Here is a 144,179-nt window from a genome sequence, read left to right as displayed (position 1 = left end):
AAGCTGATTATGGGCATTGAGATATTAGAAGAGGAGTTGGGGGGGAGAGCAAATTGACAATCCTCTGATGCTGTGTCTTCGCTGCCTCCAGATGGAATTCCCGGACCTCAGAGGTTTGAGCAGATCTGCCCAGTTTGCTTGTTGAGTAGATACACCAAGGCTGATCATTCTGCAATATACAATTCTCAAAACAAATTTTAGTATCAGGATAGTTTTTTTTTTTTTTAAAGAGGGCTGACATTTTATTAAGATTGTTGGTTCTACTCTCTTTTCTATTTTTCCCCTCTTTTATTGGATATAATATTTACATTTCAAATTTTATCCCCTTACCATATTTCCCCCACCACCCAGGAACCCCTTATCCCATCCTGAGTGAGGTAACCCAATCACAAAAGAACACACATGGTATTTATTCACTGATAAGCGGAGATTAGCCCAAAAATTTGAAACAACAAAGATTCAACTACCAGATGACATGAAGCTCATGAAGAAGAAAGAACAAGTGAGGATGCCTAGGTCTTTCTTAGAAGGAGTAACTAAATACCCAAGGGAGCAAATATGGAGACAAAGTGTGGGTCAGAATCTGAAGGGGGGGTTGTAGGGAGACCATTCCGTCTGGGTATTCATTCCATGGGCAGTCACCAAAAATAGACGCTGATAGGGATGTCAGGATGGGAAAGCTTACAGCAGCCTGATAAGGCTGTCTCCTTAGAGGTCTCTCAGAGTCGGACATACCCAGAGACAGATACCCACAGCTATCCATTAATCCGATCAAAGGTTCCCAATGGAGGAGCTAGAGAGTAAATTGAAGGAACCTGAAGGGCTGGTGGCCCGGTGAGGAGAGCAATAATACCAACCAGCCAGAGCTCCCCAGGGTCTAAACCACCAGCCTAGGAGCACATATAGAGAGACACATGACTCCAGCAGTATATGTAGGGGAGGATGGCCTTGTTGGACATAGGTGGGAGACAAGGTCAATGGTACCCTGAAGGCTGAGCACTGAGGGGGGGGATCTGAGGGTGGGGAGGGTGGCTGGGGGTAGGTGGATAAACACCTTCATATTTTCCTAATGAAGCTATGTAGGCTTCTACTTTATTAGCTTGAATATCTAATATTCTCTACACTTAAAAGAATTATCTTATCTTTGCAATTACTTGCAACCACATTGCTGTATAGATAGCCTATAAACAGAATAGAGGAATGTCCTGTGTGCTTTCTAGTCCCTGATCAGCAACATTATGTGTGCATTACTCACTTCATTCTTAATGCTGATCACAAAGTTGCCACTAATCCATCCCCTCAGTCCACAGAAAGTTTATTTTAATCAAAATAAACATGTAACCATCTTGTTCAAAAATGTATGAATTATTAAATAAAATACTCACAAAAAAGGTTTCCCCCTTATAAAATAGTTATCAGGGAGGTCCCTAATTGTGGGTGTGTGTTTCTTCCTCACTTCTAGAGTGTCAGGCCACCAACATGTGCTCAGGGGAAGTAAAATTCAGTCTAAGATAGGGGTTCTAGCCCAGTGTTTCTCTGGGTGAGAAACTATGTGAGAGCAAGTGGATCTTAAACTACTATGCAACCAGATGCCACTAAGAACCAGAAGGAGATGAGATGATGATCTCAGGGATTCGGATGGGGAGGATCCAGCTTAGCATCAAGTAAGTTCCAGGGCTTCTACAAGAGACATAGGTGAGGTGTTGTATGATTAAGCTCCCGCTGCCCTCCACCATAGCATTCATTGATGAAGTAAACTGTCCTTCCTTCTCTAAACTATTTTATTCATGGCAGATGAAGATGCATCCAACTTATTAAATGTGAATCAGGAATTAAATAACATTTGCAGGAAGGGATGCCCAGGAAGGGAAGCTCATTGTCTATTGGTGCTTATCTAGGAACCTCATTAGTATGAAGACATCTAAGCTCTATGCCACATGACTGGTTGTCAGGGTCCTCTTAGTCGGGTATAATGGTTATGTACTTCCAGGACAGGAACCTGGTATGGAGCTAGTTTGAATTCCTGCCCTTCCCAATTATAAGATTTATTTGGGTTCTGAATTTGCTACCACCTTATCAATTCTTCAGTCTGGTGGCATGGCCTACTGCCTTACACCTAGTAACCCTGTAGAGGAATTTTAATCCAGCAACAGGGCTGCTGTGGCATGGAATCACATCCAAAGATCTAGCCATGTTTGAAAGTGAGGCATATTTGAGGGCCAGACAAAGGGATGAATCAGAGCAAGATATGATAGAAAGAGTCAGAGGTAGGATATGGACAACTCCCATACGAACATGAAAGAAAAGCTATTTTAGAGCTTCACAAGGAGATGGAATTAGTCAGTTTGGAGATAGTAGGCTGAATGCAGTGTAGTGGAGTTGAGTTCATTTGTAAGTTCATGTTCAGTACTGCTCATCAGAAGCAGTTAAAGCCAGAGGTAAGAAGGTAGATTAGCATACATTGCTAGAGTTAGTTTGATGCCAAGTAGAACAATTCAGAGAAGCTGAGAGAAGCCAGAATAAGTCAGTCAGCTTGGAGAAAGCTGGGTCAGAAAGCTGAGTTGAACCAGCTTGCCAGATGAGAAAGAGTTAGAAAGGGTGAGTTTATTCAGCTTTAAGCCTCAGAGACTACAACTACATTGGGAGAAAAAGAGTTACATTTACAAACCCAAAACAATAGAGGCTACAGCAAATTTTTTTTGTTACTTATCATAACTAGAAGGCAAGACATTGTTGCTGAAAACATTAACATGCTTTGGTTGCAGATATATGGATCTCATTACTGACCTGAACAAACGCTCTCAAAAGAGAAAACAAAAAAAAAAAACAACAACAAAACAACCCTTCCACCACCACCACCACCACCTCCACCTCCACCATCACCACCACCATGACAATAACAAAAACAATTAAAAACAAAAATATAACTGTGCCTCCTGGGTGTCTGTTGTTACTCTGAATTAAATTAATTGGAAACAAATGCATCTCAGTTATACAGGCATAGAAAATGAGGCTTTATAGAAAAACACATTACTTATATTAGACCCATAAGTAAAATCATGTTTGGAATGAGAATAAAAGATGTTCTAAATCTGTCATCTTTTGATTTATCATTCTCAAATCTGATCATATACAAATTATTGCTTTAATTGCTTCAATCCACTCTTGAATTTAAAATATGCTTTAAAAGATTTATTAATCTCCTCAGAGTAACTATATCCCTTTATTGCCTTTACTTCTTAGGCAAATTTATCTTGCTGTTATGAAATTAACAAATAGCCTACAGCAAGCAAGGGGTTTTATGTTGATACAGTTGTAATGTAAATTTAAAATGATGAATCATCATATTACTGTTCTAGTTACATTTTTTCTTCTAATGCATAAAGCTGAATGCAAGTGGAGCAGGAATGTCTTTAATTTTGGCCTGGCCGAGCATGGTGTGGAGTTTGTAAATACTTTTGCTTTATATCAAGTCTAGTTATCAATAGGGATTCTGAATTGTTATTAAATTTTCTTATGAAAGAAAAAAATGTCCAAAGAAGAATCATATTAAGAGAAAATATCCCAGAAAATATCTAGCAAATGCTTTTTTATGAGTAAATTAGGTGAGGATATAGTTACACATAAACTAATGCTCTTGAGGAATCTAAAAATTTTACACTATTAAATCTTTCAAACATTTATATTGAGGAGCCAATAATATGGAACTTAGAATAGAGATATTTCAGGAGATGTCTTAACCTTCAACTAAGAAGATCCTATACAAAGTTAATGTCAAAAAGTAATTCTACTTTTATCTGGGGCACCATTCTTGGTTCTTTAAAATTAGAACTGTAATTATTGTACTAATATTTTGCTAGCCTGTAGTAAATTAAATTTTCATCCCACCACTAAAGCTGTAACTTAATCTATCTTATTTTCTCTTATTAACTTTCTCTAAAGAACAATAAAATAATTCCATAAAATCAAAAATATTATATTACCAAGTAAAAACTCCATTCTTATGTAATACTGTTTTTAACAATGCCCAGGATTTTATTTTATTTTTACTTGTTAAAATGCCTGGGCATTTTAACAAGTCAAGATGCAGAGCTACATGGCAGTCGCTGGCTTAGAAAGAAGTGGCTCTCATACAGCTCTCCAAAAACAATGAATCCACTGTTGGTCAGCTACTGACATAAAGACTGAACAGTATTTAACTCTCTTAGTATAAGATACTGATACTATGTTTACAAAGATAATATAGGGGTTAAAAATCAATCACCATCAGTCTTCCATATAATAACTGCTAAATTTTTTAGGGAATATAAGAATGTCTCATTGTAGCCTAATTCCTCAATTTTTGTACACGACAGATTAAAAATAAGTAAATAAGTAAGTAAATAAATAAATAAATAGCAATTCACCATTCACAAAAATTGTTTGCCTTTTTTTTGGTTATGCATTATAAATATATAAGTTCCTACTGTTGAAAATACCACATACTTTAGCTATACAGTGTAAAGACATCAAACCCTAGTCAACCAGAAAATAAATCTACCTGTTGGCTAGCTTTTTTTTTTGTAGGTAAATAGTTACATTTATTGGATGATAATAAGTGTCCATACATGTTCATGGTTTATACATTTACAGATTGTGTTTGATAATCAGTTGACTGAATGCTCAGATGCATGTTTCACACACATGGAATGTACATATCCTGAAATATCCTTTATTTTTTTAAGCTTTCAACCTTATTTTTTATTGGATATTTTATTTACATTTCAGATGCCATCCCCTTTCCCCATTTCCCCTCCATAGAAAACCCCTATCCCATACTCCCTTCTCCTTTTTGCTTTTATACATTTTTTAAAATGTTAACCAATGGCTTTATAAATTTGGTAATGCTCAATATCAATCAGAAGTATAACCTAATACCCAACCTAGATATATCAACTATCTTCGACTGGCAGAGACATGTGAACATCTGACGCCATGTCTGATGTCTGGACCCGCTCTCTCTTTCTCTCTCATCACCTACCTCCTCCTCTCCTTTTCCTCCTCCTCTCCTTACTCTTCATACCTTGGCTCCTCCTACATATTACCCTTCCTGTTAAAATAAAACTTTTCTCTCAAAATACAGTTAGAGCATAACTATACCAATTTATGTCAATAAGGTGCAAGATAGACCTAATACCCAGTCCATCATTTTGTTGACTAACCAGAACCTCTGTCATCTCTCCTAAATAAAAGACTTAGTTCTGAACCTGGCTTTTTTTTTCTTCTTGGCTTTAGAATGAATGTCAGCTGAAAACCATTCACTCAGATCTTTTCTCTCTAAGTAAATAGCAAGGATTGGCTATGAAACTATGTTTTCAACCCCATCAGAAATCTAGAATGACTGAGTTAATTGAAATTATGGGAAGCACAAAGCATAGCTTCTAAAACGTAGCCAATTTATAGAGACCGCTGAACACCTGGACAGTCCCTATACTACAGAACGTTGGAGCATCTTATCTTCAGCCTTCTGGCCCAAGATCATCTGACAGACCTATTAATGCAGAATTATTAAGGGCTGATTACTCTGTCTTTGCAGATATAATCAGTCAACTATTCTGCAAGTGTGTCCTTTTCTGGACAGTGATTTGTGTGTAGATGAAAAGAGGCAATTCTTGCCTAGTGGCTGACTCACCACAATTAGAATAACTCCAAAGATGCTCAATTTCTTCTTAGAATCCAAGACAGGATGCTGTCAGGAGCAGACAGGTCTATAATCTAAATGAACATTAATACAGAAATGTTTGTAATGTCAATTCTGTGGATTTCTGATGTTTTGAAAACCAAATATTTATGTAAGGCAATCTGGACTGTTGTCTGTTAACTCCTCTCAGCTATTTCTAAAGAAAATATAGAAAACACCTTAACAATAAACTCAAAGCCATGAATTTGCTATAAGCCCTTAACTCACAGGCTAACCATCTCAAATAAGTTAAAAAAGTTAAAGAAGGACTGGGTCTAAGCCTTGTATTCCTAAATGTGTTATGCAGGCACAATGCCTATGATAGTAACAATATTCATCTCACTTTTATATTAATAAGAAGCTCGTACCAATGAAAACCTTAAATTTGAAATCAAAGTAAATTTTGTACCATTTCAGAAATTATAACTTCATCTTAATAACAATTATGCATATTTCTACCAGTAAGTTATGGTTCTGCAATAAATCCTAGCTAATCTTCCCTGTTCCACCAAAACCACTACTTCTCCCTAGAAAGACAGCCCAATATTACCCACCTCAGTCCCTAAGCCCAGGGAATAGGGGTGCCGACTCTTCATTAACTTCTTCAAGCTGATTATGGGCGTTGAGATATTAGAAGAGGGGTTGGGGGAAGACTAAATTGATAAGCCTCTGACACTGTGTCTTCACTGCATCCAGCTGGAATTCCAGGACACCAGAGGTTCAAGCATGTCTGCTCATCTTGCCTGATATGTAGATACACCAAGGCTATGTATTCTGCAATATAAAAGTTCTCAAAAAATTTTTTTAGTATTGTAAGGCCCACCAGAAAAAAGAGAAACTCCCTCCCTCTTCTCGGGAATTCACTACCACCCCAGAAATCAAGACACCAAACTTGATGTAATTAACAAGAGGTATATTTGATTCAATGTGTTGAGATTGCACTTCTGGCCTGTCCTATGCAGAGGCAAGCAATGAAGTAGGACCTCCTTAGAGAAGAGGAAGGGCTTTTTAAAGGGAAAAATCACAACCCATGGAGACGAGGGGGGAAATTATGATTAAGTAACTATAGAAAGCACCTGTCCAGTGTTCAGCTTTCGTGACAGGTTCAAGAAATGGTCATGAGGTAATATCTCATAGAATCAAACCCTATTCAATTTATCTTGTGGTCAGTTCTGTTCTTGGTATCCAGGGTGCATGGGCATGCTGACCTGAACTCTCAGCTCTGAACTCCTATTCAATTTATCTTGTCTTGTAGATAGCTAGTTTCTTAGGACCCAGAGCACAAAACAAGCTGATCTGCACTTTTGACTCCATCCGTGGGAGGTTTAACAATTTTTAACTCTTTCAGTATCAAGATACTAGTTTGTTTGAATTCTAGAATCTAGTCTTCTGGCAGCCTGCCTGTGTCATGTCTAATCCATATAATTCTGGGAGTTTCTATGAGGGTGTGCTCCCACTATCCTCCCATTTTTGCCTTCTTGCTCTCAAATTTCCCAACTTTGGGAATCCAAACTTTCAGGAACCTAGGCCCTCCACTTCCACTAATGCCTAACCTCTTACCCCACTCCCCCACTCCAATTATTGTGAGGGTGTGCTTCGACCATCCTCTCATTCCTGCCTCCCTGCTCTTGCAATTCCCCAAAACTAGGGAATCCAAACTTTCAGGTACCAAGGCTGTCTACTTCCATTGATGCCTGGCAAGGCCACCCTCAACTACCAATACAGGTGGAGCCATGAGTCCGCCCCCCACCCTTTGCTGTTCTCGGGCTGGAGATTTTAGAATGGCTACTCCAGCTTGTTTCTTAGGACCATTTGCTTGAAAAATTGTTTTTCATCCTTTTCCTCTAAGGTAGAGTCTGTCTTTGCACTGAGGTGGGTTTCCTGTATGCAGCAAAATGCTGGGTCCCGTTTATGTATCCAGTCCATTAGCCTGTATCTTTTAATTGGGGAACTGAGTCCATTGATGTTAAGAGACATTAAGGAACAGTGATTATTGTCTCCTGTTATTTTTGTTATTAGAGGTGAAGTTATCTTCGTGTGGCTATCTTCTTTTGGATTTGTTGGAAGAAGGTTACTTTCTTGCTCTTTCTAGGGTATAATTTCCCTCCTTGTATTGGATGGAGCTTTCCTGCTATTATCCTTTGGAATACTGGGTTTCTGGAAAGATATTGTGTAAATTTGGTTTTGTCATGGAATATCTTGATTTCTCCATCTATGGTAATTGAGAGTTTTGCTGGGTATAGTAGCCTGGGCTGGCATTTGTGTTCTCTTAGGGTCTGTATGACATCTGTCCAGCATCTTTTAGATTTTATAGTATCTGGTGAGAAGTCTGGTGTAATTCTGATAGGTCTACCTTTATATATTACTTGGCCTTTCTCCCTTACTTCATTTAATACTCTTTCTTTGTTTTGTGCACTTGGTGTTTTGATTATTATGTGACGGGAGGTATTTCTTTTCTGGTCTAGTCTATTTGGCGTTCTATAGGCTTCTTGTATGTTTATTGGCATCTCTTTCTTTAGATTAGGGAAGTTTTCTTCTATAATTTTGTTGAAGATATTTATTAACCCTGTTAATGTTGGGAATGTTAATGTTAATGTTAATGTTGGGAATCTTCACTCTCATCTATACCTATTATCCTTAGGTTTGTTCTCCTCATTGTTTCCTGGATTTCCTGGATATTTTGTGTTAAGGAGTTTTTGCATTTTGCATTTTCTTTGACAGTTGTGTTGATATTTTCTATGGTTCTTCTGCACACGAGGTTCTCTCTTCTATCTCTTGTATTCTGTTGGTGATGCTTGTGTCTATGACTCCTGATTTCTTTCCTAGGTTTTCTGTCTCAGGAGTAGTCTCCCTTTGTGATTTCTTGATTGTTTCTACTTCCATTTTTATGTCCTGGATGGTTTTGTTCAATTCCTTCACCTGTTTGGTTGTGTTCTCTTGTAATTCTTTAAGGGATTTTTGTATTTCCTCTTTAAGGGCTTCTACCTGTTTACCTGTGTTCTCCTCAAATTCATTGAGAGTGTTATTTATTTCCTTCTTAAAGTCCTCTATCATCATCATTAGAAGTGATTTTAAATCTGAATCTTGCTTTCCTGGTGTTATGGGGAATTCAGGACTTTCTAGTGTGGGAGAGCTAGGTTCTAATGATGCCAAGTACCCTGGGTTGCCAATGCTTATGTTCTTGTGCTTGCCTTTTGCCATCTGTATCTCCTTAGTGCTACCTGCCCTGTCCCTGACTGGAGCTTGTCTTTCCTATTATCTTGGTTGTATCAGAAGTTTGTGGGGTGGGTGTAACTACTGGGGTATGCGCTGGGGCCCAAAATCTGCTCAGTACTCAAGGGCAGACAGGATGCTGCCCAGGTTGGAGCTCTGGGAGCCCCATTTTCTCTGGGTTCTTAGAGATTGGGGGCAGAGCTGCCACCCAACATCTGCTCAGTGCTCTGACCCAGACCAGAAGGAACCAGTGCTCTGGGCTGGGAGTGACTTCCTGGGTCCTTGTGGGTCCCAGTTACTCCCTGTTTGGATTGAATGTTGCAGTCTGCTTACCTAAGATACTGCCAGGGTTAGAGTTTCTGGGAGCCCTGCTTCCTCTGGTTTCTGTGTGATTGGGGGCAGAGCTGCCATCTTGGATCTGCTGGCTAGCTTTCATAATGCTGGAAGTTGTTATGCAATTTGCTTGGGGGATAAATGACATCAGTGATCTTTCCAAGTTGAAGTTTTGCATCCTCCAATGTGTATGTGCTGGGTAAGGTATACCCACAATAGTACTCTAAGTATTTCACTAGATGTACCAGTTACTAGATGTACCAGTTACGTGTCAACATTACTCAGGTACAATCAACATTTACCACCTTAGTCCCCAAGCCCAGGGAATAGGGGCGCTGACTCTTCATTAGCTTCTTCAAGCTGATTATGGGCATATTAGAAGAGGAGTCGGGGGAGAGCAAATTGACAATCCTCTGATGCTGTGTCTTTGCTGCCTCCAGATGGAATTCCAGGACCACAGAGGTTTGAGCAGGTCTGCCCAGCTTGCTTGTTGAGTAGCTACACCAAGGCTGATCATTCTGCAATATACAATTCTCAAAACAAATTTTAGTATCAAGATAGTTTTTTTTAAAGAGGGCTGACATTTTATTAAGGATGTTGGTTCTAACCACTTTTCTTTTTTTTCCCCTTTTATTGGATATTATATTTACATTTCAAATTTTATCCCCTTACCACATTCCCCCCACCTCCCTGGAACCCCTTATCCCATCCCCCCTCCTCCTGCTTCTATGAGGGTGTTTACCCACCTACCCCCCAACCCCCCTCCCCACCCTCAGATTACCCCTCCACACACACACTCAGTGCTTAGCCTTCAAGGTGCCATTGACCTCCTCTCCCACCTATGCCCAACAAGGCCATCCTCCCCTATATGTACAGCTGGAGTCATGTGGCTCTCCATATGTGCTCCTAGGCTGGTGGTTTAGACCATGGGGAGCTCTGGCTGGTTGGTATTGTTGCTCTCTTCATGAGGCCACCAACCCTTTATGCTCCTTCAGTTTACTCTCTAACTTCTCCATTGGGAACCTTTGATCAGATTAATGGATAGCTGTGAGAATCTGCCTCTGGGTATGTCAGACTCTGGGGGACCCCTAATGAGACAGCCTTATCAGGCTTTCCCTTCCTGACATCCATATCAGCGTCTATTTTTGGTGACTGCACATGGAATGAATACCCAGGTGGAATGGTCTCCATATAACCTCTCCTTCAGATTCTGTCCCACACTTTGTCTCCATATTTGCTCCCTTGAGTATTTAGTTACTCCTTCTAAAAAAGACCTAGGCATCCTCACTTGTTCTTTCTTCTTCATGAGCATCATGTTGTCTGGTAGCTGAATCTTTGTTGTTTCAAAATTTGGGCTAGTCTCTGCTTATCAGTGAGTAAATACCATGTATGTTCTTTTGTGATTGGGTTACCTCACTCAGGATGATATTTTCTAGTTCCATCCGTTTACCTAAGAATTTCTCAAATTCATTATTTTTAATAGCTGAGTAATATTCCATTGTGTAAATGTACCACATTTTTTGTATCCATTCCTCTGTTGAAGGGCATCTGGGATCTTTCCAGAATTCTTTGTTTAGCTCTGTTCCCCATTTTTTAATGGAGTTATTTTGTTGTTTGGTGTCTAATTGCATTTTCTTTGGCAGTTGTGTCAATGTTTTCCATGGTATCTTCTGCACATGAGATTCTCTCTTCCATCTCCTGTATTCTGTTGGTAATACTTGTGTCTATGACTCCTGATCGTTTTTTTAAGTTTTCTATCTCCAGGGCATTCTCCCTTTGTGATTTCTTTATTGTTTCTACTTCCATTTTTAGATCCTGCATGGTTTTGTTTAATTCCTTCTCCCGTTTGGTTGCATTTTCTTGCAATTCCTTAAGGGATTTTTGTGTTTCCTCTTTAAGGGTTTCTATCTGTTCTTTGAGAGTGTTATTTATGTCTTTCTTAAAGTCCTCTATCATCATCATGAGAAGTGATTTTAATTCTGAATCCTGCTTTTCTGGTGTGATGGGGTGTTCAGGGCTTGCTCTGATGGGGGATCTGGGTTCTGATGATGCCATGTAACTTTGGTTTCTGTTGCTTATGTTCTTGCGCTTGCCTTTTGCCATCTGGTTAACTCTAGTGCTGCCTGTACTTGCTGTCTCTGACTGAAGCCTTCCTTTCCAGTTTTCTAGCTTATGTCTGATCTCCTAGGGGTCCAGATGTCTCTGTGATCTTTTCCAGCTGCACTGATTACAGTGGTACCTCTAGGATGCCTCAGGATATGGTGCTTCCAAGGTAGCAGTCCAGCTAGGTGTCTGCTGTTCTGGGTGCAGTGTCTCCTCTAGAATATCTCAGGATATGTTGTCTGATGCTCTGAATTCAGTTGTTCCTCTGTGGCTCTGGGTTGAGTGGACCTTCCAGTATGTCTCAGGTGGAATCCAGGGTCCACACAACAGCAGACCTGGCAGAGGTCTGGTCCAGGCCTCAGATCCGAGAACTAGTTTCTAAGACACTGTCAAAGTTAGAGCGCCTGGAATCCCCGCTTCCTCTGGGTTCTTGGAGGTTGGGGGCAGAGCTGCCACCCAAGATCTGCTCAGTGCTCTGTCCCAGACCAGAAGGAGATAATTTTCACATAAAGGTATTTTATATAATTTTCTCTTAACTAATCCTAAAATTCTTGTATTCTTTTTTAGTGTGTCACCTTACCTTGTAGTGGACTTTGATACAATTGATTTTCTAAAATATTCAAACATACACCAGAGCTTTCATCATGATAATTTGTTGTTTCTTATCTTTATTAGGCAAAGTAGTGTAATAAGCCTATCTGCCATTATTCATTTTCTGTCTTTTTTCTCTGTATACAGCATCATATGTCCTCATTAACCTTTAAGGATTTCAAATTATCTTGAGTTATTCATATTTTTATTAAATGAATTCTATTTGTTTTTTTGTAATTTATAATTTTTTCAAACACTTCTAGTATGCCATGATTATGATATATTCTTTTTGTTAGCTTACTTTTAAAATCAGAGACATAATTTTCTTCTTTTCACAGAATTTTTCCTTTTCATACTTAAATAGTGTATTTCTTATTGTTGCTATGGTACCCTTTAATGTTAAACACTTTTGCAGTACCTGTTTTGATTCTTATTAATAACAATATGTACATGGTAAATTTCCATTGTCATTACTTTTCAAAGGACAAAGATAAGCTTCTGTACCTTATTAAGTCCAATAATCATGAATGATACTCCATTGATTCTGCATTTTGCTTTATTTCTGTCTTATTTTGAAGGACTTCTTTTTTAAAGGGGATGTTTTTTTCTTGGACAAGATACTTAGCTATTGTTTTCTCTGCACAGATTTGGTTAGTCTGCAGTGTTTTAAGTAAGAAATGTTCCCGATATTTCTTGGTATAAATATTTGGTTTCCACTTTGTGGGTCTTGTTTGACTATACTGGAAAAAGAATGTCAGTGGTGGTGGGCTTTGAGAGTTCACAACATTGACCTACATCTGGGTCACTTTCTGTATAGTGCTTGCAGTTGGTGTCAGTCTTCTTATTCTGCCACTATGTCTTACAATCCAAAACTCCTCACTGTGATGTTCATTAATCCCTCTCTAAACATAAATCAAAATAATTACCATCCTATAACTTGCTTCCAGTCAAAGGATTTTGTGTCAGTGGAAAAAAATATACCTAACTTACAAACATTATTAACTTATTTTTAGATTGGCTTGATAGAGATAACTCCTTAATAGCATTCCTTTTTGGCCAGCCAATGCTGTTATCAGAGAAAATGTAAGATCACCGTTTGTCCACAGGCTTTTCAGTTTCTGTTTTCCTACTTTCAATTCATGGTTTTGGGGACATTCACTACGACAATACATTCCTAATCCTTTATTTTTTTTATATCAACTTATAGGTCCTTCGCGACATGTAGCCAGAAACTGATTCAGTATGTTATGATTGGAGATCATATTTATTTATAATATAATAATTATATTATAAAACATTAAAGTTATAATACACTAAAGGACTTTAAATTTGATTATAAATTGCAGTATATAATATTTATTATTTTTTCATTTACTCTGCTCCTTCGTGAGATTTCTGGACAAGAAGCCATGCATTAAATTTGGGATTACAACATGGGGGGAGTAAAGCTGCTGGAATTATGTCTCCATTCCGAGTCATCATTGTTAGGAAGCAGAGCTGTTGGGTATGGCGCACGCCAAAGAGCCAAGCTGCATGTATGTCACTGATAACCCAAAGAGAATACTGAAGTATTGCTGAATATAATAAAAACAGTTTTTATTTCATAACATTTACATTTTTATATAACATTTTTATCTTGTTACACTGCATATAAATTCATTATTTCTAACTGCCTTGGGTTTGCTTTATACTTTTAAATTCTGTTTTCTGAAGAACAGTTTCCCAGAGATATCTGGTCTACTGTATTGAGAACATTTATTTCCTTTTTAAAATTATTTATTTATTTATTTTAAACTCCAAATTTTATTCCCTTCTCAGTCCACCCTCCGACTGTTCCACACCCAATAGCTTCTCTGTGCCCCCTGTCTCCACAAGGATGTCCCTACTCCATACCCTACCAGACCTCTAAACTCCCTGGGGCCTCCAATCTCTTGAGGATTAGTTGCATCTTCTCCGACTTAACTAAGACCTGGCAGTCCTCTGCTGTGTATGTGTTGGGGGACTCATATCAGCTGGTATATGCTGCCTGGTTGGTGGTCCAGTGCGTGAGAGATCTCACAGGTCTAGGTTAATTGTGACTGCTGGTTCTCATACAGGGTCACCCTCTTCCTCAACTTCTTCCTACATTTCCCTAATTCAACCACAGGGGCCAGCAGCTTCTGTCCATTTCTTGGGTCAAATATCCGCATCTGACTCTTTCAGTTGCTTGTTGGGTCTTTTGGAGGACAGTCATGGTAGGTCCCTTTTTGTGAGTGGTTCATTTACTTCATTTTAATCATTACTTTCTTTTATTTTTAATTTTTATTCTTTTTTAATATAATCTTTTAAAGTATATAATTTATAAGTACTAACTTTACTGTGAACATTATTTTTTATAGAACATATTTTATGCTATATATGTTTGTGGTTATAATACACTAAAGGAGTTTAAACTTGACTGTAAATTGCAGTATACAGGTTCAATTACATTATTAGTTCAATTTTAAAGAATTCGTATAATTATTTACAATTATTATTCTTAGCCAGATTTTATAAATTTATTTGCATTTTTGAGTTAACCTCTTACAGTATTTGAATTGGTACCTAATTAATAAGTAATGTGAGTAAAGTGATTATATTATTTAAATATTTAATTTGTAAATGTAGTTATAAAATTCTTTGGTTTTTCTAATAGAAAAACAATGACTAAGAATAGTATAATTTTAAGTTTATACTAATTTATTAAGTCAAATTTTAAGTGATCCTTCTTAATGTTAATTTCATAAAATTGGAGCATTTTAAGATTTCAAATAGTAATTCTATAATGAGTTTTTAAATAATTAACAAATGCTCCTTTATTGCAATAGTAATAGGCTAACCTTTATAACAATAATTGAACAAACATATTTATTAATAGCTATTTTCTTTTAGATAAATATTTAATTAGATATTTACTTTTTTATGTTTTACTGCTTAATGTAGCTATATATACATAAATGACTGTATATAACTTATACATTCAAAATATCTGTAGATAGTTCAAATATTTTTGAATCACTTTGAACTTCTATTTTTAATTTAGAAACAACAACTGTACCTATTCATACACTGCAAATCCATGCACTGAAACCTCCCTTTAAATTCTTAGTTTGGAGGTATCTAAGCTGTTCCCACAAGAATATGTGCTGTTGCTGAAGCAATGTCACACTTAAATACAGGTCTTGCAATAATTCAGTGAAAAATGACCTGGATTACAAATACATTATAGTAATATTTACTCACACTAAGTAATTTAAAAGTACATAGTTAGAAAATGCCAAGGCCTTGCTTATTGTGGTCTACAAAGTTACTTGAAGCTTTCACAAAATAGTTTATATAACAGAAAGTTAGTTATAACATATGTGGCTTCGTCTCAAAACATGGATGGAATAGCACTCTATCACAAAGATTTTATTTATTTAAATTTCAAATGTTATCTCTTTTCCTGGTTTCTCATCCACAAACCCTCTATCCCATTCCCCCTCCCCCTGCTTCTATGAGCGTGCTCCTCCATCCTGGCATTCCTCTACACTGGGGACCAAGGGCCTTTCCTCCCACTGATGCTCAACAAGGCCATTCTCTGCTACATATGCAGCTGGAGTCATGGGTCCCTCCATGTGTACTCTTCAGTTGGTGGTTTAGTCCCTAGGAGTGCTGCGAGATCTGATTGATTGACATTGTTTTTCTTCCAATGGGGATGCAAACCCAATGGCTTATGTTAAAAGATCAACAGCTGACAAATGGGACTTCGTAAAATTGAAAAGCTTCTGTAAATCAAAAGAAACTGTCAATAGGACCAAACGGCAACCAACATGATGCGGAAAAGATCATTACCAATCCTACATTCAATATCCAATATATACAAAAACACTAGTATCCAATATATACAAAGAACTCAAGAAGTTAGTCTCCAAAGATCCAAATAACTCTATTAAAATAGGGTACAGAGTTAAACAGAATTCTTAACAGAAGGATCTCTAATGGCTAAGAAGCACTTAAAGCAATGCTCAGTGCTCAGTGTCCTTAGCCATTAGGGAAGTGCAAACAAAAATGACTCTCAGGTTAATCTTACACTTGTCAGAATGGCTAAGATCAAAAAAATTAGTGAGATCAGATACTGAAGAAGATGTGGAGCAAAGGGTATAGTCCTCCACTGCCGATGGAAGTGCAAAGTTTTATACAAACTTGGGAGATCAATTTGATGTTTTCACAGAAAACTGAAAATCTTTCTTCTAGAAAACTGAGCATTACAACTTCTGGGCCTACACCCAAAGGACACTTCACTCTACTACAAAAAATATTCTCAGCTATGTCCATAGATAGCAACTTTATTTACAATAGCCAGAAACTGAAAGCAACCTAGATATCCCTCAACCAAAGAATGGGTAAAGAAAATGTAATACATTTACACAATGGAATATTACTCAAATATTCGAAAGGATAACACGATAAAATTTGCAGGCAAATAGATAGAACTAGAAAAAAATTATCATAGGTGAGTTAATCTAAACCCAGGAACATAAACATAGAGTGTGTTTACTTATATGTACATAATAACTGTAAAATAAAGTATAATTATGCTTCAAACCACAGGCCCAGAGATGATAAGTAACAAGAAGGATCCAATGAGTGAATGCTGCATGAATCTCCTTGGAAGGGGAAAATAGAATAAATATTACTGGTGAAATCGGGAGGGTCAGTGGGGACAGAAACAGGACGGATCAACTTGGGGTAGGATAGAGGGAGCAAGTACTGAGATAGACAGTAAAACTGGTGACTATTTGGGGACAATATAGAAACAGGGCAATGGAAACTCCCAGGAATATATTAGGGTAATATTAATTAATACTTATGGCAATGTGTGATACAGAGCCTGAACCATATATCTCCAATAACCAGGAACAACTTCTCCTGGAAAACATGGGAAACCAGTCAAGCCCAAAACATTCAGTATACAATTTATCTTACAAGCACATTGGCAGAAAAAAATGTGAGACTGCCCAATCAATGACTAGTCCAACTTGAGAACCATGCCAGAAGATGAAGTCTACACCAGACTCTCTCTGGAGGGCCAGGAACCAGATGCTGTATAGCACAACTACCTTGGATAAAACCAAATAAAAGAGTGGGGTAAAAAAGTCAATATTATTCCTAATGATATTCTGTTATACTATTAGACCTGAGCCTAGCACAATCATCATCAGAAGGACTTTATCCAGCAACTCATCAGAGCAGATGCAGAGATCCAGAGCCAAACACTAGGTGGAGCTTGAGGAATCCCATTGAAGATGTGGAGAAATGGTTGGAGGAGCAAGAAAGATTAAGTTCACCACAAGAAATCCCACAGAATAGGCAAACCTGGACTCATAAGGGGCTCAATGAGACTGACTGATCAGGGAGCCTACATAGGGCTGACTTACCTCCTTGACATACATATTACAGTTGTGTAAATTGGTGTTTTTGTGAGACTCCTAACAGAAGAAGTACAGGAGCAGGGTTTTGTCTCCAACACTTTTCATGCATTCGGGACCTTACTCCTCCTAATGGGTATGAAGGGAAGTGCCTAATCTTATTACAACCTGATGTGCCATGTTTGGTTGATGTGCCTGGGAGGGCTGTCTTTTCTGCAGGGAAATGGAGGAAGAATGAATGGGACTAAGTTGGTGTCTGGAATGGACCAGGAGGAGTGGAGTGGGTGACAACTGTGGTTGTGATGTAATATATGAAGGAATAAATTAATAAAGTCCATTGAAAAGATGAGGAAATCATGTGAAGATATCACAGGTTTTCAGAAAGAAACAATCATTGAGGGACACAATTGAAAGACCTAACTATAGCTATAATAATAAGCACTATGTGTAAAATATGTTATCTTTCTCTTTCCATTTTAAAAAAAAATTTTTTCTAGTAGCTATTCCCAGTTCTGCATCCTTCACTGCTATATATTTTTATCCAATTTTATGACCCTCTGTAATTCTCTCTTGTCCCTTCTCATACCTGGCCCTGCCCCCATTTTTAGCTCTCCCATCTCTCTCCCTTCCAGGTTCTTCCCTCCTCTATCTCCTGTGATTATCTTGTTCCCCCTTCTATGTAGGACTGAAGTATCCACACTTTGGTCTTCCTTCTTCTTGGGCTTCATATGGTCTGTGAGTTGTATTGTAGGTATTCCAAGCTTTTTTTCCTAATATCCACTTATCAGTGAGAACATACTATGTGTGTTTTTTTATGTCTGGGTTACCTCACTCAGGACAATATTTTCTAGTTCTATGCACTGGCTTTCAAACTTCATGAAGTAATTGTTTTCAGTAGCTGAGTAGTACTCCATTGTGTAAATGTACCACATTTTCCGTATCCATTCTATTGAGGGATATTTGAGGTTGTTTCCAGCTTCTGGCTATTATAAATAAGGCTGCTATAAACATAGTGGATCATTTGTTCATGTTATATGTTCGAGGATCATTTGGTTATATGCCCAGTATGCCCAGGAATAACATAGCTGGGTCTTCAGGTAGAACTATTTCCAGCTTTCTGAGGAATCACCAGATATTTTAGAGAAGATTATTTACTAAAGGGTAACACACACACACACACACACACATTATATATATACATATATATATGTATATATATTATAATAATTATATATATTATATATATTATATATATATAATTATATATAATTAGCCAGTTGTTATACCTTCTCACCTAGAAAATTTTCTGTTAACTTAATAGATTCTTTTACATTAAAGTTATAAGTACTTATACACATTTACTTCAGAAATGTTTAGTGGTGATTGTTTATTACTACCTACATGTAGTGTATTTTTATTTTATTATAATACATTGGTTGAATGTACAAAAATAAATTAGTACAACCCAATTCCATATTTACTTAAAGAACATGTGAGAACTTTGACAATTCTTTAACATTCTACTTGTATATTATAACATATCAAAATATACGCACATAAAAATAGAGGATGGTTGGAGCAATAATGGATAAATCTTAACAGGAAATATAAGCCAGATAAAATTATTTGAAACCCTCACAGACTGGTTCAAAGCACAATCAAGTAGCCTGAAATCTGTGGAAACTGAACATCACTCACACGACGTGGAATGAAAATATTATATCCAGTGGGATAAATATGAATGGGAGGGATGCAGGGCAGCAAACAAGCCTGTAAGTGGATCACGGGTAAAAATGTATCATGGAACCATAGATGGAATGCCGGTGAAGATATTTAAACTGAATGACAGAAAACTTCCGCAGGTCTCCCTAGACTTTTTCTCTCCCAAACAACCCCTAAAACTGTGAAGAAGTTAGAGGGTGGGAGGAGTGCTTGCTGAAAGGACACAGGTAGAAATCTTCTTGCAGTTACAGATTTGTGTAAGAGGTTTATGCACATTGTTCAAAATTAATAAATGTAGTTAGAAAATATAAATTGGTTATGTCATAATACCTTCTTCTTCCAAAAATTTTTGTTAATGAGTATAAATATACAGATAAAAGCAGATGGGGAAATATTGTTTAAGCAGCTAAAGCACCTGTTACACAAACAAAAGAAAATAACTGAAGAAAAAAAGAATCTGACTTAGAGATAAAAAAAAACAGTATAAAATGCAAATATTAGAAGCATGCACACATACACACACACACACACACACACACACACACACACCCCACACACACACACAGAGTGCAAGCACACACATAAGGTCATGATAAATATATCAGAAAATAAAAACAAATACAAAACAAAACAAACAAACAAGCAAAAAACCCCACTTTATCAAAGACAACAATGGACTGAAGAAGTGAAGTCAAATTTCTTAAGACTTATAGGGTCTTTTTAAAAATTTTTTTTATTGGATATTTTACTTGTTTGCATTTCAACTGTTATCCCCTTTCCTGGTTTCCCATCCACACCACCTATGTCACTCCCCTCCCCGCTACCTGCTTCTATGAAGGTGCTCCCTCCACTCACCCACCCACTCCCACCTTACCATGTAGCATTCCCCTACACTGGGGCAACCAGCCTCCAGAGGACCAATGGCCTCCGTTCCCACTGATGCCAGATAAGGCATCCTCTGCTGCATATGCAGCTGAAATCATGGCTCCCCCCATGTATACTCTTTGATTGGTGATTTAGTCCCTGAGAGCTCTGAAGGGTCTAGTTGGATGATATTGTTGTTCTTCCTATTGGGGTTACAAACCCCTTCTACTCCTCCAGTCCTTGCTCTAACTCTTCCATAATGTCCCTATGCTCAGTATGATGGTTAGCTCTGAGTATCCACCTCTGTATTGAAAAGCTCTGGCAGAGCCTTTCAGGAGACAGCTATATCAGGCTTCTGTCAGCAAGCGCTTCTTGGCATCAGTAACAGTGTCTGGATTTGGTGTCTGCATATGGGATGGATCCCCAGGTGGGCAGGTGGGGCAGTCTTTGTTTATTTGGCAAATCTAAACCCCTATTTTGTGGAGAAAGAGAAACCTGCAAAATAGACTCAAACCTCTAGTTTCACAATGATCACAGCTACTACAGATGTGATGATATAGATGTTCTAATTATGAATTTAGTATTTAAATTTAAACAAGAATTAAACTATTTAAATATATATGGATGGAAAATTATCCTAATATTGGGTATTATTTTTCTGAAATCCATTGTCTCCTACATAAGGATTGTCAGGGTACCACTGCATAATGTAGGACACTGAATTTTTATTCTTATCATGTATAGATTTGTCATGGGGACAACCATCAGACCCAAAGTATAAGACTGTAAAAGTTTTAATCTCCATAGATTTTTGTCAGTTTTCTCATCACCTCCAAGGTCATAATTATTCAGAAAATTGAGAACTATATTATCTAAGGAATTCATAGAGATCACATAGTCTAGTCACTTTAATACTGAAAGGTTTAACTTCTTACAAAATTAGAAACTCTGACAAAGACTAAAACCAACAGAAAGATGTATTCTAGATAAGTTAATAAAATTGCCCTACAGCTATGATCTGTAAGATAATCTGATGGGAATTAAAGATGTCACTTTATACCCTCCTGCAGAACTTGCATCTTCTAAATTTTTAAAGTTAAAACAAAATCTTGTTTAAAACTTTACATTTGAATGTCAGTGTGAGACATTTTAAATATTTAATACGGGTTGTAAAAACTCAGGTTTCCTCATAAAACCAAAACTTGAATATACAAGAAATTTAAGCTAATTTACTATTAATTTTACAATTCTCTCTGACACTGGAAAAAAACCATTGCACAATGTTTAACATTAAAACATCAATAATCTTCATAAACAATGCCATTCCATCATTAACATCTCAGGAAAAATAGTATAAGAAAAAAAGATTTACTGAGACAATTTTAGAATTTAGAATCTTGGATGCTTAGTATTTTTTTAAATATGTACTTTTGTCATTATGCCTTTTATTTAAAGGCATAATTTCAAATTCAAAAATATTTCTTTGCTGTAGAATAAAAAGAAACAAGGGAAACTGAATAAAGTTATGTGAATATAAATGATATGACAATTGTTTTTCCTTGATGCAAAAATGTCTGAAGCATCACAAAAAGCTGGTGGATAAAAAATAATGGGCAAATGTAAGGGGCATTGATGTCTCTTAAGATTTTTTTATCTGGATACACACTTAACTCTCTGCTTTCAGAAAGACCCCACATGTGTTTAATTTTCTGATAATACTATCAAATATCTTCTGATGGCATGATTAACATGAGAGTGGGCACAGAAACATTAGAAATTGAGCAATTCAAAGATGGAGTAGTTTGAAGGATGGAGAACAATGAAGATTGTAGATCATTCTATAAAATGATGTAGTTATAAAAACACATAAATATTCTATCTGCTAATCCCATTAAAGTATATATATTTTTAAAAAGTTTGAATACAGATACCTTAGAATGCTGGATGATGGAAGTATCATTATAGTAACAGATCACTAAGCAAATCTAGCCGGTCAAGTTTACTATGATTTCCTAGAAGTTGTTGATCAGAAAGGTATCAGAGATCCCAAACCAATACAGATTCATCACTAATCCTCTTGTAGGCCTACTGGAGATAGTTGATAGAACCCTGCTTTTGAACATGCCACATATCTTTAATATAACTAATAAATATAAATCATTGAAGCTCAAACTGATATGGATATTTCTTCCATGGTTGCTAGTATCAGGTACTGTTAGAAGATAGGTAAAGGAATCAGTGATTTTCTTTATCTATATGCACTATAAATTACAATATCAACCAGTTAGAAAAGAATGTGCTCATTGGTGCAATAGGGGTGTGACTGTTATGAAAATAAACAACCACTCTGCCTGGATATATTTGAGACCTGGTCTGTAAAAGAATATCCATGATTTATACTATATTCTGGACCTACAATTCATTAATGAAGAAATCTTAGGAAACTAATAGAGAATTATTATACTCAGCTGTATATATGTATATATTATATATATGTATATATATGTATGTATATATACATATGTATATATATACATATGTATATGTATATATACATATATTCAAACCTTCTGAATATCTATGTTTATACCTAAATTCAAAAGCTACTCTCAACCAGTCAAGTCTATCCTTACAATGAGCTAGATGAAAAAAAACAAAACAAACAAAAACCGAATAATACAAGGACAAAACTCTAAACAAGATATTATATCCACTTAAATCTCAGGGAACATCAAGAACAAAGTGCTTCAGAAATCTTGTTAGAGTCAGAATATAGGGAGAAGTCTGCAAAATGTCATCTTCTTGCAACCGTGGTGATCACAGACTCACAACATCCCTGCCTCATGTCACTGGATAGATTCAAGTTGAGACCTCCTGTTGCATATGAACAGAGAAGTCTCACAGATTTTTATAACTTACAGTTAAAGCATTTACAACTGGCACAATATAAAGCAGGAGGTGACATAGAATCTACTTTTCTATTCAGCCTGAATAAATCAGCTTTTCTTGTAAAGTTTCAACCCAAAGATCAAACAGACAGCCGTAGACAACCTTTGTGAGACAAACAAAATGAAAAGTATTGAAGGTAGAAAAGATATTTATAAGGAAGAAGAAAGGCTGGCAAAAATGGGGAAATTATACATGGCTTGGGAATTAATCAAAGTGCATTATATGCATGAAGAGAATTTCAAAGAAGTATATTAATTATACCTATTTTAAATTTTTGTCTTATTCTAGAATTGTCAAAATACAATGATAATGAAGCAAAAATGGGTACGCTTATTTTTTCTTCATGAAGTCCTCCTTTTTCAAATTAATGAAATGATATTTAAATTACATGTTACCAACAATTACAATAATTAGAATCAATTTTAATGATTGCTACTCTTTAGAACTATATAATTCATTAAAAATGAAGAATCAGATTATTCTGTTTATCATCATCTTGCATATTTCATATCATTAATCTCTCTTCTAAACATTCGGATATGGTCCTTTCTGGATTTAAACTTCAGTGCTTAAAAAATAGTAAATAATAAAATATGTATTAAATTTGAGAATATTTTTAAAAACACTAATAATTATTCCTATTATAAACATTTAACAGTGAAACTTTAAGTGTATAATATTTAATCTAAATTATTCTGCCATGAATATGCAGATGGCCAAGTTTTTTAATGGAAGCATTTTTCAATAGCTAGTGTTTTTTAAAATAATACAATATTATTAAAAAGAAAGCATATACTTTTGCTCAAAGAAACTTAATACAACTAAGAATTGTGTTGCCTGCCTTACAAGAAGTAAATAAGCAGACAGTGGCTGTTTAAGAAATATAATGTACAAATTGAAGTTCATCACCAGTGTATGTTTCAGTCTTCCCGGGGTAGATAACAAAACATACCATTGATCATCTTCAATTTTGTGTAGTTGACTAAAGGATGTAAAATCATTTAATGTTACATGATATTTTTAATAATTGTGTTATATAAAATACCCTAAACACTTTTGAGTGAGAAAATAAATTGTTTTCTAAGAAACAATATTTCTCAAAATCTTTTTATATGGATTGATGAATATACTGAACTATTCATCTTGGCATTTTAAAAGATCAAGAAACAAGGTCTGATTTATTTTTTTTAAGTGAATATACAATTTTATTTAACATTCAAATTTCATTAAGACATGTGCAATATGGCAATTTTATTGGGGGTGGGGAGTTAACCCTGCTAAAATGATTGCTTGCTGATGTTTAGCCAGAGTGTCCAGTTCACAAGTAATACCAATTAAATATTTTATTGAATAAATACAATACTCACAAAATGCATTCAATTTTTTTCTAAAAAATCCCTTTTAAAGGCCTTTCTAGTCACAATAAAGGCAGATATTCTAGTTTAAAATCATTGTCTAATTTTATACAGCACTTGTATCTTTTAGTCCACAAGTATATTAGTAAATGATAGAGAACATTTAATACAATCATTTCTACATTACTAGTAAATGAATTTCTAAGAATAAAAGATTTTACAGACCCCATGCCCAACAGTCTAACTCTAAAGAGAATAAAGCCAATGCCTTTCCTCACAAGAGCTCAGGACTACAGTCACTTGGCTATCAGAATCTGTATTTGTGATCCATTATGAGCACTGAGACAAGATTCAAATACTATCAAAGAAGCACAACCATGTTGTGAGCAAGCACTATATTCAAAACTATCTCATCCCAGGAGTTAAATTAGGTCAGCCACATTCATAGGCATTTCTTCCACTAAATTATTGTAGAACGTCTCAATGTCACAAAGAATTCACTTGTCTTCTTCAGTAACAATGATTATAGCTCCACCTTTCCTCCCAAATCAACCTCCTCTGCCAATTCTGTGAAGATAATTTTCAGGATTGGTAGTTGGATCATTGTTTATAACCAAGGACACTTGTTGCACATTAATATCATGAGCCAAAAAGTCAGTAGTGATCGAAACACAGGTTGACCCTGAATAGAATCCCCTCATGATGATATCTCTTTCTTGTCACCATGAGGAGCAGAAACTCTGAAATCCCTGGCATACATTTTCTCTGGGAGCAGTCTACCTTGTACCTTGTTTGAGAAAAATAACCACTTGTGTGATAGTCTCATAAAAGTCAAAAATAAGTATCCAGATTCCACTCCTCTCATTAAACAGTAATATAGAAATGGTTAATTCCATCAAGGGTCCATTCTTTCTTCTTCACCAGAATTCAAATAGGATCTCTCGTGAACCTCTTGGTCACATCTAGCACATCAGTTGGCATGGTGGCAGAAAGCAACACAACCTGAATGACAAGCTGTTATTTATATCCACAAATAATTCTTCAGGTAACATTTTCTGTGAACACAGTTCTAAGAAGTAAATACTATTCATGTTATGTAATTATCATGAATATTTATAAGATACATGTATAAGAAAAATAATTTTATATCTTCCTCTCAGGTAGTATTGCATGCAATAAGTACTATTATGATTTTGTTTTATAAACATTAGTAATTTTTACAAATTACAAATGCTGCTAAATTAAACTTACTAAAAATTATCAGTTAAGCTTTTAAGTGTCCTCATTTATATGAGTCAAGTAGTCAAACAGACTGTATGTATAAATATAAACACTTTTCTACACAAGATCTTTTTTCTTTTTAAAAATTTTTTATTGGTTATTTTATTAATTTACCTTTCAAATGTTATCCACCCTCCTGGTTTCACCTCTGCAAACCCCCTATACCACCCTCCCTCCCCTGTGCCTCTATGAAGGTTCTCCCACACCCGCCCACTCCTACCTCACCACCCTAGCATTCCCCTATTCTGGGGCTTCAAGCCTTCACAGGACCAAGGGCCTCCCCTCTCACTGATGCCAGATAAGACCGTTCTCTGCTAAATATGCAGCTGGAGCCATGGGTCCCTCCATGTGTACTCTTTAGTTGGTGGCTTAGTCTCTAGGAGCTCTAGGGGTTCTGGTTGGTTGATGTTGTTCTTCTTATGGGGTTGCAAACCTGCAAACCCCTCCAGCTCCTCCAGTACTTTCTCTAACTCCTCCATTGGGGTCCCCTTGCTCAGTCCAATGGTTGGATGCAAGCATCTGTGTCTGTATTAGTAAAGCTCTCTCAGAGCCTCTCAGGAGACAGCTATATTAGGCTCCTGTTAGCATGCACTTCTTGACATCAGCAATAATGGATGGGTTTGGTTCCTGTATATGAGATAGATCCCCAGGTGGAGGAATCTCTGGATGCCGTTTCCTTCAGTCTCTGCTCCACACTTTGTCCCTGTATTTTTTTAAGAGAGGAGCAATTTCTTTTTGAGAAGGGTGGATGGCCCCATTCCTCAACTGAGAGCCAAGCCTAACCTCTTCATATCTTATTCTCTACAGGTTCTCTCTCACCTTTGTTGGATATTTCAGCTAATGTCATCCCTGTTGGGTCCTGGGAGCCTCTTGCTTTCTTGGCATCTGGGACTTTGTGTTGGCGATCCCAGTCCCCCATTCCCCATTGCTACACAGCTCTGTTAAATTTCCTGACTCTTTGTACATCTCCCCTGGCTCCTTCCACACCTGATCCTGCCCCCCCCCCAACGGCCTTCTTTCTTTTATCTTTCTTTTTCTTGTCTCTCTCTGTCTCTGTTCCTGTCTTTCTCTCTCCCTCTTTTTGTCTCTCTCTGTCCTTCTTTCCTCACTCACTTCTTTTTTTTTTTTCTCTTTGTAAGTCTATCATGTAGCTCAGGCTGTGTTTGAACTCAGTATCTATTAGAAGATATGAGGATGACCTTGAACTTCATAGCTTTCTCCCCAGATCTTCCAAGTTCTAGGATTACAAGAGTGCACAACTCTTTAAATTTCTGGTCATTTATTATAAAATTTTATTATTTTCCTCAGTGACTAAAATGTATAAAGCAATGTAACATGATTCAACCAACAGGAACACATTGACATTGTGTTGTCCTCTGAGATAGGGAGATCCACTTATTCCAGATCAAGGTCTGACTCTTGGTATTGGCAAATACTAGACTGCTCATAAAGACACATTACAGGATAAGCTGGTGTTAACTTATTTCCAAGTTTACAATCTGTAAAATATGTCAAAACTTCACTATTTTCATCCTTCCAAACTTCAGTTGACCACCCATATCTAAAAGAACGTTAAAATTAACCAACATACAGAGGCTCAGAGCTATGGAAGTTCACACCTCCACTGAGGAATTAGTGCTTTCCTGGGGTGGGAAGGAGCTGGGAAAGGACTATGCTGAAAAGAGATTTTAATCCAGCTGAGAGATGCTGTGAGCAGATGGTCATATTCCAATGTGGGAAAAACATAAGTCTTTGACAGCTGTTTGTGAGCTATGCCTCTGTTTTGATAACCACATTGCACCAATTTGCTCATTATTTTAATGCTGAAAATGAATCTGTGTTAGAAATACTATTGTCATTTTAATAATTAATAAATTTCAGTTATGAACTGTATGGGGAGAAAAATATGTTTTAGTTGTACACAGAAAATATTTCAAATATTTGTAATAGTGCTATATATTTTTAAAGTCTCATTATAGAAAACCAAAAGTGATTTTTAAATTGCTAATATAGATAATTTTAAAGAGAACAATTTAACCAGTTTATATTATTTCCACATTATTGTTACTTTTAGATGCTTGTAAAATAACTACAAATTATTCTTCCCAGTTAGTCTATTACTATTTAGGTGTTGTTAGTTGTGATAATTCATATTTAATTGAGTTAATGATTTTTAAAATAACTCGCAAACTTTACTGGTTTTCAAAGTTTTGAAAACCAGGTATAGAACATCATATCTAATTATTCCTTTCAAAAGTGTAACAGTAAAAAGAAGAAAGAGGTGGTGCTTCTGACTCTGCCTGCTCTTGGGACTCATTTTCTCTTATTAGGTTTGTTCCCAGTCTCATTGCATCTTGTTAAGCAGTGTCCAGTCACTATCCCTGGGAGGTCTGCTTTGTTTTTCTGCAGAGAAATGGAGGAACAGTAGATCTGGCTGCCTAAAAGGGGAAGTGGGTGGAACTCGGAGGACTGGAGGGAGAAGAGACTGTGTTTGGGATGTATCGTATAAGAGAATAATAAATAAAAAGAAAAAACAAAAATGGAAACTATAAAGGAATTTTATTCATAAAACTAAATCAACCATAAATATGAAATCATATTTCCAAAGAATTGTGTTGATGATCTGTAATATGTGAATTGACAAAGCATATACTTGATATACTGGACATATATGTCACTGTGTCCTTCAGCATGCTTGAATTTCATGCAGGCATTTCTTATCTAAGTTGCTGGCCTCTCTTCTGCCCCAAATCCTAGTTATGTAAAATTAAACATTTCAGGTTTTAATAAGACTAGGAACCTCCCCTCACAGTAAGGCTGGACAAGGCAACCCTTTAGGATGAAAAGGGTTACAAAAGCAGCAAAATCATCAGAGACAGCCCTTGTTCCCAATGTTAGGAGTCCCACGAGAAGACCGAGCATCACAACTGTAACATATGCGGTAGGCCTAGATTCGTCCCATGCAGGCTCTATGATTGTTGGGTTAGTCTCTGGTTTTGTCCCTGCGAGCCCAAGTTAGTTAATTATGGGGGATTGGGCCTGGGAGGAAAAGAAAGAGGAGATACTGCAATCAGGACATAATATGCAAGAGAATAAAATTTAAAAATTAAAAAGATACAGAGGTTTCATTGTTCACTCTGTATTTGTGTATGTATGTATGTATGTATGTATGTATGTATGTATGTATATTTTGTTACTTTACTCCTTGATGGGTAAAAATAATTTAAAGAAGGAAAGATTTATGTTGGATCACAGTTTGAGGATTCAGTCCATCACAGTGAGGAAGGCTTAGCAGGAGAACTCTGAAGCAGCTGGTACCACTGTGCCCTCAGTCAGGAAACCTCAAGTGTGAGAAGTTCCACTTAGCTCACTTGTTTTATTCAGGGGTGGATCCCAGTCACTGAAATAAAGGTGAGTCTTTCTACCTCACCTGACCTAATCTAGACAACCCATTTCACATATGCCCAGAGGCTTGTATCCATAGTAGTTCTAAGTGTCATCAAGTATGAACCAATGAGAATTTTTTAGAATTACAATTATTTATCTTGTGACTTTTTTTCTTGTGTGTGAGTAGAAATGTTGATGCTAGTGAAATTACACTTATTGGAGAAGAATCTACAACCACTAATTTACTAAACCAATTTAATCCTTAACAATGATCTATAAACATTTGTCCTTATAACCACATATAAATATAGCCTTCAGTTCTCATCAAAGAAAATTCTCTGCAGATGGCAATCACTACAGAAGATAATAATGAGTCAGTTATGGAGAGTTGTAGAGCCCAGTTCCAACAGACACATCTACAAAAACACTCCTGCACCTAAATCTTAGGGATCATTGATTAAGAGGGAGAAGTAAGATTCTAGGAGCCAAATGACCAGGGAATTTCTGTGAGATTGTGTCTCCTAGTAACATAGGAGACTTGTGAGGTCTCCCTGGAAATCGGATCATAGCTAGAAAACGATATGCATTATGTGAATTCTAACTGAATCTTTTTAGTTCTAAATTTTTCTTGCTCTTTTGGATGAATAAGTTGCAGTTTTCTTTTATATATCATGATTTCCATAAATCATACTATGTTTAACCATAGTGTTTTGAAGCAAAAATTTTTACATTAATTCTATACTGCTATAAATTCCTTTCCATTTTCATGTCTCCTGTGAACATTTTCAAATTAAGTATACAGTGGACATTCCCTTACCTATTCCCTTTTACTTTTAAGTTTGTTCTGCTTCGGTTGCTCTACTATATTTAGTAGCAGAATATAAATAATAACATTGTATATTGAGGATCCAGTTATTTTTTTTTAATTTTATTTTTATTTTCTCTTCTATTCAGTTGAGTGTCTTTTTGGCTATAGGTTATCAACCATTTCTCTACCACCTTTATATCCTGTTGCTAGGACAAATTGTAGTTCAGAGATTTTGTGGCTTGTTTGGTGACCTAAACCCTCCACTTGAAGTCTGGCCTGGTTATAGATCACCAGATCAGTCTCTGGATCATCTGTTACTAGAAATATTACGTAGTGTTACCCTGGTAAATTCCTGGGAGCTTTCATTTCACTAATTTTCTATTATTTGCCCCAAAAGACCCCCAATTCAGGTTTTCTTTCCTAGTACTGTCTCCCTCTGTCTTTATTTCCCATGAGCCCTCTTTGTCCATCCTGAACACTCTCTGTCCACAAACAATATCTCTTCTAGTTTCCCTTTCAAGAGAGATCTCCTCTTGAGCCCACCTATTTTACTTAGCCTCTCTGGGTCTGTGGAATGTAAGATGGCTGTCCTTTAGTTTGCAGTTAATATCCACTTATAAATGAATACATACCATGAATGTCTTTCTGGGTTACATCTGCCCAAAAGATGCTGTATTCTGCCACAAAGACACTTGCTCCACTATGTTCACAGAAGCTTGAATCCTAATATCCTGAAACTGGAAATAACCTAGATGTTCGTTAACCAAAGAATGGATAAAGAGTATGTGATACATTTTCAGTATGAAAAATTACTCAGCCATTAAAAATAATGACATGAAAATTGAAGCAAAAAAATGGATGGAAGTAGAACAATCACTTTTTAAAAATGGACATTAGTAACTAAAAACCTGTTTTTCTTTTTAATTTTTAAAACATATTTAAGGATATTTTCTGCCTATGTTGGAAGATAGTTTTCCACTAAATCTTGAAAATCCAAATCCCACTTAAATAGTAAGTCAAAAAACATTTAGAATAAATGCATGTAAATAAAATATCCAAAAAAAAAAAAAAGAAAGAAAGGAAAAAAGAAAAAAATAAATGTATTTTGGCAAATATAAAAAAAAGAAAATAATTTTAAATACATATATAAAAAAACTTTGTCATATTTTGTCTGATGTTCCCTGAGCCTTGTACTCAGGAGCTGAGTTACATTTACATCCATTGGAGCTGAGATTTCCATAGTTCTTAGCTCTTTTCTTTGCACACTGCTGTGATTTTCTTTAATGGTCTTCATTTCTGTTAGAAAGCAGCTTCTTTGATGAGGAGTGATAGCTATCTTCATATGTGGGTTTAGGGATATAGAACGTAGTTAGGAATTCTACTGTTCTAGCAAATGGTGGTGTTAGGTTACTGTTTATGACCCAGGACTTCACTAGCTCCAAGTAGTTGGGGAGGTTTCATGAATGAGATTTCTATTTTGTACCTTTATGAGTATCTTGTCATGCTGGTCATGCCCGTGGTATATAGATGTCAATACTGGGAAGAATTAATAACTGCTGCCCTCTGAAAGCAGCTTGCTTATTATTTTCTGGCAGGATAGATGGTAGATCTACATGAAGAACTCTGATTTTGAGTATCTTTCATAGACCTGGCTGTATAAAAGAAGACCTGGAAAATGGCAACATCAATGGATATACTAACATGAAAGGAGGACAATCACACAGGGTCTCTCCTATAGATAAAGAATTTAGGGCAACTAATGACTGATGAGAGAGGGAGGAATACCCTTTCCCAGGGATGAGGCCTTGATTAATTTTCTAATATAAAGTAGTCAAACATGAAACCATATACAGACATACCATGAAAATATTTAAATATCTAAGCTTATCTAAGATATATAAATATATATACATGTTTATATCATCTTTTTTCAAGTAACTATACTTATACTTTTTCTTAATATTTATATTTTAATAAAATAATTAATATTATATATTAATGTATGCATTTAAATGTACATATTAAACATTTATATATTATTTTATTATTTAATATAAATTTGTATATATATATGTATATGTGTGTGTGTGTGTGTGTGTACATATGATAATAATGAGGATATCAATTTAAAATTGGGAAGGAATATAGAGTGTGGTAAGGAGGAAATGGTAAAGTGATATAAATTTATTTTATTTAAAAACATTTTTAAAAGTCACAAACAAAAAACAGAAACAAAAAAAAAAGCAAAACATAAATGGAGGAAGGAAAGATTACAAGAGCCATTAGGTCCAGAGACTTTTGTCTAAGAGTGTGTCTTCTAGAAATGACAGGGATGCTTCATCAATGGTACTTCATAAAATATGGTGCCCTAAACAAACAATGGCAAGAGTAATGGATATCTTCATGGAAAAAGGATTTCCACCCCTAGATAACAATCTACAACCAACCAATGACTACAAAGAGCTATAACTAATGCTTCCATAGTGACCGTTAAATTGGTTATGCAACACAAAGTGGCCAAAATTGATATTGTGTACATACAAGCAACACTAACTTGTCTCCATATACTGTATTATGTATTTATGTATTTATGCATACCATGTGTGTGAAACAATGATATTTAAATTGAAAAAGTGGAGTAAGAAGGCATGGGAGAACCGAAATAGAAGGACCCTTTAGGGTTGGAAGGCAGAAGAGAAGTTGGAAATAGCATAATTACATTTTAATGATAATATTAAGAAAAAGTGTGAGCATAGGTACTTGAACACAAAAGAAAATCCTGATCTGCTAGAATGTCTTGTCATATGTGCATGGTGTCTGAGGAAAAATTGATGGTCACTTTATGGACTCTGGATGACCTAATGCTTGATTGATCTGACAGAACAGTTCAATTTTTAATCTTCTGGGAAGCCCTATAAAACCATATTAAACTTAATTAATTTGTTACAATTGTCTACGTCATAGAAATCAATCATATCATAAATAGCAATTTAATAGAATTCTTGTCCATAATAGAAATTTTGAGATATGAAACACTCAATGTGAGACAAGATTAAATAATGATTGTTGTTATAAATGTTATATCTAACAGAGTAGAAGAAATATGTTTAGTTCTATATATAGCACAGAATTGGGATGATATCACTCATGAGTGTGTAGCAGCATGAGTCACTCAGGCTAATACATTTTCACTTCATAACACAGTGTAATGTTTTTATTACACTGCAATGTAATTCTATAGGCACTTATTTGGAATATATTTTTCCAACCAATTATAATTTTTAAAAATTGCATGTAGGAACACATTTCATGAATAATGCATATAGGTGTGTGTTGCACTTTTAAAATTTTCATTTTTTTTCTAAATTTTGACACAAGGTTTTATAACTATGTTCTAAATGCTTTACATTATGCAAAAAGATTAACAAAAACATTGTAAACACATATGCTTCAAAAAGAAAAGCAACAGTGGTATCTGTACTTAGGTTACACTTATCTTCTTCAAATTATCATGATACTCTAATTTAAGAAAAAGGAACAGTAAGTAACAAATTACACTAAACATGTGGCACTTTGAATGAGAATAGCTCAATAAGAGCATGCATTATTTTTAACTGCTATTTAAAATTTTATCTATCTATCTATCTATCTATCTATCTATCAATCATCTATCTATCTATCTATCTATCTATCTATCTATCTATCTATGTAAATCCAAAATGCTGCCCTCCTTTCTGGTGCCCCTCAGAATTACTCCTGGTCAATAGTAGGTGAAATTGTTGGGAAAAATATGTGGTCTTGGTCAACAAATTTTACTACTAGTAATGTGCCCATTCTCTTGCCCTCTCCCTCCCCTTTTCTACTACGATTGAGGCACCATACCTGTCTGCTTCCCTTCATGATAATCATATACCAGCCTTCAAAAACTGTACATGATCTTCTAATCAAATGCTTGCTTTAAGAATTGGCTTCATCACCAGTACCTCCTTCAATGGAAAGCTTCTCCACCTTCAACATGAAGCCTCTGCACTACAGTCTCACTGCCTCTCTACAAGAATGAGGTGAAGCTACCAAACAGCCGATTCCCATGCCAAGAATGTGGAGTCTTACACCAGTGGGGTTGGATAGTGAATATAGTCAACTGGTTACTGCTTACACTCCAGAATTAAATTATATTGAACAAGGAAAATCAACAATATAGCAATAAATAAATAAATAAATAAATAAATAAATAAATAAAATGTAAAAATGATAGTAATAAACTAGAGTATAACCAAACTGTGAAAAAACATAATTGTCTTCATTATGGTGTCTCCTCATAGCAACTGAGCAGTAACTAAGACAAAATGAATGCATTAAAAATACATTCCTGAAATCCTGACCAACAGTTTTTAAATTCCAGAAAAAAAAATATGTTTAGTAATATATCTCTCAAGTTTACCAAGAGTGATCAAATTTGAAATCACAGTCATTTTTGTATCCACATTATTTTTATTAATTGTGGTCAGTTTTTTATTCCCATTTTATATCCTTATTTGATGCTTTAAGCACTACTTTCTGCACTCTGTGGCACAGTCCTATTAAAGACCTCATTACTTTTGTCAAAATATTTAACCATATTCTGACAAGATACCATAGCTGAACATGTCAATGTAATAGAATATACAGATATTAAGCTTGTTAATACTACTTCACTAGTAACAAACTTCTGATACATGATGTTGAATGGACACAGTATTCATGGCATGATACATGAACCACAATCCTCTTAAATATCAGTCCTCCAAATATTTAAGTTCAGTTTTAATAAATGTCTCATGCCTGTCTCATCCCAACAATTTTTTTTTATCAGAGTGTTTTAATTATTTTGGAATTTCACATAATACAACCCAACACTCACTTCCTAGTCCTCCCGGGTCCACCTTCAATTATTTTGAAGGAAGAAGAAAAAAAAGAAGAATAGAAGAAGAAAAAGAAGAAGAAGAAGGAGGAGGAGGAGGAGGAGGAGGAGGAGGAGGAGGAGGAGGAGGAAGAGGAGGAGGAGGAGAAGAGAAGAAGAAACACACACACACAACAACAACAACAACAACAACAACAACAACAAAACAAAACAAACCCAGGAATTTCAATCCATGTTGCCCATATATGCAGTGGAACACTATGAAACTCCCAGTAGCCTGACACTTTAAAAAACTGAATCACCCCAAATTTAAATTATGTCTTGTCCTTTAAAGTTTTCTCTAAAACTTTATTTCTACCCTAAGAATCCCTTTTTCTCATTGTTGATAGCTATCAATTCTAGTCAATACATAACAACATACTTCAAATCTCACTACTCTATATGATCACCCAAATTTATACATTATTATATCTTCATAAGAAATGGTTCACCTCAAACTGATATTTTAGTTAAGTCAGTTTATGTGTTGTACTTGTCTTGGGAAATATCTAAATTGTTAAGTCTTTGAACATCTGTATATATCTATATCTATATCTATATCTATATCTATATCTATATCTATATCTATATCTATCTATCTATCTATCTATATAATCACTTATATATACACACACTAAAAAGTTAGACATATTCATCCTTCATTAGATAATAAGTTGACAAAACTTTATTATTCACATTTTAAGAATACAGATGCAAATGCTGGCAACCATCCATCAGACTGAGCATGACGAATTGTGGGAAGAACTGAAGTAACTGGTGGAGGCTCAATGCCCTAGCATAGGGAAATGCTAAGGCAGTGAGGCAGGAGTGGGTGAGGGAACACCCTCATAGAAGCAGTGGGAAGGGAGGTGGGGGATGGGTTTTTTAGAGGAGACACCAGGAAGAAGGATAACATTTAAAATGTAAATAAATAAAATAACTAATTTTTAAAAAGAGAGAAAAGAAAGAAATTTGAAAATATATTCTGGTAAATTTCCTCTGTTCATTTGAATAGCAATGTATAGTATCTTCTCAACATTGTGTGTTTGCTAATGTATTCAATATGCTTTTCTGTGCCACCTAAGATAATTTCAGGAATATGCTACCTGGGATAATTAATTGTAGGTTCTCTATCAGCTGAGTTTAAGTTTTCTTTAACATCTATGAATCAGCCATACTGCTGTCATTCCAAAGATCTGAGACATTAAAATCTAATTCCCATAATGCATGTTGATCAGTTCCCAGTTGTCTATCATACTGAGTAAGATGTTAACCATTTTATGAGAAGCAACTGAAAAACTTGTCCCTTGCTTTCCAGTATTAGCTCTATTGTCCTGTGTTTTTAAGATCTCTGAGTTATTTTAAAAATATCATATTACTAGTAATTTTAACATTAAGAATATTTTAACAATTACTTAAACTAATGTTACCTGGAGATTAGTTAATGTTTAGTTTATGTAAAGAAAATCTCTAATTGTATTTCTAGCTGATAGACTTGTCCTGAATATGTGATGTGTGTGTGTGTGCGTGTATGTGTGTTTGTGTGTTTATGTGAGATAAATTTCCATACACATTATTAATTTAATTTAAATAACAATTAAAATTCTCTTCTTATAAAAGAGTCTTGCCATCAGAGATATTTTATTGATTAAATTATTTATTTACTTTATATCCTGATGTCCTAATTGCAGCTTTCTGCATCTCCTTTCCTCCCACTTCCTCTTTCACTCCCTCCATCCCTCTGTTTCTTCAAAGAGGCCTCCCATGGATATTAACCAACCTAGGAATGTCAACTTGCCGTCAGACTAGGTTCATTTTCTCCTATTGAGGCTAGACAAGGCAGCTCAGTTAGGGGAAAGGAGTCCAAAGGAAAGTAATAAAGTCAGAGACAGCCCCATAACCTGTGTTGTTAGGAGTCTCACATGAAGACCCAGTTACACAACTGTTAATATTTTCAAAGGGCCTAAGTCTGTCCCATACATGCTTTCTGGTTGGTGGTTCAGTCTCTGTGAGCCCATTTGGCCACGGGTGAGTTTATTTTGTAGAGTTTATTATAGTATCCTTCACTTTATCCCCTTGCTCCTTCATTCTTCCTCTTTCTCTTAATACATTATTTCACATGCTCTGCCTCATGGTTAGCTATGGAATTCTCCATCTGATTCCATCACTTGCTGTGTGAAGCCTCTCTTATAACAGTTATGCCCAGTTCCTTTCTGTAAGTACAGTAGAGTATCATTGATATTCAGGGCATGTGTTTCAAACAGGGAAAGTCATTGGTTGGCCATTCGCTCAGTTTCTGTTCCTTTTATTTTTTTTCCTGCCCATCTAGACAGAGGTAACCGAAACCCAGGAAAACAACAATGATATATACACACTTATATGTGAATATTATCAATAAAGTATAGGATAACTGCACTACAATCCACAGAACTAAAAAAACTAAATAGCAAGTAGGACCTGAGTGCAGATTCTTGAATTCCACAGAGAAAGGAAAATAGACTATACATCTTAGGTAGATGGAAGTAGGGAAATGGGAGCATGTGGAGATAGGAACGGGGAGGGGAGAAAGCGGGAGAGGACAGAGGAAGAGAGTACTGGGAGAAAGGATTAGAATCAAGGGAAGTAGCCATTCTGTGATGAGTCAGAAACCTAGGACGATGCAATCTCTCAGAAAGATATAAAGATGACATTAGCTAAGACTCCTAGTAATGAGGGATATGGAACCTGAAATCGCTATCTTCTATAACCAGGAAAAGCTTCTAATGGAGAGACTGGGACATCAAGCCAACCATAAAACTCTCTACCCACAATTTGTACTGCCTACAAGATGTGCACAGATATTTATGTTTGGTCCGTACAGACTCACAATATACTTTTAAAAGAATTAAAGGAAAATTTATTAACTTCTGTTAAGGAATATCATTTTATTTCATGTATGTCTGTCTTTATGTAAAAATTACATATAAATATGTATGCTCATATGTACCTGTGTGCACCCCACACACACAGAAGAAAATCAACCAAAGTGAACATTTACAGAGTAAATGCACAATTCAATTTTGTAACATTTCCCCAATGTATTGTGTGTTTAACTTGAATTGTGACACAGTAGAAAATTTCTGAATTTGAAAAAAAATAATTACTTGAGATTATGTGCCATTAATATTTTACAGGAAGAAAATGTGATTCTTATTGTGATCTGTCATTCATGATATATTAACAGCTAACATTCACTAAAGTATGAAGATACAAAATGAGTATTATACTACATTCAAAGAGATACGTTTATAAACCAGCTGTCAAACAGTATTTGGAGCCTACATGTTATAACTGCAGAGATTCTTGATAATTTACAATACATGGAGAACATATTTATAGCTAAGCATGGAAATATAAGTTTGTGCACCATCACTAAAGGGACTGAAAAATGCTGGCGGAAAATTTCTGGCCGACTACTTCCAGATCTACTTAGGGAACACACATAGACCTTCTTACTAATCAAAAATATTGATAATACCAATAAGGTTATATGACAAAAATTATTATAATATCAATCTAGATCTGTTCCCTAGCCAACATGAGCCTCCTTTGTTTATATAAACTACTAAAATTATGCTAAAAATATTTATACCATCACAGAAAAAATAATTTACTAGCAGTATTAATGAGTCAGTTTATCCCTGTTTGTAATTAATTTGCTAACTGGAGAATATTTTTACGCTTCAATGATGCCCAAATACTCCAAAAATTATTTTTATAAGAAAAATTATAGAAGAGATTGGTATCTTAGTCACTAATTCAGTACCAGCTAAAAAGAGAAGATCTACACCGAACATCTTCAAAGTCAGACTTGCTTTTGTCTCACAAGTTACATCTGTCTTCTCTTACAATAAAACATCAGCACTTTGAGGAACTTTGGAATTCTCACCTATCACCCAACACCATTCAATCTTGTTTTCTATTATAAAGCTTTTGGGTTTTCAATTTTACCTTTGCTTTCCTGATTCTTCAGTGGTAATTTGTTTTCTTTTTCTTTTTTGCTTTTTTTTCCCTCCTTTTTCCTCTCCTCCTACTCCCTCCCTCTCATTTCCCCTATCCCTATCCATTACCTTTTACTTCAGAGAATGGGAAGCCTCCCATGGATATTAAACTACCTTGTCATATCAAGTTGTAGTTTGACTAACTGTATTTTCTATTATTGACTCTAGACATAACAGCCCAGTTAGGGAAAAAAAAAAATGGTTCAAAGGCAAGCATCAGAATCAGACACAGCCCCTTCTCTAGTTGCTAGGGGTCCACATAATGACCAATCTTCTTATTTGTTACATACATATAGGAGACATAGGTCCTCGTCATACATGTTCTTTGATTGGCTGCTCAATTTCTATGAATCCCTATGGGCAAAGGTTATGTAATTCTGTAAGTTTTATGTGGTATCCTTGACCCTTCTGGCTCCTTCAATCTTTTCTCTGCTTCTTTTGGAAGATTCCCAGAGCTCCACCTAATGTTTGGCGTAGGGTCTCTGATTCCATCAGCTGCTAGAGAAGCCTATCAGAGGATAGTTTTGCTAGGTGCCTAGCTGGTTGTATAAAAGAATATTATGAATAATATCAGGGATAGGCTTTCTTTTATAGCAAAAGTCTCAAGTTGAGCCAGTCATTAGCTGACCATGTACTCAATTTCTAATTCATTTTTACCAGTGCACATCTTGTACTCATGAAATTTTGTGGGCCAAGCATTTTGTGGGTGGGTTGATGTCCCCATCTCTCCATGGTTGCATCCTTCCTGGTTACAGGAGGCATTTTTAGGTTCTATATCTCCTATTGCTATGAGTCTTAGCCCATGTCAACTTCATATGTTCCTGTTCTCTCTCTCTCTCTCTCTCTCTCTCTCTCTCTCTCTCTCTCTCTCTCTCTCTCTCTGTGTGTGTGTATGTGTGTGTGTGTGTTCTACCCACACTATATGCCTCCTGTCCCCTTCCAATCCCTTCTTCTCTTCTTCCACCCTGTTCCCTCCCTCTACCCCACCATGTTCATTTTATTTCCAATTCACAGTGGTATTTAAGCATTCTTTCTTAGGTCCTCATTTTTACTAGGCTTCTTTGGTCTCTGGATTGTAGCATGGTTACACTGTACATTCTGGCTAATATCCACTTATAGGTGAGTACATTTAATGTGTGGGGATTTGGAGCAGGGGTTTCTAGATTACCTCATTCAGGATGAAATTTTCTAGTTTCATCCATTTTGCCTGCAAATTTCATGATATTCTTGTTTTTAATAGACGAGTAGTATTTCATTGTATAAATGTATGACAATTTTATCTATTCTTCAGTTGAGGGACATTTAGGTTGTTTCCAGTCCTCATGTTAAGAATATGCTGTTATGAACATAATTGAGGAAGTGTTCTCGTGGTTTGGTGGAGCATCTTTTGGGTATATGTACAGAGTAGTATACTTGAGTTTACAGGTAGAATTATTCCCAATTTTATGACAAGCCATCAAATTGATTGGCAAAGCTGTATAAGTTTTCCCTCCTTCCTGCAACAGAGGAGTTTTCCCCTTGCTCTACATCTTCACCAACAGGAGATATTTCTTGAGTTTTTGATCTTACCTATTCTAATTGGTATAATACACAAGACAGCCTATAATAGGCTCTCATGGCTCTGATAATAGCACAAATCAATTATTTTCATAAACACACACACACACATTGCTGCTTTTTATTTCTGTTGAAAAACCTAATTAGTACAGACTTAATTTTAGAGAATCAGAATATTAAGAATTAGCTTTTTAAAATTTGCTTCTTGTTATAGAAATCTGTTTTCTAATCCTATTAGACTTTAATATTTAATAACTCTACTTCTATTAAAAAAGAGATTAAAGAGAACCACAGATTAAAACTTCAATGGAGATACTCAAGTTCTTCAACTCAATAGCAGACTTACAATATTTAGTAAACCATGGTATAAACAGATGTCCTCTGATTTGGCATCATTATTCTGTTTGGAGGGCATTTGTCAAAGGCCAGTTTCTCCAGGTCATGGGAAACTGAGGAGAGGGCATAGAGTCAGTGATTGATCACTTACTTACCCGGCTTTTCTGTGAAGGAATAAAGCTTGATTTATTGCGACTGGCACTTCCTGTGCCTGATAAGAGACTCTCTGTACTTTTTGAATTCTTTATATTCTTTGGGGGCTGAAAGAAGAAAACAAAGAAAAATGATGAAAAATGATACAGTCACAGACACATGCACACACTTAGTAGATGAAGCAAGACAAGCTCCACCAACTTTAAATATACTCATATATACATACATGAATGAATACATATATACATACATACATACAGATATATTTATACACATTCATATATTAAGAGGATAAAGCAAAGCTCCAACCACTTTATATGTATTCATATATAGACATATTTGGTGGATGGAACAAACTACAACATGCAAGTCACAATCTTTTTTTTAATTTATGAATATATCCCTTCTAATTTCAAACAAGAGACAGCTTCATAGGTAGGAAAAGAGTAATTATTAACTATAAGAAGATGCAAGGCTAACTGTAAGGAATGCAATTTTGCCATTGAAAAAGAACTTACTAAATCAATCTAAGAACAAAGCAAAAAAAGTTAATACAGTTAAGTGAAGTCTTAGTGAAAGTCTAATTCATAAGATTTGTTATCCAATGTAACAAGTCTAAGAAACTGAGAAATCTATAAATATGTTTGAGCTACATAAGTTAACTCAAAGAGTTTAATGCAGTCCAAACAATCACATAACAGAGACATTTGGAAGATTAATTTAATGACTTCATCATCAACAAAATTCCAGGAACAGATAAATTTACTGTTAAAGTCTCCCATACTTTCAAAGTAGAAGTAAAGACAACATTCTTCTGGCCTGTGCTCTCCAGTGCACTTGCATGTACACATTCTCACTTACATATGTAAACATATAGACATAATTAAAATTAAAATTATAAAGGAAAAGGAGAGATATAGGAAACATCATAAATGCCAGTCTTTTGTGATTTGTCTTAAGTAATTCAGTAGTAATTATTAGGACACAAAAATGAACGTTTTTGTTTTGGCATAGAAAGGGGGGCCCATGAGAGAGAAGACTGCCAGAATGAGACATAGAGGAAATGGTGATTGAATATAGAAGTCTTGGAGTCAGAATAATTTTTTTAAAAATACAAAACATTATTAGACCTTCAAAACTGTGTGTAGACATATGCAATATTATGAACTTTCAAAAGACGTGTTCAGTAAAGTCAATATATAATTGATAATAAAATGTATTTGAAGAACTATGAAAAGAGTCATACCCAGCACATAAGAATAAACAACTCTTTAGAATATCACTGCTCTATTCCTGCCTATATATTGACTTTGTCTATACAGTATCATTATAAGTTCATTTAATTTTGTTTTGTCTATGTATAGTTTAGATCAGAATGATGATTATAATTACTAGATATATAATATTCACAGTTCATGAAAATATTTTAGCAAAATTCCTAGTTTTACTATTGTTTAGCTTATATTCAATGTATACTGAGGTCAAGTGACAGGACTATATTCCAGACACATTAGGATTTTATTAGGTGGAAATCCTGTCCTACTTAGGGCATAATATTGCTGGGAAGAGAACTCTTAGCCAAGGCAATTCTTATGTAAGAAAGAAGTTAATTTGTGTTGGCCTAGAGTTCTGAGGTTTTGTCTCTTACCAGCATGCCCGGAAGCATAGCAGCACACAGGTAGACACGGTGCTGAAGAGGAACTCAGTGTTCCACATTTAAATCAGGCAGCAGGAAGAGAGATTCAGCCATAGTGCCTGGCTTGAGACTCTGAAACCTCAAAGCCCAATTTGTGCAAAAACGCTCCCTCTGACCATGCTGCACCATTCCAACTAGGCCACACCTCCAATTATGCCACTCCCTATGAGTCTATAGTGGTCATTTTCATTAAAATCAGTACAACACTCGAAGCAAAAGTCTTATTTATCTTTTAAATGCTATAAGTTTCCTTGAAAACTAATAGTTTATAGAGCTGAGTCTGAAAAATAATTATACTACTGATATCTGTTATTGTTAAAAGTGTATTTACAGTTGACAAGCACATGTTTACAATAATATTGATAGAAAAAGTATACTTGGTAAGATAATAAATTTACATCAATCTTTCCCCACGACACAAAAAGGCTACTTTTCTTAAGTTAATATATTTGACAGGTCAATAAACTTCTTTAACTTCAACACTTAAAAATGAGTTATTGAGATCAGTTGTAGATGCAATGATAGTAATTATGGGTACTTTCAAAACACAGATTATTTACCAGATGAAGTGTAGAAGGCAAAAAGGCCTTGAGTGATACAGGTAATCACTGCAGAGGCCAGGAAAGTAAATTGCACAGCTTAAGTCTTCCATAATATGAGGTGCATAGCTGTTCCCAATAGCACATTGCAAAAACATAGTTTACAATATTATGTTTGTATACCTAAGACCTTCTCCTTGAAAAGCCTGAAAGTTGCTGTAGGCAATAAAACTCATACACTTGAAAGACATTATTTGTACTTTACCACACCTAAGTGACTCTTATGTTAGGGCCAGGCATTATGGTTACCTCAGTCCTTCTCCCTAGACCTTTATCTTGAGCATTGTTGTAGGTCAAAAGGACCCATCTTACGGATGAAGTCATATGTATGTTTGTATAAAGACTTGATGCAAATATATCTTATTCTAAGTTAAGTGTTATGAGAATTACTTTTCCAAAATTGTGCTATGTTTAAATATGGCTAATATAAAATTATCTTTGGTTAAATTCTATATTCCTTAACTAGCAGTGTGATACCAAAGTGGGACTGATAATACATTCATTCTCAGTGCACCTTCATCATTTTCCTATGCCTTCTGTGAATCCTGCAGGGACCCTATCACATGGAGAGGTTAAAGAAAAAACCATGGTAATAAAAAATTGAATAATATGAATTTCTAATATTTATAAGCAAATAATATGTTTTTATTTTTTCTAAATCTAACTTTAGAAAACAATTTAGTTTTGTCCTTATATATTTTAAATTAAAACAATAATGTATTACTACATTGACACAAACCAGATAATTGTTTTAAAATTACTGTTTAAGTACTCAAACAGACTACAGGGTAATGAGGTAAGTAATTGAAGTTAACATTCACAACGTTAAGACAGGAAGATTATTTCTTTTACTATGCTGTTAATTTTAATAAAACAAAAAGCTCAAAGAAATATTTGGAATGAAATCATGGAGTGGTTTTGATTTAATTGGAAAAGAAATAATAAGGATAAATAAATACTACCTTTAAGACATATTGAACTGGATAGGTTTTAACACATTTTATGAGACATAAAACAGTGTAAAAGGCTTCAAAATGAAAATCATCATTGAGAGACCATGGTTGCACATATTAAATTATGGCATGTATGACATATTCAAACCCAGTATCAAGAGACTCTAGCTTTATGTATTTGAATGATGGAAAGAAAATGAGTTGAAAATATCCATATTTAAAGTTTTATAGTAAAACAGCGAGGCCAAAATTTCTAAATATAAGGACAATACAGAAATTCAGAGAAGAATTCAGACTGAGCATTTAACTTTGACAGGTATTGACATTTATACCTGAGAAAATAACATTGAGAAAAAACAGGTGAGGAAGTAAGAAGACATCCCAAAAGTACAGGGCACTCTGCAATCAAATGGAAATGAGTCTCTCAAAGAGAAAGTAACCAGGAGCGATGTATGCAGCTGCTCTGCACATCCCATTTGGACTGAATTAATTATGACACAAATAGTCTTAGTGATTATGGTAATTATAACTCAATGTTAGTATTAGATGCTTCTAACAAGATATAACTAGATGTACAAAAAGGTAGATTGCCTACAAATCTCCTCTTTCCATATTTTCCCGATTTAATCTCCCAGTCTCCATGTGCTTGCCATGTGCCTTGCCTCAGAATGTTTATTCAATCAGACAAGCCTGAGGAGTTCCTACAAATGGAGCTCAACTACACAGTTTAAGGTGGACCAATACATGTGTGTTAGCAAAGAATCCTTCATCACACGTTTTTCATGTGCTTGCTTTAGCAGAACATCTTCTCTCCTGTGTCTGCTTAAGCAAAATGTTCCTTCACAAGTCTGACTTAGTCTTTCCCATCTGTGTCCATTTATACTAAATGTTTCTTCATGTGTTTGCCCCACCAAAACACCATGCAACAGAATTTCCAACTAACCATCAAGTTCCTACTTCACTATCTACTTTTCCTTTCTGACCTCTTTCCAACCATGCTTTCCCTCTATTTGTCTCAGTATCCCACCATCCAGTAACACCAGAGGTACCCTATGAACACACCAGCAAGCAGGCATAGAAAAGAGGCAACACATAGCCATCACACTCTGAAAAATATCCAAACAGGAAACAGAGACCAAGGCACTAAACATCTTCCTAACGATGACAAATCCAGAAATCAGCAGATATAACCCTCCAAACCCAGATGCCTAGATTCCAGCACAACCAAACTAAACTAAACCACTCACACACACACACAATTGCACACACACAATTGCACACACACACACACACACAGAGAGAGAGACAGAGAGAGAGAGAGAGACAGACAGAGAGAGAGAGAGAGAGAGAGAGAGAGAGAGAGAGAGAGAATCAATAACATTCAGTTTCCAGTAAAGCTCAGCTATCCTACAGCATACATGCTGAATATCCCAACATAGCTTATAAACAAGAAAAAGACAGATGTTCAACTAACTATGAAAAATGATGTAATTCCTTAGAGAGGAAATGAATAAATTTCTTTTTAACAGGCAGGAAGACTCAAGACAGTAGAAGGAAATAAAGAAGACCTGAAAATGTAAATAGAATCAATAAAAATGTAAACATAAACTGTGGAGTTAGCTATTGGCCACCTCCATGTCCAGCCTGAAGAGTTCAGAGACAACAGGTCATGTCAGAACTCACTGTCCAGAGGTGACACGCTCATACTATTGCCTCCTGTCACATATCCTCCTCCTCATCTACATGCATGACATCCTCTGATATTTGTTTCTCTTATTGCCTCCGTGCTTTTTCATTCCACCTCTACTGAGTCAGCTTCTAAATCCTCTACTCTTCCTCCCTGAAGAAAAATGGAATAACACTTAACTAACAGAATTTAAGAGATGGAAGTCAAAATCACAGGCATTGAAGATGAGATAGAGTAAATGGATATATCAGTCAAAGTAAAGATTCTTTGATACAGAGTAAAGGGTTGGGAAAAGATAATTCAAGCAAATGGACTTAGGAGCAAGCTTATGTAGCCACTTAAATATTTATCAAAATTGTATTTAAACCAAAGTCATAAAAATAAGAGGGAAAGAGAACTACATGCTTATCCAATTAAAATTCTAATAAGATACCATTTGAAATCTTAATATCTATGACCTAAACACAAGGGCCATCAAGTTTGTTAAAGACAGAGTAGTAGAGCTTAAATCACATACCAATCCCCACACACTGATAGTAAGAGATTTGAGTACTTCATTCTCATCAATGGACAGGTCATCTGAAAAATTCTAAATGGAAAAATACTGGGCCTAATAGAATTTATAAATCAAATGATTCTATCATATAATTACTGAAATTTTCACCAAATCACAAAAGAATACTCTTGACAAAAATCTAATACCACTTTATGACAAAAGTCCTGGGGAGACTAATGATACAAACAATATACCTAAACATAATAAAGGTATGTTGCAGAAATACTATAGCCAGAATCAAATTAAATGGAGAGAAACCCAAAGGAATTTAACTAAATTCAGAAGCAAGAAACTGATGATTGCTCTTTCCTATCTATTCAGTACTGTACTTGAAATTTTAGTGAGACTAATAAGGAAACTTGGTAAGATCAAGGGGATACAAAACAAAAAGAAGAATTCAAACTATCTGTATTTGTAGAAAGTATGATAGTATACATAATTGACCAGAAAATTATCATGGGAAACTGTGGCTGGTTTCTAATTTCAGAAGTTTAGTTCATTATCATGGTGACATGCAAGCAGAAAGGGTACTGTAGAAGTTGCTGAACATTCTAAATCGTGATTCATATGTAGCAGAAGTAACTGTGTTCCATATTGTGCATATGTTGGACATGTGAGGCCACAAAACCCATGCTTACAGTAACACACTTCTTCCAACAAGGCCACCCTGACTCCAAGTCTATACCTGCTAATAGTGCATCAAGCATCCAAACACGTGAGTCTATGGGGCCTGTTTCTATTTAAACCACCACAAACAGACACAAAGATAAAAATGTTAATAAATGGAACTCATAAAACTTAAAAGCTTCTCTAAGGAGAAGGACATTGCTATTCAGACAGGACAACAGCCTAAAGAACTGAAAAATATTTTTTACGAAGTCTACTCTGACAGAGGACTGTTATCTAGAATAAACAAAGAACTCAAAAGCCCTATTTATAAAAAAAATAAAAAATAAAAAACCTTATAATCCTATAAAAATGGGATATATGTCTACACTGAGAATTTTCAATAGAGGAAAGTCAAATGTCTGAGAAATACTTAAATAAATGTGCAATCTCATTAGCTATCAGGAAAATAAAAACTACTTTAAGATTCTATCTTACAACTTTCAGAATAGCTAAAATCGAAAACACATGTGATCTCTCATACTGGCAAGGATGTAAAACAAGAAGTACAAATTTTCCATTATGGTGGGAGTGCAAATTTGTATATCCATTATGAACTCACTGTGGCAATTTCTCAGAACATTGGGAAATTATTTACCTCAAGACTCTGTTATACCACTTGGTTGTATACCCCCCAAGTATTCCATTCTTCCAGGAGAACATGTGCTCAAACATATTCATTGTTGTTCTGTTCATATGGTATGCATTTGCTTATTTTTGGATATTAGCCATTAAGTAAATGATAACCAAGATATAATCTGTAGATTCAAAGAGGTGATTCATTGATTAAAGGTCTAGGGTAGGCACCTGGATCTCCTTGGAAGGAAGAAGTATGATAGGTTGGGAGAGAATCGAAACAGGGAGATTGGAAAGGAAGGGGGAGGGGACATCAGTTTCAGGAAAAAAAAATGAGTGAAACACAAGGTGGAATTGGGGATCACTGGAAACTTTCCAAATATTTGAAGGTGATCCTAATGAGATCACAAAATAATGTAGAAATTAAAGTCTCAAATGGCTAGGTCTTGTCTCCAAAAGTGCTTCCATTAGTAGGATTCAGTTGCATTCAATTGACTTATTGGCCAAGGAGGCCATATGACAATCACCAAAAAACCCAGGCTCTTGCTATGATTATGGGTTGCTCTCTGCACATTGGAGCCCCACTGTTGAGTATAAGACCCATAACTCATTAAAAATGGAGAAGTCCAGATACTTCTACATAGAACTTCCACCACTAAATTCTAGTATCTTTGGTGCTAAAGGCACATTGCAGGCTATGAAAAGAAACACATATACCAAACAAGGCACAAAATTTTTGACCTCAAATGTGTCTTGTTTGTAAGATACACTAGGAAAATGGTGACACAGTTTGATAGAGTTGCGAACCAATTTCATATTTGAGTTAAGGCTCATTCCACAAGATTTAACCCATACCCCACTCTGCTTGGTTGCCCAATAACCAAAGACTAAATAGCCCAGAGAACCAGGGTGAAACTGAACAGTACTGGTCAAATAGCAACAACAACAAAATTATCAATAAAATGATACTCATGGAAGCAAATACAGAGACAAAGTGTGGGACAGAAACTGAAGGAGGAGCTGTTCGGAAACTCTTCCATCTGGGTATCCATCTCATGTGCAGTCACCAAAGGTAGACATGGATGTGGATGTCAGGAGGTGCATGCAGACAGGAGCCTGATATAGCTGTCTCCTTAGAGGTCTGCCAGAGCCTGAAATATACAGAGGTGGATGCTTACAGCTAACCGTTGAGCTGATCACAGGGTTCCCAATGGAGGAGTGAGAGAAAAGACTGAAGGAGCTGAAAGGGTTTGTGGCCCCATGGAGAGAGCAACAGTACCAACCAACCAGAGCTCCCAAGGTCTAAACCACCAGCCTGGGAGCACATAGGGAGGGACCCATGGCTCCATCTGTATATGTAGGGGAGGGTGGCATTGTCAGGCATAGGTGGGAGAGTGAAGTCCAGTGAAGGCTAGATGCCCCAGTGTGGGGGAATTTGTGGGTAGGGAGGTAGGAGTGGGAGGGTGGGTGGGGGCACATTCTCATAGAAGCAGAAGGAAGGGGGATGGGATACCAGGTTCCTGGGGGGGGATGGAGAAAGGGGATTACATCTAAAATATAAATAAAATATCCAATAAAAATAAATATTTAAGTAAAAAATGACTCCTAATGATAATATGTAATGTCTATTGATCAGCGCCTTATCCAGTCATCAGGAGAGAAGTTTCTTCTGTCAGCATAAAGGAGCTGATGAAGAGACCTACCGCCAGACATTATGTAGTGAAAGCGACCAAGTGAGGCTTCTTCATTAAATCACTCCCTTCAACTTTTAAGGAATACTAGGGAAGAGGAGGCAGAGTGTCTAAAATCCAAAGGGGATAGTAAACACCTGGAGAGCAAGGCCGGCAGAAACAACTGCATAGGTCATATGAAGTCACAGAGACTGAATAATCTCTGGAGCATATGCACTCACAGATACCGAAGCAGCTCACGACCTACAGGAGCCAACACTAGATCCTTGGTATCTATACCATAGCTTTCAGCTTAGTTATTTTGTTGGAGCCCTGAGGGTGAGTGTGTGTGGGTCTTAGATTCTTCCGCATGCACTTACAACTATTTTTTCTTTTAGGTTGACTCATCCTAGTTTGATATGATAGTTTTTGCTTGGTCTCATTATATTTTATTTCATCATTTTTAGTTGTTATCTGTTAGAGCCTTGTTCTTATCTAATATAGAGAAATGGAATAGGTCCTGATGGGAAGGGAACTGGAAGGAATAAGGGGAGGTGACACTGAAATCCGGTTATTTTGTGTAAGTCAAGAATCTCATTTCTTGCAGCCAACCTTGTAGCTCAGTCTGATGAGACTAAGCATGGAGACCCCAATGGAGGAGAGATAGGGGAAGGACTGAAAGAGCTATAGAGGTTTGAAACCCCATGGAAAGAACTAACATATCAACCAACTAAACCCCTGAGAGCTCCCAAAGACTAAACCACCAACCAAAGAGTACATATTGAGGGACCAATGGCTCCAGCTGCATATGTAGTAGTAGATGGCATTATCTGGCATGAATGGGAAGAGAGCCTTTTAGTCCTGTGAAGGTTCAATATCTCAGCATAGAGGATATTGAGGGCAGTGAGGCAGGAGTGGGTACCTGGGGTGGGAATGGAGCACCCTCCTAGAAACAGGGGGAGGGGAATGTGATAGGGAGTTTGCTGAGGGGAAACTGGGAAGGGGGATACCATTTGAAAAGCAACTAAGGAGATTTAAACACACAGAAATAAAAAGAAAATGATGCCACTTTTCCAAAAATATATTTGACTACTGAAGATTCATGAAAATACTGAAACATAATGAGAAAGCAAAAGCTTGTCAGAATTCACAATTCTGAGAATTTGAAATTTATATAATTTCAATGATACAAATATTTTATATAACTAGATTATTGTGGTTATAAATGTTGACACATGTTTATAGATTGCAGCATATACCATGATAAGATATCACACATTTTTCAAAATATAGATGTAGCTTTGTGGTTTAAAGATTTGTGATTATTCAATTATCAATTATTTATTTTTTTTACTTTATTTACAAGTCTATGTGTAAAACTCTTTTTGTGCTAGTAGAAAATGAACCTTTTCAATGTTGCCATTCACATAAACATTGTGCAAAATTAGATGTGTATTTAATGAGTGGCTGCAGTCAGATTTATATCACATATCCTGAGATAGTATGCTGAAAAGACACACTGTGCGAAAGGGGATGTCAAAAAAGTGACAGATGATCATCACCTAGCAAACAAGTGGACACTTTGTTGTTGATTTTTGTCTCTCCTGTCAAAAAATTCCTCTGAGGTTTCAGGCCTTCAAAAAGTTGAAACAATATTGTAAGGATGACTAACAGCTACAGAAAAAATGTGCAAAACTAAGAGTCCTACTTTCACTATTTCTACAGTTCATCTCCAAATTAATACATCATTGTTAATTGTGTCATGATAGAATCTCTGTATTCATATTTATTGTGTATGTTGGCTATTTTGTTAACACAAAAGCATTTGTTTAAAAGTCAAACATGGCCGTTTTTATAAGTCTGAGCTGATACTTGACAGCACCTTAATTTATGATAAAGTATCACATATTTTCTTCTTTTGTATTAATTAATTCAAACGTGTTAGAGTAAGAAGTGATATTTCATCTTATTTCATAAAATGAACATTACTAAATAGCATGCTTATCTCAGTAAGCTTCTACTGCTATTTTCTTTAGTGAAGTAAAGTTTATCCTATTTGAAAATATATTTTTATTTTCTCATTTGAAGTCATGTCAGTTTACATACACTATATTCCTATAATTTTTTAGTTTCAGGTTTTGGGTAATTTACACTAGGAAAATAAATAATCTTCCACTACTTAGTATTTATTGTGTAAATATTAAAATCATTGCTTTTTAGGATGATCAGATAATTGAAAACAGATTTACATTACTATTATTGTAATGATGATATGATGGTTCTGTTGAAAACACACCTGGCTTCAGTATCAAACTTTCTACACTAAATTCATATTTTAAACATTGTGAAACTATAAGTTCTAAGCATAAAATAGTTCAATAAGACTGAACACTATACAACTGATTAAGGTTCATGATTAAGAGACTATGTAATCCTCAGCCATAAATAGTAACGAGACCTGTAAGTGGTAGAAGAATACCAGAAAATAAGGTTAGTCTGAGGCAGCAGAGCATTTCATATATAAATTCTGTAAATGTAACCTTTATTCCCCTGATGTAAGTGTCATCTCAAAGTCTTGATGCCAATTAAGCCCATTCTTTTTAGCTCTTTCTGAATTCTGGTTTGGTGGTTCAAGTCAGCTGTTCTGACTCAAACTCCTCTCCAAGTTTTCTGTGGTTTTATAAGACTATGTAGTAATTAGATGTCAGTGCCTCTGCAAGAATTGACATAGTTATTTAGACATTGTTTGGTAAATTGATCTTGATATATTCTTCACCAAAAGAGAAACTGAAAATATACAATCATACACATGCCAAACCCTCTCTTGTTCAATATTTACCTCTTGGTCTCTCTATATACATAGAAAGCATATTTTTGTAGAGGTATACCTCTCTATCATGGTAGGTAATTTTGTTTACTGGTTATATCAAACAGCAATTTTACAATGAAGTAAATTGTCATTTAAAATTTAACTTGATACCTCAAGTTATAAATTGTTGCATAAATTTTTGTCATGATTCTTAAGGGTGTTTTTTTCTAAAGAACAAACTGACTTTGAGGCAGTTACGCCTATTTCTTTATTTTAAATACATGGAAGATAGATGTAAGGGAGTTTTTCTTTTGCACACAATTATGTCAGCTTGTACTTCAAAGATTACACTGCATTTCATTTCTATAACTTGTATAATTGCCTGCAATCTTAAATTGCTTAAGGCCAATTAAATGTACAATTATCATAATTTCATTTTTCAATTAACCTTTGGACAACCCTTCGATTTGAAATTCTACTTTAACAAGTATGAAGGTAGGAGGTCAGTGTAAGCTATTTCAAACTAATTTTTCAGACAAAAATTATATAGAGATTAATTTCAAAAGAGTATACACATACTGTATTAAGGTTCTGCCATGTTATATTTCATTATTATATTTTGAATTCTTAACGCACACTGAAATCATCACTAGTCTTGCATATTCACAGAAGAAAACTATGTAAATAAAAATGTATTTTACTCATGTAATTTAGGCTCGATGTAAGTACCACTGAAACCTAAAGTTGCTACTGCATCTCTTGACAGAATTTAGTTCTTTTAGTTTCAGATTGCTAATCAGTTTGCATGTGTACTTGCCTTCGCTTACTATGTGGTCATTTTGTAACTTACATACGTCAAATCAAGCATTTCTTCTTTTAGAAATCAGAGCCAGGCCATTTATTTGAGTTCATGTTGTGTTCCTAAAGGACACATTTGCCTTATTTCCTCAATATTTCAAATCCTTTTATTTTCTTGTTGTCTATCCTTAGTTATGTATCCTTAATCAAACATATAAATACATATGGATGTACATATATATGCTTTAAACCTGTTGATAAATGCTTAAAGTTCCAAAGTATGTTAAATTCACAAGGTCATATTAGTGTTTAAATAATAATCAATTTAGTGTCTTATACCTGAATAATACTGATTTACTCTTCTAATCTCATTCAATGCAAATTTTGATGCTTCTAAAAATAAATGACACTGTTAATTTTTTGTTTAAAAATTATAACAAAAACAAAATATAGATACGTAAACATTTAATTTATAAAACTAGTTGTTAGAGAAATCTCTGATAAAGCTTGATAATGCTATGTAATCTTTTTTCATATGTGCTTTGAAAATAATATAAGTCTGCATCCTGATTTAGTATCTCTTTACATCTAACACTCTGAAAATAGGTTTTCTGAGTATACTGACTGGTTTTGTGTGTCAACATGACACAAGTTGGAGTTATCACAAAGAAAGGAGCCTCACTTGAGGAAATGCCTCCATGAGATCTAGCTGTCAGGAATTTTTTCAATTAGTGGTCAAGGGTGGGAGGGCCCATTGTGGGTGGTACCATCTCTGGGCTAGTAGTCCTGGGTCCTATAAGAAAGCAAGCTGAGCCAGCCAGGGGAAACAAACCAGTAAGTAACATCCCTCCATGGCCTCTGCATCAACTACTGCTTCCTGGCCTGCTTGGGTTCCAGTCCTGACTTCCTTTGGTGATAAACAGCAACATGGAAGTATAAGGTCAATAAACCCTTTCCTCCTCAACTTGCTTCTTGGTCATGATGTTTTATGCAGGAATAGAAACCCTAAGTCATGGAGCAAAGTGAACCTTGAATATCATTACTTATCTTTGTCTTGGACATAGGTAAGATGAAAAATTGTACAAGTATTATGGAGAGAACAAGATAAAAATATAAAGAAAAATAAGATAGCATTTCATTACTTCCTCTCCCAACAGTAATGTAATAAAAGATCAATACTTCTGTTTGCCAGCTATGACAAAAATGGCAACATAATGAGTGGGAGATAATAAGATGCAAAGAAGTAATTAGATTTCTTAATGGAATTCATTTATCCCAAGAACAAAAGGAATCAAAGACGAGAAAAAAAAAAAAAAAAACAGAAATGGAATAACAAGAAAAGAAGAATCCAAATTCTCAAGTGGGATATATTTGAGAAATGATACAGCTTTAGATGATGAGTTCTCATAAACATGGATAAAAATGAACAAGTTTACAAATATGAATCTGTATATCTATGCCTTCAATAACCCTTATACATGTTTTCCAAGCTGGGAATATGTTTGTGAAAACTTCTATTTGTTTTATTTAACTTTGGGGTTAAAATTTAAATTTACAAGCTTATAAATATGTTTTGCTTTGGTCTTGGTCAGTATTGAGATGGGTTGTTCTGAAAGCTAGCTGAAGTGCCTATCTTCTGGTTGATATCCTCGAGTATAATAGGAAAATAACAATGATTAGAGTTCTACAGAGTACAGTGTAATGACATACTGAATATTCCATAATATTCTCTATATATCATAAGCTATTTAGTGGACAGAATATTTATCATGTTCTTTTCTCATCCTTGTAGAAAAGTAGATTTAAATTATATAAGCACAGAACAAGAACCCAGGGTCAGTCTTAGAATTTAATCTGTATCTCATCTTTTCTATTTTAAGCATCATTGTGGCTTCTATGCAATAACAAATCTGTACCTAAAAATTACTCTGCTAAATGGGCTAGCTCCTCATTTCCTCTCAACCATCTCAACTCAAGGCTCAGATATCATTGCAGATGGGAAAGAACATTTGTAAGAGCCCAAATCAGTGGATGGCTACTATGGAACAACATTTTTTGGACATATAAGATCTCTTGCATTACAGATGATGTAATAATATATGGTATATCTCCACAGATTCATGCCATGTGAAAATGAAGCATTGGGTTTAGAGTGGGGATGGGCACCAGGCCACACATCTAACTAAGGAGATATTACCAGTTGGTATCTACTAGGAGAGGGCTAATAAGTAATCCTCAAGTGTATGACCCTTGGAGGACTGGCAACCTTCCAGTGAAAACCAACATCCAATAGTATATGGATTTCATGAACTATACATGGTGGCTCTATTGCATTCCTGTAATCCCAACAGTGGGGAGGGAGGGACAGGCAGATTTCCACGTTTGAAGCCAACCTGAGCAAGTTCCACGACGACTACAACTACACAAAGAAAACTTGCCCCACTTTCACCTCACCCCAAAAATTGTACGCACAAAGTAGGATAGGAAGATGAGGGAAGAAATGAATGGGATAGATCTTAGAGAGGTTGACAAAGGAATAATGCAAACGTGATCAAAACACATTGCATATATGTCTAAAAAATTAACATGCTGAGACAAATGAAATAAATATATTCATAAGAACATCAGCCAAAGTAGTTTGCCAGATCTCTTTCATTTAATACTGTTCAAATGACTCAGTAGTCAAAACAATGTTTTATATGGCACCTTCAGAATATTGAGTAACTGGCCTTAGCTATTTTTTTTAATTTTACTTAGTCTTTTTTTTTCTCACTCCAGATTTTATTCCCCTCCTGGTCCACCTTCTGACAGTTTCCCATCCCATACCTCCTCCCCACAACCTGTCTCCATGAAGATGTTCTCAGTCACCTACTCTCCACCCCACCAGACTTCTAAACTCCCTGGGGCCTCCAGTCTCTTTTGGGTTAAGTTCTTCTCTGACTAAAAGGAGACTCACCAGTCCTCTGCTGTATACGTGTTGGGGGCATCATATTAGCTGGTGTATGCTGTCTGGTTGGTAGTCCAGTGTTTGAGATATCTCAGATCAAGGGGTGCCCAGGTTAATTTAGACTTCTGGTCCTCCTACATGGTCGCCCTCCTCCTCAGCTTTTTCTAGGTTTCCCCTAACTCAACTACAGGGGTCAGCAGCTTCTGTCTATTGATTGGATGCAAATATCTGCATTTGATTCTTTCAGCTGCTTGTTGGGTCTTCCAGAGGGCAGTCATGATAGGTCCCTTTTTGTAAGCACTTCATTGCCTCAGTAATAATGTCAGGCCTTGGGGCCTCCCCTTTAGCTGGATCCCACTTTGTGACGGCCATGGACCTTTTTTCCCCCAAGTTCTTCTCCATTTCCATCCCTGCAGTTCCTTCTGACAGGAAAACATATGGGTCAGAGATTTAACTGTGGGATAGCAACCCTGTCCCTCACCTGATGCCCTGTCTTTCTGCTGGAGGTGGGCTCTACAAGGTCCCTCTCCTCAATTTATGATATTTTATTTAAGGTCCCTCTCTTTGAGTGCTGAGAGTTTCTCACCTTTCAGGTCTCTGGTACATCTTGGAAGGTCCCCCCAACCTTCTACCTCACGAGGTTGCCTGTTTCCATTCTTTCTGCAGGCCCTCAGGACTTCCCCCACCCAATAACCCATCATGTTTCCCTCTCCCCCAACCCTGTCCCCTTTCCCTCCAAGGTCTCTCCCTCTCTCCCTCCCTCCTCCCCCCTTATGCTGTTTATTTTCTTTGGATCTATATAAATTGTAGCATGGATATCCTATACTTTATGTCTCATATCCATTTATAAGAAAGTATATGCCATGCATGTCCAGGATAGTGAATGGGAATTGGCAGAAGTTAGATCTTGTCTAGGACATTCAAGAGAAGTCTGAGACATGAGGGACATGAGGGAAGCCCCAGGACATAAATAAGGGTGTTTCTAGCAGTGTGGGATACAAAGTGGCCTGAGATGCCCACTTCAGGTAGCAGGACAGGACTCCCTTTGGAGGAATAAGAAGACCAACACACCCACAAAATTTTGATACAAAATTTTTCCTGCTTAGAACATGTAGGATACCCAGGTGGAATGGTGTGATGTGGATGTCAGGAAGTACATGCTGACAAATGTCTGATGTAGCTGTCTCCTTAAAGGTCTGCCAGAGTCTGGCATATTCAGAGGCAGATGCTCACAGCTAACCATTGATCTGATCAAGGGGTTCCCAATGGAGGAGTTAGAGAGAAGACTGAAGGAGCTGAAAAATTTGTAGCCCTATCAGGAGAGCAACAATACCAACCAACAGCGCTCCCCAAGGTCTAAACCACCAGCCTGGGAGCACATAGGGAAGGACCCATGACTCCTTGTCAGGCATAGGTGGGAGAGGAGATCATTGGTCCCATGAAGGCTGGACACCAAGTGGGGGGGAACTTAAGGGTGGGGAGGTAGGAGTGGGGGAGTAGGTGGGGACACATCCTCATGGAAGCAGGAGGAGGGGGAATGGGATAGGAGGTTCCTGGGTTGTGGGGTAATGAGGTAAGGAGATAAAATCTGAAATGCAAATATAATATCCAATAAAAAATGAAAAAAAAAAAAAAAAAACCATGTGTAGGGACAAAGTTGGAACAGAGAATAAGAGATTGGCCAAACAATGACTGGCCTGACTTGAGATCCATCCCAAGTGCAAGAACCAATCCCTGACACTATTAATGATATATATTCTGTTATGTTTGCAGATAGGAGCCTAGCACAACTGTCCTCTGTGAGGTTCCACCAATAAACTGACTGAAACTTGGAGGTGAAGACGTAGGGATGGAGGGAGAAGCTGTGTGACAGGGTGGCTTGGCATAGGTGAAGGCTGCAATCTGGATGTGAAGTGAGTAAGTAAATAATCTAACAAAAATTTAGAAAAGTATAGGCTTGTAAGAGATAACAATAAAACAATGCATAATAAAATATAATGGGATAAATTATAAACAATCTCACAAAAGTTGGGCAAGGTAAACCAACAGTACAAAACAGCCCCAAGAGAAAGCACAATAAACAGAGCCACACTCCGTCACACTCTCAGACATCTCATAAACATACTAAGCTGAAAGCCATATGCAGAGGAGCTAGTGCAGATTCCTGATAGCCCATGCTTTCTGCTTGTCTCTGTGAGTTATTAGCCTTGTTTTCATGAAATCCTTCATATTATCCAGATCCTATACTTTTTCTGCTTCTTCTTCAGCAGATTTCTCTGAGCTCCTAGAGAAGATATTTGGTAGCCATTTTATTCAGAATTGTGATTTTCTAATCTCTCTCTCTCTTTCTCTCTCCCTCTCTCTCTCTCTCTCTCTCTCTCTCTCTATCTATCTATCTATCTATTTATCTATCTATCTCGATCTCTATCTCTGTCTCTATCCTGCTGAATTCTGTGGACTGTATCTTGAATATTCTATACTTTTTTTTGGCAAATATCCACTTATTAGTGAGTACATACCGTGCATGTCCTTTTTTTCTAGAAATAATTCCTTATAAAACAGAAGGTATCCTGTTTTAAAACCCTCATCAATATTACAAGAAAATAATAACAGAAAGATGAATGATTAACTTAGGCCTCATGATAATTATTGAATAGATGTAATTTTATATATTTCTTTTAAAACGTGATTGACCAGTCAGTGATATATGTTCTTAGCCTTTTTATTTCAATTCTTAAAAATGGTATAATGCACACAGTCCATTGTGTCATTGCGGATTGATGCTGTTAATTATGTTTTGAAGAATATATGCATTAAGGAAAATAAGAATTTTATATTTTCCCAAAATGTTTATAAATTTTGCTGTACTAAGATTTTGTTATTACTTTTAACATAACCTACTGGTGTTATTTTTGTCATAACTTGGTTTCTTTCTTTAAATTCTTTTCAATTTTAAGTTGAACTAACCTTTTATTTTAAATATTGCCTAGAGGCAAAGAATACAAGTACAGATATGCTTTTCTCTGATTTTCCTTTCTTGTTGATAAATTAAATTTACTGTTTTCTGTTTCATTCCTTGTTCTGAACATTGTTTGATTATTCTTTTATTATGTGATCTTCTTAAGATAGAATACATATGTATTTTTGTCTATAAGTCTATGTACTTATTTTGCATTTAAATAATCATTTAATTTTAAGCATTTTGATTATAATAAAACTTACTTGTCCCACTGTGTGTGCGTTTGTGTGCTCATGCACACTCACGTGTGTTTCTGATTTTCACTTATATTCTGGAATCAATAGATTTGTAAAATTCTAAGATATTACATTCTCCCATTACAGTCCTCTTGGAACTCCATTTACATTTAAAGTATTTAAGTACATCTGAGACCTCAGCCTGCTTAATATTATCCAAAATATACATTTATATAAAACTTACTAAGCCCATTTAATGTTGCTCATATGTCCACTTTGATCATTTGGGACTGAATTATCTATGAAGGGACTTCTTTTTGGAAAAAAATAACTGATTCTGTTTTGACAGCTATCAAGTGCCTGTAGCTCTTTATCTAGAAGCAGAACTTTATAGAATTTCTCCCATCCTCTTTGTATGTCACCTGGTACTATCATTACTCAGGTCTTGTTTGGGCAATCATCATGATGAGATTTCATAAGAGCATTTAACGTCATGTCAGAAAGACAATAATTCCAAATATCCTGTACTATGGCTCTTACAGTTTTTCTACCTCTGTCCTGATATGTTACCTGAGCCTTGAGTATAGTGTTGCTGACATATCTGTTGTAGTTGAAGAATTCACAGACATGGTTCTTCATATTTTAACAGGTGGTGATTTCTATTATAGTCATAATTTGCTAAAAGAAAGAAACTAATTTGGTTAGGGATGAGAACCTAAATACAGTTAGAAGTAATACTGGGTTAGAAAAGTGACATTATCTATCAACTAGGCTCTGTGACCATTTCTGCCATGTGGAGCCTGTGTGCTGTTCATTCCATTACACAGACCTAGTTCTTGTACTGCCGTCTGTTGTCCCCTTAACATGGTGAATTTCCCAGAACCATACATTATCTAAGCTAAGACATCAGTTTTACTCTTGAAAGATTATACATAAAATGGATGGTTTTCTTGAATTTATAAATTCCAAAAAAAATGCATCCTAAGTAATAGGACTTTATAAGTTTTCAATTCAACTAGTAGAACAATGTGCTATTGTCCAGGTCGAAAAAATATACTGCTGTGTAACAGTTTCTTATGATATTGAAACATTTTGTTCTGCAGGAAAACTCCACATATATATGTATATGATGTATATGTATATAAATTATATATATATATATATGTGTGTGTGAATTACACATTTTATATGTTTATAAACTATATATTATCATTAAATTATTTTATTTACATTCTAACCAGACCCCACCTCTCAGAGTTCTTCACCCCATCTGCCCTCCTCTTTGCCTCTGAGAAGGTATTCCCCCTTCCCCAACACCCACCCCATACCTCTTTCCCACACATACCCACACCACCCCCTCAACCACCAGGGATCCCCCTTCCTTGTGGCATCAAGTCTCTACAGGTTTAGGCACATCCTCTCTCACTGAGGCCAGACAAGGTAATCCTCTGCTACATATGTTCCAGAGGATACCGACCAGCCCATGTATGCTCTTTTGTTGCTGGCTTAGTCTTTGGGAGCTCTGAAGGGTCTGGGTTAGTTGACACTGTTATTCTTTTATGGGATTGACATCCCCTTCACTTCCTCCAGTCCTTTCCACACCTTTTCCTTAGGGGTCCCCAACTTCAGTCCAATTATTGGCTGTAAGTATGTGCATCTTTCTCGGTCAGCTGCTCCTAGAGACTCTTAGAGTACAGCCATCCTAGGCTCCTGTCTGCATGCTCAGCATGGCATCCATCTGCAGTACCTTCAGGGTTTGGTGCCTGCCCATGGGGTGGATCTCCAGCTGTGCCAGTCACTGGCCTTTCCTTCAGTTTCTGCTCAATTTTTGTTCTCTCATTCACTTTAGAGAGGAACAATTCTGAATCAAAAATTTTGAAGGGAGGTAAGTGACCCCATCCCTCCACTGGGGGCTGTGTCTATCTATTAAATGTGGTCTCTTCATGTCCCAATTACCCACTGTTGGGCACATTAGCGATGGTCATCCCCATTGATTCTTGGGAGTCTCTCACATCCCAGGTTTCTGGGACATTCTAGAGGTTCCACCCACCCCGCAGCTACATGTTTTTTGTTCATTCTTTTTGCCCTCTGGGTTTCTCTCCTATCTCCCTCCATACCTGATCCTGCAGGGAAGCTTATTACTCAGTAAGCCAAACAACTGGAAATCACTCTAGGAATTCCATCAAAGTGATCAGAACCACTAGGCCCTTCCTGTCACACTAAGTAGTTAAATCTCACAGTTTGTCTCAGTGGAGCAGACCTGAGCTACAAATAGTAGCTCTCAGGCAAGCTAATCTGCACTGAAGACAGAGACAAGCAGCAAAGAAGACTCTGAGACCAGACCATCTGCCAGGATAAAGCAGAAACCAGCTAAGGTGCCTGGAGGAAGTTTAGATTAACAGAATTGCTTAGAAGGGACCCTCTTAGCATGTTGAGCTGTCTATAGGCTGTGGACTGCACTCCAGGTCCCAGGTTTTGTGAGGTGTCCTCAAGCTAGAGTGAGCTTTGGTGATGTAGCTAACTGAGTCATTTCTACTTTTGTATGAAACTCAAACACACATTTTTATAAGTAATTCCAGTAAAATTCATTGACTCATCAAGTTGGATTTTGATGGTATCCGTACTTTGATCTGTTCTGAGATCCGTATCTGAGATGAGTAGACATATGTGCTATATCTCCCCGTGGAAAAGTTTTGTCACACAACATAAACAAAATGTATTCTCCTTTTAAGAGTGGAGTTAACAATGCAAAGATATACATGGGCACTATCACTTCCAATAAAAGTAGATGATTAAGTATACTAAAAAAAGGGACCTTCTATAACTCCGTATCTGTGGTCAACATTTAGGTGTTAAATCACTAGAAAACACAAACGTGCACCACATGTGCACGCGCACACACACACACACACACAATAATGCACTAGTTATTTTTCTCATGCTGTGAGAATTTCAGAAAACAGAATACATGTAGTTACTTATTGAAATATTTCTCTTCTCCCTCTTTTCTCCCCCCACCCCTTTCCTCTCTTCTATTTCAGTGTAGGAGGGCAGTACAGGGTCTGGTCTTGTCTACATTCAGGGTAGGTTTTACCAACTCAAAGAACAATCTACATAATTTCCTGTAAACAGGCCTAAGAGACTAATTTAACCTAGGTAACAAGAATATACACAGTTGTGTTTTCAAAGTGATCAGAGATTGGCAATCAATATTAATCATTTCAGATATTATTCAAATACATAGATATCCAAAATGGCAAATAATTGTCAATTAAATTTTCTGCTTACTAGTGAAACCATTTCTTTCCAGAGAATTGATAATTTTCACACAGGTGAGAAAACTCCCTTTTTATTTATGTTTATTAATCCTAGTTAAATATTATCAGTATAGGATATTACATGTCTTTGGAGTACATGAATTTTAATTATTTATAATTTTTAATAATTAAAAGTGTTTTGATGAAAGAGTTTTTGTAGTATGACATTATTTCTTCATTGATTTATTAAGAGCCTTTGTTTTATTATTTATGTCTTCCTTAAATTTTATAAGATTTGAAATTCTAACTTAATTGGGATTAATTTAAAATAATTATATGGAAGTCATTACTTTATTTAACTTCAAAGCCATTTTAATTTCAAATTAACATCAAGTCTCCCCTTGATGTTGATTATCTTCATTTCTTAAGGTTCTTAAGAAATACTGTTACTGAAAATGGAGAGACTGAACTACATCACCAGCTGATATCAGTTTTCTTCAAATCGATGTGATGTGATACATGGGCTGAAAGTGGCTTTGCTCCCATTGAAGCTAATTAGAAAATGCTATTGAAATTATCAGTTCATTCTTTCCTTAGAATTTGCCCAGGGACACAAGAAACTTCTGCTTAACAAAAAGAATGATTGGAGCTGTTTCACATGCCTGTGAGTTATGACAATCATGGTGAGCAGGTTATATAAACACCTTCAAGTTTTAGCCAATGGATGAACACACCTGCTTCAGTTACTAGACCTTTGTCTATTTTACAGTTCATTTTATGCTACATTGTTAACTACTATGAATGGTTCTCACTAGATTGCATTTTTCTGTGTCTATGCATGTTCATCAGTGTATCTGTACTTTCACATTGTTTGTAAAGTGTCATCCACCTCAGTTCATTGTTCTCTTTTCTTGTGTTTCTTCTTTTGTTTGCTTTTTAATTCATTTGTGATTTTTTATTTTTAATTGTATTTTCATCTTATAATAAAATTATAAAATTTCTCCCTTCCCTTTCTATCTTCCAATTCTTCCCATGTACCCCCACTCTATTCCAAATACATAATCGCCCTTTTCACTAATTGTTACTGAATGCATACAGTATATACATACATATTCCTAAATATAACATGCTCAGTAGGTATAATGCCAGTTAGGTGCATGTTTTCAGTGATGACAGCTTGGCACTTGACAACTAATTGATGTGGTCTTTCCTGGTTCATCCAGTCACACCTTTCCTTGTTCTTTGACACAGAGAGTCTCCCAGCCCTGGAGTTCACCAGGGAGTTCTGCCTGGCTGGCTAGTGATCCCCAAATATTCTTATGTCTCCTACCCCATAGTGCTGACATTACAAGAGTGTGTCATCAGTTGACAAAGTATTTTTTTTTTTCAAATTACATTTGTACCAGGAATCAAACTTTGTTCTTTCTTGTTTCCAAGCTACAATTTCATGACTTAACTCTCTACCCTCATCCCTTGAGTTTTTAATAATGAGACTTACATAATATATTACAGAATTGAAGCATATTATCTTTTGCTCATGTGAGCCCTGATATAAGGCAAAACATGTGATTATATCATATACATAATATTAGAAAAAATCTTCAAATGCTCATTTAGAAGCAAAAGGTTTTTTTGTAATTGTAATGTGAAGCATCCTCAGTATTTATAAGCTATAAGAACTCAGAGAAAGTTTTTAGTAATATGACAGATCACCCACTCACTGCGAACTTCAGAATCCATCATTATGTTTGTCATCTGTACTTGTTATAGATTTTTAGTTTGCTTATTTTCTTTTCAGACAGTATCTCACTGTGGAAATCAGGATAATATTGACTATATTGCACTGGCATAACTTCCATAGTGTGCAATTGACAGTCATGTACAACTACATACATATTATGTCATGAAAATGAAATGACCTTGCCTCTATGTGTTCTAATATCAGAGGCTTGGTCTCTAGTTGATTGAAAATTTAGGGTAATGGTGACAGCTTTTGGAGTCTACCCCTGAGAAGTGCATCATTCTGGAACATGTCTTTTGAACTATAATTTATTCTGGCACCTACCCCATCATTTGTTTGTCACCTTAGATGTTTTTTTTTTTTTCTCTTTTACTCTCTACTCCTCTCCATGATAGATTGACATCTGTGAAGCTATTTCTTCCTTTATCTCTCATATGTCTCTCTTGAGTTTCAATTTATTAAGAATGTATGTTTGCAAGTGACTTTTTCTTTTAAGTGTCATTGTCACATCTAGTAATATTAAGCAAATTTAGGATAAAAATTGTCATTATAGCATGTTTATTTCTTCCCATTTTATTTATTTACCAGCTATAATGAAGAGAAAATATCATTCAAAGACTGCTTTTTAGTCCTCTTAAAGAGTTTAGTATATATTTGCATATAAGCATAGTACTTTAGCATGAGAAAATATCACATTTATTGGTTATTAAATGTGTTGTAAGGAATTATAAAAAAGTATCATGTTGACAGGGATAGAACTGCAATCATGACTTACAGATATAATTGGACTGAACCTCAAACTTGCCAAATAGTTGGTCAAAAAATATTTTGAATGTGTGCATATACCTGATGCTGAATAATGCTAACATCTGAGTTAGTAAGTGAGAATATTAAGTTTCTCTAATGTAGTTGAACTTCCACCAAGCACAAAGGATAATATATCAGAGAAAAGGAATTCATTTTTTACAACAGTGTCAGATGCTCCAACACAGTCCTGGACTAAAGCATCACTGTGTCTCTGACTCAAGGCTAAAACTTTGATCTTCTTGTACATGCATGTGCAGGAATGAGCAGTGTCTTAGAATGAATGCCTAGGATGAGTATTGTAGTGATTATTTATCAGAACTATTTCAAGTGCTTAATTTTATACTTTATCATAATAAAATTTGTATAAATTAATATATTAGTGTACCAGTCAATGATCTTATTTAAAATCATTATTATGATTCAGTATTAGATCAAAATTAAACATGTTAGTTTTGTAGAAAAAATGTATCTTCAAAAGTAATTTAATAAAATACCTTTGAAAATAATAGTATGAAACAAAAACAAAAGCCATACTTTAAAAAAGTTATTATTTTGATTTTCCTTTTTTCTTAGTGTATTATGAACATTTTAAAATATTTTTGTAGTTTTCACTTATTACTGTCTTCTTAGTCTTTATTAATCTTAAATCAGGCCAGTATATAGAATTAAGAAAAACTCTCATTCACCAAAACTATGCAGTTATAATGAGGTCAAGTTAAAGTAGTTAGAGATGTCCCAGATCTTGACTAAATAAGTTGGTTCTTTATACAATAGTCTAATTTTCCTTGGAAAATTTAGCAACAAAGTAAGACAGCTTCTTTTGAGAGTTTTTTTTTTCCTATTTAACATTTGTAAGGTCATATTTCCTGTCAACTAGCAAGAGATTCCAACTAAAATTGTTTTGTCACTCAAAATCATGAAATTTCTGAAACTTCTGGGCAACACATTGCCAGAGGGATGTCATAGGAAATGAAAGTCATTTCTGTTCAAATGAAAATATGCCACATCATTCAAAGACAAATATGTTTTCCATCCAGCGCTCTTTTCAAAAAGTTAAATTCAAAGTTGAATACTTTAAGCCAATATATTTCTATGAAATGCAAATCACGAGTAGCAACTAAAGAATATTTCTCTTGGATTTTTGTACAGATTAGAGGTAAAAGCTTCAGGTCTGTTTTTTGACACTGACACACATTTTATTTATTAAAGTATCTGTTCATTATATGTATCATTTCTATATAGTTTTAATTTTATATTTTAAGTATTTTATAAGAGGGTACTAAAACAATTTTATAGCTAAGTAGAATCATTTTAATAGTAAAATAATACCTAAGTAATTTATTTGGTTGGTAGTAATTGTGAATTACAATTTATGTGATTGTAAAAAAAAAAGTCGAGTCTTAGTAAGACAGTGGATATCTTATACATATTTATAAAACTATTACATTCAATCTAATTTTAGTTGATTTTTTTGATCCATACCTCCTAATTATCCTAATAGAAAATGACAGTACTTCATTAACATAAAGTATAAATATCTGAAAAACTTTTTTCCTGTAACACATTCATTTTTAACATATTTTATTCTTATAATTGTACCTAGTGCTTTGATATAATTAGACAATATGTTTTTACTCACTCATATCCCATTTTTACGCTGATAGTATATCAGACAATAAATTAATGATGAAAAATTACTATATAATATAATTATACTATATTAGAGTATCTCAGACCTCATCAGAGAAACAATAGCTGGCAATGAACTTTCAATACAGTGACCCACAGCTGGTCTAAATTTAGAGGATACGATATTGCCTAATGCTCAGGTCTAAATGAAATGTCCATACCAACCATCTCCTCCCAAAGTTCATGATTTATTGTAAAAAAAAAAAAGAGTATAAAGAATGCAAGGGTAATGGGTGGTTGCAGAGGTAATAGGTAACCACAAGGGGCAAGTATCTTCTAGAAACAGCAGGGACATCACACTGATGAATTTGCAATGATTGTGACAACATGGAGGATACCCAGGCAGTGCCTGAGCTAGACAGTCCCAGTTTAAAGAGAGTATTTACCCATAAAGTCCCACCTAGCTGAGGAGGTACTGTCAGTTGATAAGTGGTGTGAGAAAGAGGCAGTTTCCTTAATGATGTCCCATATAGGTGACATGACCCAGAAGAAGTACATACACCCAAAGTAGTACTGCAACACAAATTGTATTCAATAACTCAAAAATAATTAAGTAAATGTCAAGTTGAATGAATAGGTAAAGTCATGTTACAAAGGGTACTGAATGAAGAGTGTTAAAACAGTCAAGATACTTTCAATGAGATTCTCAAAGAATTAGTAAGTGTTTGAAAATCAAATTAAAAACAATATCAGAACAAAATATGATTATTTCTTTTATTTTTGAGTATATAGTGCAATTTCATAATTTCTCTCTTCTGTTTCCATGTGTCAATAATCCCATAGGTTCCCCCTGAATTCTTTCAAGTTTTTGGCATCCTTTTTCATTAAATATTGTTACTTACCTTTTGCATATGTGTACATATACACACATAGACACTGACACACACACATACATACAGTCACATGTTAGTGAGACTTTATGTGTGTAGCTTCTCACATTACTGGGTGTTGTAAGTCATAATCTCCTAGCAAACTCTACGATCTTCTGACTTTTACAGTCTTTCCTTCTACTCTTCCATGATAAACTCAGTCTCTTACAGATATAGGTGCTTTAATAGTTTTGTAGATACATCCTTTGAGGCTGGGCTACACAACGATGCTTTACTGCAGTGCTCTCAGTCTGTTGTAAAGGTAGGTTTCCTTGAAAATTTCTCAGCACTATACTTTTCTGTTGGTATAGTACAAATATTTTGAATTGGCTTCGAGATGACATTGGTTTAGCAAAGTGGCGACTGCATGGTACTCTCCAGGATCCATGAATTTATTAGCTCTCGGTTGTTGGTTAGGTTTACAGTACCATGCATGAGGTTTTTGTTGTTGTTGTTTGTTTTCTGCTTTTGTTTTGTTTTAAAGAGTCAACAATCTAATTAGCAATCTGTTGGTTACCACCAATGTATATATGTACTTCATTACTGGTCTACTTGGGTCATTGTATTGTGCTACCTGTAGTTCAGATGTATCATAGTTGGATAGCAATAATTATTCTCTCTATTGGTGGTTCTGATACCATGAAAACTAGTTCTCAAAGAGGAGAGTTTCAGGTCAATTCCAGCTCAGGGGACAATGGTCTCTGACTATGAATTGCATGATATTGTTAGGAATAGAAATTTTTTACCTCTGGAGGGCAACCGAGGTATACATCAATAGTTGTAATATCATGGGAATTTCTTGTACCACACTGAGCAACAACTCAAAGAAAGAACTTCTCATTTCTTCTAATCTGAGTGTTTTTTCAGTAGTCTTTGGTTTTTTGAAGGGGAATTGTCAGCCAATATGAGAGCTACACTTGATTTGGTTAGTGTGTCATAGTTTCCTACTTTAAAACTTATTTGGTTAATATTATCTTCTAAATGTGGAAATTAAAAAATGTTACAATACTTGAAATTAAATATTTCACATCATGTTTCTTTGTGGCAACTTAGAACTATTGATCCAATTCATACTCATTTAAAAAAATAAATAAGTAAACAAATCTTTTATCATGTGATGTCAAATAAACTTTTTTTTTATCCATTGAAAGTATTTGGAAATGATTTAACAAAATTAAGGTTTATTTTCCATTAAAATATTGGTTATAGAACCATTTAATCTTTTTTATAAACTCTTTTATAGATTATTTTCTGAGTGTATTTACTCGACTAAAAATAAATAGTTGATGAAATAAAAAAAATCATAACACTTAAGTTCTATCTTTAAAATATGGTTTGGTAATATTGGAAATGTTATAAATATTTTTATAATCTTACATTTTCAAATATACCAACCTATTAATGAATACTCATTAACAGTGCTTGTGTGTGTGTGTGTGTGTGTGTGTGTGTGTGTGTGTGTGTGATAACATTTTGTGTTTTTTTTTTTTTATTATTATGGATGGGACTTGGCTCGAAGAGCAGAATAGAAGAGCCTGAGTCTGGTAGACAGTGTTAAATATGGCAGTGCACATATTGTGTAATACAAATGGAACAATGTGCCCATTGGGAGAAGTGCAGAGTGTAGTCATTCTGGGAAAGAGCCACAGTCTATCATCAAAGAAATAGAACTCTCTGTGCAGAGTGTTTCAGCCTTGGCTTTCAATTCCCAAGATGAATCAAGTAAGCTAGAGTACCGCAGGGACCTCTAAGGAGACTTGACAATGCAATACTTAGCTAATTAATCTGGAGGCTCAAACTGTGCCAAGTGAGGAAAGGTAGAAATAAGTTGGATTCTCAAATGCGTAAAGCACTTGATGTGTCCTTGTAAATAAAAAATATTATTCAGAAAATAATAAATTAATAAATTAAGTTAATAGAGCTTTTCCTTTGTCAGTACTTCTCATGATATTGTTAGGGGTAATTGTAAGGAAAAAATTATGTCTGAAATATAATGAAAACTATTCATTTGATTTGATAATTTGGTTCTAACCAAGTAACTGCTTCCTCCAGGCTTTCCTGAAAGTTCATTAACACTGCAACAATGACATTCTAGAATTGTTTTATAATTAATTATTAACATTTCTATATCCCTTAATAGCTACTTCTAAACACAAATTATTTATGTTGGCTTTTATACACTCAGCTCCTTGGCTGGCACACATCTTGGCTACAGATAAAAAAGATGAATTATTTCAATTAATACAGTATTCAAATCATAGTGCTGGAATCAACCTCTGATACACAATATAAAAATATTGTTTACTTCCTGTGGTGTTTTTAATAACAATGGCCCCCATAGGCCAATAATGAATAGCACTATTAGGTGTAGCCTTGCTGGATAAGGTGTAGCTTTGTTGGAAGAGGTGTGTCATTAGTAGGATGCCTTGAGGTCTCAGAATTTTAAGGGATTACTCTCCCTTGTCTGTCAATCAAAATGTAAAAATCTCAACTCAAATCTTCAGCATCATATCTGCCTGCATATTGTCATGTTTCCTACCATGAGGATAATGGACTAACCCTCTTAACTGTAACCCAGCCCCAGTGGAATGTTTTTCTTCATAAGAGTTGCTGTCTTCATGGAGTCTCTTTCCAGCAGTAAAACCCTCAGACACCATTATAAATCCAAGTTATTTTTTGATTCATTATCAATTCAAATTTCCATTTTACAGTGGCGAATGAGGAAACACTGTCAAATGTGATATTATCTTGTAAAAGCAAAAGAGAGCAAGTCATGCTTGTTAAATTTAGACACAGACCATGGAAGGACAAAACTGAGGTGGAAGAGAGATAGGAAACACAGTCTGAACCTCCACACAAAAGAACTACAGGCAGCTAGGGAATGCTGAGGGTGGGAGACATAACACTCACCAGGGAAGAGCACAAAAAATGCTTATTCAACACCAGAAAACCAGCTGTGAATACATACATGCCAAAGACATTGCAAAGACTGAGCAGGTTATATTGATTTACTTAGAAATATATATCCTTCTGACAATTAAGTTTAATAAAAGCCAGAATTAAAAGGAGAAAAAGGAATGATCTTTGGTATACTTTGGAAGGAGGACAAAACAGGGGAAATAGTATAATTGTATTATGATATCACAAAAAAGCAGATAAACAAATGTATACTTTTTAACATTATCATTTTAATATTTATACATAATGTTATCTCTCTTTTTTTGGGGGGGTTGGTTTTTTGAGACAGGGTTTCTCTGTGTAGCCCTGTCTGTCCTGGAACTCACTCTGTAGACCAGGCTGGCCTCGAACTCAGAAATCCGCCTGCCTCTGCCTCCCAAGTGCTGGGATTAAAGACATGCGCCACCACTGCCCAGCTATTGTTATCATTTTAACAATATTTGACTATGTGGTACACTATTGGTGCTGCCTAACCTGGTGATTATGGCACAAATCCAATTTTTGACATGCGACTAAAATTAGATATTCTTGGGTATATGGTGATCTCCTTGGTAATTATGATTGACTGTTGAGCTATATGTATGACTTTGCAATAAACAATCATAACCAAATTGTTTATACATGGATTGATCTCAATAAAAATAAATTAACTAGCTATATCCTGAGCACTATGGGTCATATAAAGTATGTGTGTAGTGTCTTTGCTTTCTCAGTTATGAAGAACTGATTTGGACTTCTGTCAGCCTATCCAGTGCAGAAAAGAACAGCTAGAGGCATTGATTATAAGGTTTCACAAAACCATTGAGAAGTCTCCTCTGCTTAATTTATTCTTATTGCTTCTGGCCTAGTTCTGTCATTGACTTAAAAGAATTTTCATACAAATGACACTAACTCTCTTTCACTTCAAGTGAAAGTCCTGGCAGCTCACATCGGAAGATCATTGAGAAACTTTTTTTTTAATCAATTTTTTTTAATATGAGGATTGTTAGTGAATGCTTTGAGATATCTTTAAGTTGCGATAGTGTATTAAACAGGTCACTGTTGCAATTAAAATTATTGAAAACATATATCATTTTAAAATAACAATTTTACATGTTTCACATTTCAAGATTATTCATTAGTAAATGTTTATTTAAATAAAACAATATCTAAATAAAGCTTTAGTGTAAATAAATCATGAACATATAATTATACATGTATCAATTAATAGAAAGTAATAATAAATAATATTAAATCTTGTAAGAAAAGAGTTTACATTATATACCAATATATATCAACCTGTCTTGAAATTTTACTGCTGTGAACAGACACCCTGACCAAGGTAACTCTTATAAGGACATTTAATTGAAGCTGGCTTACAGGTTCATAGGTTCAGTCTATTATCATTAAGGCAGGAACATGGCAGCAACCAGGCAGAGATGACACAGAAGGAACTGAGAGTTCGACATCTTCATCTGATGGCTGCTAGCAGAATACTGGCTTCCAGGCAGCTAGGATGAGGATCTACAAGCGTGCACCCACAGTGACACATCTACACCAACAAGAGAACACATACTCTAACAGAGCAACACTTTCTAATACAGCCACTCCCTGGGCTGAGCATATACAAACTATCACACCACCCCAGAGTAAAAAATTTTAAGGCCTTTTAAAAATATTTCTATGTGTGTGTGTGCATATGACTGCATCTGTTGTACACACGCACAATGGTGCCCATGTAGGGAAGAAAAAAGCACCAAAACACCTGGAACAGGTTAAATTCAACTTTTGACTGAGGTAAGAGCTGAGAACCATATTTGGGTCATCTGCAAAAGTAGTAACTGCTATACGTATTTTTTTATCTCTTTGTAAATGAAAACATGATCAATAAAACAGTGAGATATATTTACCTTTCTATTGTCAATAGGAATAGAATTATTGTACATAATGTGTTGTTTACTTTATAAATGAGAAATCAACTATACTGCATGTATTTTTGATGTCTTAGGCTACAGATCATCATCCTGCTCCTACATACTCCATTTACAAAGCTGTTTAAGCAGACTACACAAATGTAAGCATTAGACCATTGCTTCTCGCATACATATTTTAGTCATCCTTTTTCTTCCTTTGTGCAATTGAAAGGTGAAATATATATTAAAGACAATCTGACTATATTTGGAATGAAGTTTAACCTAATCTTTGTTTTATTTTTGAAAAATGCATTTGGGACTAAGATACTAAAGACTAAGATACTAAAGATGCTGAGACCTAGCCAGTTTGTTTCAAAGAGCTTACTGACTACAAACACACATATTCATTCACAAGACAAAGAAAGGCAACAATTAGCCTTTTGATGCTCCTAAAGACTGTTCTGATCCCTAACACTATCTCAGATGATTTTCTACTTCTGGTTTAGTTCACAATAGATCACTGTTGGAAGTACTCTAGATTGCAGTAAGAAAGAAGGCCTGCAGAATTATCTGATCATTTTTATTGTTCTATGTAATTTATTTTTTTTTCTTTAAAAAAATGGCTATCAAATTTCTATAAAATTTACTGGGACCACACTGAATGTCTACTACCAGCATTCATGTTCCTATCCACTTATTACTACCCTTCACTTCCCAACTAGCCTTCATCTCATTCTCATGCCCATATTTCTTTTTTGAATTTTCTTTTATGCAGGCCTCATGCCAACAGTCATAATTGCTAAGTGGTTATTATTGAAAGAGCCTTGTGTTGTATAAGTGACAGTATTCTACTGCACATCTATCCACACTTTTATCTCCCACAATGTTTCCATCACCTCTTCTGCTTTTCCCTAAGCTTTACTGGAGGGGACACTCCATTAAACACTACCAGGGCACAACACTCATATTCAGTAGGCCTCAGCACCTCAACCATTTATCTGTCCTTTCTTTGACTATTACACATTGCCAAAGAGGATGCTGTTACCCAGGCTGAGGGCGGCACTCATCTATCTGTACAAACAGAAGTGTCTAGAACACAGCTTGTTTACAGATTCATTTAGTACAACATATGTAGTAAGGTCATTGCTCCATAAGGATTGCAACCTTCTTAGCTGTAGATATCGACCAGTTCTATATTTCAAGGAATATATCCCATCCCATGGAGTAAGCCTCAGATACAATATAGATAAAGTGATCTTTACACCCGAAATTGTATGTGGCTATTACACCAGAAGACGTGTCTTGTGATGAAGTTCTGTATTGTTGCATTCAGTATCTCCACTTGGATGTTACCACTGATTAATAATCTTCCTCAGTGGTATGCACCACAACTTCTGTAACAATAGACACTGACCAACAGGGAGAAAACTTCCACCTCTGTTCCTATTTGATTTCTTTGTGTTCTTTATTAATAATGTATGATATATTCAACAATAAGAATTTCCTGTGCAGTTATGCTGGGCACCTAAGAGGAATGGCAATAACATGAATTGATTGCAGACCCTCTTCAGGCATTTGTGCACTAGATCATAGGGCAGAATCCCACACTTGGTACTGGCAGCTGTGCTGACCACTCATTCAAAGTACTTCCTGTCTGTCTGCATTTAGGGTTTTTTTTTGGTTTTGGTTTTGTTTTGTTTGTTAGCTTTTCTTTTTCAAGATATGAGTAGCAAGAATGCCAACGCACGATAACAAATACATATAATATATACGTAGAAGAGGCGAATACTAGTGCAAAAAAAAAGTATAAAAATAGTCATGGGTAGGTGATGAGGCTACATTGATCCAAAACTGAGGCTGTATGAAAAAGTCATTTAAAATCTTGTATTTTAATACCTAAAAGGTGTATTTTTTAAAAGAAAAGTTGATATGATAGTACCATCATGACCACTGTGTTTTCAATCTCTGTCTCATTTCTGAATATTTCTCTTCCAACCTATTTCTTATTTCCCATGGAACAATGATACAAGGGTCCCTGCAGGCCTACCCTTTCAGCACCCTCCACTCTCTTTCCTCAGTGACCAGTATCTTCCATTAACTGGAACTGTGCTATGAAAAACACAGTGTCACATATTTTATGAGGATTTTTATTTGTTTCAAGCAGGAAAGTCAAAGCCCAATCTTATTAAGTCTTATCCTGAGGTCATATCCTATATTATATAAGCCTACTGCCTTGAGATGTGATCTGTAACAGTTCTTCAATTTTGTGTGTGTGTGTGTTGTTTAAGTGGTCTTTTTTCTCTTCCCAAACATCAATATGCATCTATATGTGCCAGTCAGCACTCATTTTTAATGCCTAGAAACAATGTGAACTAGATATATTTTAATTCTAGAATATATATCAACTTGTAAATACAGCACAATGAAGAAGCACTTCAAAAGTTAATGTATTAAACAAACCAACACTAAAGAGTTTCAAAAGCATGACTTAAAATGAGCTAGAAATTATCACGGATGACCTTTATGCAATTAAGTAGAATTCTGCAAGAGTTGATAAATAATGAGCTCATTTCCATTTCAAAAGATACAGCTCTTAATACAGCCAAGTTGTAAAAAGACAGGTTCATGCTGACAAAGATGTTTTGCACAGTGCACCCTTATCTTGGGAATCAAATGAGCACAGTTGGTGTGTGGCACTGTTATTCTTCAGTGTCTAGTCTCACAATATGAATTTCATGAACAAAAGGAAATGTTCATGTAATACTCATTCTCAAATAAGACATTAATTTGAAGATCTTTTCTAATATGCAAATGTATGACATAAAATCTATTGATTCATTTAATTAATATACAACAACAAGCTTATTTTGCAGAGTTCTATTTATTGGACACAGATTTTCAAACTGTTTGTACAGTGAGATATGATTAATAGAGCCAATTCTGGAGGATATCCTCTATTTAAGAATGTAAATAGCTGGTATACTACAGTAATTACCAAGATAGACATGCCTACAAACAAGCTGGAATGCAAACAGTAAGTTCATCCCAGAGATGTATGGTTCATATTTGAATCATCTTCACCTTGTTTCACTGTTTTGTAACGATGTATTTTTTTAAAATTTACTTGCCTGTGAATTTGTATGCATCTTTCACCATGAAGAGCACAAGATGGAGTCAGAGCCCTCATAGCAGGAGTTGCAGACATTGTTAAACAGGTGGCTTGCTGTGCTGGGACCACAGATTTGATCCTCACATTGTAAAACAAGGTACTATTATCTGTTGAACCAACTCTCTATCTCAAATAAATATCCTAATATGTGTAGCTTGTATAAAAAAAAGAAAAATACAAAATGTTCCTGGATAATATAAAATTCAAAAGAAACAATTGCTAAGCATAAATTTCCCAAATTCATCCTTTATTGTGTGCAAGTAAAGTCATAAATTACATAAGTAATGTTATTTTAAACATATTTGCATTTTTCTTTGAGATTTTTATTATTGCTATTTTATTTGGAAATTTTTATAATGTTCAAAAATTAAAATATAACTAAAATGCACTCAATTTCAGTCTTTCTTCAACACTATATCTGTAAAATTTAGATTATCTCCTAGATAAGCCAATTGCTTGCACTTGTTCTCATACACACACACACACACACACACACATACACACACACATACACACACACACACACACACACACACAGAGAGAGAGAGAGAGAGAGAGAGAGAGAGATTTTCATACACATACTTATTCACCAATGTGTCCAATGCTTATAATGGTCATGTGAATGATTTCATACACTAAGAATATTTGAAAAATGGAAAGGCACTTTTATTGTCTCAATGCAATGTATTTAACCAAGGTAAGGAAAAAAAACAAATAAAATTTTAGCTAAATCTATTAATGACTGGAAAGAAGCTGTTGTGAACAAAGTACTTGAAATATGATCCAGCCTACATAAAATGAAGTAGATGTACATGGTTGAATCATGATGCATAGGTGACTCCAGTTTATATCTCTAAATGGTTCCTCTTTAATATCTTTTTGTTTCTATCATGCTGTGCATGCAAACCCAGCAAGGATAAACTAGCTGAGGAACACACCCCACATTTTCAGCATGTCATTCTTTTCATGAGAACACCAAGATTTATACCTGCAGCAATCATGTACAGCAACTGGAGGTCTTGCCAGGCCATAAATAAATGAAAGTGTTCCAATAATCTCAACATCATAGTTTCTACAGGATCAATTTTGTTTCCCTCATGTAAAAGATGATGATAGAGAAAAAGATAAATGGAGACATTGCAGAATATAATAAACAAAGGCCATGAACTACAGCACAGATTGAAATCAGGCCCAGTAAATTCATTCTAATCCTCGATATTTACATTTCACAATTACAAATATTTTCTTTTTTTTTTATTTTACAAAATATATTGAACATTGTCTCTCTTCTGTGTGTAAAACACATTGAGACTCCACAGATTAAGAAGTCTGTAGCAAAGAGTTACTGGAATACAATCTGAAAAAAAATGCTTCAAAAATATTACTGAAATAAAATTTTGTGAATTATAACTTTAGAAAAACAATTGTTCATAAGGATACTTGAGATCAGAAAGACAAAGTAAATATGTAAGCATGAAAATTAGCATAAAGTACACTACTATAAAATTAATGTTGTTCTGCTGAATTCAAAACAGCTTAATAATTGTAAACATTGTTAAATCTATTATATATCTAATCTACACAACCTATATATTGTAAATTGATTTATATCGAGAGTGTAGTCCGGCAACTCAGAACTTTCAAGAAAATAGTTGCCAGGTGAAACACTTATAGTTTTAGAATCTAAAAATGACCAAACACCCTCCCCTATGGGCCAAAGAAGTATTAACAAAAGACCTAATTATCAAGTGATTCATATTTTGTCTTATCATGTACCAAAGTGTCACAGTACTTTGTAGTGTAGCAGAGTATAAAGGGAAATTAAACAAAATTTCTGAATAGTGTTGTGAACACTGTATTTCAGATAGTGGAGAAGTTATGAGAAAGATATTGAGATTTGTGAGGTTCTAGTGAGTGAGAAATAAGACATCAAATGTAGACGCATATAGGACATTTTTCTTTGAGGTTGTATTGAATACAAATTCATATAAAGGCATTGAAATATGCCTTAGATAATAATGAGCTAAAGTGTCTCTGCGTAGGAAACTCAGATGCAAACATTTCAGACAAATAAGGCCATAGTTCAAATGATCAAAAATATTCTGAATTTTTACTAAAACATAGACTTAGCTTTAATATTTCACTTACAGGAAGTTAAAGAATATTACTGCTATGCTATGGGTATGCTAATTTATTTCTGTATAGTCAGCATATTACTCTAAAGGAACCTTAAAATGTGCTATATACTTAAATTAATGATAATAAATAACAAAATTATTTTAATTATATTCTATTCTCTTTTAAATTCCTCCAAGATCCTTGTCAACTGCTTAGCCACAAAACTTCATGTTTTTTTAAACACTATTTTTGAAATTATAAACTTACAATATCTCTCCTTCCATTTAAATTTTCCAATTCATAAATATATAAGATCTTATAGATTACACAAACACATACACACAACACATAAACACACACATCTACACACACGCGCACACACACACACACACACACACACACACAAAACCATATATCTTACCTCAACCAGGAGTATATAGTGAGAGCATGTCCAAAAAGTATCAGTTAAGTACTATTTGAAACATGAATGTGCAGGTGATAATTATAATTTTTATTGGATATTATATATATAATATATTTTATATATATAATATATATGTATATATATATATTTCAAATTTTATCCCCAAACCCCCCTTCCCCCCACCACCCAGGAACCTCCTATCTCATCCCACCTCCTTATGCTTCCATGAGGATGTGCCCCCACCTACCCTCCACTTGCACCTCCCCACCCTCGAATTCACCCCCCACCACACTCAGTGTTGATCCTTCATGGGACCAAGAATCTCTTCTCCCACCTATCCATCTATGCCAGAAAAGGCCATTCTCCCCTTCATGTACAGATGGAGTCATTGGTCCCTTCCTATGTGCTCCCAGGTTGGTGGTTTAGACCTTGGGGAGCTCTGGTTGGTTGGTATTGTTGCTCTCCTCATGGGGCCACAAACCCTTTCTGCTCCTTCAATCTTAGCTCTAACTTGTCCATTGGGAAACCCTTGATCAGATCAGTGGTTAGTTGTGAGCATCTGCCTATGAATGTGTCAGCCTTTGGCAGACCTCTAAGGAGACAGCTTTTTCAGGCTTTGGTCAGCATGCACTTCCTGCCACCAACATCAGTGTCTACCTTTGGTGACTGTACTGGGATGGAGACCCAAGTGGAATGTCCTCCAGATGGCTATTCCTTCAGTTTCTGTCCCATATTTTGTTTCCATATTTGCTCCCTTGAGTATTTTTGTTACTCCTTCTAAGTAGGACTGAGGCATCCAACTTGGTATTTCTTCATGAGCTTCATGTGGTCTGTGTGTTGAGTCTTGGCTATTACAAGCATTTGGGATAACGTCCGTTTATCAGTAAGTAAATACTGTGTGTGTTCTTTTGTGATTGGGTTAACTCACTCAGGATGAAAATTTCTAGTTCCATCCATTTAATTTAATAATTTAATTTAATAATTTAATTTAATTAATTTAATAATGAATTTCTTGAATTCATTATTTTTAATAGCTGAATAATACTCAATTGTGTAAATTTGACACATTTTTTGTATCCATTCCTCTGTTGAAGGACACCTGGGTTCTTTCCAGCTTCTGGCTATTATAAATAAGGCTGCTATGAACATAGTGGAGCATATGTCCTTGCTATATGTTGGAGCACCTTCGGGGTATATGCCCAGGAGCAGTATAGCTGGATCCTCACAGGTAATGCAATCTCAAATTTTCTGAGGAACTGCCAGACTGATTTCCAGAGTGGTTGTACCAGCTTGCAATCCCACCAACAATGGATGAGTGTTCCTCTTTCTCCACATCCTCACCTGCATCTACTATCACCTGAGTTTTTGATCTTAGCCATTCTGACTGGTGTGAGGTGGTATCTCAGTGTTGTTTTGATTTGCATTTCCCTGATGACTAAGGATGTTGAGCATTTCTTAAGGTGCTTCTCAGCCATTCGAGTTTCATCAGTTGAGAATTCTTTGTTTAGCTCTGTACCTCTTTTTTAATGGGGTTATTTTGTTATCTGGAGTATAAATTCTTGAGTTCTTTGTATATATTGGATATTAGCCCTCTATCGGATGTAGGATTGGTAAATATTTTTTCCCAAACTGTTGGTTGCCGTTTTGTTTTATTGACAATGTCCTTTGCTTTAAAAAAAGCTTTGCAATTTTATGAGGTCCCATTTGTCAATACTTAATCTTAGAGCATAAGCCATTGGTGTTCTGTTCAGGAACTTTTCCCCTGTGCCTAGGTATTCGAGGTTCTTCTCCACCTTCTTTTCTATTAGTTTCCATGTATCTGGTTTATGTGAAAGTTTTTTATCCACTTGGACTTGAGCTTTGTACAAGGGGATAAGAATGGATTAATTTGCATTCTTCTACATGCTGACCTCCAGTTGAGCCAGCACCACTTGTTGAAAATGCTGTCCTTTTTCCACTGGATGGTTTAAGCTCCTTTATCAAAGATCAAGTGACCATAAGTGTGGGGGTTCATTTCTGGATCTTCAATTTTATTCCATTGATCTTCCTGCCTGTCTGTGTACCAATACCATGAAGTTTTTATCACTATTGCTCTGTAGTACAGTTTGAGTCAGGGATGGTAATTCCCCCAGAAGTTCTTTTGTTGTTGAGAATAGTTCTCACTATCCTGGGTTTTTTTGTTAATCCAAATGAATTTGCAAATTGCTCTTTGTATCTCTACGAAAAATTGATTTGGAATTTTGACGGTTATTGCATTGAACCTGTAGATTGCTTTTGGCAAGATGGCCATTTTTACTAAATTAATCCTGCCAATCCAGGAGCATGGGAGATCTTTCCATCTTCTGAGATCTTCTATTTCTTTCTTCAGAGTCTTGAAGTTCTTATCAACTTGCTTGGTTAGATTCACTCCAAGATATTTTGCATTATTTGTGACTATTTTGAAGGGTGTCTGTCATTTTCCCTAAATTCTTTTTCAGCCTGTTTATCCTTTGAGTAGAGGAAGGCTACTGACTAGTTTGAGTTGATTTTATATCCAGCCACTTTGTTGAAGTTCTTTATCAGGTTTAGGAATTCTATGGTGGAAGTTTTAGGGTCACTTAAGTATACTATCGTATCATCTGCAAATAGTGAAACTTTGACTTATTCTTTTCCTATTTGTAATTCCTTGACTTCCTCTTGTTGTCTAATTGCTCTGTCCAGGACTTCCAGTACTATATTGAATACATAGGGTGAGAGTGGGCAGCCTTGTCTAGTCCGGGATCTCAGTGGGATTATTTCAAGTTTCTCTCCATTTAGTTTGATGTTGGCTACTGGCTTGCTGTATATTGCTTTTACTATGTTTAGGTATGGGTCTTGAATTCCTGTTCTTTTCAAGACTTTTAACATGAAGGGTGTGGAATTTTGTGAAATACTTTCTCAGCATCTAGTGAGATGATCATGTGTGTTTTTTCTTTGAGTTTATTTATGGAGTGGATTACATTGATGGATTTCTGAATATTGAACCATGCCTGCATTCCTGGGATAAAGCCTACTTGATCATGATGGATGATTGTTTTGATGTGTTCTTGGATTCTGTTAGTGAGAATTTTATTGAGTATTTTTGGATCAATATTCATAAGACAGATTGAACTGTAGTTCTCTTTCTTTGTTGGGTCTTTGTGGGGTTTAGGTATGAGCGTGATTGTAGCTTCATAGAACGAATTGGGTATTGTTCCTTCTGTTTCCTTTCTGTGCAATAGTTTGAAGAGAATGGGTATTAGGTCTTCCTTGAAGGTCTGATAGAATTCTGCACTAAAACCATCTGGTCCCATATTTTATTTTGATGGGGAGCCTTTTAATGACTGCTTCTATTCCTTTAGGGGTTATGGGACTGCTTAGATCATTTATCTGCTCCTGATTTAATTTTGATACTTGGTATCTGTCTAGGAAATTGTCAATTTCATCCAGATTTTCCAATTTTCTTGAGTGTAGCCCTTTGTATTAGGATCTGACAATTTTTTAAATTCCTCAGTTTCTGTTGTTATGTCTCCTTTTTCAGTGCTGATTTTATTAATTTGAATATTGTCTCTATGCCCTTTGGTTAGTCTGGCTAAAGGTTTATCTATCTTGTTGATTTTCTCAAAGAACCAGCTCCTGGTTTTGTTGATATTCTGTATATTTCTTTCTGTTTCTATTTGGTTGATTTCAGTTCTGTGTTTGATTATTTCCTGCCATCTACTCCTCTTGGGTACATTAGCTTCTTTTTGTTCTAACGCTTTCAGGTGTGCTGTCTCGTTGTTAGTGTATGCTCTTTCCACTTTCTTTTTGTGGGCACTTAGAGCTATGAGTTTTCCTTTTAGTACTGCTTTCATGGAGTCCCACAAGTTTTGGTATGATGTGTCCTACTTTTTGTTAAATTCTAAAATGTCTTTAATTTCTTTCTTTATTTCTTCCTTGACCAAGTCATCTTTGAGTAGAGCATTGTTCATTTTCCACATGTATGTGGGCTTTCCATTGCTTTTGTTATTACTAAAGACTAGCCTTAGTCCATGGTGGTCTGATAGGGTACCAGGAATTATTTCAATCTTTTTATATCTGTCGAGGCCTGTTTTGTGACCAATTGTATGTTCTGTTTTGGAGAAGGTACTATGAGGTGCTGAGAAAAAGGCATATTCTTTTGTTTTAGGATGAAATGTTCTATAGATATCAGTTAAGTCCAATTGGTTCATAAGTTCTGTTAATTTCATTGTGTCTCAGTTTAGATTTTGTTTCCATGATTTGTCCATTGCTGAGAGTGGGGTGTTGATATCTCCCACTATTATTGTGTGAGGTTCAATGTATGCTTTAAGCTTTAGTAAAGTTTCTTTTATGTATGTGGGTGCTCTTGCATTTGGGGCATAGATGTTCAGAATTTAGAGGTCAGCTTGGTACAATTTTCCTTTCATGAATTTGAAGTGTCCTTCATTATATTTTTTGATTACTTTTGGTTGTAAATCGATTTTATTTGATATTAGAATTGCTACTCCAGCTTGTTTCTTGGGACCATTTGCTTGGAAGATTATTTTCCATCCTTTTACTCTGAGGTAGTGTCTGTCTTTTTCACAGAGGTGCATTTCCTGTATGCAGCAACATTCTGGGTCGTATTCATGTATCCAGTCTAATAGTCAATGTCTTTTTATTGGAGAGTTGAGTCCATTGATATTAAGAGATATTAAGGAAAAATGAATATTGTTTTCTGTTATTTTTGTTATTAGAGGTGGAATTATGTTTGTGTAGTTATCTTCTTTTGGGATTGTTGGAAGATTACTTTCTTCATTTTTCTAGGTTATAGTATCCCTCCTTGCCAATTATCCTTTGAAGTGCTGGATTAGTGGTAAGATATTGGGTAAATTTGGTTTTGTCTTGGAATAACTTGGTTACTCCATCAATATTAATTGAGAGTTTTGCTGGGTATAGTAATCTGGGCTGGCATTTATGTTCTCTTAGGGTCTATATAATATCAGTCCAAGATTTTCTGGCTTTTATAGTCTCTGGTGAGATGTCTGGTGTAAATCTTATAGGTCGGCCTTTATATTTTACTTTACCTTTTTCCCTGTCTGCTTTTAGTATTTTTTCTTTGTTTTGTACATTTGATCTTTTGATTATTATGTGGCGAGAGGTATTTCTTTTCTGGTCTAGGCTATTTGGAGTTCTGTATGCTTCTTGTATATTTAAATAAATCTCTTTCTTTATGTTAGGAAAGTTTTCCTCTATAATTTTGTTGAAGATATTTACTGGTCCTTTACGTTGGGAGTCTTCACCCTAATTTATACCCATTATTTTTAGATTTGGCCTTCTCATTGTGTCCTGGATTTCCTGGATGTATTGGGTTAGTAGCTTTTTGCTTTTTTCATTTTCTTTGACAGTTGTGTCAATGTTTTTCATGGTATCTTCTGCACATGAGATTCTCTCTTCTATCTCTTGTATTCTGTTGGTGATACTTGTGTCTATGACTCCTGATCTTTTTCCTAGGTTTTATATCTCCAGGGTAGTCTCCCTTTGTGATTTCTTTATTGTTTCTACTTCCAGTTTTAGATCCTGGATGGTTTTGTTTAATTCCTTCATCTGTTTGTTTGTGTTTTCTTGTAATTCTTTAAGGAATTTTTATGTTTCCTCTTTAAGGGCTTCTACCTGTCGACCTGTGTTCTCCTTAAATTCTTTGAGAGTGTTATTTATGTCCTTCTTAAAGTCCTCTGTCATTGTCATGAGAAGTGATTTTAATTCTGAATCTTGCTTTTCCAGTGTGATGGGGTGTTCAGGGCTTGCTATGATTGGAGAACTGGGTTCTGATGATGCCATGTAACTTTGGATTATTTTGCTTACATTCTTGCACTTGCCTTTCATCATCTGGTTAACTCTAGTGCTGCCTGTACTCACTGTCTTTGACTGGAGCCTGCCTTTCCAGTTTTCTTGTTTGTGTCTCAACTCCTCAGGGTCCAGATGTCTCTCTGATCTTTTAATCTTGAGCTCCAGTTGCTCTGAGTATAGTGGTTCCTCTATGATGTCTTAGAATATGGTGTCTCCATGGTGGCAGACCAGCTAATTGTTTGCTTCTCTGGGTGCAGTGTCTCCTCTAGGATGTCTTAGTATCCGGTGACCACATAGGCACAGATCAGCCGGGTGTCTGCCACTCTGGGTTCAGTGGTCTCTCTAGGATGTCTCGGGATCTGGTGTCCATGCAGGGACTAACCATGCGGGTGTCTACTCCAGGTAGAAGGCCCAGGCAAGGAGCAGAAGGGGAGTGGTATTCTGCAAGGTCGCGGTTTGGGTGTCTGCTGGAACCTGCCTGCACCCAGTTATGTGTCTGGGATGGGCATATGGCAGTGTGTGAGTGTTAATCTTAACTGCTGCTCTGGGTTCAGTGGTCCCTCTAGGATGTCTTGGGATCCAGTGTCCACACAGGAGCAGACCAGGTGGTGTCTGCTGAAGGCAGCAGGCCCAGGCGAACAATAACCATAATTTAACAGGATTTTCACACTACTTTATTAAGACATCCATAAGCTGCCTTTGTATTTTTAATGAATTAATTAATTTATTTATAATCCAGCCATTGCTCTCCCACAATTTGTTACCCCATTCCTCCTTCTGTTCCCAAGTGACTGCTCCTCTATCACCAAGCCTCCCCACTTCCTGGGCCTCAAGTCTCTCAAGGACTCAGCATAACTTCTCCCATTTGTACGGATAGTCTCATAATAGCCATAGCTTCTAACAAATGTGTTATTAGAGAACCAGCCATTTCTGAAGCTAATTCCTCCACTGAATTCCTGAACATTTGTCTATATTATGGTTCACATATTTCAGTTTACCAAACCCTGTAAAATGAAATATGTCCATTTGCCCTGTTTCATTTCTTTGGACACCTTTGTGGTTAAATCCTGTAGGTAATAGAGTTTGGTTATTTAATGATCAACTAAGACATTGCCTCACAATTATCCTTGACTTTTTCCCAAGTGATAGAGAAGGCTTTCTTCAAACCTTTGTTGTTAACATTCCAGTGAACTCAAGCCCTGGATAAATTGTTTTATTCAGCTTTCTTTGAAAGAAAATTCTTATAGACACTTTATATCTCTCATGAGCCACCTATGATTTACACAATAGTCCCAGTAGTAATGCCATAATTTAGTATTTGGTACTAATCCATAATTCTGAATACAGTTTCTTAAAGACTTTTTTTTCTTTTACCATATTTACCACTTGAGCACTCACAAGATTCTCATACTTTATTTGAGATGCCACATAATGTTTGCAATTCTATGAGTCATGGGTTATTCATATCCTAAGAAGACCAATGATTTTTCACCTTTAATAGACACTCTTTCCAACTTCCTAAGAGATCATTCAGCCCTACGTTTATGAATAGATTCATTTACTGATGTTGTGAGCCCACATAACCTATTCATTTTGAAAGCCAAGCTTTAAACCCCTGTGGTTTGGGGAGATACTGTCTTCAACCAATAATCATGACAGTGGTAAATTTGTAGTTAAGATTGAGCTCAGGATTTGAATATGGAGAATGTCATCCTGCTGATTATCTAATAGTCAAAATGGTATCACAAATAATGGAAAATGGAAAGGCCTGAGAGAAACAGAGTCAGAGAATAGAGAGTGGATTCTGAAAGACTGGAACATCATGTACCACTCTCAGTATATATGGCATACACAACCACAAAATGCAGTTGTTTTAGTAGCTCAAAAGAGTAAAAGACAAATTGTCTTCCCAAGATTTACAAATAAACTCACTACTTATATGTAAATTGAACACAATGACATTTTTGGACTAACTTCCTAGAACTTAACTGTCGCAGTATCAGTGAAAATTTTCTTGTGTTAAGAATAGGCTATAATCCAAAAAAAAAAAAAAAAAAGTTTTAAATGATATGTATTTTTTTATTTTTAATTCATATATGTAAATTATAGAGTATAAAAGACATTAAATAGTACCACTAAAAGCTAATATGTTGGAAATGCCTCAATCCTAACAAAGAACTGCAGTGGAAAGAAGGGGTACTGATGATGGGGAAAAATAGTCTCCTCAGGGAAGAGCACACCAATTGGTTATTTGATTGCACATGACCATAACTGGGCCAAAACATGTGGCCTGTTAAGTCATAGGCTCTGAAGGAAAATGTAGTGCCTTTTTTATTCTAAATGATTATAATATTAAATTGCCTTTTAAGCACTTATCCTTATATTCAAAGTTTAGTACACCATTTATGCTATAAGACAAGCTTCTGCTGCACAGTGGATTCTGATATAGAGATTTACATCTGGTCAACCTGCAGAATATAAGAGTCTGCCATTTAAAATCTGCATGCTAAATTGTAGAGCAATAATAAACCAGATTATTTTCAGCAGAAATTAACCTGATAAATGAAAGGAAAAAACATAACAGAAATACAAAATAAGGAAAATAGAGGAGAGAGATTCAATGATGCCAGATATTAAGTGAGTAGTGTGTAATAAGAAATAAGGAAGAGGTGAAGGAAAAGGAAATGATAATACAAAACTAAGAATGTTTGATAAACCAATTCAGAAACCTACTTTATAATTAAACTAATACTAGGAATTCATTTTTAAAAAGCAGCTTGACTGGAACTATTGCATGTCAATCATTACTGCTGCTTCCAAAAGCTGTAGAAAATCTCAATGCCACAAGAAACCAATTTCCCAGTGAGCTGTGGACCAGCTAGTTATTATAGTTCTCAAAATTATATGTTATATTCATCATTATGGAGCGCGACTAAGAACTATACAGAAAGTTTCTCCTAGATACCATGCACTGTGAGGAAGGGTACATTAGACCCTGGATTTCTTGTTGCTGGCTAATGTTCATAGTCACAAAAGTTGTTTGTATTCATCAATGATTATCACTAATAACTGTAGCCCCTGAAAACTCCAAAAGTGTGCTGTCTGTCAAGATTTAGACATCAATGAAATAATGGTCTGAATGATCTGGGTGTTACCAGCTACTTCTAGTTTGTATTTGTGGCCCTCTGTAAAGGAGAATTGTCCCTGAGATTGTGGCTCTGGTCAAATATATGTGGCTAAGGAGATCATAGGCTCCATGGAGAAATCTATAGCTGATGGTTTGTCATATAATCAAACTGCCACTTAACTACTTATGTTTCTATTCATGGATGTATTGAGCTTTCAGACTTGGTCACAGCAGTGGTCTATTTTCAAAACAGGAACAATCCATTCCTAGTCACAGTGCTAAAAATGTGTGACGATTGAGAGATTGGTCCAGAGCAGGGAATCTATCATCACTGAGGCCCAGGAAACATGATGAAGAGGAGGAAAGGATTCTGGGACTGGTGGAAGAAAAAGAATGTTTGATTCAGTTTTCAAATGATGGTATGGCCAATCTGCCACTTTTTTGTGCCAGAAAAAAAAGAAGAGAGAGAGAGAGAGAGAGAGAGAGAGAGAGAGAGAGAGAGAGAGATAAAAGAAAAAAGAGTGGGTGGAGGAAAATAGGGGAGAACAGGAAGTTAGATGAAAGTGGAAGGAAGATGAAAGATGGTAAGATAAATGTAAAAATAACCCATCGCATAAAAAGAATATTATCTAAATTATATATGTATGTATGTATGTATATATGTGTGTATGTATATACATATATATACACACTGCATGGAAACAGCATAAAACATACAAATTAAAGAAATGTTGAAAATGAGATGGATACCAGTAAAGACCTAAGTACAATAATTGCATTAGTCAATTTAAATTATGATAGAAGAAAATATATTACTCATTCAAATTATTCATGAATACATGATACATTTGTCAAGTGCAATCAATTTAAAGTAACAAGTGATAAATAAGTGTGTCAACAGAATATCGCAATTTCCAAAGGATGGATGTGACTAAAGTTTGTTGAACAAAAGGCTTTTGTGTTTAAAAACCCAAACACTGAAAAATAATGTAATCAGGCCTCTGTTCCACAAATAGCATGTGTCATCTTGGAAAAATAGGGGCAACCCAACAGCAAGAGCATAACAATTATCTAAGAAGAAGATAATGAATAAACTTGAAGGTAGAGCCATAAGGTTAAGTATACTGAGGATAAATTAAAGAACAATCAGCATTATGTCGAGATTGATTGGTGTAATAAAGAGACTAATGATTATGAATCATTTTTATGTCTGTTGCTTGGACCATATAAGATAATCTAAAGTTGATTATGGTTCCAAGAGAAACAATAGTATAAATGAGTGCTATGTCACTAAGAAGTTCAAAAAGTATACTTGAAGGCCAACAAATACAGACATTAAATTTAGTTTAATTTTATGTTTTCGACTCTGAAAGGAACAAACCGTGGAGTAGTTCAGACAATAAAATTGTAAAAGTCATCTTAATTTGACTAGATAATGTGAGTACATTATGGTGCTTAATTGTTACAGATTTTATTATCAGGGAGAGTGAAAAGATTTTCTTTATTCATGGCAAGTGTAGTTTAATATATTTAAAATTTTTATAACTGTGTGATTTTTCTATCAAGACACATTCACACAAAGATGAAATGTATATTGCTACTTTGTAAGCTGTTCAGTTGTGTGGGTGTGGTAATGGCAATTAGACCACTGTCCCCTTACTCCTCAGGCCCATGTATTTGATTATTTTTTTGGTGCTTGATGGAATTTTCAGTGTTGGAGCATTCCTGGAGGAAGTGTAACATTAAAGACAGTCTTTAAGACTTTGTAGGGTTTTTTTTTTTTTTCATTTCTAATTTGCTTTTTCTGGTTTCTGCATGAGGTTTAACATGAATTTACAATTATTGACATCCTTTCTGTAACTGTAAGCCAAAATAAACATTTTTTTTAAAGTTTTCCTTAGTCATGGTATTTTATCACAGCAATAAAATTGAATTAATGTGTTGAGTTTGTATACATAGAATTATATAGTTCCCCCCACCCCCGCTGTGGTGCGCATTGTACATAATTTTCTCTGTGTCTTCAAAACCTAATTCAGATTTGTTATCATAATGATTCTAACATGATAAATACTCTTTTTTTCCTAAATGCACTTCAGAGTCTAAATACCCATAAATCCATAACACAAAAAGATGCAATCCACAGCAATTTAATCATCTTTGCTGAAAACCTGAATACAAAAATGTTAAACCATGCCTTAAGCCTCTGGAGAAGATAAATAGTAGTGTCTTTGGGTAAAAATCATAAAATTGCAGTAGATTAGCTTGACTTTTGATGACATAAATTATTTTATTTATTTATTTATTTATTTATTGCTTTACAGAGCTGGCAAAGAGAAAACCATACATTACTAAAATTAGTTTTGGAGAAGAGGCTATATATATTTTCTCTCTAAACTAGATGATGATTTCAGAATTAAATACTGAGCTGCACTTTAGTGGACAGCATTGAGTATTTTGTTTAGAATACAATGTGCAAAAGAATAGATTATTTTGGGAAATTGAGAAATCAATTACAAAATAATTGTAAACTTCAAGTCAGAGGAGGAATTCACTGAAGATGTGCTGAGATGCCAAAACGGTCCCTGTTAAAGTACTTTTATTTTTTGTTTTGTTTTGCTTCGCTTCCTTTGCTTTCAAAATGTATGATATTGTAGCTTTTTGTTCTTTTGTTTTCCCAACACTTAGTTGTTGCAGAATCTTTTTGTTTGAGTGTTTCACCGCCATAAAACAATGTTTAAATTGTCTGTTTTGGTTGAAATATTGCATAGAATCAAGTGTTTTCTTCGGGGCTTATTGCTGTACTCATCCATTTGGCATCCATGAATTTGTTTTGTCTCTATAGGTCAATTGAGATGATACCAATGATGCTCAACACAAAGTTAAAGATAAAATTCAGTACAGTTTTTTACATAAGCTGAAAATTTCTGCTACTGAGTAGAATTCTGAAAATGAGATAATTCTTGAGGAATGAAGTGCATCCTGGGAATTGATACTTAAAATGTCAGTTGAATTGGTAAGTCCCTCATATTAATCTCTGAGTTTTTCTGTACTGTTCTATAAAGGACACAGTAAGCGTCACAAAACTCCTACCATGTTACATGTAAGGGTTTTGAAGAAAATTAAAGCTGCTACCTTTGCTTCTTAAGCATAGTTTCTTTCATAGGGCAAGCTAATAATTTCTAAGTAGCTTCTAATAACTTTTTTTTTTCTTAAAAATATGTAGTAAGAAAATGGGAGTTGTGGAGACTTTGTGGGTTGATAGTTTTTTATAATTAGCACATTATTTAAATAATTAAACGACTTTAATGGTATATAAGAATGTTGCATATTTACTGATAGCTTCACAAATCTTGATTGTTTTTAGGGACACTACCAAAGTCTCTGGAGAGACCTGGAGTGGACGGCTCATCCCTAAACAGGACATGGCTAGGAATCCTTCCAAGGACAAAAGAACACTAAGGTATGAACTGGAGCCTTACCTATGTAAGACTTAGGGTAGGGAGAAAGAGTTAAATGTTCTCTTTAAGGAATGACAGAATAGTTAAAGCGATGACTTCCTTTTCTCCTTTTCCATCCATAGCTAGGGGCCCTATGAGCTCCTCTCCCACCCCTTAGTTGATGGACTAGTTTGGGTCAAGCCCAGTTCAGTTAGACACAGAAGTAACATCACCTGTGAGACATTGTGTCATTTCTTAAAGAGAAATTCTAGAAAAGTTGTCTAAATTGTTTCCTGGACTCTTGATACTCAAGATCGACTATCATCTACCTTGTTAAGTTTTTTAATCTATTAATATCAATTCAAAGTATAATTTATTAATATTGATTCTTCTATTTATGTATGTTTTTATTTAATTTTATCTTGAACATTCTGCCCATCTATATTATCAGTATTTTATACATAATAAAATATTCTTTTTATGTATGTGTATGTACAACCCCCCTACTGTTATCACCATAATTGTATATATATATATATATATATATATATATATATATATATATATAATGTTTCATAATTATTTAATAATTCTTTTAAAAAGCTGATTTAAAATTCTTTACATGACGTACAACTATAATGGAAATAAGAAACTATATTGAGGCAAAAATGAGTGATAGTTTCCTGAACAGAGTTTCATATTGTCTTGAAACACATGTCCCACTGAGGAAGGGGTTATATAAGCTTTTATTTGAAAGAGAAATAAAATGTTATATGTCAGTTGTTATAATACAGTTAAAGTCAAGTAAACAGGACATATCAAATGAGAGAAATATATTCAGATACTATCATATTCTTAGATAGAAATAGGTAGGGGCTAAGCCTCATGTGTGTTCAGCAATAAATCAAAGAATTTTATCTCACAATTATGAAAATGTTAGAAAAACAAATTAAAGAGGTTGATACTAAGTAGTTTTTAAGGAAGCCTTCAGAGAGCTCAAGATAATGTTGACTCTTGACTTGTGAAATTCCAACTCTCCACAGTCAGGATGCTTTTGTCATTTATAACCAAAATATTTGCAAATTCCTAAATAATTATAAGACATTATAAGAAAAGTTCAATTTATATGTGTCCATAGCAATTCTCTTCTAAAGTTCAGTCTTCAATATTTATATAATATATACAGATACAGTACTACTAATACTTTATTAATATAAATATTAAAATCCTAACTATAATCATTTTCTACATTATATCTTTTATTTATTGTTTCATTTTATATTTTTATAAAATACCTGAACCTGGTTAGTCTGTATGAGTAGCATGTATTCTTGATAAACCTAATTCTATGTTGTCTTATGTGACAGTCATCAATGAATCTCAAATAGCCTTATAGCTAGTATGACATCATAAGAGGTGATAAGGGTTTTATCCTAGTCTCTTCATGGTTTATAAATCTATATGACCAGGTATCATGGATGACATTTGGGCTGAAATTTAAAAATAAGACATTCTATGGGAATTTTCACTTACCTGTATCAGAGTAAGCAGCAATGCTTTCAGGACTTTATTTTCAATGAGTTGGAGAAGTCTCAGGCATGAATCTAGTATTTCTTCCTTGGGCTGAAGACTAAAATTATACTATATTGTTGAATGTTTCTGAATATTCAAGTCTGCTAATACCAACAGACTTGAATAATTTAGAAGCCATTACCCTGAATAAGGGTAAATTCTTAAACAAGAGCAACAACAACAACAACAAAGGAAGGAGAATTGTCTCAAAAAGAAAATTAGGTGGAAAAAGAAAACCATTTTAAGATATATGGTACTTCCATTTTATTGGATATTTTATTTATTTACATTTAAGATGTCATCCCTTTTCCCCATTTCCCCTCCCTAGAATCCCCATTCCATCCTCCCTCCTTCTTTTTGCTTTTATGCCATTTTAATTTCATGCAAGTATTAAGGTCAGTTCTAGGTTGAGGAACTAGCAATACAATAAATGCAAATCTTCAATGAACAAGCAAGACAATAAACACATTCTTATATTAAAAACAAGATATGGATCTACCAGGTTGAGATTAAGAGGTAGACTATATCATTATTTGACTACATTCCATTATATTTAAAAGTCTTTCATAAAAGGGATGTTACTGTAAAGCAATTGACTAATTTGAAAATACAAATAAAAAGGAACTGAAATCTACAAAATCAGTAATTCAAAAATGCATTTCCTATCTCAATCTCTTGCATTAATGCAATTAGCAAAGCCTTCCAGCCACAGGAAGATTTTAAGTTTCAGTTTGCAGCTAAAATCAAATCAAGTGGTATAAATGTCAAATTCATGAAAAGAAACAATTAAAGCAGATTAAGTCATTATCAATTCAGACACTTTTTAATCAGAATTACTGGTTCAGAGCAAATAGATTAAGAGTCTGGTGACTCTACAGAAATCTTCACAACTTAAAGTAATTATCTATGATGATAGGAAACATAGAGTGGTAAAAAGAGGAAAGGAGTCCAGAATGGAAGAAAGATCAACCCTTAGAGATGTGTACACATTTGTATGAGACAACATAAATGAATACATTAAATAAATCTAAAACCAAAATAAAATGACTACAAACATTAACATTGCACATTAGTGTAGCATACTACAGGGTCAATAATTTGCCTAAGTTGATAGAAAATAAAGAAAAAAGAGAAAGTTTGATGTGAGAATGCTAGAACTTTATTTTAAATACATTGTATTAGCTTTGAATAACTTTTAATTAACCAGTAATATAAAAGAAGTTTCTGGAAGAATATTTGTATGGATGCCCTTTTTTCCCAAAGTGTTTCAGATTTATTTAATTTTTTATTACATATTGTATTTATTTACATTTCAGATGTTATCCTCTTTCCCCACCCCAACTGCATAAACCCCCTATCCAATCCCTCCTCCTCCTTTTTGGGTTTATATCATTTTAATTACATGCAAGTATAAAGGACAGTTCTAGGTTGAGGAACTAGCAATACAATAGATGCAAATAGTCAATGAAAAAGCAAGACAATAAACACAAATAATCAAAGTACAGGAAAAGAAATTTTTAAAAAGTCCCTTGATCACTCCTGTGATCACTATTTCTAAGGGCTTATCAGGATTACCAAAATAACTAAACCTACTCTCCTGTCCTAACCCAAAGTCATTTTCATGCCTGAAGCCTACTTCTTTGTTCTAGCCTATGATTTAGATTCTTGCCAGAAATCACTTCTTGTTCTAGCCTAATGTCAGATTCCTACCTGAAGCCCATGGCCTTGTCCATGGCCAAAGTCAGACTCCTGCCAAGCAGCCCATTTCCTTGTCTTTGGCAAATGTCAGATGCCTGCCGAGCAACCCCAAAAGCTTTCCACATCTCCCCCTTTTTTATTTCATCAACAACACTGAGCCTGTCTTAGGTCTTTCTGACAAGAATGCCTTCCTTACACATCATGGAATATGCATTATAACAAACAATGCACTTCTGTCTTAGGATGGTAAGGCTCTGTGCAGAATCTTACCCATCCTTGTCTTGCCAACCTGTGAGTTTAATAACAAAGTCTTTGGGTCCATTTTCAGGTTTATGCCATGTACTTTGGCTACCAATATGTTGATGCTGTTAAAGATAAGCTTTAATACAATAGACAGGAATAAAAGTATTCCCAGGACAAAAAGGGTTAGCATGATCAAGCTATATATGCCATACTTGAAGCTTGACTAAAATAGAAATACTGACCTCAGGACATGAGTAATTTTATCAGCAGTATCTACCACATCAACACTCAACAAAGCAGCATTCTTGACATTCATAAGCTCACTATGTAAAGTTAAACATCCAGAGATGTGTTAGAATTATGTCAAATACACTGGAAGTGTCTTTAAACATTTTCCTAATTATAGTGACCACCACTGTAGATTCTTTCAGTCTTCTAACTCCTCCATTGGGGACCCTGTGATCTGTTCAATGATTGGCTGCAAGCATCTCCCTTTGTATACATCAGGCTCTGGCAGAGCATATAAAAAAACAGGTGTGTCACACTCCTGTTGGCATGTACTTCCTGCCATTCACAACAGTTTCTGCATTTGGTGACTGCATGTGGAATGGATCACCAGGTGGAACAGTCTCCAGGCAGTCCCTCTTCCAGGCTCTGCTCCACACATTGTCTCAATAATTGCTCTTGTGAGTATTTTGATACACATAAGAAGGACCAAAGTACCCAGACTTTAGTCTTCCTTGTTCATGAGCTTCATGTGATCTATGAATTGTATCTTAGGTATTGTGAGCTTTTGGGCTAATATCCACTTATCAGTGAGTACATACCATGTGTGTTCTTTTGTGACTGGATCACTTCACTCATGGTGATATTTTCTAATTCCATCCATTTCCCTATGAATTTTATGAAGTCATTGTTTTTAATAGCTGAGTAGTACTCCATTGTGTAAATGTACCACAATATCTGTATCCATTCCTCTGTTGAAGAATATCTGGGTTCTTTCTAGCTTCTGGTTATTATAAATAAGGCTGCTATGAACATAGTGGACCATGTGTCATTGTTATATATTGGAGCATCTTTTGGGTATATGCCCAAGAATGGTATAGCTAGATCCTAGGTATAATTTTCTGAGGACCTGCCATACTGATAATTTTTCAGAGTGGTTGTACCAGCTTACAGTCTCACCAACAATGGAGGAGTGTTCCTCTTTTTCCATAACCTCTCCAGCAAGTGCTATCACCTGAGTTTTTGATCTTAGCCATTCTGACTGGTGTGAGGTGAAATCTCAGTGTTGTTTTGATTTGCATTTCCCTGAGGACTAAGGATGTTTAACATTTCTTTAGGTTCTTTTTGATTATTCGAGTTTCCACAGTTGATAATTCTTTGTACAGCTCTGTTTTCCAATTTTAATAGGGTTATTTGATTATTTAAAATCTAATTTTTGAGTTCTTTGTATACACTGGATCAGATGTAGGATTGGTAATGATCTTTTCCCAAACTGTTGGTTGCCATTTTTTTTTCTATAGAAAGTGTCCTTTGCCTTATAAAAGCTTTGGAATTTTATGAGGTCCCATTTGTCAATTCTTGATCTCAGAGCATAAGGCATTGGTGTTCTGTTTAGGAACTTTTCTCCTGTTCCCAAATATTTGAGGCTGTTCTCCAGTTTCTCTTCTCTTAGTTTCAGTTTATCTTGTTTTATGTGGAGCTTTTTGATCCACTTGGACTTGAGATTTGTACAAGAAGTTAAGAATGCATCAATTTAAAATTTTCTACATGCTGACATCCAGTTGAACCAGCACCATTTGTTGAAAATTCTATCTTTTTTCCACTGAATGTTTTCAGCTCCTTTGTCAAAGATCAAATGTCTTTCCTGTTATCTTAGTTGTGTCAGAACTCCTCAGAGTCCAAATGTCTCTGTGATCCTGTAATCCTGAGATACTGGATGTAAGAGCTCCTGGGAGTCAGGCTGCTTCTGGGATCCTGAATCCTGGTGTGATCAGTCTCCTGAGATCCTATGATCCTATGATCCTATGTTTGTAAGTGTGTTAGGACTCCTTGAAGTCCAGTGTTCTTTGAGTTTTGGGGGATTGGGTGAAGATCTGATGTTCCAGGTCTGCTCCAGGCACCAGCGCGAACTGGAAGGAGCCCACACCACTAGCCAGGAGTAAGTTCCTTGGATCCTGTGGGTCTCAGTTACTCTCTGTTTGGGCTGGTCTGTCACTGCCTCCTCACCTAGGATCCTGTGCATGTTAGAGCTCCTGGGAGTCCAGCCTCTTCTCTCAGATTTATTTTAATAGGAAGAAAACAAATGTTAAATATCGTTATACACATGAAAAAGCATATAAATAAGCTTTATATCTAAGAAATAACAACTAAGAATTAAGCAGTCACAAATGCTGTGAGTTGATATTCATTGCTTATGTTAGAGTATAGGATGAATGATTCTAGTTTACTTATCTTAAGACTGAAAACCAGTGTATAGCATTGATCTGGAGAGTGAAACAAGGCCTGGTTTGCTACCTATCTACCTAAGTATATTGCTAAGTATATCCAAGTTCCCTTAAGTTACAGCAATTTACAATTCTATGTCTTCTTTAAATTCCAGTGGAGACAAAGGAAAAAAATATGTCTTTGATGATAAGAAAATAAAGCATATGGGAATTACATTGAGAAAAATCAGAGTATAAAATTGATGTGGACTTTTTGTATTGGTTTTATATAACTGGCCCACTTTAAATGTTATAATTCAAAATTTTATCTGTAAACATTTAAGGGATTATCAGCTGTGACACTTTTTTATATGAAAATTTACTGACAAGTAGATTTTTTGCTTGCCATTTGCTGTCTAATTTTTTAGGGTTATTACTATGTCATTCAAAACAATTGCATACACCATGGAGAGAAAACTCTAAATGAAATGGCATGACCCCACCACACTGTAAGACTCTGCAAGTGTAGATTGACATCAGTGGCAGCTGTAGTCTAACTAGGTCAGTTTCTAAAAGGAAAATAAAGTGGAAACAAAATTGTTCACTTGTGTATGTCACTTGAAATGTTGCATTTGATTGACAACAGAAATAGATTCAAAGTAGTTCAATAAATGGAATTGTCTCACATAACTCCAAGAGCTTACTCAATGTTACCCAGGAAAATGAAATCTCCCCTTGTCTAGAAGGAAATGTACAGAAGGTGTTTTTATCCTGGAATGCATCTATTAATTCCCTATCATTTTCAGTTTACCCAGTGGAGCTCAGCTATTGATGACTGCCCATATTCTCAGAGTTTTAAAACAATTTTAAGCAATTACTACTCTAAAATTAAATTGTTAGTTATCAATTTAGTTTTAGTTTTATTCCTATGTATGTCACAGAAAAAACAATATAAATGTTGGTTGAGGAATCTATCTTAGAATAAAGATCCACACAGCAACTTATTCGTTACCCAGCTCCAATATTGAGGATAATGTTAGGATTAAGAGACTGCGTTCTGACTTTTTGTTCCTTTCTGGACATAATTATGCAAGTTTTATTTTTCTTCAATTAAATGTTGTGCTTCATAAGTCAAGGTATACTAGCTATTTTTCTAAAATTGATACAAGATAAAAGTTTTCTGTGAAGAAGAACCTCGAGTAAAAGACATTTCTGTAGGCTATTTTAAAATGCTTTACCATTTTTTGGAGATTATAATATAATTACATACCTTTTCCCTTTCTATAATAAAAACCCTCCCATACAAAAGTCTTTGTTCTCATTGAAGTTCTTGACCTAAGGACTTTTCCACAGTTTTTCCTTCATGCATACACACACACACACACACACACACACACACACACACACACATTCCTAAATAGATAAATAAAACCTCGCCATTTATATAATATTGCATGTATGTGTATTTTCAGGGCTGACAATTTGGTATTGGATAACCATTAGCTGTACTCTTCTTGGCGAAAATATTCCACTTGTTCTCAGTGTACTTTAGGTTTTTGGTTTGTAGGAAGTTTTTTGTTGTGTTTGGTTTGTTTGTTTATTTGGTTGATTTTGTGTAGGGTTAAGAACACATGGGCATGCTATCATCTACATTAACATATCCATTGTTTTTGTCTTTGTTCAGCTCACTTTTAGGCAGTCATTGTCTTAATTAAGGATTGATTTGGCCACAGCTGGCAGTTTCACCCCAGGTCACATAGTCCTGATTTTATAAGAAAGTAGGCTATGCAACCTACAGAGAGCAAACAAGTATAGAACATTTTTTCTTAGCTCTTCTTAAGCTACTGCCTCAAGGTCCTTGATGTGTGTTCATACTTTATGATTTATATCAGCAATGCGGCATGTTGTAGGTTAACATAAATCCCTTACTAATTCTTGTTCAGCTTCTAAGTCCTGTCTTTTTCTTACCCAATTTCTATCCACGTACCATTCAGTAACTTTCTTTTTCATTATACTATGCTAGAATACATGTAATTCTGAGATACTATTAAATGGAGACTCCAACTTTGAAAGAAGGTTATCACAATCAGTTGGAGAACTACAGATTTGTTTGTCTCCCTCTTTGTTAAAAGAGTACTGATGGCATTCTGCAACAGTTTTAGATTAATACATTAGTCTTTTGCTTAGCCATCATCAGAGAAATGTCCTACAGCAAGATAATAGGAACAAATACAAGAACCAGTAGCCAGATATTAAGTAAAGAATAAGAAACCTTTGAATACTCAGCACTAAATAGGATGTCTCCATCAAATTTCTCCCTTCAAAGTCCAGGGAAACCTGTGGCAGAGGACACCGACAAAAGAATAAGAGCCATTGAGGATGACACACACACACACACACACACACACAAACACAAACACACACACACCACACTTTAACAAAATTACCGAGAACCTAATGAACCAAAACAATTGACTGAATTTTGAGTAATTTAATACCTGTTTAAACTAAATTTAAATTTAAAACAATCATTTTTTTTCAAATAAAATCAACATTTAAATTATATACTATCTTGTTATTTTATATTTCCTAAATGGCTGTGCACTGCACACTTAACTGAAAAAAAAATTATGTCATAATATTTAAGGAATTAAAACTGAAAGTAATTTTTGGTCAATAATGTGGTACCAGAACATCGCAATTGGATCTATAAATGCACAATTGGTTTGAGAAAATTTATAACTAAGGAACACAGAGAAAAACATTAATTATAAAAAAAATTCAGAAACTTCAATAAAACTGTTTATATGAGATCTGCATTACAAGTAGTTCACAGGAAGGACATCAATGCAAACAAATTTAAATAATGTTAAATATTTGTCATTACATATTATGATCCATTGAGAGTTTGGGTGATTTTTACACAGGACTAAGAAGCTCCATCTAGATGCCGTCTAAGCTTTACAGTGCCCTGGGGAGAATTTGAAACCAAAGATGAGGATTTCATGAACTTTAGAAGAAATTAAGCTTACTTAATTACATACTGCTTTTTTTTTTACTTTTTCTAAGTACCTCAACTATGCATAAATGCCCTAGGATATTATCAACTTTATATGCGAAGAGATTAGGAGAAACAGAACACAAAGATTATTTATAAGTAAATATTTTAATGGAAGACTTTTTAAAAGATACAAAATGAAGAAATGTTCAACCATGAAGTTTTCCTCTCTTCCCTTTCTGCTATAAGAAAGAGCATATACATTGGGATTAGTTGTGTTGATTGTTTTTTCCTAATCAAATCATCGCTAAAGAATGAATGGAAAAATGTAAGAGACAAGGAATCATGAGCTTTGCTGTGAAACTACGTCTTCTAAAAACATCAGAAGCTACACCAATAAAGTCTTACTAACATGGCCACCCGAAATGTGAGCAGAAGAATGATGACAGCAATTAAATAAAATTGTAAGGCAAAATGTTACTGAGGACTCAGTTATTCTCAAAGGAATCCAAGCAATTGAGGAAAGCTGAGAGTGATAGAAAGGGCTCTTATCAGGGAATGTCACACAAGTTGACTGTCCAATAAAAATGGTCAGTCCTGAAAATAAACATAGGACTACCATAAGGACTCATATGATAGATATATTTAGGAATATGTATGTATACACAAAACATATATATATATATATATATATGTGTGTGTGTGTGTATGTTTATATATGTATATACACATATATGCACATATATGTGTGTATGTTTGTATGCATATACTATATAATATATATTTTATATAATATATACATATATATGAATATACATATGAATGCAATAACATGAGTGAGGGTGTTTAATTTGAAGGAAAAAAGGAAGGAATATGTGATAGAGTTTGGAGAAAATCAAAAGGAACGAATAAAAATAATAAAATTACACTTTAAATAATGAATACCAAAATAAAATTAAAATAATACTGTTTCTTTCTTACTTTCTTTCTTTCTTTCTTTCTTTCTTTCTTTCTTTCTTCTTTCTTTCTTTTTTTCTTTCTTTCCTTTTTTCTTTCTTTCTTTCTTCATATTCTTATATACATTGGTGTTTTGTCTGCATGTATTCTTCTGTGATAATTTCAGATCATGATGTTACAGACAGTAGTGAGCTGTCATGTGGATGCTGAGAATTGAACTCCGGTCCTCTGGAAGAACAGTCATTGCTTTTAACCTCTGAGTCATTTCTCCAGCCCCAATAATGCTGTATTATAATTAAGAGTAATTTTCAAAAGGCCATTTATATGTATAGCCTAATTTAGCAATACAAAATGTAAATTTAATAACTGCAATATATAAGAAAGTATCTACATCTTTTTTACGAACTTCTTTATTGTAATATAAACAAAATATCTGTTTAATGAAACTAGTTCATAAATTCTAACATATAAAAATATTGTTGATACCTTTACCACCATTAAGGAAAAAGATATTCATAGCATCAAATAGCTTCCTTATGCCCATGTTAATGCATGTTTATGATGTATATACCTCTTAAGATTACATATATAAATGTTTTAGTCTATATAATACACAATATAAGTTAATGATGACTTTTTTTCATTCTAAAATTCAACTTCTTAATGATTTATGGTGACAAATTTCCCCCATTTCATAGTCCCTAGATATCCATATTATATCTGTTTTAGTTAGGTTTGACTGTTTTAAAAAATTACATAATATTTGCATATCTTTTCTCTTATTGACTTTATTCACTTAGAATATTTTATGTGATGTTCTCTATATTATAAATGATAGGATTTTATTAATTTCTACAAATATAAATGTTACAATTCCTTTTTGCTATGATTTACTAATGGAAACATAGCTTAGCTTCATACATGGCTACCACAAATAATGTTTCAATTAACATGAGAGTAAGTATTTTATTATCATATTTCATAATTTTATATATAAATCCAGTTAAATATATATGTCCCTAGGAAATTATAAAATATACATATACATATATATATATATATATATATATATATATATATATATATATGCTGATTTTACTTTTTCAGTGTTACAAAATTTTTTGTAGAGCCCTTTTACCTTTTCTGTAGAGTCCCTTTTTGATTAAACTTACTCTAAGGTCATTTTAATTTTGGAAGGCAGTTGAAAATGGTATTGTTTTCTTTCATTGTTTATTGAGGATATTCCTAAAGAACAACAAATTATAACAACAATGAAACTACTGGAGGTATCACTACTCCATATAATATAAAGTTATAATAATAGAAGCAATCAATTTTGACATAAAGCAGAGTCAGCTTATAATAGAATAGAATTGAGGACCAACCTATAAATTCACATTCCACATGATTTTTGACAGTAGAAAAAAATCAACAAAAAAATATAACAATGCACACTGGACAAAAAGAGAAAAAGTAGCACCTAGACATAATATTTTTGTGCATCATATAAAGGTTATTTTTTTGTTATTTGAATACAGGTTTCATTGTCCTCATACCTTGCTTTAATCAGGACATAACATCATAATGTTATTTCAAGACTTTTCTTTCTCAAGTTTGTGTAAATGATTCTTACCCTTTATTCTTTGCCTTGTAAATAAATTCTGATCACCCAATTGCTGTGCAGAAGAGAGAATAGGGTGGGACGTTTGCCATCCTGAGGAAGGAGAGAGGAGTAGGAAAATCTGAGGGGGATTCAGTTCTGTCATGAAGAGGAAAGACAAAACACTCATAGAGTTCAGCTTGAGAAGGGACGGCCATCAATGTAATGATTATAATACTGGCTTGGAGATAGCTAGATAAAAGAATTAGATTAGAGGATTATAATACATTTCCCAGGCATTAAGGTAAAGCTTGAAAATAAAGCTTCTTCCCTCTGTGTCATTATTGAGAAGAGCCAAAATAAAATACAGCCTCTGTATTACTTTTCTATATACTTCTAGATTAGAATAATCATTTATAGCAGCACCTTCAACAAATAGTGCTGACAAAAAATGTATAGATACATTAAGAAGAAAAAACTATATTCTAACTATATTCACTCCTTGCAAAACTCAACTCTAGTCGACTTAAGGACCTCAACATAGGACTTTATACCTCAAATCTAATAAAGCAGAAAGTAGAGAGTATATTTGAACTCATTAGCTCAGCAAAGGACTTAATGAACAGAATCCCAATATCACAGACATTAACACCAACAGTTAATAAGAAGGACCTCTTAAAACTAAAACTGTTTTGTATGGTACAAGTAACTATCATTCAATAAAATACAGTCTAGAAAACGGGCAAATGCCAGCTATTTCCCTAACAGATGGTTGGTATCTAGAATATGTGAAAACTCAGAAAACTATACATCACGAAAACAAACAACACAATTGAAAAATAAATAACAGCACAAAGCAGATAAAACATGAAATACAAACTTTCGAAAAATACTGAAAAATACTCAAATCCATAGTAATGAAGAAAATAAAACAAAAACCCTACACTGAGATTACATTTTACTCAGTCAAAATTGTTGAGACGCACAACACAAAGGATGAAAAATGGTAATGTCAGTGTGGGAGAGGGGATCATTTATTCATTGATGATAGAGATTCAAAGTTGTATAAAATTTAAGAAAATGATTGAAAAGGCTTCCCAAAATCCTAAATATTGATTTACCATATAATCTAGCAATATCATTCTTTGACATATAACCAAAACTCTCCATAGCCTATACTAGAGATACCTGCTCATATGACTTCATTGATGTTCTATTCACAATACTCTAAACTACCATTCTAGAACATGGGCAAATATCAGCCATATACCTGAAGGACTGTTAGTATCTAGAATATATAAGAACTCAGAAAACTACACCTCATGCAAACAAACAATTAAAAATGAAGAATAGAATTATACATTAAGTTAGATAATATGGACCCATAAAGCATCATATTCTCTGTGAAAGTTATATTTGAATCTTCAGAGATATATACTTCATTTAGAATATCTACATATATCATAAAATTTCTAAGAGACCATGTCAAAGGAAATCCAGATGAGAAGTAATGAGGTGTAAAAATGTAAAGATTTAAAAGAAAATAGCAAAAAGGGAATATTTATATTTTGGTGAGGAGTGGATTATAGGACATAGGAAAATAGAATTAAAATGAATGTGTTCTACAACAGTGCAACATTACTCCTTCTAGACACTAGAGTCTAATGAATAAAAAGCTTTGTCTCAGATTCTTCTATTGGAGTTAAGGAACAATGCAATTACATAGATCCCCTAGCTTCCTCAAGATAGAGGATTTCTGCACAGTAAATAAGGAGTAAAATAACTATCAATTATACCCAGCTATAAACTCTGAGAAATACAAAAACGACTGACTAATCATTGTATACCCATTAGTTCAATACTAGTTTGAACATAATGGAAGTAACCCACCATTTTCTGATTAGATTTGAGTCTTGCTCCAAAAGATGAAATCTTTAACTGGTACCAATTTTTGTCCAAGAAAATATAGCTAAGCATGTAACAGAACTTAGTGGAGAGTCAACTACTTTTATACTGTTAAATGTGCATAGTTTGAAACCATTTCCTAATGAATTGTCATTTGATCTATAGATCATTGCATTACTCAGTTATAATCTGAAAAGTTTCAGTACATAGTAGATAATGAATAGATCCACAAGTGACCAAGGTTCAAGCAATAAGAGACTGAAGAATGCAAAGCTATAAATTTAGATCAAATTCAAATATGGAGAGGTGATTTGAGCAGATAACCCACCCCCAACTTTTCAGTGGCCTACAGTTCTTAGCTATTTGGAAAAGAAGGGTTAACTTCTCTAAGATAATAGCTCCTGGTAAGGTGACCACATTCTAGTGGAAAACTACCCATTTAAAATTATTTTGAGCAGCAAAAGTTTTCTTGGAGGATTTAAGAAAAACTACTATAGTTCAGATGATAGAGAATAAGTAGTAGACTCAAAAAGTGGTAGAGATACAGAATATGATAAAATATGAACATACAATTTCAAGTCAAGAACTATGACAACAGGAGTAGATTTTATGAATCGCACAAAAATTTTAACAAAAGTTGATGTTGTCAACATCTTCTCTACTCATTTATATAACCATAACCAGAATCCAAAATTCAAATATACCTAGACCTTCACAAATACTGACTTTTATTATGTACATTTTGTCTTCAACACCATCCGATAGGGTTTGACATGATATCTAACCACATCATTAACCAATGATCATGAAAGTTATATTACAATTTTCTTAGGGGTTTTATTTTTCTACTAATTCTAAAATTAAGCATTTTTTTCTTATACTCAATGATGATATATTGTATTCTTTAAAAAATTTTCTTCCAGAGTACTAGGCTCATTTGAGCAGAGGTATATTTAACATTAATTACTATATAGTTGTTGGAATTCTTTAAACAGATTTAAATTTTAATACTTCTCAGATACATGATTTGAAAGCAAATTCTTCCATTCTGTAAGTTGCATTTTATTTTTTTGGTTGTTTTATTTACTTTTTCTTAAGTTGAACATTATTATTTATATCACTCATTTGTGTGCTTTTGCTTAAGGATATAAAACATATCACCTCAATATTGATGAATTTTTACTGTTAAATATTCATTGTACATTTATGAAACAGTCTATATATTTCATAAGGACATTTTCTTGAAGGTTATAGTGCTCGTGGGTCATATACTTTCATGTATTCCTCTTTACTAGTTCTTCACATTTAAAAAAAATGTTTCTCTGAACATTCGCCTACTATTTTGATGTCATATAGATGTATTGATTTTTTATTGTAAATTACAAATAAATTTACTAATTCATTTTTATATTTAGATCATTAATATTCAAACTTACCAGAAATCTTTCATTAATTTCTGACATTTGTTTGATTTTGTAGGATGTCCTAGTTTCCTATTTCTCCTATCATGATAATTGTTCTAACAGAGTTAATTCATTCTCATAGCTTTATATGTTTGTTTACATTTATTGTCATTTTGAAGGTCCAAAAATCTTTTTTTATCCTCCTGGATGTATATGTCTTTGCATTTATTAATGATTATCCATATGTATAGAAAATACATACAAATTAATGTGGAGTGTTCTATAATAATTATACCAAATAAATGCAAACAGAAAATCTAGTAAATTAAAGCCAATGGCTCACTCAAAGAAAGATATAAGTACCCTAATAGGAATCACACAAGCATACAATTGACACCAAACTGAAAACAGAAAGTATCTATGTTTCTTTTAAATTAGGAAATATATAGGAATATCTACTCTCATTAATTCTACTCATCCTCTCATTATTAATTTTTCAAAACAACTAGGCAAAAAAGAAATATGCCATAAATAAAAAGTAAGAAATAAAACTCTCAAGTTCGAAATATGTTGATCCAATATATTAAAATATTCCTAAACGTAGGGAGATGCTTAAAGAGATTTATGAGCAAGTAGAAGGGTTAGAGTTTAGATCTTTAAAACCCATGTATATACAAAGTTGTTACATTCTACCTATAAATTCTGCCACTGATGATAATAACTGTAAATCACCAGGTCAAGGACATACATACACACATAGTCACATTGCTATGATTCTAAGTGCAAAATAAAATTATATAAATAATTTTAAAATGATGATTATTTGGCATGAATAAAAAGAGAAAACTCTAATATAATTATTTCACTCAATATGTATGAACATAATAATCATTAATCCAAAATAATAAAAATTCTACATTTAATATACTTGTTTACACATCTTGAAGCATCATTTCATTATGAATATTTTGCTCTATTTCAGCAATGTTTTTATCTTTATCAAAAAATAATTAAGTTATTGGCTCATATTTAGGATCTCAGTATGGCTTTCTCCCAATAAAGCACTCAGTGGTGTTTCCTTCTGCTTTGATCAGTGAAACATGATCCAATAATAAAGACATTTTAAACTTATCCTGAGAAATTGAAAGAGTGCTTATATAATTTATACATTTAATGACTGAGACACAATATCAAATAGAAACAGACAGAAGAGGGTGGAATAATAAAACCAGTAGTGGGAATTTCTAAAAGGGACTTCATTAAGCTGTAGGGAATGCTTTATCATGACACCCCATAGTCTGCTGAATATATGCCGAATGAGTAAGGACTGGATGTGCTCCTGAACAGCCTGTCTAAATGCTCAGTGTGATAGCCAGCACACCCTAGAACATAATTAACCAAAACACATAACATAGACATAAGTGACTAATTTAATATTTGATTTTATGAAACACATAACTGTTTGTATGTCATCAAATTATCATTAAAAATAATTTTGAGAAAAAGAAATGTTCTTTAGAGCTGCAAATTGTTTTGGTATTTTATACATTCTTGGGAAACAAAAATTCATAAATTTCACATTAATTCATGAATATTATCACAAGAAACATATCAACTGATAATTTACCAATCATCTTGAAGTGTGTATTATTCAGCAAGTTTGCTTACACATATTAGTCATTTATATTGGTAAATATGACATAAATTTTTGATGTCAATTTATCTTTGATAAGGAACAAGTAATTTATGGATTGATAAAAAATTACTATAAGACACTGGTGTAGAATTTGAGAGAAACAATACACTAAAATACTTTAAAAGAATTGAATTAATTATTATTTCAATTGATATATGCTAACTTGGTTCAACAATTTTAAAAGTAATTTGTCATATAATAATATACTGTAGTAGTTCTCCACCTGAGGTTCTCAACTACATTGGCAAACTTTTCTCTCTAAAAATATTTACATTTCTATTCATAGCAGTAGAGAAACTACAGTTAGAAAATAGCAACAAAAATAATATATGGTTGGGAGCACCATATAAGGAGCTTATTCTTAGTCATTCTGAAGGTTGAGAACTGTAGTTTTAGTTACTTATGGTAAGACTAATTATGAGCTCATAGGATGCATTTTGAAATATGTGATTTTTTGCATGATATGTGTGAAAGTAGACAGTAATGAATGGCTGGAGAAATATCAATGTGAATAATAAGACAGTTATTGAGATAAATATGAAATACAAAATTGATGTGCTACAGCAATTATTTAAAGGTTAAATATTATCAAGTTTTAAGTAGATTCTTACCTAAGATAAGTAAATGTTATTAGGTTAAAAAGTAAGTAAAAAATAATTTTCAAGAGAGCATTCTTTCTACTGTTCCATAATTAAAAATTTGCCAGCAATGAATTCTAGAAAAAAATCCAGGATTTTTTTTGCCATTTTTTTTATTTGGAATGATTGACCTTCAATTACTTATATTTTTAAAATGAAAGAAAGAAGGAAGGAAGGAAGGAAAGAAGGAAGGATGGAAGAAAGAAAGAAGAAAGAAAGAAAGGAAACAAAAGGTTTACATTTGTTTTTAAATATTTGAGGAAAGGTATATGTAGGTACAAAATTACCTGTGAAACAGAATTCTGAAGGCAATTTGAACAGGTTGCTGTGAATATCAGATGTCCAATTGTGAACTCCATAATCTATGAGATTATCAGTGTATATTTAATTTGCTGGCATAGTTGGGGACTCAAACTTTCAAGGCTCAATACCTAATATTTTATCTTCTTAGTCACCTTGACTAAATGTCAGAAAAATCATATTCATATTCCTCAGTAATATTCATATTATTCAGGAATAGCTGGTGTAGTCTGGAATAAAGGCAATACCACAAGCATGTAGCTCCACCTGTCAACAATGCAACAAATAGTTTCCAAGTGTTTGTCTTCGCTTCAAACCCATCCCTTGTCCTGAAGTGCCTCCAATCTAAGCTTTCTTGAATTTAAGGATGAATATCACCAAAATTTTGATTTTGCTTCCCTTTGATGAATAATTCAACTACCTTTTATACATTCAACTTACTGTCATACTTTGTCTTGGTTGACTATCATTCAATTATATTTCATCATATGATGTTTTCAGTGTTAAATATATTTTTGAGTTTTAATGCTGCTGAAATATACAGACATTTTAAAAATTCTTACCTTAAATGTGAATAATTAGAACTATGGTATAGATGATGGTTTTGAAATATTCAGTATTTAGCCAAAAAAAAAAAAGAAAAGAAAAAAAGAAAAACCTAATAACATAAATCACCACTGCTGTGTGAAATCATTTCCTAAAATTACATCCTCCATGTAGTATTGTTCAGAGTATCTTAATGGTAAAATTTAATCATGTATTACTGGTATCAAACCATGGAAAATCACATAATCATTAACAGAATTTTATATGATTCACTGATTTCAATTCTAGGACTCATTATTTATTGCTCATGACTTTTGTTAAAGGCAATAGAAAACAAAAGTGCGTGCCAGGAAAGGATATGGAGTGTTGGATGGTGGCACTGCAGTAGCCTGATTTTACTATCAAATCTTCTATTGTACTCTGTGTACTGCAGCTTTACCACTGATTATCTTGCAGCACATTTGGCTGAAAGTTGAATATATCATGTTTTATCTATCCATATTATACATATATATCATATTCTTTTTAATGTATTTCTTTATTTTATGTATATGCACACAACATAGCTGTCTCCAAACTCACCAGAAGAGCACATCAGATTCCATTACAGATGGTTGTAGTCCACCTTGTAGTTACTGGGAATTGAACTCAGGACCTCTGGAAGAGTTGTCAGTGCTCTGAATCACTGAGCCATCTATCCACTTCCCCACATGCATATTCTTTAAATTTGAGCTTGGTGACATTGATAAGACAAAACAAAAGAAATAGTTTATAGACTTCGATTTAGTACAGTGTAGATCATGTCTCAAAATTATTTATGCATAAGAAATGTATGCTGTGAAAAGCAAGCCTCTAGATTCCTCATTGTAGTTGATGGTAGATATTCTTATCTTCTAGAGAAATACACCAAGTTGTAGCCATTTTCTGAGCCATTTTCTTAGGTTTATATGTTAATATCTCTTATTACACTGTTTTCTTGTAGAAAGAAGTAAGCCAACAACACAGACAGTAAGGCTATATAGTAAATGAAATGCAAAGTGGTGACCTGAGTGGATAATGACTAGTCATAGAAGGAGTAAATGTGGAGGCATCATTAATGTTATTTCAATGTATAGAATTCTGAGTCAATTGGTTTTGAAAACCTTATTAAAATTTAGTAGAAAATAAAATAATCACCTACTCCACTTGATAAAATGGGGACACAGACAAGAGAAGTTGACCAATGACAGGTACAACTTTGACTCAATCCAAACCCTGAAACCTCTCACCAAACCCAGACACTATTACTGATGCTATGTTTTGCTTATGGACAGAAGACTATCATCGCTGTCCTCAGATAGGCCCTGCGAGCTGCTGACTGAGACAGATGTAGACACAGCCAACTCAGGGACCCCTGTGTAAGAGTTAGGGGAAGGATTGAAGGAACTAAAAGGGATCGCAACCCCCTAGGAAGACCAGCAGTGTCAACTAACCTAGATCCTGGGAAGTTCTCAGAAACTAAGCCACCAACCAAAAAACATACATAGGCTGGTCTGTGGCCTCGGGCACATATGTAGCAGAGGACTGCCTGCCTTGTCTATTCCCAGTGGGGAAGGACGTGCCTCATCTAGTAGGCATTTGGTGCCCCAGAGAGGCAGGATGCCCTGCCACGGAGGCACCCTGACAGAGGCAAAGGGGATGGGGCAGAGGATGAGGAACTCGTGGATCCGGGACAGGAGGGCAACATTTGGGGTTTAAATAAAGAAAACAATTAATTATAAAACAAAACAGAAGTTGAAGATTATACTTACCGAAGAGTTATTTTCACACCTTGCATACCATAATTTAAGAAACCCCTTTGCTAGCCAATGTTTTACTTTCATTTATAAGCTCTGAAACCCCTTACTCCAAACCAACTCAAAATGAGAACCAAAAGAAAATTGAGTTGTTTTGATTTTCTGGTGAAATCAAATGTTTTATGTCCAAATTAAGGAGTAAATATAATTTAGATATTAAAAATATAATTCTACGATGAGATAGTGGAGGGAACCATAGAATTGGCTTGTAGCTTAGCTGTCTGCAGCAGCATGTGTCATGAGATTTTCAGAATAGAGCCATGGCTTCTGTGCCTTTCAGTTCCTGAGAGACTGCTATACACTCTAGGCAGTGAACCCCTCACATTGCTGTGTGTTTCTTTGCATGATTCCTTAGTAGACAAGAAAGCATGGAAGATGAACTGGTCAAAAGGTCTTAGACATTAACCTTGTGTATCTTGTATAGCTTTTGAACTTTGTGTACTGACAACTATAAATATAATGATCCTCGCAATCACCACAAAATTCTGATTCCAATAGTGGTATCAAAATTATGATTGCTCTTAATAAAACTGCCACAGCCTCTCCTGCATCCCATCCAACTAGCCTGATTTAATTCCTCACAGACATATCAAGTGATGTCCCAAGGTGTAAGAGCATCCTCTGACATGATAGATACCTTGCAATCTGATTTTGAATGATTGTGAAACTAATTATAGAAATATTTGTCTTAATAATTTAATCTAAACATATGACTTCCAAATTCTCTAATGAATTTAACACACCAGGAAAGTGGAATTACTCCCGCTGATTTCAGATCTGCATTGTAGCAAATTCATTATCAGTGTTATTATTAATCAGTTTTTATTTAAATCTCTATTGATTTAAATGACCTGATCATTAGCAAACTCCCCTAAAACTTTCCTCTTAGCCCTTCGCTCACAAAAACAGGTTTACTGAACATTTAGTATTCTGTGTTCCATATAGAAAAATGTTCTATCAAAGCGTCACGTTTAATACTTAAAGGTCACTTTATTTGGTATCTGTATGACATGAATTTTTTTTTTTTTTTTTTTTTTTTTTTTTTTTTTTTTTGTCAAATAGATAAAGTCATCTGAGGAGAGGTAACCTCAATCAAGAAAATACCTCCAAAGATTCAGACCATACACAAGCCTGCAGGTCATTTTATTTTCAGTTTTAAAATTTTTCATTGGATATTTTATTTATTTACATTTCAGATGTCAACTCCTTTCCCCATTTCCCTCCCTAGAAAATCCCTGTCACATCCCCCCTCCTGGTCATTTTCTTAATTAGTGATTGGTGTGGGAATACCCAGTCTCTTGCTAGTAGGGCCACCCTTGAGCTTGTGGTCCTAGAGTTTATAAGAAAGCAAACTAAAAAACATATGAACCCATGACATCACTTCTCCATGGCCCCTGTATCATTTCCTGCCTCCAGATTCCTGCCCTGTTTTTGCTCCTACCCAAAATTCCTTCAATTATTGACTATGATATAAAATTTTAAGCCAAAATAAACTTCTCCTCTCCAACTTATTTTAGGTCATGATGCTTTATCACAGCGATATGTATCCAACCTAATGCATTAATATTCCATATTCTAAACATAATTTCATGAGTTTGCATATTGTAAAAAACACATGTGAAATTTGTTATTTCTTGTCTTGTATCTTTTATGCTAGGTATGCTTTTACATTTACTAGAGAAATGCAGTTTAAATTAATTTTAAGTGTTGTACTGTTACCAATAGGAAGGGGAAAGAAAATATTTGATAACAAATACTGGCAATAATCTGGAAAGGCAACTCACAGACACCATTTAGTGGGAAAACAAATGTATAGAAGAATTTTAATCAGCAACATGGCTAAAGGTTAGTTTGTAGAAGGAAGCTTCCATGTCTGAATGTGACATCTGATTGAGGATCAAAGTAATGAATTACAGAAAAGATTTGATAGAATGAGGCCAAGATGGGATACATCCAACTAACACAAGAACAGCACAGGAAAGAAAAGTTATTTAAGTGAAGTTCAGGAAGACAGAAACTAAGTAAGTTCTTTTCTCTCAGTTGAATTCAGCCAGTGAAGTTTGGGGCAGTTCAGTTCAGTCAGGTGGAAGTCAGCTCAATGAGTCTAGTATAGGGGAATTCATGAAGTTCAGTGCAGGTCAACAGAGGCCATTGAAGCCAAAAAATAAGAAGGATCCAGAACATTAGAACAGAGGGCAAGAGTTAATTTGAGGCAAAGCAGAGCATTTCAGTGAGAAGCCAAGAGAAGTCATTTTGAATCAGTTATCTTGGTAAAGAGATTGAGCCAGAATCTCTAAGTTGAGCCAGCAAGAAATAGTTCAGAAAGAACTACAAAGCATGAACTTATTCAGCAGAAAACCTCTGAGATGACAATTGAATCAGGTGAATAAATGTAACTTTTATACAAACTGGTGCAGCAACTCTGAAATCAATCAAGAGAATTCTCACACAGCAAACATATATCCACAATATGATGCAACTATGTTACTCTTTGGCATATAACTGGAGGACTAGACATCATATTACAGACACTTGCTTAGCCATATTCCCATATTCATATATATATATATATATATATATATATATATATATATGAAGTTACTATAATGTTCTCCTAGAGGTGATATATTGAGTTCACTATTGAGTTTGACCAAACCCTCAGTATCAGGCACAACATGCTTTCTTACATTTTATAGATCAGAATAGTTATAGGCTGTTTCCATTGGCTTTGTTTGCCTCTAAAACTTTGAAAGTAAGGCTCCAATGCTGCAGATAAACAACTGAGACATGGAAATTGCATTAACTCAATTGAAAATTTCCATAAAGGGAAAATAAAACATTTTATAGTCTTAACAATTGTTGACATCCAAAGAACATAGCAATTACAAGTGTGGCAAGATAGTTTCAAAAGCATAATAATGACACATATCTGGGTGGTAACTAGCTATTGTCTATTTGGTTGGAGCGATTAATATCTCGTACTATAATCCTAACTACCTACCCATGATAGAAGGAGCCATGGTATCTACAGGAGAGCCTACTACTTCTGCTTCCCTAAACTAGTATAAAATGTTAACTGCATTCTAAAAATATATCTTTATACTCACAAATAATTGTAGGTCCCACTCATCATCAAAAAGACATCATTGTGCAGCAGAAGCCACAAGTAAACATAATCACATATGGTCCAAATACAGAGAAGCAGCTGATGATGGGTCCAGCCTAATTGATTTATTGACAACAAGAGCCATAATCCTAAAGCATAGGGAAGATTATAGAAAAGATACAGAAAGACTGGAAGAGCACTGAGAGGGAGGAGCAGGACATGGTAATGAGATGATTGGGGATGATTAAAGGATATTATATATATATATATATATATATATAATATATACATATATGTATATATGTATATATGTATATATACATTGAAAATACCATAATAAAAACCAACAGTTTTTACAATTAGTAAATGTTAGTAAATCAAAAATAGATTAAGTAAGTAATTTTAAGTAAAATATATACATAAAAATAAAATAAATAAGAGATTAATCCTATGTATGAAAAAGAACCTCTCATCAAATATCTAAACATAAATATAAAGATAAATATAATATCTAATAAATATCTACCACCTCCTTTCTCTTTCTCTCTCTTTTATATAAACACACACACAAACACACACAAATACACATATACACATATGCACACATGTTCTGGAAAATAAGAAGAGAAAAATCATAAGTCATGAGTTAGAACTGTGGTAAATTTTACATAAATTTATCAGAAAGCATTTTTACAAATAATATTTAAAGGACAGCATGAGTCTTTGTTATATGAAAATTATATGTGACATTAGTGATTGTTAGCAATTATGTTAGAATTTCCCCCCTTTTTATTCACTTCATTTATATTTCTTAAATTGATGCCTTCAAATTTAAGCAATGACTTATGAGTCATTCTATTCAAAATTTTCAAACACAGTTCTTACATAATTTAGCATTGTATATATTTTCATTTGTTCTTTGGGTCTTCTTGAGAACTTAGGTTTCTGTTGCCAAAAAAAGAATGAATACTATTGAAACTTTGCTGAATTAAATTTAAATTATTTGTTTACTTTGTTAGTATACTATTTAATATGTATTATTTATCATTCAGATTTTTAATATTTCCCTTTGATTATTTGTACATGTTGGGTAGATGGGTTGTGTATATGTCTATAACACCTTCAGAAACCAAAAAAGGCATGGGATCTTTATAACTGTAATTACAGGAGGTTGTGAGCCACCTAGATTATTGTATGAAAATGAACCCTAGTCCTCTACAAGAGTAGCAAGGGCCTTTTTTTCCTATTTATTGATTAGTTGTGAGTCTCACATCATTCACATCAGTCCTCTCATCTCCTGTCCCCTCATATTTATCCTTTACCCTTGCAAACTCCCTTCTACAAAACAAACAAACTCACACACACACACACCACCACCACCACCAACAACAACAACAACAATAGCAACAGCAACAACAAAAAACAAAGCATAGAAAACATGTCATCCTGGAAGTTTTAGTATGTCACAGTTTATCCTATAATATATTCCTCTATCCACACATTTTCACTTGTGAATATTCAATGTAATGTATCATTGGTCTAGTTAGAGAATTCTGGCTTCTGTGATATCAGGATGTTCATATCCTACAGGTCAACAAGACTGGCCATTTCACACATTTGCAGAAGATATGGATTTGGGGTGGGGCCAATTCAAAGCCCTAGATCTGGGCCTAGGTGGTAGTGGAGTTGGTCAGCACATCAGCTCTCCCTTGTCTACTCCAGCAGGGTAAACTCTACAGCACTTCTACTGCTGGGCCACCCAATGCCTCCATTAGCAAGAGTTGGCTCAGTTAGCAAGTGCCTTTTACCACATAGCCTTCTGGGTAGCCCTATTAGCTAATTTATAATGAGTCTGGGTTTGGAAAAGCCTTTTGTTTCAAATTCTTGGATGAATATACTTTAATATATTTTAATACAAAATGTATGTTATAGTGTTTAGTGCCAAAATAAACATTATTCAAGAAGTCAAGGTTTTTAAAGGACTACTTGTGAGAAAAAATCTGAAATAAAATTGAAAATATTTTATACAATGAGAACTATAAAATGACATTCCTATGTAGAATAAGAATGTCAACAAACACTTGAGAATAGAAAAACACTCTTATGAGTAGAATATACTGCTTTGGATGTCAACTAATCAAATGTTAGAGTTAGAGTTTTAGAAATATCTCAGTAGTATAGTTTTGAATTAAAATTGTTTTGATTCTTGTTCCTCCTAGAAAACTTAAGTTGGAGAATGTTTTAGTTAGGGTTTCATTGCTGTGAAGACACACCCTAACCATGGCAAGTCTTTTTTTTTTTTTTTACTTAGTTTTACTTTATTGCATCTATCCTACAAATAAGTTACAACGTTAAAAAATAAATAAATAGGATATTACAGATTATTGTGTTGTCTGAACATAGAGTTTAGAGTATACATGTTTTTAGACTTTGTATGTTTTGGAGGACAGACTTTGCCTATTTACTACAAAATCCCATTTTGAGAAATTGTTGGGCAGGGCTCATTGACATTCATGGTAAAAGAAACATATTCTTACAAAGCTTATCTGCTCAAGTACCCTACCTATGAACACCAGTGTTCCAGTGCAGAAAATATTCAGTCTTTAGCATAGTTTCTTTTTTTGGATATTATATTTACATTTCAGATTTTATCCCCTTACCCCATTTCCCCCACCACTCAGGACCCTCCCTACCCCATTCCCCTCATCCTGTTCTATGAGGATGTGCCCCCACCTACCTCTCTCAATTCCACTTCCCCATCCTCAAATTCCCCCACACTCGGTGTTTAGCTTTCATGGGACCAAGCATCTCCTCTCCCACCTATGCCTGACAAGGCCATCCTCCCCTACATATACAGATGGAGTCATGGGTCCCTCCCTATGTGCTCCCAGGCTGGTGGTTTAGACCCTGGGGAGCTCTGGTTGATTGGTATGGTTGCTTTCCTCATGGGGCCACAAACACTTTCAGCTCCTTCAGTCTTCTCTCTAACTTCTCCATTGGGAACCCCTTGGTCAGATCAGTGGTTAGCTGTGAGCATCTGCCTCTGAATATGGCAAGTCTTATAAAGAACATTTAACTGGGGCTTACTTAGAGGTTTACACGTTTAATCAAACAGCATTATGACAGAAAGCATGGCAGTGCCAGACAGGCATGGAGCTGGAGGAGCTAAGAGTTCTACCTCTTGTTCCAAAGGCAGCTAGGAGAAGACTGACTTTCAGGAAACTATGAGGAAAGTCTCAAAGCCCACCCTCACAGAGCCACACTTCTAAAAAGGCCACACTTACTCCAACAGGGCCACATCTCCTAATAGTGCCCTCCCTGGGCCAAGCCACCTCAGAGAATGTATCATGAAGAACATTTAAATGGTAATGTTTTCTATTAAAATACTTATTATTCATAAGAAACTCTTGATATTAATAGATAACTTAGGGCAGGCAGTCATCACTGGTTTGTCAGTATATAGGCAAGGAAATGAATCTTAATGAGACAGAAATTATAGTACGATAATATTTGATTTACTCTCTTATTTCTCTGATAAATTAGTGGTGAAAAGTAACTTAAGGAAAGGCAGACTTATTTAGTTTTATAGTTCCAGAAATACATAGTCAATGATGACAGTAAGGAAGCAGAGCAGGAGCCTAAGTCAGGATGCTCATACTGCTTCAGGGGTCAGGGGCAGCAAGTGAAAGAAAGTGCATCACGGATGAAATATAAGTCTGCCCTCAATAACTTGCATCTTTAAGTACCACAAACATGAACCAACCTTCTCAAATCGGCCCCCCCCCCCAAAAAACAAACAAAAAAAAAAACCAAACAAACAAAAAACCCCAAAAATTCTAATACATTTTCTTGTTGATATATAGGAGTCAATGTAGTAGATATTAATGATTTTCAGAAAAATGTTATGTATTTTTGGAAAGCAGGTAGAGATGAGTAGAATATGCCTGCAATCCTCGATAGTATGAGACAGCAGGGTTTTAACCAAAGAACTTCCTTGGAGAGAGTGAGATGGACACTAGTATCATATTTTGAAAAGAAAATGAGTAAGAAAAACATGGCAAATATAGATTTGTCCTAGAGTAATTGATGTTCTGTGTTCAATCGCTAGCAGCATAAAAAAAAAACAATACAAAACAAAAAACACAGAAATATAAAAATATAAAAAAGGAATGCCCTTTTCTAAATGACAGAGTATTTGGCTAGCATTCAGAATCATTGTGTTCTCGCATCACCATGGCCATTACTAAGTGAATAAAGCATGGCATATTGTGTTCCTATTACTCTGATCTAAACACATTTGTTGATATATAAAAGAAGATGAATTCACATAGTGGAGTGTTTGTCTGTGCAATGCTACTCAGAATTATTCTAGAAAATTCAAGGGAAGATTTGCATTCATTATAATTCCTATTATACTTTTTCAATATTTATACAAATGTTTGCTTCCAAATAAATTGTAAGTATTTAATAATGAGACATATTTAAAAATATCCATATATAAATCTACTCAGGTTCAGTAAGAACATTATGAAAGGTACAAAATAAATATAAAAATTTTATCAAAACCATATACTAAAAACAAAGTTAAATTTCTGAATTATTAGCTGTTATTACAAGCATACATTTAACACTCCAAATGTTAGGATCAGGTATCAAGACAAGAGAGAAACTTATCCTGGAAGGATCTTCAGTATCAATAGAGGGAAAAAAAGTAAATAATCAAAAACTATAAAACACTAAATGTAAAATTGATATAATTTCAACAGGGAAATATAGAAAAATACCCTAGTAATAACCATATTCTGAATGTCTATGTGGTCCCTAAGTTCATATGACAAATTTTTAGCATCAAGGTGATGTTTTTAGAGAACATACTGAATATAAATGACTATAATTTGTGATTTTTGTAGGAGATATCACAGTGATTCCCTTAAGTCACTTGTCATATGATAAACATTTGAAAACTAGTGCTGATAAATCATGCATAAGGCCTAATGACCACTCAGTCTTTGGCTTTTTAGATCCTAGATTCCCTTTCAATTGGAATTTCAAGTTTAGTGTGCTTAAATTACTAAGTTATATAATATCTGTCATTTTGATTCTACTTGAATACCTGGGTTTTTTGATATTTTACATATTTACTTTTCAGATGCCTTCCCTTTTCCCCATTTCACTCCCCTAGAAATCCCCTATACCATCCCTTTTCCTCCTTCTTGTTTTTATACGATTTTAATTAAATACAAGCATTAAGGTCAGTTCCAGGTTGAGGAACTAGCAATACCAGCAATACCATAGATGCAAATAGTCAGGAAACAAGCACAAGCATGACAATAAACACAAATAGTCAAAGAACAACCAAGGCAATATACAAAATTCCATGAACATTCCCATGATCACTGTTTCTAAAGAATGCCTGTTTTTTTTTTTTTTTTAAACACACTATTTCACAATCTTCTGTTTCTATTGGTTTTAATTAAGATACACATGACAGTATGAGTTTGAAGGCATTTTATTATAACTTTTATTCTAACTTTTATTTTCTAAAAACTGAACATTTATTTTAAGCTTATAAATATATATAGCAAGGAAGAAAATAAATGTTTTTAATACAATTGTAATGTAGTTGGTGAAAAAGAATAACAACACACATTGAGTGCGGGCACTGGATAGTTTTCTCACTTAACAAGATATCACCTCTAGCATGAGTTGATTAGTTTATTCTTAAATTACCATTCTTATGAGCAAATATATATATATATAATGAATTTTAACTAAGATTATGCATTTTATGTCATAGAAAAAAGGTTTGTCTATTATTATTGGCCAACATTTCATTTACAGTATTTTGAAAACTTCAAAGTCATATTTATAAAACTTTATGTATATTCTTGTTAAGAAGAGAGTATACATGCCGGGCAGTGGTGGCACATGCCTTTAATTCCAGCACTTGGGAGGCAGAGGCAGGTGGATTTCTAAGTTTGAGGACAGCCTCCTCTACAGAGTGAGTTCTGGGACAGCCAGAGCTATACAGAGAAACCCTGTCTCAAACAAACAAACAAACAAACAAACAAACAAAGAAGAGTGTATACAAAAGTAAACATATTATCCTGAATTATCTTAAGAAACAACTTCAACATCACATTATTTACAAATAATCATAATGTTTAAGGGGATAAATTTATTTTTTTTCACAAAATGCTTTATTCCTCTAAATGCTAGTTCTTATAAATAACTTTGGTGACATTAAAATAACTTTATTTGGTAAAACAAGCAACCAACTTCACAGAGTAACAAAATAGTAATCTTGACAAATATTTAATACATGTGTAAACAAAACAAAGTGACATTGCTTTAAAAATAGATAGAGCTGTCGATATAAAACAGAAAGCTTCCAGAGACTCAGCTCAATCTACTTCTTTGTGTTAAAGGCACAAAAATGGGCTTAAACTAGCTCACTTCTAAGACAGCCAAAGCTCTTGCTAAGGGTTTCTTCTTCAAGTTCTGTGACTAGGACAGTTAGCTAGATTGTGGAGGGCAGAAGCTGCAGGGAGAGGTAAGTTGCCTTCCAAGAGAAGAGGGGTAAATGGGGCTTCAGGAACAGGGGACATTTCTAGTCACTCTAAAAATCTCGATAAGCTTAAATAACCACAAGTGAGGTAGCAGCCATGCAGGCTTAGGGAAAGAAAGCACTGGGAGAGCAGCCTGTGCAGCCTCTGCATCAGGAGGAAACAGGAACTGACTGAGGAATGGCAAAGTCAGTGGGTCAAACAGTGCAGTAGCAAGGGGTCAGTTTGGGCAGTGGCAGGGGACAGAGCAAGCAGATAGGCAGGAGCCAGAGAAGGGGATAAATTTAAATACAGATATATGTGTGAACCTGTGTGTGTGTATGATAAAAATGATAAATGCTTATGAGTGACTTTATCATCTGTTCTATTTTATGCATTATCAATATTTCAATGCAGCACTAATAGACTGTGAAAACTCACACTAAAGCCGGTATAGAAAATGATAGAACTAGCTAAATAAAAAATAAACCTTTTAGAGATATATTTTCATTCTCATGTATAATGCAGCAGTGTCCAGGTAAGGAAAGACATGAAAGGAGACAATGTATCTAAAACACAGGGATAAAAATGTGGTCTAATTTCAAGCATAAGGGCTATTCAACCAGCCAAAAAAGCAAATTCATCATCTATAACAATATGGGAGAACATGGAAGTCCTTATAAGTAAAATTATACAAACACAGAGAGAACGTCAGTTCTGCTATGATTTCACTTGCACAAGGAATTAAAAAAAAAATGATGAATTTCAAAAAAGTAGAAAATAGAAGCCTGGCATCAGCACTTAGGAGAAAAGATGGCAAAGGTGTTTGTCGTGAACTTAGTCCTACTGTATCAGAGCCCGTTTAGTGTGGCTTATTTGAAATATGAGATGAATTTATTAAATCAAAGGTCTGTATTTTTTTAATGTTGTGCATCATTTTTTCTCATCCAAATAGTTGCTCAAATGAAGCCGATTTTCAAGAAAATGTCCTGCTTCAGTGAAACATGCATTTGTCATTTGTAAAGCCAATCAAATAATACTATTGTCATGTATAAATAGAAAATAAACCCTTAAAGTCATAGCATTTAATTATTTGGCCAGTTTCTTCAATACCTTTTATTGTATGAACATTTGAGAAAGTTTGACAGCAAGCTAGTGATACTTTCAGTTAACTTTAAATACATATAAATTCAGAAGAAAATAAACATCATCATGCAGGATAATTGAAAGTACTAAACAAAATCAAAACCATTCTTTAAATGTATTTTAAATCTTCCTCATTAATCACTTGTTTTTCAGATGTAAATGATCTAAGCAACATTTGACTGATTGCTGTGTTCAAAATTGTCAATATTATTCTTACCCACTACTTTTGAAAGCAAAGACAGTGATTAAGACTTAGCTGGCGAAGTTATTTTTAAAATAGTACCAGGAACAGGAATATGTATGTGGTCAGAATGAGAAAGGACACGACTTAACATCACAGCAAAATGGCCTGCAAAATCTGACATTAGAGGTTTTGTAGTTCTCTTAGATCTGAGATAATTAGTGATGACATCCAGAGATATGTTTCTTAAAAATCACAAATGGTCTATAAATTCACTTGACCCTCAAGTTCGACTGTGAGAACTCTGAAAACCACACCTGTGAAAAATGGAAGAATGAGGGAATGGGAAAGAATTCAGTGATAAAACTATGTTATGGCATGTACCTAAAGCTGTTTCATTTCTAGCACTTAAAAAAATTAATTAATTATAAACTTTATGGAGAGTCTATCATGTAAGATTGTTATAAAATAATTTGAGTGATAATGATTATCTTTTCAATTTCAGTTATCATATTTACTCTTTTAAGTTTTATGATCTTTTTATATGCTGATGATTAAAAACATAAATTTAGTGTGTTAAAACAATGTATTATCTTAACATTCTACTATGCTATACTGTGTAACTCTCAAAACATCATAGGAGAGCCTAGGTTATAAGGCAAGAACAGGAAAGCCTGGATTTATGGCTTTATTAGTTTCTGGCTTGTGTTTACTTACTGTGTTGTCAAATCTGCAACTCACTTTTAAATGTGGTTACTATAGTTTTTTGTTTCCCACTTTGATATGTGCTTCACTCTTAAAAATATCCTTTCTCACTCTAACTCACTACCTCACTGTGATTAGGACACGTGAAAATATGCAGATGATGTGACCACAATAGTTTATGAAGCTCATCTTAAAATTATTATCTTAAATACATCTGAGATGAAGTGTAGGAATGTGATATAATGTGTTTGCCTGGGTCTTCCCTTTGAGATGCACCTCTTTAGGAAGAGGTCATTGACTCTAAAATACTAGAATAGTTGCAAAGTATCAAAATAAAGTCAAGGAAGACTGGACAATTTCATGGATAAATGAAATGCAGCTATGTGTACATACTGTTGTGTTCTATGAAACACGTAGCTAGTTCTAGGCTTGCCTCTGTTTCCAAAAAGATAAAAAACTACAGAAACTAATAAATGTTAAGAACCAGAGAAATCTGTAAAGGACATGCAAATTGTTTATAAGACGTAAAATAATCAGATCTAAAAATATTATGCAAATGTACAAGTTGGTTTATTTTTGAATTTAGGATATGCATGCATACATACATACATACATATATACATACATACATATAGATAGTAAGAGAAATGGGATTATGAATTTGAGAAAGAATAAGAAATGGAAGAGTAAGTGGAAGGCTTACAGGTAGGAAAGAAATACGTAAAGTAGCATAATCATATCATAATCTCACAAAGTATATATAAAAAAGTAAATAAATAGAAACCCATTAAAACTCACATGTATTTTTCACATACTCTTAGATGTGAGGCTATCTCTGGAATGTGCCTTACTTTACAATATGTAAAAACCTTGAAGTAAGCTGATTCTCTCTCCCAAGCAACTTTTAATTACCAATATCATCTCAGCTGTGTGTGGGAGAGGATTCATTCCATGACCACGACTCTCCTTCAGGCAGAGAATTATTTCTGGGTTAACGCAGCACAAACATATCCACTGTATTACAACCAGTTTTATTTTATATATGCAATTGTTGTCTCAGAATAGCAATACTTCTTGTAGAACTTCATTGCTGATGACTCCTAGAAGTTTTCTGTCCCTTCTTTGTAATGTTCCTTGAGCCTTAAAAAGGACTTGATATAGAAGACACATTTGCCAATCAGAATTCCACTACTCCGCAATTATATCATAAAGTTCTACAATGTACCACTGTACCTTGGATTCATAACTTCTTCAACTTTATAAAGAAGTCTACATGCACACACACACACACATTGCATTTCTTAAGAAAATAGCTCTCCCATTGATTGAAATTGACTATTTTGGGGTAAGGAGATAATTACTATAAAACAAAAGAATCAGAGGTAGAACAGGCGTATTACTTGTATCAGCTCCCTAATGAACTTGAGGAACCCTTAAACTGAGGGTAATGATATAAAGAGATGGAGCTTATGGGAGATGATTATGTCATGAAGATACAGCTGTATAAGTGTGTTTTATGAGAATTGATTCCAAAGAGATTTTCTTTGCAAACTTAAAAATTCTTGCAATATTACAGGCCTCTCAAAAAAGAAAAAAAAATAATTAAAATTGCAGGTAATCATGAGACAATTTATATAAATATATAATTTATATGATAAAAGCCAGAGAATCTTTATTATTGCTATCCTGAATATTGAGGCTGGAAGTCTGAATGTTTAGGGAAAGGATGATAAATATGGATTACACACTTTCATTAGGAAACCTGAGTCAAACTGAGTTCATACAAACTAGGAAGTAGCCTCATGCAAACTAATAAAGGATTATTTATGCAGATAAAGCTTCATATATTTCAATCCAAATTTTACCTGGAGCAGTATCATGAACCTATCTATTCTACTACCTATTGAGAGAGAAAATATCTAATATTTTGTTAGGGAACCTTAAAACCTCACTTTAATGGAATTTTACATAGACTAATAATAATAGCTCTTCTTTTATCAAAGTCTTCTTAGAAGATAAAAATGATAGAAATCATAAATTTTCTGAATATTTATAGTCACAGCTCCTATATGTATCTGGAAATTTTTACAGTTAGAGGTAGAATTACTTATAACTTAAATTAGTTTTGCAAGTAAGTATTCAACTATGACTTGGAACTTGATATCTTAGAAAAGGACCCTCATAACTAAAATTCTAAGTTCATAATAATAGACTTTGAACATCAATGGCAGAGACTACCTATGACATAAACAAACTTTCTTAACATAGATTTACAAACATAATTACAGGCAATATGACATGGAAACTGAACAACTTTATCAGAGAAGACATTATTATTAATAGTTTACCTAAATTTGCTCATGAGATTCACCTTTGTGAACTTCTGGGTGATAATCTCAAGATTGTGGCAATAATGCTTTTTCATATTTGGTGATGATGAAATTATCTGGCAAATGTTGCCTAACACTAAGCACAATGATATATTTTTAGCTTGCTTTGGAGTTAAACATGGCAAAACAGAGCATCTTATAGTCTGAGGTTGAGAATAATCAATGACCTAGGAATTTATGTCCTAGTTGGAGTCTGAGAAGTTTAACCAGTTAAACCAAAAAAAAATTATAGAAATGAGTTAAAACATTATATACACACACATATATATATACATATATTTTATATATTTAATTTAATATGTGTATGTGAGTCAGATATATTCATTATTGTGTGTATACTTGATATTTTCCAGAAATAGACTTTATGGGTAATGATTTGCATCTGAGTAATGAGTTCAAGTCGGCACTGAAGGTTGTAATGATATATCAATTATTTGATTCTTCAAAGGGTAATGTAAGGCTAATTTTGGTCATTGCTTTTACTTCATTATTCTCAAAGGCTTAATAAATATTGATTTATTATTAAAATTACTATCACTGATATTTCAAAACACTGTAAGTTGTTGTCTCCAGAACTATGATATAATTTTATATAACATATTTTCATTTACAGAGTACAATTCAAGCCTTTCCTTACATGTTCTTTTTGTGTAGATGTCTCTCAGAAAACTATTTTAAGTCAAGCTATAACACAACTTTGAGGACTACTACAAATAAGTAGGCAGAAGTACTGATAAAGTAGTTTGGATGAATTTATGTTGAAATAATTTCTGTAGGCATAAACTCATGTATATGAAATTTTATAACTATTTACTTTGAAACTGTTAGAATGTCTGTAGATTTTTAAACGGCTGTGATAGGTTCATATGTGTATATTAGGTTTAAATGGCTTTATATTGTTTATTATCTCAGAAAATCAGAACTACATAAAATTATATTTCATATTTTGATTTGATATTTTAAAAATACTTATATTTTATAAAATTTACTTAATTATGGTGATTGTGGTTCCAGAGCAATAAATGAGAGCCTCACATAATATAAAATATCTTGGAGTAACTGGTAACCAAACCAAATCCACATAAATCCAGATACGCCAAACCTAATAGAAGTAAAAGTAAAGAATAGTTTCAATTCTTTGCCAGAGGACACAACTTTCTGTAAAGAACACCCTTAGCCCATGCACTAGACACAACATGTAATTTATGGGACCTCATGAAACTGAGAAGCATCTGCATACCAAAGGACATCATCATTTGGACAAAGCAGTAATATACAGAATGTGTAAAGATTTTACGAACTACACATATGAGAGATAACACCCAAAATATGCAAAGAGTTCCAAAAAGACAAAAGAGTTCCAAAAAGAACAAAAAGAGTTCCAAAAAGAACAAAAAGAGTTCCAAACCAATTATCAGTGGTTAATGTAAAAATAATTATCAAAATAAATACAAAATTACGTGACTGAGAAACACTGAAAGAGATGCACAACATCCCTGAGCCACATATTACAATTACTTCTTTGAGATTTCATCTGTGACAACCCACTCTGCAGAAGATAAGGAGTGCAGAGAACAATCATCTGTAGTACTGATGAGAGTTAAACTTGATCAATCCCTAATTAAACCAGTGTGTCAGTTCTGCAGGAAGATGGGAATCTAACTCAAGATCTAGCTTTACAACTCTTAGGCATATGCCAAAGAATGCTTCATTCTACCAGAGAATCAGTTGCTCAAATATATATATTTCTGACATATTCATAATGGCCAGAAATTGGAAACAACATAGATGTACCTCAACAGAATAATGGATAATAAAAATATTGCAGATTTACATTGCAGCATATTACTATTACATTACAAAAAATGAAAGAAAGAGAGAATAGAAAAGAAAGAAAAACAAAAAGAAAGAAATTATGAAATTCACAAGTAAATGTGTAGAAAAAAATCTGGAGTGAGTTATCCCATTCTTAGAAAGACAAATATGGTATCAATTTGCAAGTTAACAACAATAAAACCACAACACATGGAATCACAGATGTTAGATATAGTATAATGTATTCAGGGGACAGATAGTTAGCATTAGGAAACAAAAATTGTTAAAGACCAACGTTGACACCACAGATTTAATCCGAGGATGGCCAAGATGGATCCAGCAACTGGGGTCAGTGCAAATAGCAGCCAACAGTGAATAACAGGGGTCTGTGTAGATACTAACCAACAAGGCTGCTGCCTATGGAAGCCAGCCATTAGAGAAAAGAAAATGGGGGAAATCACACAGACACAAACACACACACAGACACACACACAGAGTAAATGAAGCAAAGTAGATCCCAACAACTTCAGACATACATATGTATACATATACACAGACAGACAAACAGACAGACAGACAGACAGACAGACAGACAGACAGACATATTGGATGGATGAAGCAAAGCCCCAACAAGAAGGCTTCAATCATTTTACAGATATACATATATGCATATATACACATATTTCCATAGACACATTATAGACATAAATATTTGTACACATATAAATATATATGCATATATACATGATGCACATATGCACACATACACATATAAATATATGCATGCATACATATAGACATATAACATATACATGTATACATATATTCATACACACATATATACACATATATACACATATAAACATATACACTGTATATATACACATATGAATATTTTACTGGATGGAGCAAACTCTAATGACCTGGTTCCAAATAACTCCATATACATACATATATACACATATACACATTTGATGGCTGTTGCAAACTCCACTGAGTAGACTCCATCAACTTCATTTTTTTCTCTCATAGCTCATATATCTCAGCAAAATTTTTCAAGCAGTGTAGAAATTACAATGCTATTGCATTCTTTTTTTTTTTAAGGATTGGCTATGAAAAAGCAGTATTTCCCCAGTATGTTTAATTTTTTTTAATTACATAATTAGAGAAAAAATATTACCAAGAACCCATATATATATTTGTAAGTAAGCAATGTGTTATAGGTTAACAAAGTGTTAGCAAGTAAGTTAATTATTTCAATGCAGTTCTCTTACTGGGGAGCAATTTGTGGTTACAAAGAAAGGATCAGTTATTTCATTATTTATCTTAAAAATTAATCTTACAAAAACCTTCAAAGAATCACAAATCTAAACTTGTATATGAAAAGCAATCATCCATTTCTACTTTAAATCCTCAGAATGCACAGCTATTCATCAGCAATTTTTATTAAATCATTTCAAGAAGCTGAGGGTAAAAATGGGTATAAGAAATCAATCATCCTAAGTCCAGCCTCAGTGAGAGTCACATCAGCCAGTGCTAGTTAGACTGCCATTGTTCTTTTCCCATGACCTTTAAAAGTCCCTAGCTTAACTCTTAAAATTATGTTTTTCTGAACTTCAAATTTTTCTCTATGTTTTTCTACATCAGAGCCACTAGCAAAAACTTATTAACCTAACTTCACTAACAATATATTTTTCCAAATGCTTTCTAAGGGTGGTGGCCATTGCTGACAATCTATATTTTTAAGCTCTATCCTAGGGTAGTGATTGAATCATTAATCTGCTCCAGAAGCAATGCAGAGCAAAACTCCACAACAGCCTGAAAGACTCAAGACTTATGGTCCTTGGGGCTCTGCCTCTGAGACACACCCATGGTAGTTGTGCTAACTGGTGGGCTGCCTTCCATGGGTTTTAAAGTTCTTACTTATTTCTCCTGCATGGCCTTTTAGAGAAAGATATAATAGATAATAGATTATAGATAAATAAAGAACAGGAGGGTAAAGTAGGAAGAGGAGAGGCAGCCAGGAATGAAGAAATGAAGGAAAGAACATGGTGAAAGACAGCTAAAAAGGGCCATTTGGAGGATAATATAAAAATCTAAAAGAGTAGAACCTTAGTAAATAATATACATTTATGAACGCAATCTAAATAAAATTACCAAATAGTAAGCGTTACAGAGTCTATTGTCATTGAATGAAGCTTTCAGTACCAGGATGGGATTACATATACTGAACAAATGAAGCTGTTTATCTCCAAAAATTGATGGCAAATCCCCATGGTTGAAGACAGTACCTACACAACTCTGAACAAGAAGAAGTTGAGCTGTGCCTAGAGAGAGTCAGCATTCCTATATTCTCATAGCTATGGCTCGGAATGGTACTCTGCATGCTACCCAAAAAGGCACATGAACATCAGTCTATCATTTGATCTACAATGATCTCCTGCCTGCAAGATAAAACTCAGGCCATGCTGACTCCAAGTTCATGGAATAACAAACCACTATCTGATTTTCATTAAAGCTCACTGCAAAAGACGAAACCCATCTCCAACTCTTCTTGAGATTCCAAGATCAGAAGCTCAGACTTGATAGTTCAGGGCCTATGGTAAAGTCATAGTTTTATGGTAAAACTATTCAAAAAATTAACATTAAAATGATTTCTAATGATATTCTGCTAGACTCATAGATTAGTGCCTCATTCAGTCATCATCATAGAAACTTCTTTCTGCAGTAGGTAGGAATAAATATAGAGAATGACAACAAGACATCAAACAGTTAAAAATACCTTAGAACAGTCAGCACTAAACAGTCTTCAGCAAACCCTTCCTTCTAAAGGTGTGTAAGGGACCCTGAAGAAGAGGAGACAGAAAGAGTGTAAGAGCTAGACAAGATTGAACACACACGAGAGAGAGAGAGAGAGAGAGAGAGAGAGAGACAGACAGAGACAGAGAGAGACAGAGAGACAAAGAGTGAGAGAGTCAGAGGATGAGAGAGAGAGAGAGTGAGGGGTGAGTGGAGTGAGAGAGAGAGAGAGAGAGAGAGAGAGAGAGAGAGAGAGAGAGAGAGAGAGAGAGAGAGAAATCAACATGGTTGTTGCCCCAATATATTCACAGAGACTGAGACAGTATGTATAAGGCATACATGGGTCTGCACTAGTTAAAGTCCTAGAGCTAAAAATAAGTAGCATATGACAGCTACCTTAAGCTAGAAGAAAACTCCAATTGATAACCACTTGCAATTTAAAATTTACATTCCTCCAATGGAGTCTCAGTAGGGGAACAGACTAGTCTCAGGTAGGCAGGATGCCTTACAATAGATGGCTAATAGGAAAGGAACTCAGAGGCATTTTTGGAGGCTTCTGATTTCATAATGTCATTACAGGGTTCTTGGTAAAATTGTGTCTTACTTTTTAAATTTTATTTTACTTTATTTATATATTTTCTTCTCTATTTTTACTTAGGTTCTTTGTGTATTTATTATATTTTCTAACCTTAAACTATAAATGCTGCTACTTAGCATTTGTTACTTTTAATATTTGAAAAAAGAAAACCACGACTCAAGCAAAAACTTTTCATCAAGTTTCTTATAAACTGTAATGATTTTGTTGTTTCGCTTGCCACCACCAATTACTGGAAAATCACTAAAAACAAACATTTATTTAGTATATTAGTTGTATTGTTCAAAGATCCATATTGATTCAGCCAAGTTAACAAATAATCAAATTCAAGGTATTGACTGCATTAGGGAATGAATATTCTTCAAAATTATTTTAACCTTTTCAAAACATTTTTCCACATTGTAATAGAAATATCTGTGTTTTCTTTTACCTATTCTCTATGTACCATATGTTGTTTCCTACTCAATTCTGCAAAGTCTCTACTTACAATTTCATGGCACAGCTAGAAACAATCACCTAAGCTCTTCTTTCCTTTTCATTTCCATGAATGTCTGACAACAGTCAGTGAAACATTTCTTAATTGAAGGAGATCATTTATCATTACAAATCTGTGTATATAATTATCCTAAAATATCTATTTTCCTAACTAACATAAAGTAATAACAAAGATAGTTTTGCATTATATTGTTGGTAAGCCCTAAGTCCTAGGTTGGGCAATTAGAGGGGAGGAGTAGGTATTTTTAAGTGCTGTGTGGCACACTGTGATTTTTATACCTAAGTCAGTATTTAATACTTGTTACCAATGATTAACATGAGCTTATATGTACTTGAGAAAATATTTTTTCTTATACTAAAAGCTTATATAAATTTTGATTATTTGCACCAAATATTGCTATACCCACATTGCAATGACTAATATATATTATTTCAGAATCTACACTTCTGTTTCTCTCAAAGAGTATTGTATTCTCCAAATGTAACCCATGCCAAAGAGACTGTAAATGTATACTCTTTTCATATTTGACTTTGAATGTCTTCTCACCAATTAGATCTGTTTTAAGACCAGGTCAGCCTTTATAACTTAATTATGCTTCACCTGATTTCTTTGCTCAGTGCTATTGTAGTGCCAGGAAGCATTTGTGAACTCCAGAAGACCAATCAGGAGCCTATCCAATGCAATTGCACTGGGGTCTTTAATTACAACTCAAGCTTGGTTTTAACTCACCACCGACAAACCGGATGGTTTCAGTGGAGAAAAGCCCTGCACATTCATCAGGACAAGGCTTTATAGGAAATAACCAGTGATGGGTGAGTGTTTGATATCTGGCAAGCATTTAACTGGGGGACTACTTTGGCTTCTAATTGGCTGGTGTTGAGAGCCAAACTAGAAACTTAACTTCTGCTTTTCTCCTGATTGTTGGTTGTTAGACAGGGCCAGGCTTTTAAATCTGGAGGTATAGATCTGTTGGGGAATATCCTGGAGATTGTTGCTAGATACAGGTATTATTGAGGGACACCCAACCCCTGTTACAGGCCTGTTAGTTTACTTGAGTTGAAACTTAGGTCTGGTTCCCTAAAATGAACCCAAAAAATTTGGTCTCTCACAATTCCTGTTCTCATCTTATATTTTGAATACACTTTGGAAATACTAGAACACAAAATAAATATAGATGATAACTGAAGATATTATTTCTGGAAATCATATTAAATTAAAATGTAAATTTTCATTAGATAATGGACAGCATCTAAAGGGGGTTTGCTTGTTTCCAAAAAAAAAAAAAAAAAAAGATATTTATATGTGCAAACATAAAAACTACACGTGATTCCCAGTGGTGCTGAATATTTCTGAAAGGAAACAAAACAGATTTTTAAAATACCATTAGTTTAGTAAATTACCACAAGTATACTTGGTGGACAGGAGAGAAAGCTTTGTCTTCTTCAGAAGTTAAACCAGTAACTCGGGTAAATTTGGTATTTGCTAAATTGTGCTATGGCTTCTCACTATCTTTAAATATTAATCAAAAGCAAAAAGCCCTTGAAACTACATATTGGCATTTATAAGAAATATATTCATATATTTGAAATATAAATCAATATGAACTGACATTTTCACCATAAAGATCAGAGTTTAATAATGAAGGTCAGATATCATTTATTATTTTTCAAATTCTGTGAAACATTATAATATAAACATAGTAAAATAATGTTCATCTATTTATTCTCATATTCCATAATGTAGTAGTAAAGATGGACTTAAATATGTTTTCTTTAAGAGTTTTATAAGGCCAAAATAGCAAATTATACATAATGAGCTTTTTCTATGGAACTTTGGAAAAACATAATTTCCAAAGATATCCAAATTTTTATCAAATTTCAAGTATTGAGCAGTACGAAGAACGTTATATTGTTATTACTATCTACCAAGGACTAGGCTTATCTTCAAATGGATCTAAAGATACAACACAATACAAAACCACATATACCACACATGCAGAGGCACATGCAGACACACACATACAGAAACACATGCATAGACATACACAACATACATATAAACATGCAAACATCCAGACACACAAACACACACACAGCTCAGACAAACACACACAACACACACATATACGCACACATAGCAAACATGCACACATAGCAAATACACACACACAGCAAACACACACATAGCAAACACACACACATAGCAAACACATACACACACACACACACACACACACACAAACACACGCACCACAATTGAAGAAAAATTGTTATGGCCTTGACAGATGGCAAGGAAAATGGGAGGGAATTGAGGAATGATAGCTGTGGTTAACTTATGTAAATATAATAAAATTTCAGTTGTTTAAAATGAAAAATTTATTGCTCATTGACTATTTTTATCTCTATCAATCAGCTATATATTCATTTATTACTTTCTGTACATACATGCATATTGCAGGTGTAGTTGGCTTAGGATAACCTCAAGGGCTCAGGTCTCTACTTTTTGTTGTGTCTTGACTTTAGAGATTTCAATCAATAATTGAGTAAACTTATTTTGAGGAATGGAAGTAAGGCCACCTGTTGTGTTGCAGTAATATTTTAAAATGGCAGTACCTGATCTTGCTTGTTCTTAATCAGCCACCATCTTCCCAACCAGACAAGTTCTGTGGCCATTAGTGGCAGTGGAATATTTTCTCAGCTTGGCTCAGGCCACTGGATCAGGCGGCCAGAGACACCGGCCCTGCCACCCATGAGACATCAACATGGGAGATGGCTCTGCTGAGCTCAGACCATCCCACCATCCACACAGTACCCAGTAGAAATGAGACTCTAATGTTTAAAGGTTATCCAGTAGCTTTATATATTTGGTAATGCTCAAATAACAAGATGCCCACACAATTAGAAGTGTTAATCAATTAACTGACCTAGATATAATTTGTTACCCAGGACTGCTCCAGATACATGTGTAGTTCTCCATAGCTCCTACATCTCTCTCTCCTTAGCTCCTCCTTCTCCTCTTCCTCTCCTTACTCCTCCCACCTTAGCTCCTCCCAACTTGTGAGAAAAATTTCCTGGTACATTGTTGTAATGATAGAAACTTACAGAAGAGTTTCTTTCCTGTCACCCTGACAAAGAGAGAAAGGCAGATATGAAGTGGCCAGGCCCATCAATTCCCACTGATTACATTCTCCCAGTACAATGAGATCTAACTCTGGGCCGATGAGGAAGTAAGCACCTCCAGAATTCACACCCTGTTCGCTATCACTGCTCACTGCAATTTTTATAACATGGAAGTCCTGTGGATGGCATCCTTGCCAAAATCACAGTCTGTCTGTTGTGTATGTAAGAAAACTATGAATTTCTTTTTCAAAGTCATTTATAAATGCCCTACTTTATGAATTCTGCCTAAGCTAAAGCATTCCATATTCCAGAACATAATTCTCATTTATAAATATTTTATAATATTAGAAACATTCTAGAATATCATCACGCTTTAACAAACCAGGGTTTTTTATGTAAAATGTTTCATAATTGCTGATATTCACTCAGTTTTCTGAGGTGGTCTGAAAATCTTTAAAACCACTTCTTAATGCTGATCATATCTTAAAATAAGTACAGTATGTTCATTCTTTACATCTCTATTTGCTATTTATTCATCATATAATGGCCCACTGAGTCATATGGACGGATCTCAAAAATATCGTTTTATTTCTTTTTCCAATATTCAAGATAATTGTGATAACATTAAAAATGATTATTTACATGTTGTGCTATTATAACGTTCAGATTAAATTTCTGGAGTAAAATCTAGATTTGTTTCTCAGATGTTATTGATAAAAACGTCATAATGTAGGTAAAGGTAATGCAATGATCATATATATCATATCAATTTATAAATATTTGCATTACCTAAATTCAAGCTATTCTTAAACCTTCTATCAACAAATATAAAAATTACCCTTTAAGACCCATGTTAATACAATGAATCTGATGGAAAATTTCAATTCTTTAAGGACAGAATCTAAATAATAACAGATTTATTGATCTTAGCTTTACTTCAGTTACAAAAATATTTAGTCAATTTTAGAAAATTTTAAACTAGCTGCTAAGCGTATGAAAATGAAATTATAATCCTCCGGCCCACAGAGGTTAGGTAAAGAGGAGGGATTTAAGTGGGGAGCAAGATCTCTCTGGGAAGAAAATAAAACAGATTAACATCAAAGGTGGACTGGAGGCAGGTACAGATGTGAAAGAAATAATAAATTGGAAGGGAATTGATGGAGGAGAGAGGGCACAGCTGGGTCAGGTGCATGTGGAAGTACTATGGAAGCCTAGTGCAGTGGAAATATCTTAGAATTTATGAGGGTGACTGTAGGCTTAGATTTTTCAAAACCTACTTTAATACAGGTTCTTAAGTAATTCAACCTACCTTCTAACCCACCAAACAAAGGTAGAAGAAAAAGATGTTTAATAGGTCAAGGGTGGTATAGACCTGTTTAGAAGCAATTCTTTGGAGGTGATTCCAATCTTTATTATCAGAATATGGTAATCCAGTTCACATTATCCAGTAGTAGTAGTCCAGTCCAACTGATGAACACCAAACACAAATCAGTAGCAGTGGCTCTAGCCAGGAAAACCTGTGAGACACCACTGAACTGGCTCAAATCAGCAGAAATGGTAAGAAGCAGCCATAATACAATAAGTCCTTTGGCAAGTTTCTCTCTATAAAGTCATGACAAGCGCAGATCAGTAAAGACTAGCTTCACTGTTGCTAGGCATACCAATGCAATAGCATTGTTCACTGTCTGTTGGGTTCTACTTAGACTGCTTCCAAATATCCAAATATCCAATGTCCTTTCAAGTGTTTACCTTAGCAAAAGATCCTTTCACCTGTCTACTTCAGCAAAACATCCTCTCATCAGACAGCCTCCAGAAAAATACCACCTGACAAAACTGAGTCTCACTAGATGACCTTAGTTAGGACTTATAATAATGGAGGATAGGAGGATATGGAGTCTGAAGTGGTCATCTTTTTTATCCAGGTAAGCAGTCTATGAGGCTAAATCTAGTTAAGACTCCTGAAACCAGGGAAGATTTTCAATGGAGGAACCGGGACAACCAACCAGCCACAACTCCTTACACACATGACATATCCTGCCTACAAGATATTTAGGGGTAAAAGATGGAACGGTATTTGAGGATAAGGCCAAACAATGAGTAGTGACCCATTCCATAACAGGGAACCCACCTCTGGCACCATTAACGATATTCTGCTATACTTGCAGACAGGATCCTAGCATAACTGTCATCTGAGAGGAGGATTCACCCAACAACTTAAGGAAACTGAGGCAGAGACCCACACCCAGACATTAAAGGGGGGCATTGGGGAATCTTGTGGAAGAGGGTGAGGAAGAGCTGAAGGAGAGAGTGTAAAAAAACTTTAAGAAAACCCAGAGAAGGAACTAACTTTCCTACATAGAAGCTCAAAGTTAGATGCCAACTAGAGGGCAATACATAGGAAGGTCTATAATCCCCTCTTCACATATCTAACAGTTGTGTAGCCGGATCTTCACGTGGAACTCCTAAAGTTGGAGCATGGTCTGTCTCTGACTACATTGCGTGCCACTGGATCCATTTCCCCTAACTTGGCTGCCTTGTCTAACCTCAATAGACAACTCTTCTTACTACAATTTGATATCAGAGGCTCGTTGATATCCATGGAAGTCTTTTTCCTTTCTGAGGAGAAGGGGAGAAGAGGTAGATAGGGGTAGAGGGATGTGAGAGGAAGGTTTTGGGAGGAGGAGAGTGGGGAAGCTGTGGTCTGGATGTAAATAAATTGGTAACTTAATAATAATGACAACAACCACAAAAAAGAAAATTACTGAATGAACTCCCTTATTTGGAGGTGATAAATAATGAATCATGGTAGATCCACATTATTTGCATTGTTTAAAACCTAAAAAGCAAAATACTTTCATATTGATAATATTTTTTGGGTTCTTACTTTTGATTTTTATATTTAATGTACAAAACATACCAACCTAATATTTTTATTTTATATTTATCTTTTAAATTATTGAATTTTAAATGTTCAATAATTTCAAGGAAATTTAAGAAACCACTCATTGGATTGTTAGTAGAAAGGGAATACTATCTGTGGGAAGCGGCTTCGCTCTCGCCATTACAAGGTGGTGCTTGGCATAGGCATTGCTTGAGAGAAAAAATAACTCCATATATGGAGTTGTATGCGCTGAGAGGTGTGGTTACCCGATCACTCCACCTCACATCATTGAGAATGACCAATCTCCAGTGACTTCGTGGCAGTTGCTGATAGGATTAAGGCAATGCTTATAAGGGGCTGCGAGAGCTGGGGAGGGAAGAGAGAGAGAAGAAGCTTGCTGTACAGGGATAGCTGAATAAAAACCGCGTGAAGAAGAACATGGTTGGTTGCCATTGCCTAATTCCACGGGTCGGACGTGGGTAGTGACAACTATCTAATAAACATTCTGTATGGCAGACATTTTTCCTTTGAAATTCCACTATGAAAAGGCAATGGAGTAAGGTAACTAAGAAGAAATGAAAACCATCTTAAGCAGAAGTGAAATCACAATAGTCACTACAAGCCTCATGCTTAAAAAGAAAGTCTAAATAAAATAAATATTCAGTTAATCATAAAACTAGTACTGTTATAAAAATAGAGTTTTTCCCACTTCTATTTTCTTTGATTTATAAAAAGCACACATTATACATATAAACATTTTTATTTAAAAAAATTAAATTTTCTTGTAACATCTTTAGAAGATAAAAATAGTGTCATAATTCTATTAGCATTTCTTTATTTTACATTTTACATACATTTTTATTAACTATTTATCTTAGATTCCCAATCGAAGCTTTCTTGACTTTCACTCCTCCCAGTCTCTCCCTCTCACCTCACCTCTCTCCCCCATTAACACCTCCCCCTGCTCCTCAGAAAAGGGGAGACTTCCTACCATGAATACCAACCAGCCTTGGCATATCAAGTTGCAGTAAGACTAAGAACATCTTCTACTGAGGCTAGAGACCTGGAGACATGGCAGCCCAACTGAGGGAAAGAAATAAAAGCACAATTAAAAATGATTTCTCCAGGGTGTTTTCTGAAATCTCTGGGTGTCAAAGATGACTCTAATTTATCTGATAAATCCCATAATATGAAGTAATAATTGTCTTGATGCCTTCAATTATCAAATATTTTATAGAACCTCTTCAAATATGTTATTCATTGCAATATGGATTTTTTCATATCTCATTGATTTAATGGTAGTATCTCCTTATTTGCCTTTTAAATTTCTATTATTTTATTTATCTACATTTCAAAGGTTGTCCCCTTTCCAGATTTCCCATCCTCAAACACCCTGACCCCATCCAAGTCTCTTTTGCTACTAAGAGGATGCTTCCCCACCCACTCCTACCTTACCCTGCTAGCATCCCCTTTTCTCTAGGGCATTAAGCCTACACAGGACTACATACCTCAATTAAAAATGTGGCACAGAGCTAATCAAAAAATTCTCAATTGAGGAGTTTCTAATGGCAATGAAACACATAAAGAAATTTTCAACTACCTTGCTCATGAGCAAAATGCAAATCAAAATGACCCTGAGATTCCATCTTACACCAATCAGAATGCCTAATTTCAAAAACTCAGACAATAGCAGATGATGGAGAGAATATGGAGAAAGAGGAACACTCCTCCATTGGTGTTATTGCAAGCTTGTACAACTACTTTGGAAATCAATCTGATGGTTCCTCAAAAACCTGGAAATAGTTCTACCTGAAGACTCAGCTATACAACTCCTGAGCATATACCCAAAATATATTTCACCATGTCATAAGGGCACATGATCTACCATGTGCATAGCAGCCTTATTTATAATAGCCTTAAGCTGGAAACAAACCAGATGTCCCCCAGTGGAAGAATGAACAGAAAATGTGGTACATTTAAAAACACATAAAAGCTATAATTGTTATAACTTGAATAAAGTCGCATTTAGTTTTCAACCAACAAAAGAGAATGATGAATTTTAATTAATGACTACTTCATTATTTTTATAGACATACACCATACGCTATTCTTTTTGTGACATCAATGTTGTAAAATTGTGTAAAATATTATATAAAAGAAACAGAAACTATACATGTTGTTAAAGGGAAGATGATTTAAATTTAAAGTGTTAAGTATTATCTTTGTGGTTGGCATAGGAAAATGTCTATATAACATACTTAAATGAGAAATAGTTATATGTCTATGTCAATTAAAAAACAAAACCAGAAGATGCAGCTTTAAAAAAACTGATAAACAAAAATGTTATAGCATATAGATAACAACAAAATGGGAGAGTCAGGTCTTCATGTCATCATCTATAAATATAAATGGTTTAAGCTTCAATAAATTGAAGGAATGAATAAAATATAACCCAACCATATGGAGTCTGTCAGAAGCTCACCACAAAATGAGGAACACACAGCTACAGTAGACAGATAAAGCTGGAAAACACATCCTATATTGAGGTTACCTCCGACTTAAATGATATCACATGCTAAATCGAGTATTGCTGTTGCAAGAAACTGCACATTTACAAACATTTATTCATGTATGAGCAAGACATGTATAAGCCAAAACACACTCCCCTGAAAAGAATGATAAGAATAATTCTAGAATAATTACGGGAGAAGTAAATGACAAGGAGCCATCTAAAAAAGACTAAATGTTGCAGGGGACTTTTCCGAAGATGGCTCATCACTTTCCATGGCTACAATGGGTAAACTGTGAATTGCATGGCCTTCATAGAATGTCATCCCTCTATTGCTTCATGCTACTAATATGCCTTTTCTTGTCACTATTGCTTACTGAATCCTAGGCATTATCCTATCCTATTAGCCAGAGTTTCTCCAGATCAATGAAGATATACTTTCTTTTAGTTATGTTACATAGACAAATTGATGATTTCATAATTCCTAATCATAATTCTATAGAATTTCTAAATTCATACAAGCAATTTTGAGCCCTCTATAGTATGAAAACTGCAACTATGGGTCTGTAAACTTTCATATGTCATGGACTAATTGTAGTAAGGTAAAAAGGAGGTTTGGAACAATTGTACGATCAGGAAAAAATTTTTTCTAGGCTAGCTATGAAAACATTATCTGATAACTGAATGTCATTACCTGGGAATGGACATAAGTGCAAGGGCAGAAAATAAAATATTGACTGGATATATCTACACAAAACTTTAAAATTAATTGAGGGAGTGGGTGTGGTTTTGATCAAATCATATCATATGCATGTACCGAATTTGCAGAGAATACTTTTAATAGATCTGTCATCGTAAATATAAAAGAAATATTTTTTCAGAAATTTATATTTCAGATGCTAGAACTCATCATTGTCTGTCTTAATTTCTCAAGGTATTTTCCACTTAATTCTGTATTTTGTAGGATGGCTGAATATCAGTAATGTAGTATATAATAATGTAGTACATGCGATGATAAATTAATACTACAGTGTTGATGCCATTATTTCTCATCTATTGGTCAGATGCATTTTTACTTGAAGATGTTTTCCTGTAAGCTATCAGAGTGAGATATTATTTGAGAGTTTTCCAAATGCTATTTCTGACAACATGAACCATGCTTAGAGATCAGGAATAGTAGTGCATTATAGATGGGCCTTTAATAGTTGACCTGTTAAAGAAGGTTGCTTAAGTAATAGTTGCGGTTTTTGGTGACAATGTGTTGCAACTGTAGCTAAAATAAAAATGTCTCCATTTACCTATGAACTGAGGTAATCCTGTCTACTTAGTATCATTCTGTGCACAATTATATCTATGGACACTAAATGCTAATACCAAGATTATAAGTATATTTCAGTTCTCACAGATCAATTTTATTTAGCCTCTTGTTACTCAAATATTACAGAAATATGCTATGTATCTGGCCATCTGGACCAAGTCATTACTTTTCATCTTTTCAGATACCATTGATAAACAAAACATTATTTTATTTCTCTCTTCAATCTTCAAATAGCAACAAAATAAATGACTCAAAATTCTGTTCCAGTGGGATCTATTAATATTTGTATTACAAGAATTCTTCTGGAATTACCCTGGAGGCATGCTATACTATACAACAGAAGTTCATTTGTGCTATCATTTGTGATTCTTAGATATGTATGTGGCCTAGGCCGAAACTTTCTCTTTTGGCCAATGTGTCATTACTATAAGTAAGCATTGAGGGACATATTTTGTCATAAAGAAAACAAGTGTTTTGCAAACCTGTGACTCCTTTTCCTACAACTTGCCAGAAGCAACCTCTGATATTTCACATTCACAGTATCTTAGATTTTGCCAGTGTTGGCTGAAACCTATGAATGAAGAAATGCTTCTACATCTCCACCAGTCAAAGATAGTTGATATATCTTGGTTGGGTCCCCTCTGATTGAGCATTACCAAACTTACAAAGCCTTTGATTAACATTTTTTAAAAAGTGTATAAATGCAAAAAGGAAAAGTAGGCCTGGAATAGGGGTTTTCTAAGGGGGGAGGAAATAGGGAAAGGGGATGCCATCTGAAGTGTAAATAAAATATCCAATAAAAATTGAAAAAAAGAAATTAAAAAAAGAAGAAAGCCAGTTTTGTTAGATTAGAAGTTGGAGCATAAATAATATATAATATGCATAAGCTATCAACATATTACAACAGATGCCCCTGTCACCTTAATTCCCTATATTCAAGATTGAAAATGACAAAAATTTTATAATGCCTGTACCTACTGAGGACAAAACAAAAATCATTCTATTCTGGTCTGCATTATTAGCAGAAATTCTAGTAACTTTTTGACTAACCCAGGTTTATAATTCCCTGACTGGAGTGTTTACCCTCTAAAATCTAAACATGCACATAATTATACTACATTTTACACAGATCAATTTCTTGTGAGTAGTAGTTTTACATTGGAAGGAACTCACTGATTATTCCAAATCAGGTCCCTACTTTCTGCTTGATGGGTCTAAATGTAAGCACACTATTATCAAGCCAGGAGAAAACAAAGACATTTAGAACACTGGCATAATTAAGAAGCCTACAGACTTCAGATGACATGAAGAAGAGTAAACACCATGCAGAAAGGCAATAAGACGCAGTAACAGATTTGCTAGTAAAGAACAAATGCTCTGTATCCTCCTTGCTGAAGTTATTAAGAAAATAAGCATTCACCAAACATGAGCTGCATACAAATTGTTTCATATTGATCCATGCTAGAAAAAGGACAGCATCTGGCATGGTATGTTAGTGTTTGTAGTGATTGATAATCTGAAGTCTCTTGTTTCTATAGATGTTCATGTAGTGAATTAAAAGGACAGATAATAGGGACAAGGCACTCTGCATCTTTAATTTCATTTTTATGGGAGTGCTTTATCTGTAAATCTTTCTGTAACATGGCTTTGCTTTTGGCCAGATTATTAATTAGTTGGGATTTTTCATAGTAAAATATTTTTTAAAAAATTATTATAAGGCAAAGGACACTGTCAATAGGACAAAACAGCAACCAAGAGATTAGGTAAAGATCTTTACTAATCCTATATCAGATAGAGGGCTAATATCCAATATATACAAAGACCTCAAGAAATTAGACTCCAGACAACCAAATAATCCTATTTAAAAAATGGGATACAGAGCTAACCAAAGAATTCTCAACTGAGGAAATTCAAATGGCCAAGAAGCACTTAAAGAAATGTTCAACACCCTTGGTCATAAGAAAAATGCAAATCAAAACAACCCTGAAATTCCACTTCACGCTAGTCAGAATGGCTAAGTTCAAAAACTCAGAGGATAGCAGATGCTGGTGAGGATGTGGAGAAAGGGGAACACTCCTCCATTGTTGGTGGGATTGCAAGCTAGTACAACAACCCTGGAAATTAGTCGGGCAGTTAATCAGAAAATTGGACATAGCATTACCTGAGAACCCAGCTATACCACTCCTGGGCATATACCCAGAAGATGCTCCAATATATAACAAGGACATATGTGCCACTATGTTTATAGCAGTCTTATTTATAATAGCCAGGAGCTGGAAAGAACCCAGATGTCGTTCAAAAGAGGAATGGATACAAAAATAATTGGTACATTTAATTGGTAGTATTATTCAGATATTAAAATCAATGAATTTGTGAAATTCTTAGGTAAATGGATGGAACTAGAAAAAATCATCCTGAGTGAGGTAACCCAATCACAAAAGAACACACATGGTATGCAGTCTCTGATAATTGGATATTAGCTAAAAAGCTAGCAACACCCAAGATACAACTCACAGACCACATGAAGCTCATGAAGAAGGAAGAACAAAGTATGGGTGCTTTGGTCCTTCTTAGAATGAGCAACAAAATACTCATGGGGACAACTGTGGAGACAAAGTGTGGGTCAGAAACTGAAAGAGGGGTCATGTGGAGACTGTTCCACCTAGGTATCTATCCCATGCAGTCACAAAAGGTAGACAGTGATGTGGATGACAGGAAGTGCATGCTAACAAGAGCCTGGTATAGCTGTCTCCTTAGAGGTCTATCAGAGCCTGACATATACAGAGGCAGAAGATCACAGCTAACCATTGAACTAATCATGGGATTCCCAAAGGAGGAGGTAGAGAGAAGACTGAAGGAGTTGAAAGGGTTTGTGGCCCCATGGGGAGAGCAACAATACCAACCAAGCAGAGCTCCCAGGGTCTAAACCACCAGCCAGGAACTCATAGAGAGAGATCCATGGCTCCAGCTGTATATGTAGGGGAGGATGGCTTTATTGGGAATAGATGGAAGAGGAAGTCCCTGATCCTGTGAAGGCTGGATACCACAGTGTGGGAGAATTCGAGGGTGGGGAGATGGGAGTGGGTGGGTGAGTAGGGGCATATCCTCATAGAATCAAGAGGAGGGAGGATGGGACTGGGATTTAGTTCAAGGGGGAAAATGTAAATAAAATATCCAATATAAATATTATTAAAAATTATTATGAAAATTTATCATAGATATATAATTTTATCATTTCCATTATTTTTTGTCATGTGGCAAATATCTTGATAAATAAAGAATCATCAAACTAGAGTCCACAGTGGCCACACAATCTTACATGCCCAATGATGAGGAATTGTACTGTGGACTTTTTCACATCCTCCCAATCGTAAAAGCCTTTCAGGCCTTGTCTTTTTTTTCCCCCTTTTCTTTATACATTTATATATTTATATATTTATATATTTTTTATTCTGTCGACCATAATGGATGCAGATAAAATATACATTATAGGCTTAATTTGCATTTCCTGAGTAACAATAGTGACTCTTTTTATAAAATTGTTATTCATTTGTACATTTTACATAAAATGAATTACATTTCCACAACTGTTTTATACATGGATATTTGTCTTTACAGTTCAAAGTTTTCATTGATTATTTGGTCAAAAGAGAATTTTTTTATTGGATATTTTATTATTTACATTTCAGATGTCATTTCTTTTCCCCATTTCGCCTCCCTAGAACTCCCTATCCCATCCCCCCTTCTCCTTTTTGTTTTTATACCATTTGAATTACATGCAAGCATTCAGGTCTAGCAATACAATAGATGCAAATAGTCAAGGAACAAACAAGACAATGTGTATGAATAATATATTTCTACAATGATGATTAAAATTTACCTTCTAAGTAATAATCTTTAAGGCATAATTTTGATTTTTCTTTAATTTGTTTGCTTTTGAGACTTCTATTTTCCAGTATAAAAACCAATTTCATAGTCCAAGGTTATTAAATATGCCTCTATATTTTTTACAAATAAGATTTTTAGCTTCAGATATTGTTTTTATACTGTTCTTCCATCCTTACCTGAACATTGTGTCATAGTGATTTGACTCTTCTTTTTTCACATGGTCTTGGAGATCTGGCAACATTGCCCATGTTTCTGAACAGTCTTTCTAATGATTTAATTAAATTATTTCTAATTTGATAATAAATAAGAAAATCATATTCTGTAACTTATAGTGCATAGCACTTCGTCTTCTAAAATAAGTATAAATTTATGTGTTAGATAATTAGTTAATTTATTAAGAAAAATCATGTATTCTTTTTTAGTAATTTAAAGTATAAATATTAGAGATTTCTCTGCTATTCACTCTCCCCAAATATACAAATTATTATTAACTAGCTTCTATAAATAAACTTTATTATCAATAAAATGTTACATATTGATTAACACAATAGTTTTCTCTAAATAATTAGTCATAGTTTAATTCTAAATCATGTTACAAAACAGAACAAAATGTAGAGTGAT

General features: G+C 34.7%; 1 pseudogene; it reads right to left on the bottom strand.

The window, feature by feature from the left end:
- Nucleotides 1–24,682: 24,682 nt before the first annotated feature.
- On the bottom strand, nucleotides 24,683–93,640 carry LOC117705141 (eukaryotic initiation factor 4A-II-like; annotated as a pseudogene).
- Between the last annotated feature and the right edge of the window lie 50,539 nt (nucleotides 93,641–144,179).

The sequence above is a fragment of the Arvicanthis niloticus genome, chromosome 3, assembly GCF_011762505.2.
Source record: "Arvicanthis niloticus isolate mArvNil1 chromosome 3, mArvNil1.pat.X, whole genome shotgun sequence".
NCBI classification, from domain to species: Eukaryota; Metazoa; Chordata; class Mammalia; order Rodentia; family Muridae; genus Arvicanthis; species Arvicanthis niloticus.
Note: the sequence above shows the minus strand (reverse complement) of the source record. Positions and strands in the feature narration are given on the sequence as shown.